Source organism: Micromys minutus (assembly GCF_963924665.1).
Source record: "Micromys minutus genome assembly, chromosome: 22".
NCBI lineage: Eukaryota > Metazoa > Chordata > Mammalia > Rodentia > Muridae > Micromys > Micromys minutus.
In genome coordinates this window covers 11,370,725-11,514,903 of record NC_137957.1, presented here as the reverse complement: position 1 = coordinate 11,514,903, position 144,179 = coordinate 11,370,725, and the positions used below count along the sequence as shown (strand labels likewise).

At 44.0% G+C, this 144,179-nt stretch overlaps 3 protein-coding genes and 2 pseudogenes across 7 annotated transcripts in view; 3 read left to right on the top strand and 2 right to left on the bottom strand.

Moving 5' to 3' along the window:
* PPM1H (protein phosphatase, Mg2+/Mn2+ dependent 1H) overlaps positions 1–33,512 on the top strand; it is a 233,462-nt gene extending 199,950 nt beyond the window's left edge. Inside the window, exons 7-10 of the mRNA XM_080935861.1 lie at positions 813–876; positions 4,893–5,000; positions 19,137–19,288; positions 32,076–33,512. Coding sequence (XP_080791987.1) covers positions 813–876; positions 4,893–5,000; positions 19,137–19,288; positions 32,076–32,223 — 472 coding nt within the window. The 3' untranslated portion in view covers positions 32,224–33,512. The remainder of the gene's footprint in view (positions 1–812; positions 877–4,892; positions 5,001–19,136; positions 19,289–32,075) is intronic.
* A 38,379-nt stretch (positions 33,513–71,891) lies between these two features.
* Positions 71,892–142,782, bottom strand: MON2 (MON2 homolog, regulator of endosome-to-Golgi trafficking). Of its 3 annotated transcripts, XM_080935360.1 has the most exons (35): positions 142,333–142,782; positions 132,493–132,556; positions 124,242–124,369; positions 123,717–123,848; positions 122,972–123,101; positions 120,243–120,337; positions 119,489–119,614; positions 116,951–117,145; positions 115,146–115,270; positions 114,613–114,749; positions 113,649–113,799; positions 112,083–112,309; positions 111,588–111,669; positions 110,713–110,897; positions 109,766–109,878; positions 107,588–107,692; positions 107,190–107,270; positions 107,042–107,115; positions 106,868–106,958; positions 104,897–104,998; positions 103,313–103,423; positions 98,061–98,236; positions 95,824–95,986; positions 94,270–94,563; positions 92,245–92,443; positions 89,660–90,282; positions 87,374–87,517; positions 86,786–86,803; positions 86,382–86,510; positions 85,110–85,300; positions 84,015–84,075; positions 83,067–83,190; positions 81,073–81,280; positions 78,419–78,501; positions 71,892–75,372 (listed from the first exon to the last, which is right to left on the bottom strand). In XM_080935360.1, the coding sequence occupies exons 1-35, from the start codon at positions 142,441–142,443 to the stop codon at positions 75,209–75,211; spliced, it is 5,142 nt and encodes a 1,713-aa protein (XP_080791486.1). In that variant the 5' UTR covers positions 142,444–142,782; the 3' UTR covers positions 71,892–75,208. The 3 variants fall into 3 exon arrangements, with proteins under 3 accessions (XP_080791486.1, XP_080791487.1, XP_080791488.1); XM_080935361.1 differs by lacking the exon at positions 86,786–86,803; XM_080935362.1 differs by lacking the exons at positions 71,892–75,372; positions 78,419–78,501 and having other exon boundaries at positions 81,090–81,215.
* Positions 92,744–93,133, top strand: LOC308435023 (ragulator complex protein LAMTOR5-like). Its single transcript, XM_080935564.1, has one exon. The coding sequence runs from the start codon at positions 92,758–92,760 to the stop codon at positions 93,031–93,033; it is 276 nt and encodes a 91-aa protein (XP_080791690.1). The 5' UTR covers positions 92,744–92,757; the 3' UTR covers positions 93,034–93,133.
* Positions 100,053–102,580, bottom strand: LOC308435232 (lysine-specific demethylase 4A-like; annotated as a pseudogene). Its single transcript has 2 exons — positions 101,141–102,580; positions 100,053–101,068 (listed from the first exon to the last, which is right to left on the bottom strand). The product of its transcript is annotated as a lysine-specific demethylase 4A-like (transcript).
* LOC308435231 (neo-calmodulin-like) lies at positions 128,587–131,768 on the top strand (annotated as a pseudogene). Its single transcript has 2 exons — positions 128,587–129,024; positions 131,685–131,768. The product of its transcript is annotated as a neo-calmodulin-like (transcript).
* Positions 142,783–144,179: the final 1,397 nt, after the last annotated feature.

Genomic DNA, 144,179 nt, shown 5'->3' with positions numbered 1-144,179 from the left:
ATCTTTTGTTTTCTGTATCCTTTGTGTCCTGTGTGTTCATCTCACCTGATAGATGAAATAAACGAAAAGGTTTATTTTATCACACAGAAAGGTGACTGCGCTGGCTGAGGACATAGCTACTAACTGCCTATAATGCTGTTTGCCTGCTTGTTTTTTTAACTCACTTACGTGTAGACTTGGGGCACACGGTGTCATTTGCTGGCAGTGACATCTAGACAGCCGTGTCCGGAATAAACCATGAAGCATGAAGTAGACATCTGTGTGGCAAGTGGCTGTCAGAAAGCTTTTGCTAAACAATTTTCTGCCAACCTTGACTCCCACCCCGAGACCAGAGGGTGCTTGTACTGCCCACCTCCCACTCCCACCCTCTACCCCCCCCACCCCCCCCCACCCCCCCCCCCCCCCCCCCCCCGTCAATAGAAGGTGTAATGTAAACAGCCCCTGCGGGGTGTGAACTGGCTCTTGGAGGTGTTACAGACCCCATTCACCCACTGGGCACGAGAAGAGTCCAGTGGCCAAGGAGGTGGAACAGAATTCATCTCCCCTTGTTATCTTACATATAATTATACATCGCTTCGTCTCTAAGAATATGAAGTCGACATTTCCTGGCTTGTTCAAGTGAACACACACACACTAGTGCACACACACACACAATTTTGCGTGGAGAATGGAGAGTGACTATATAAACAAAGAGGCCATGTGGAGAATGGCTGGAATGTGTAGGAAAATGAGGCTCCTGGCAGCCTGTGCTAGGGCAGAGGGTCACTAATTGAGTGCAAACCTGTTTTAAAATGTTGTTTATTCCCCTACAGGGCATACAAAACCATTGAGGATGATGACTTGAAGTTTCCCCTTATATATGGAGAAGGCAAGAAGGTAGGCTCAAGTTCACCCCTGGAGTGAGAGGAGGTGTCTGTGGCCTTCCGCCTGTGGCAATGTGTGATTCACTCGGCAGTTTGGGGTTGACATGAACAAACCTCATGTCCGTCTTTCTTCAGAACACCTGACTTGAGGGTTCAGAGAGCAACAGGATTTCGGGGGTGTGGGTGAACACAGAAGATGAAAATCAGTTTTGTAAAAATACTGTCCTGGTCTCTGTCTATTGGAGTCCCTCCTTAGAGGTTTAAACAGAGCCATTTTCACATTTATCATTCTGTTTTACAACTGACAGCAAGCTCAGAGGCAGGGCAAGCTGGCTTGGTACACAAGACAGCTGGGACTTCAAAATGAAGGCAGCCCAGGCAGAAGCACAGGCCCAGCAGAGGATGTCACAGTGTGGGACACTCGCCTAGGGTTCCTTTCTCTACCACTGAAGCTCACACTTTATGTAAATCACCTTTCCCACTTGCCCCAACCAAGGGACCCCAGAGTACCATTGCAATCTCACTACAGGATCAAGAGCCCAGGCTGAGCTAGCAGGGCCACCCGTCACTGGGCCCCAGGGCCCTAGTCAGAGGCAACGGCTGAATAAGATGGTCAAACTCTCAGAAGTCCATAGATATGAGACCCTTGAGCACATTTGGAGGATCTTGAGAGATGAGGAAAGTCGGGGTTCATACTCAATTAAACAAGTGGCCTTCTGAATCCCCCCTCTGCACGCTTCCTCTGAACACACCTTATTTCAACTCAGACCTAAGAGTTTCGGTTAGAAGAGGTCTGTGTGGCTACATTAAAGAAATTCATCAAGTGAATTGTTTATCAGTGTCAGATATTTATTAAGAAGAAATGACTCACAAGAATACCAAAGCAAGGTCTCTAGTGTCCCCCAGACCCAGATACATGTTCAAGTTCCCAGTTCACCTTTGTTTAATGTGCTGTCCTGTACAGGAGAGTGGACTGCTGTCTTTTTTAGAAGGTTGTCAGCAGTGAGACTTTTGTCGTTGCTGTTGTTTTTTAAAGATTTTTTTTCTTTTTAAGAATTTCATACATGCATACAATGAAAGATAATATTTACTACTCTGTTTCTCCCCACCAATTGCCCTGTGTTCTCTCCAGCTTCACGCTGGTTTTTGTGTGTTCGCTTTGGGTAACCCACTTGGAGTATCCGGTCAGTGCAACAACACAAGTGCCACACCTTGTGTTGTTGGTGTGGGGAAATCCTCTGGAGCATAAGAAATCTACCACTGGTTACAACCTCAGAAAGGAAAGATTATCCCTCTGCCAGCAGCCATTGACTGCCAGTTAACATCTCTGTAAGGGGCGGGGCCTGCAGAATTCCTCCCCCACCTACACTGGAACTTCTGTGGGCTTGATTTCTTGCAGGGAGCCTCAGCTTCATCCATGAAGTCTAAAATATTTTAGGGAAAAATGAAAAGTCTCATCCACCGACATTTCCTAAGGCATCTCCGTCAAGGAAGACAGTCCTATAGGAGGCGGTTGGCAAGGTCTGTAGCTGTGACTAAGCAAAGTCACCATAGGTCTCCATGCCACCCCGGAGGAGAGGGGCATACCATCCCTGTCTGAGTTCTTGCTTTCCTGGACTCCTGTACGGTGTTTTGTGTTTTTCCTTTTCCTTTGCGAGCTCCTACTCGGGCATGTTCATGTAATCTCGTTGAGTCAAACCTGTGTGCCTGTAACCAGGTTCAGTGATTTCTAGTGCCATTGTGTCCTTTTGTCCAAAACACAGGAGCATGCTTTCCAGAGAAGCTGCTATTGCAGGGGAAGGCCAAGGGCCACGAGGGACTCAGAATGTCCCCAATTCCAGCCAGAAGGAGACCTGTCCAGCCTCCCAGCCCATGGAAAGGGCTTCTGATGTCTGTCTGGTCCAAGGTCCCTGAGTGTCACATTCCATGTTTAGCTAGTACTTTGTGAATCTGGACCATAAGTGTGTCACGGGGCCGGTGAGATGGTTCAGTGAGTAAAGACATGTGCCACCAAGCCTGACGACCTGGGTTTGATCCCTGCAACTCCCATGAATCTTGCAGGTTGTCCTGTGACCTCTACACATTCCTGTGATACACACACACACACACACACACACACACACACACACACGGGGGGGCATGGCATGCTGGCTCAAGTCTATAATCACAGCCTTCAAAAGACTGAAGCAGGAGGATTTCAGTGAGTTGAGGGCCAACCTGAGCCTCAGCATGAAATCTTGTTTCAACCCTAGCTCCTAAACGAGTCATGGTCTCGTTACTACGGTGCTGTAGACCTTGTCTGCCTTCTGTCTCTCCAGTCAAATCCACAGGACTCCGAAGAGACAAGGATGAGGTCACGTTGAATTATAATGTGGGGTTTCTTTTTCTTTTCCTTTTTTACGTATATGTAATCATGAACTGCAGCGAGTGTGTGGAGGTCAAAGGTCAGCTTGCAGGAGTCAGTTCTTTTCCCCCATTAGGCAGGTTCCATGGCTCAGATTCAGGTTGTCAGACTTGATGGCAGGCCCCTTCTCACCTGCCCTGAATTGTAGCGTTTCTTCTTTTGTTTACTTCATCCTTGCCTCTGTGAAGTATTCAATGTTACTGTCCAAGTAACAGAGGAAAATCCAAGCTCAGGTATCTGAACTGCAACATTCCACAGATTCTATTATTGGTGACCACTGGGCTTCATGTCTCTCAGGCAGACAGGAAGTCTATCCCTCTGTGTCTGCCTGTCTGACACTGTCCAGCTTTGGGCACCAGATTGAGAATTGCCTCCTCCACATCCACAGGACCTTCTCAGAATTTTTGTTCCCTCTAAAGTCATATACCCATTGCTGACGATTGTTCCAGAACTGAAGAGCATTTCATGTATAAGATGTATATCTCTAACCTCCTTGACCAAGTTCCTTCTCTGCAATGATAAGGCCTTGGACTTCAGTGTCCTTCCCACATGGTGCGTGCACATAGTAGGCACTTTAGGGGAGCTGGCTGTGTAGATATGAATGCAGTACGTTAATTCCACAAAATGAGTTAGGAGAGAATGTGAGGCTAGGGCCTAGAAGTCTGTGCATAGATACAATAGTGATGTGTTGTTTCTTTCTACCAGAAGAAATTTGTAGGAATATTGTGGCAGATCGTAGTGAAATGAAAGATTTATTTACTCTAGCCATAAAATTTAATAGTAGAGATCTGCAAAGATAGGAACTGCCTGAAATTTATTACACTTTTCATTATTGCTTCTGATATCACTGAGGACATATCATGTCCAGCAAATACTTGGAGAGTAAGGTGTTTAGATGGATGGATAGATGGATGGATGGATGGATGGATGGATGGATGGTCGATGAGTGGATAGATGGGTGGTTGTTGGTTGGGTAGGTGGATAGATGGATGCTGGGTGGGTGAGTGGATAGATGGATGGATGAATAAATGGGTGGATGGATGGATGGATGGATGGGCGGGTGGGTGAATGGATAGATGAATAGATGGATAGGTGGATGGATGGATGGGTGAATGTATGGATGAATAAATGGATAGGTGGATGGATGGATGGGTGGATGATGGATGAGTGGGTGGATGGACAGGTGGATGGATGGATGGATGGATGGATGGATGGATGGATGAATATATGGATAGGTGGATGGGTGGATGGATGGGTGGGTGGATGAATGGATGGGTGGATGGATGGATGGGTAGATGGATGGATAGGTGGATGAATGGATAGTTGGATGAATGGTAGGTGGGTAAGTGGATGCTTTTGATTATGAACTGATTTCAGTCACTGTAGATGATGCATGCATTACTTTTAGTTTATTTTCAGCACCTTCATTTCCTACTCTACAGAAGCAAGCTGAGAACAGACAACAAGGCCCAGTAAGCCTGTGATACAGCAGTAATTCTAATGAGCCTTTCTCCGCTAATACAACTCACCGCGGGCAATAGCCAAACACAGAAAGACAGGCAAGAGGAAGTGGTACAGGACACTGTCGCTGTGTATTTCTGATAACTCTCTGCTTATACTCCTAGGCCCGGGTAATGGCAACCATTGGAGTGACAAGGGGACTTGGGGACCATGACCTGAAGGTTCATGACTCCAACATCTACATAAAACCATTCCTGTCTTCAGCTCCAGAGGTACCAAAATGCTTTTGTTTATAGTTTATGCAATACACTGTTATATGCATTAGTCCTCCCCTGACCTCCACCCCACATCCAAACAGTTGCCTGCTGGCTGACAGGTCGAATGTCTCCCATGTTACTCTGCCCTTACTTTGAATACCTGGATTCATACCCTCATCATCTACATCTAACGAGCTGTGTCGCCTCATTCAATCCCTCCCACACATTGCTATAAAGTGAGCATCCCCAGTGGATCCTGACTTCTCATGTCTCCAGGCAGCCTTTGGTGGCACCAAGTGACTTGGACCAAAACCCGACTCCAATAGTCATTCCAGGCTTGCCATTTGATATAACTTTTCAATCAGATCTTTGTCCTCCCCAACCCCCACACAAACCAAGTGAACTGGATTACCGTGTATGACCTTGAATTTCTCATGCTTGTTCATATCCAGTCCTGCTGAGAATTCCCTGTTTCCGGTCCACGGATCCAATTCTCTCTGTGGTCTAGTTCATATATATATATCTCCATAGGTTCTCAACCTGTGGGTCAAGACCCTACTTGCAAACCTCTATCTCCAAAAATATTTGTATTAAAGTTCATCACAGTAGCAGAGCTGCAGTTATAATACAGAAATAAAAATAATTTTATGGCTCAGGGGTCACCACAACTTTTTAAAAGTGTCTCAGCATTAGGAAGGTTGAGAGCCATTGTCCTAAGGAACACCCTGATTTCTGTCTCTCATGCAGAGGTCATCTGAATTTTTGATCTTAGACATTCTGACTGGTGTGAGGTGGAATCTCAGGGTTGTTTTGATTTGCATTTCCCTGATGACTAGGGATGTTTGAGTATTTCTTCTCAGCCATTTGGTATTTCTCAGTTGAGAATTCTTTATTTAGCTCTGTACACCATTTTTAAATAGGATTTTTTGATTTTCTGGCATCTAACTTCTTGAGTTTTATGTGTGTATGTATATATACACACATATATTGGATACTAGCCCTCAATCAGATGTAGGATTGGTAAAGATCCTTTCCCACTCTGTTGCCAGCCATTTTTGTCTTCTTAACGGTGTTCTTAGCTTTCCAGAAACTTTGCAATTTCATGAGGTCCCATTTGTAGATTCTTGCTCTGAGAGCATAAGCCACTGGTGTTCTGCTCAGGAAATTGTCCCCTGTGCCTATGTGTTCTAAGCTCTTCCCCATTTCTCTTCTAATAGTTTCAGTGTATCTGGTGTTATGTGGAGATCTCTGATCCACTTGGACTTGAGCTTTGTACAGGAGATAAGAAAGGATCAATTTGCATTCTTCTGCATGCTGACTGCCAGTTGAACCAGCACTATTTGTTGATGAGGCTGTTCTTTTTCCATTGAATGTTTTTAGCTCCTCTGTCAAAGATCATCTTTTTTTTAAATTATTCTCTAAGAAATTTATATACACAATACATTTTGATCACATGCGCTCGGTTCCTGCCTCCAGGTCCCCTTCCTACCATGCACCCCTGTTGTAGTAAATATTAAAAAAATAAAAAGGATTTACGTCTCTACCGGCCCTGAGGTCTCACTCCTCAGGCCCAACCCTGATACAGAGCCGCACAAACTTCTGGCACCCGGTCCAAGCCACCACCAGCCCAACTTGTTCACACAACTCCTTCTACCGCCTGTTTTCTGCCTCTGTCCCGGGGTGTTTCCCTACCCCCAAATCCCACATAAATACAACTCTACAGCCCGATAGCTTTTCATACAAGTTTATATATTCAACTCTCAATCCACAAACCCTCTACACAACAAGATTACATCAAATAGACAAAGATACAAACTGCCCTTCTATATGAGATACTAGACCTATAAAATCCTTAATATTCATAGCTATTGAACGCCAATTAATATCACCTGGGTCTAGCTGGTCCTTGGGAACCTCCATCTTGCCACGACCTCCACCCTTCCTCCTCTGACCTCTCAGCCCTCTCTACCTCCCTCACCCTACCCAGTATACCTCTCAGCCCTCTCTACCTCCCTCACCCTACCCAGTTACTGGTTTTCCTTTATTTTACTAATTAAAATGGGAAGGTTCAGATGGAGTCACCTCTGAGTACGTGACTGGGCAGCCCTTCTTGGGGAAATGGAATTAACATTAAAATACGAACAGCTTCAGGACAATCTACACACCCCTCCTTGACTTCAGGCCCTCCTCATTTTTTTCTTTGCATTTTTTTAAAATAACCGGCTGAAACCTGCTAGTGCTGCCCATATCCCAGAGGAGCACACCCCTAAAGCAAAAAGGCGTCTCTCCCCAGCAGCCAGCAGCTTCCAGGAGCCCCTCTGCTAGAGGTGGGGCCTAGTGGGTTCCTCAGGCAGTCATGACCATAACATTTCCATGACAGGTGTAGGAACAGGCTCCGTCCCTACGTGTGCGCCCTTGAAGCTCGTGGTCAAAACGCTACCACTCTTCTAGGTTCAGAGGAGGTCGGGGAGAGAGAGAAAGAGAGAGAGCTTTAGAGCAAGTCACCATACTGTTCACCATACTGTGAAAATACGCGCTCGTAAAGCCATATGCTCGACTGGAAACACCCAGAATGTATAGCCGCGGCTCTGCCCAAAGAAAGTTGTATAATAGAGGTGGCAGTTCATGGTATGCTCTACCACACACACACACACACACACACACACACACACCTAATATGTGCTAGAGAGCTAGAGACGGGGGTCTTGTATGGCCCAGGCTGGCTTCACATTCAGGGTCCTCCTGTGTTGGCCTCCTCACCAGTGAGGAACCCTAGGTAAAAGGCAGTACCCCACTGAGTAGGTGCCATTCTAATGTAGCTCATTTTTATTGTGGAAAACATAAATTCACTCCAAGCAACCCCAAAACGGAGGGGTTTAGTTATAACGGGAGGCATATTTCTAGTGTCTACAAAACGAGTATTTGAATGGCCGGACTTTGTGAGAATGCTTCCAGAAAGAACAGCGGAGCCGCCTCAGCAAAAGCCTGCAAGAGGAATTCTGCTGTTCAGATAGCTAGCCACATTCCACACGTCCCAGACAACCCAGCTCCGCAGCCACACATCTGCGTCCCAGAGAGGGGTTTTGATGGGCCCAGCTCACCCTTTCTACAAGGCTACAAGTGACTTCCAAGCCTGAGGTTTGCTCGTCAGACCATGTGTCTGCTCCTTTATCCTCTGTGGGCACAAACAGCCGGCTAGGCCCAGTTCCCAGGCAGAACTCTAAACAAGGATAATCCCCCTTTGAGAGCATCAGAGTTAGGGCTGGCATGGAAATTTCTAGTAAACATTAGGCAGGAAAGACACATTCCCCAACAGACCTGGGGTTGTGACTATGCGCTTAGCTTTAGTAAAAAAATGGCACAGTCCCCGGATCCAGAGCTACAGGTGTCTTCTCTCGGACCTCTCAAAGGCGCTCTGCACAGTAAGTAAGGTCTCAGTTGAACAGAATGTCCAAAGTGCCGTGGCGTTCCTAAACCCTCCGTACTGGCCAAGATTAGGACCAGGAGTTACAGCTAAAGCTGCTTCTCACCAGAGGAAAGTAATAAATTCTGAACCCTGAACTCTCTTCCCTCTGAACTCCACTGAGCACAGGGTTTGTAACTGGGCTCATAAAACTGTTCTTTCTTCCTTGGGGGAGAGCATTCATCCGACATGTTAAATGGCACCCTAACCTTTGCCCTTTACAGAAGCCTCTCTGGGGATCTCAGGAAACACTAATTAAGCATTTTTGCTCTTTTAAGCAGCCTTAAAGCCTCCTTCTCTGCCTCCCTTCCCAGGCACACATGCAGATACTGGGGGGCGGGGGTTGGCTCAGGGTAGTTGTTCTGCAGTTAGACTTGACAGAGAATCTCCTTCTCTGAAAACTCCGAGAAAACTTCTGAGAAAAACTCTCTCTCTCTGGAAAAGCCTTTCAGAGTAGGAATCGGTGAGGCTAGTAGTTGGCTGTGGCCATCGCGCTGAGATTAGGTGTCTGAAGTGTGTTTCTCCTGTGTAGCTGAAACTGTACTAGAACAACTCCCTAGGCTCCATCTACCATACCTAGGACTTTACAGCAGCATCTCACTCCCAACAGAGTTGTGAAGTAGACAGGTATCTACCCGTCCTGTACACCGGACATTGAGACTCAGGAAAATAATAACCCAAGGTTATACACCTGTCAGGTAGCAAACCGTCACTTACAACCCACATCTGATTAGTTACAGGGTCACTGTGGCAAGAGCTAGGATCAAGAAATACAGGCTCGGAGAGTGACTCCGCTTGTGGTGGTTGGAGGGGCTCTGCAAGACACCTCTGTCATGAACCAGCATCCCTGGTCCTCAGTGGTCAGAGTTTCTCGGACTAACACTGAAGATGACTTAAGCTTAGGGTGGGTAATGGCCTCTGTGGATGTAAACCTGGGCCAACAGAACTGTGTAAAATACCACTTTGTGCCTACAATTTAGCCTAATGGATATGGACTGTATATACCAAGATCTCTTGTATGAGTTTAAATTTGTTATACATTTTAAATGTTTCCAGATGGACAGGCCTTGGCCGGAGTCAGGAGAGTAGGGGAGGGTGCTGTTAGAAGAAGAGGAATGGTTTGAATTGACTGCTGCGGAGGTTAGAACTGAAGAAAGAAGAGAGTCTCCCTCCCCCTTGCCCAACCCCATCTCCACTCCTTCAGGCTAAAACCCTTTACTCAAGAGGATGGTGACAAAAAATCATATTCAATAGAGGAATGGCTAGGCCGCTTCTGTTGGGATCCCAGAAAAGCAGGTTAATCTACTTAAGCCATCTAATGAAGAAGCAGACTGCTCCAGGTCTTCATGACTCCCCCTACACACACACACACACACACACACACACACACACACACACACACACACACACACGGACCTGAGGACATGTGATTCAGTTCTAAGAAAAAGGGCTCAAAACCCCTTCTTGGAAATTCCCACAGATCCTACTCATCACCACGGCTCCTAATTTGATTTGATGAATTAAGTACAAATAAATCAAAGCCATGTGGATCAAATTTATGTTTAAAAAAAAAAAAAAAAAAGCACCGGGGGTTTAAAAATTAGAGCGGGGGTTTCTTTCTAGCCAAACACATTTTCAGTTTTGCTGAACACAAGGCGGTGGGGGAAAAAAAGCCTTGAGTTTTGCCAAACCTGAAGAGCGGCCGCCAGGTTTCCGGAGCCTCTCTAAGACCTTCTGGGGTCTAAAGCAGAGATTTCTAGCCAAGACCTGAATTCCACAAGAGGCCCCCGCCAAAGGATCAGGGGGCTTGCTAGCAGCAGGCGACGGGGTTGTGTGGGGGACTTTAACTCGAGTCAACAGCACCTGGCTGTCTTTGTGACCGAGTGGATTGCAGCCCCTCCCCCCAGCATCTCCGGCCAGGTCTGCCTCTTGCCTAATTAGGAAGCTCGAGGCTCAACTGTGCATCCTGCAGAGTTCCGAACTGGGGAGATTTGTTAACTCAGGCACCCGTGTCCAAGTCCTCAGCATTGTCCTCTCTCCTAACAGCCCCCCACCTCCAGCCCAGCACACAGGCATCCTGTTACTCAGACAGCTTGGCATGGGCCTAAGGCCTCCACGTCCAGATGTTCTCTGCTCCCCGCCCCTTTGGGCCTGTGACAGGCCCTCTGTAGAGCTAGGATTCCTAATTTCACCCTTCTTTTCCGGCCTCCACTCCAAGACTGTGCCCCAGTTTGGGCTCTTGGAAGAACAAGGCCCTTTTCTATCTGGGGGCTGTTCTGCAGAGCCAACTCCCTTCCCCCTCCCCCAGTCCGCAGCCCTGCCTTCTAGCCCAGCCAGACAGAGCCACAACCTGGCTAATTTTCCCTCTCCCTCTTTCTCCTCGCTCTGGTTTTCAGGAGTCCGTCAGCTGTTTCTTATAAAGCCAGCTCCTCCTTTAGCTCAACCCTGGGAATCTTTTCCCATCCAGAGAATCTTTTTTTCTTCCGAAACACTCCTTTCAGAAAGGACAAAGAGCCTGAGTCTGAGTTCCACTCCCGGCACCAGCAGGCCCCCAGTTGCTTTTCCTTCATCATGGGGCTTGGCTTGGCATGGCCTGGTGGATTATGGGTAGGAGGAAATAGGAGCATCAGTGAAATCCCAGGCCTGAGGTCTGGTTGTGGTTAGTGATAATCAGTGATGTCCCCTCCTCCTTTCTTACTGGCTTCTGGAAGACTGTGTCACACCGAGACAGTTCCTGTTGGAGGCGAATATGTCCGGGAGTCCTGGTATCCCCCTTGCAATCTCGAAGGGTATCTATCTGTTTACGTCTTAACATCCACAGTCTTCTGGTTCTTGGTGGCGTTTTGCGCTCCAGGCTACAATCCCCATTTGGGGACAGAGCATGTTTGTCTACTTTGTGCTTCTGCCCTCTAGTTTATAAGAGATTCTCAGGTGCCGTGAGAAGGAAACCTGATTGTGCAAGAGAGGCTTACATGAGAGTTATCTAGAGAGGTAAAGAATGTCTTATGCCCCTGACAGTCAAGTCTTTTAAAGGGGTGGTTTTCTTTAGCAGATAGAGAGGGGAAAACATTTAAAAACAAAAAGGCACTCAGGCCATGGAGGTGCACACCTTTAATTCAGTACCAGAAAGCACGGACAGAGAGGAGGATGACTATGTCTATGACTTGGAGGCCAGTCAGTCTCAGTAGCAAATTCCAGGGTGCCCAGAGATGCCTTACACAAGACAGAGACTGGGTCTCAATAAACAAAGAAAAAAAAGACACAGGGTGAATATGCCCCTCAGAAATTGGAATTTGGGGGCATTTAGAGGTGAGACTAGTTGAAGAATAATTATCATAAACCCTGTTGCTTGCTTCCTGAGGGACAGGAGTTCCAACAAGGAAGCAGATGATACAAAGGGAGAAAGTAGGGCAGGGAAGAGGAAGCGAGAGGGCATCCTGTGAGACAAGATCCACCTCAGAGTCACTGTGCCTGCAAGATGAGGCAGAGGGCTGTCTGTGTAGTGAGAAGGATACTACAGGTCTGTGAACTGGCCCTGAAGCAGCAAGGGGCGTGGCCCGGCACACCTGCGGGGTGAGAGCTCCAGACGGGGCAGTCATCACAGGACAGGAACTGCGACCATGAGCACAAGAGCTGACGTCATGTCGAGCATGTCTGTCCTGTAATGTAGCAATAACTCAACTGAGCTTAAACTTAATTTACAGAGTGACAGGGAAACATGATTTTTATCTTATTTTTTAGGCACAGGGCTGGGGTTGTGATTCATTGGTGAAAGGCATGATTCTGCCTTAGCATGGTTTCAAAGGCTGGTGTGTTCATGTCTCCTAACACAAGCACACACACATACATATACACACACATACATATAAATGTGCATATACACATATACATGCACACATACATATGCACATACACATACACATACATAGACATATGCACCACATACATATACACACATGCACACATACATACACATATACATAGACATATGTACCACATACATATACACACATGCACACACATACATACACATATACACACACACATACATACTCATGCACACACATACATAAATACACACAAACATATACACACACAAGTATACACCCATACACACACATACACACAGGTGGCACTGAGAGCAAACACGGATTTCTTTCTTTCCTCCACCTGATTGAGCTGACCCCATGGTTTATGACAGTTTTAAAATTCTCTTAGTCCCACCGTTCTCACTGTTTTCCTGCTAATATGTAGAGCAAAACTAAGGAGTGCCACGTGTGGACAGAGACCAAAGAGAAAATTCCAGGTAGTTCGATGTCCCGGCTTAACCATATAGAACAGTGGTTCTCCACCTGTGGGTCACAACCCCTCTAACAAACCTCTATCTCCAGAAATACATTACTATTCATAACAGTAGCAAAATTATAGTTATGAAGTAGCAATGGAGATAATTTCATGGTGGGGGTGGGAAGGTCATCACAACATGAGGAACTGTATTAAAGAGTCGCAGCGTTAGGAAGGTTGAGAAACACCTTCTATATAAATATATAGAGGTTAGCCTGGGGATTTTTCTTCACTACATTCCTTTTTACCTTTCATTGACTATAAACAGACCACTTTCCAAACTATTCAGTCTCCTGGTCCTGTGGTTATCAATGTTTATGGTTCTGTGGTCCACAGACTGGGTGATCTGGGTGGTTCTCCCCGAAAGCTCCTCATAGGCTCCAAGTCAGATGCTGGTTGTCTGACCACTGAGGACAAGGCTAGGGTGGAAGTCCCCGATGATTGCTCAGCTGCTGGCAGGGAGTGAGGGCTCTTAGCTGAGAGCTGAGTCCAGGCAGCAGCACATGGTTTATCCAAATGGTCTTAGATCCTCAGACCTAAGACCTGAGTTTCGAGAGAAACTATCTTAAGTGGTTTAAGGGTGCTAGTCCCTCACAGCTTCAATAGCGCTGACCTTTGAAGCTCCAGGCCCGTAGCACTGCAGCGTTCTGAGGCAGAGGCATTGCTGGGACCAGTGCACTTGGAAGGAGGGCCCATAGAGACAGCCACTTGATTTGCCGTGAAGATGTTCTAACAGAGAGAAGGAATCTCTCTGGCCTAAGCTGGTGGTCCACAGTCTGTGTTCTCCTTCGCTGGAGTCTGGGGTGATTGCCCTAGTTCCCAGTCTCTTGTCGATGTACCCTGGTTCTGCAGCTGTACCACTAGGAGTCAGGAACTGGGGTCCTCAGGGTCCACACTTCCCCTCAGAGCATCTATGCACCGGGCAAGGACGGGGAAGGCAGAGCCCAGGATGGGTGGAGCCCAGTCTGATCCCAAGTGAATGCTAAAAGTATGTAGGGACTTGATCCGGAGTCTGTGGTCCTCAGTGGGAAGTGGTGGTTGTGTGTTCCAGATAGAGGCAGGTAGGGAATGACTCCACTTCTGCCTGGCTTCTCCTCCACCCCCATTCTTAATAAACATTTACTGAATTGTTTAAGCTTGCAGTTATAATTAGTTTCCTATTATTTCTTTCAGTGGGAGTGAGAGCTCCCACGATTGTGTAGAAGTTAGGCCCCATAAAGAGTGGGTTCCCTGGGTTCAAAAGAAAAAAAGGACGGGTGTTTTGTTTCGTTTTGTTTTGATGATGCCAGTCTTCATCTGAGGAAAAGCTCATTGTCACTAACAGGCCTGTACTGTGGGAATAAGGGCCCAGAGAAACTCCAGCCTGTAAGCATCAGGATGCCACACAGACAGGATGAGTTCTCAATTCAGGATACAAGGCATAAATAAGAGTCACCAGCTTGCATGCATCAGCTTTCTTTGTGTGTGCAGACAGCTGTCCTGGAACTTGCTCTGTAGACCAGGGTGGCCTCAGACTTAAAGAGGTCCCCCTGCCCCTCCCTCACCTGTGCTGGGATTAAGGCGAACACCAACACACCCAGCTCCTTAGTGTTAACAGTGTCCTCTGTGAGCCTCAAAGGATCCAGTTAAGGGGACAGTACTATGATAACCTGGCTGCTACTTCCTGTTACGGGAGCTAACGGCACCCCAGTGGGTCACACTGTGTTATAAGATTCTTCACAAAGGGCAGGTATCAGAAGCCTCACATGAGCAAGAGACCAAGCGCACAATTCACTGTGCATGTGACCTCTGAGGAGAAAAATGAACAGTGGCAAATTGTGGGGCACCTTGTACAGCAAAATCAATCCCATTGAGCTCACTGAAAGAAACCCAGGGCTCGGCAGATTCATGGTGAAATAGAAATTAGGATCCGGTGTAGCCCAGCCCTGTACGTCAAAGGAATGACTTACTATTTAGAGTGTGGTGATGTTAATACACCAGGCCCACACTGGGATTTTAACACCAAGTTCCTAAAGCACAGATCAGGAATGATGGTTCCCACACAAAGAGCCAGGTGTGCCGGCTCAGGCCTGTAATGCTAGTATCTGTGACGCTGAAGCAGAGGGATGGCTAGAAGTTGAGGGCTAGCCTAGGCTATTGTGATCTTATTACCTGCAATGCCAAGGCAGGGGGATGATTAGAAGTTTGGGACTAGCCTAGGCTTCTGTAATCCTAGTACCTGTGATACCAAAGCAGGAGTATGGCTAGACGTTTGGGGCTAGCCTAGGCTACATAGTGAATTCTAGACTCCTCAGAAAGACCTAAAAGAATGAGAATTCCTAGTCCACCCTAGACACAACGCAACTCTTCCCCAAGTTCTCAGAGCACACTCATCCCTTCCTTCCCATCATGCTTTGCATCCTTGGTGTCACTGCTCTGAGAGCAGAGCCTTCGGAGAGCCGTGACTCAGTTCCCTTATCTTCACAAGGGCTTCACGAGAAGACTGGAGCAAACATGACACGATTTCCCTTGAATCCGATCTCAGAGCGGTCTAAGCTCAGTTAGGGCAGTGCTGGCCTGGCTCGCACACAGCCCTGGGCTCAGTCCCTGTTAGCACTGCACTGTATAAAGCCCGGCATGGTGGGGTGCACCTGTGTTCCCAGCACTCACACAGTGCGTTGGCGGCCAGCATTGGCTACAGAAGAGATATATCAAGTGCATACGTAAGTCCCAGAGACTCATTCGGCACAGCAACCTGAAGCCGTGCGTCCCCTTATCCCCTTGCTCTGCTCCATGAGCCACACAGAGCTGCAGGAACTTGTCATTGCTCCACCCCAGTACTCAAGTGGAGAAGACGGTTTGACAGATTTGCTAAGATGGATAAAGACATAAAGGTCCTGAAGGTGCCAGGGTGTGGCGCCTCGCACCTCTGGTCCCTGCACAAAAGCTGTAAAGGTATCCCAGGGAAGCAGAGGATCGCCGACTAGTAGGAAGATGGACAGATTCCTCTCCTAGATGAGTTCAAGACTCTTGAGTCATCTTACAGAACTGTGTTGTCATAGCATGCCGCTGGAATGTCACTATAGGAGGCAGAGAGGAGCACACACGTGTCTACATAAAAGACGGCCTTTGGCTTGGTGTGGCCTGGAATTGTTTTATTCAATGACTGTGGACAGCTGTATTTCGAAGTTTGGTCTCTGACCTGGCTGATAGAATGCAGTGTAATATGTAACATTCTCTCCTGGTGCCTGGTCAGCCACAGTTACAGAAACATCCGCTCGGCTGTGATGTATAGGTTACATGCTCTTCCATGTCTTCAATGGGCCCATCAAGACACAACCCCTTAGAAAGTCAAAGAACATCTGCATATTGTTCCAACTTACGCAAGATTCTCAAGGCTGCTAGTGGCCCCTCCCTCCCTTCTTAGTAGATTGGAACAAGGAGAGGGAGCCATTAGGAGCACGCGTCATGTTTTCTAGCCTCTTTTCCTACAAGGTGTTCCCGTACCCACCTTACAGTTCACCCCTCAGGCTCCTGTAGCAACACTCTCCAGATGTCTTAGTCCTACGGTACCTCAGAACCCACTAGATGCATGTGAGGCTTCCAGGAACATTAAAAGCTGTTGCAGGGAATGATCAGAGGAACCTTGTTTCTGATTGAAGAAGGCCAGCAGCCACTTCAGGGAGGGAACGTGGAGCGAACGCTGGAGTGTTTTGAACTCCTGGTTGCTAGAGACAATGACTGCAGAGGTGGGTGGCTTGCATACCAGTCCCGTTGTTTTGAAAGCATTTCGAAGAGCATTTTGCATCTTAGGTTAATGTACGATACTCAGGCTGTAAGTGCAAAGTTGGCAAAGTCCTCTGGAAACCGGATAAAGGGCAGGAAACAAAGGATAACAGTAAAAACCTAAAAGGCTGTTAATTGAGGAGCACCCAAGGAATGGGGTTGCTACTGGCTTTGTATTCTTTACATAAAAATTATGTGGAAAATGGTATTGAAAGGGATGTCTGAGCTGGCTATTGAAACCACACTAGGGAGCCGTGAGTAGAAAAGCAAACAGAATTGACGATCCCAATTATTGATGGGCTTGAAGAACAGCATTTCCAGCTGTGTTGGTGTGGTTCCATTGGCCAGATTTCCCACTCCTGGGTAGGCTGGCTTGACTGAAGAAATCAACCTGCCACTTCTTGGATCAGCAAAAAGCATTTTGAAGCCGTTTGGGTACCCTGTTCACAGGGTAGATGCTGCCGAGACTGGGTATTGTCCTGGAAACATCTGTTTTAGGAAGGGCCAAAGGGCAGATGAAAACACCTCCTAACTACAGATGTAAGATTGAGCCGCCTGATACTCTCACCTCCATTTACTTACTATTTCCTGTTGCGCGTCACTCAGATGGTCACAGTAGCTTACTGTAGATCAGCCAGTTGGGAGCCATCCAGCACTCATTTAACACATCATGGAATTAACATGGGAAGGTAGGACTTAGAGTTGGGAGCCCCGGAGTGACATATATGATCCTTTCCACAGTCTTAAGAAACTAATAGTGTCTGGCATCGCAGAGTCTAGAGAACCTTTGGTTTCCAGGCTCAGTAGGACTCCTGTGGCCTCGCTCCTCAGTGTATGGCCCAAGTAATTTGTATCTCTGACACCTAGAGAACTGCAGCTCTCATACTCTACCCCAGAACTTAAGAAGCATCTGTGAGTGCTCAAGTTCTCTGGCTAACTAGTCCAAACACTAACATTTGAGGAATGATGTGCTCTATATATGAATTCCTTTATAAACTCCAAATAGGAACGTTGGAGCTCTGAATGTTCTAACATATCCAGCAACCACAGAACATAAAGCAAAGGGTGGTTGGTTGTCTCCCGTTGAGGGAAAACAAGACATGAACAGCTCAAGAAAGGATACCTAAAAACTCAAGTTCTACCTTTTTGGCCTCACAAATCTCACTAAACTGGTTTGAAAAGCTTAATGCCTTTTCCAGGATTTCTTAATGCTTGGTCCTAAGCAAGCATTTCTTTCAAGAAAAAAATATTTAAAAGTAGGAAGAGTGTGCCCCTGTACATTCTTACCCTGGGGGGGGGGGGCCTCATGTGCTGGGCTGTTAGCTAATTGTTACTGTCTTCTGGACCGTAGAGGTGGCCCCTGTGGCTGCTTTGCATTTGGGCTCATTTATCACAGTGAATCATTCTTTAGATTTCAGCTACCCCACCAAGCTGGCTGCTAACCCACAGGACCAATCCCTTAAAGGATATCACTGGGCTAGACAAACTGGTTGTTCTGGAACAAAGACTGAATTTGAGCCATCTGGTAGACCTCCAAGAAGCCCACTGTCTGTGCCTAAGATTTGCCAGATGTTACTAGTGTCCCATATGAAGGGACACTAGTGTATGCCACATTCTCTTTTCCTCTTCCCATGCCTACCCCATGCTTTCTCCAGATATGCAGAGTAAAGGAGGGAGGGGAAGTTGATGTTTGTCCTCAATCCATGTTAGGCTGACTCTGCAGCATCAGGAAGGGATATTGATGAAACCTCCAAACTCCCCTATCTGCCCCCACCAGCCCTGTCCATGTAAAATAAGCCCAGAGTTGTAATCTCTTTCTAGTTTTCCAGTGATGCTCTGTCCTTTGTAAAGAGTTTATTAGACAATGTTGGCTATGAGAGATGGTGTGAAACCTGTTTGATAGCATGTTTCAGAAGTGCAGCTTGAACTTTTGGCCTTTGTAATGTGCTAGATTGGGGGTTTATCAAACCGAAGTGTAGTATCAGGCCCTTACCCTTACCTGGGGGAGAGAGGGGTGTTCTGGCCCATTTGGCCTTAGGGGAAACAAGCAAGAAGGATTTCAAATGAGCATTAAATAAGTGTGTCTCCTTAGTCCTTGACAAATACATACAGAGCCATCCCTTAAAGTCCCAAATAAACTTTGTCTCCCCTGTAGACTTAAATGGAAGAATCTACTTTTTTTCTGTTTATAGCACTTGGAAAAGGATAGGCTCTTGATACATGCAGAGGAAGGTGAGCAGGCCAACCCTGTGCTCATGCTGAGTCACACAATGGCCTTGTGCAAGTCATCCCTTCAGCTGAATGCATGCATTACTGTCTCAACTCAAATCCCTCTTGTTAATTATTCAGCCCTTCCAGGGGTTGTTCACAGTGGTGACTGGTCCTACTTGTCTGTAAGCAAGTCTTGGGAAGAGGCTACCCACTCCATGAAGCTTAAGTATGGGAATGGAATCATGTAACTTGATAGTGAATCCTTGAAGCCACTCAGAGACAGAAAACAGCTTGTACACACACACACACACACACACACACACACCCGCCTCTGTGTCTCACGTTGAGGTAACCCCCTTTCTTTTCAGGTGAGAGTCTACGATCTCTCCAGGTATGAGCACGGAGCAGATGATGTGCTGATCCTGGCTACTGATGGACTCTGGGATGTCTTATCAAATGAAGAAGTTGCAGAAGCAATCACTCAGTTTCTTCCTAACTGTGATCCAGACGACCCTCACAGGTTTGTGCCTTCATAACCACGGGATAGTCTCTGGGGGGACTCATGACTTACAGCAGAGGCTGTAGAAATGGCTTGGAAAACTAAACCATAGAAGGGACTACATATCTTATACTTTTGGGACCACATAAAAATCTTTCTTGAGGTGAATCGGAATACAGATGGTGAAAAACTTGATTTATTCGAAAGTTACCAATAGGGGCTGAGCTAGAGTGCTTACCCATCATGCACAATGCCCTGGGTACAATCTCTAGCACCTCATCAACTGGGCGTTGTGGTACATGACTATAATCATAGTACTTGGGATGTGGAGCAAGAGGATCAGAAGTTCAAGAACATCCTCAGCCAAGGAGTCTGAAGCCAGCCTAGGCTACATGAAACCCTTTAAAAAAAAAAAAAGCAGCATTTTAACTTTTGGGGGGTGGGGTAAGTAAGAGGGATTGACACAGACTCCAACATGTAAGGCTGGCTAGCCTAGATCTCACTAGATAGCTCAGGGTATCCCCTGAGCATCCAACCTCTGCAGTACTGGGGTTGCAGTGTGAGCCACCACGTTTCCCTCCGTCTCTCGTCCTTACTGCAGGTAAGTCGTGCTGCTGTGAATGATGACAGGCCCTCACACAGTGCTCATCCCTTTGGAGTAACTGCAGTGAGAGAACGGCAGAGGTCATCAGATCCCCTGAGACTGGGATGAGAGCAGGTACCCTGCCCTGTGGGTGCTGGGGTCACACTCCATTCTCTGCAAGAGCAGCAGGTACTCTAGAACCACTGAGTCATCTCTCCAGCCCAATAGATGTTCAAACTGGAACTTGACGAGCTAATGCTAAGGTAAACGTAGGGAAACAAAATTGCAGACATGTCTTAACAATCACTTATTTAAACTGTACAGAGTAAGACAACGCAAAGCCTAATCAACACAATAGGAAAAGTAAAAGTTGCCCCCTTACCTCATAAAATAAGACAAGAGTAAAACCTGGGTAAAGAAAGACTTACTGCTAAAAAGCAAAGATAAATAAAATTTTTAGAAAACAACATCGAGGGCTGGAGAGGTGGCTCAGTAGTTAGAGCACTGACTGCCCTTCCAGAGGTCCTGAGTTTGGTTCCCAGCAACCACACGGTGTGGCTCACAACCATCTGTAATGGGATCTGATACTCTCTTCTGGCCTGCAGGGGGAACATGCAAATACTCATACATTAAAGAAGAAGGAAGGAAGAAAGGAAGGAACATAGATTATCCCATGGCCTTGGAGTTGGGAGGGATTTCTTTAAAAGCACAAATGGGCTTGTATTATGTTTTATTTTTTTGTTTTGTTTTGTTTTTTTCTTTTTTTGGCTAGAGAGATGGCACCAGTTGGGAGTTACAAGGCACTTCATGCCTTTTACATTTCTCCTGCCTCCGGGTTTATTCTCCAGCCCATCTTCTCCGTGGCATGTGCTTCCCACCGTGAACTTAAAGCCTACAGACAGCATGTGTGGGTCCAGTCAGAGTAGTCGCCTAAGGTTCAGGAGAACTTGCAGGGACAGCGATTAAAAAATGGTCTGGTTTGGTTTTGTTTGGGTTTTAGTTTGCCTCTCAAAGAGAATGGCAAGTTAAAGCCTGGCCAGGTCAGGGGTAGGCCGGGGAGAATGCGAAAGGGTGTCACTAGTCCAAGTGCTGCCTAGCATACATAAAGCCCTGGGCTCAATCCTCAGCACCCCATAACCCGGGTGTGATGGTGCACACCTGTTACCCTAATCTTAAATGTGCCGTCAGGAAGGTGAGTGCCAGGGTCATCCATGGAAAGTGTGAGGCCAGCCTGGGCTACCAAATAAAGGAGAGGAAGAAAATTGAGACTTTGGGGCTACAGATAAGAAAGATTCTGGTTGGTTTTTTTATAAGAGAACATTAGGGGTCCAGGGGATCAAGGGTTTCCACTTTGAGACCGTTCCTATTTGAATTCATTCCTTTGGCAAATACTCTGAGATGTTTATTGTGTGAGCCAAGGCCTGTCAGACTCTGGGAAAGAATCCCTGAGATACATCAAACTCCTCTATGTCCTCTTACAGTCTGAAGTCCAGATGGGGTTACAGAAGCTTCTAGAAATTGCCATTTGAATGAGGAAAGGGGAAAAATACAGAACATAGCCTGGAACAAGGGATGTTTAAAATCTAAAGAAGAACTAAGTCCGCCTGAGGCGGGAAGCAGAGCGGCAAAGTGGAGGCACAAAGACGGGGGAGGGGCCCAGCAGTCAGTGTGTCTGGTTGTGCCAACCTGGGAATGCCATCAGACAAGGAATGAGAACCATCCTCTGGGCCTTCTGAGTTCACATCAGTGTTGACACATGTGTAAGAAAGGGGAGCCTGTAGTAATGAAACAGAACCGGTGTGATGTATCCATTACAAAGCATGTGCAGGAGACATTGTTGAGTAACCATACTTGGATTGTCCCTCCACCCCGTGAGTGTGCCCCCCCCCCCCCCCCCCACGTAATGGAAGTCGTACTAGGCAGTCAGGGAGACTTAATTTGTTTCAAGCTCTGGAATCCTGTAAAATGGCGTTTTCTCCTCTTTCATGTGGGTGGCATTGTTACACATAAGCTGGATAATTTGGCCTGTCTCCGAGAGAAGCCCATGAACACTGAGTGCTCAGGCATGCTTTTGGCTGAGAACTCTTCCGGGCAGAAAGATGGGCACGGCAGAGGAGGTCGCCCTAAAAGGTTGCAGCCCCAGTCAGAGTTCTGAAATGAGGAAAAGGCCATGATTCCAGAGGCCCTTTTCATTCCTTTCTCCTTCAATGTCAGACCCCCAGGTTTGCCTGTGGGAATCACGACTTGGAAGAAGTGAACTGTGGTTGTGCCCCAAGCTTGAGGGGGCTGACCAAATGAGGAGCCTTTTGTTTGACTCAACACGGGAAAGAAAAGACATCTTTCCAGTGTGGGAAGCCGCAGGGACCAAAGAGAAAGCAATGCAAACAACAACAACACAAACATGTTTCAATGTTTGAGAATCTCTGGAGACATGTCTCACCCTGAGATATAGCTGGATTGCCTCCAGTGCTACTTGGAGAAGAGACCAATAGGAAGAAGCAGAGCTCAGGCTCACCAGTGATCTGAGGATCTGTGGTTCCTTGATTGGAGGGTTTGTGTTGTGTGTGGGTTTTTTCTTTTTATTCTTTTGTTTCTAAATGACAGCCATTCCCAACAAACTGCCAGCATTGTCCTCCCTGGACAGCATCCTTCCCCACAAAGAGGAAAAAGTAGCACCCAGTCCACTTCTGAGGGACATAGTGGTTAGCATAAGGCCAGTCAGATATCGCTCACCCTTTCCTCTCAGGCAGCGAGTGGGTACAAATGCACCCTGTGGTCGGATGAGCCCCAGCTTTCTCCTTGTTTGAACTGTCTCCTCAAGGAATCGGAATGTTAGAAGGCAGTTTTGTAGAGGATCCAAAATCAGACTCCGGTACAGTTTGGTCCTTCCCTTTTTATTGGGGTTTGCCCTGAGGTGCTGAGGAATGGGGGACCTGGCAACGACTCCCGTGTGAGGTCATCAGATGAACACATCACACTACCATTCTAGAGGGAGGTGGTCAGAAGTCACGGGGTTTGGGATACTTGAACCCTTCCTCTTATTAACTCTGGTCCGATTCTCTTTTAACCTTAAAGGCAGTGTGTGATTCAGAGGTTTAGGTAAAACGTGGAACTGACCCTCTGCTCTGCTAAGCCGGAGGTTTACTAGTGGGCCCGGTTCCCACCAGGGAAATACTCCATTGGGAGCCAGAGTCTGAACCATCGGAGGAGGGTTTTGTTTTGTTAGAAGGAAATACATTGTTACGACTACTAAAATGGAGGTGAGCAGTCGGAGGCAGAAGAAACCTGAACCAAACCTCCGAACGCTAAAGCAGAGCTTTGCTGGACTCTGCTCTCCCCATTACTTCCCCAAACCCCTGTGTGGAAACCCTGTTTTGTCTTCCCTGCTCCTGACAGTTCCTTATTGCCCCTGCCATGGCACAGGGGTATTATGTGGGCTCTCCGTAGATCTAAACAAAGCCTGGCTCAAGCTATAAGGAACTACATGCCCAGAGTTTAATGGAGTCTTAAAGTTCCAGTGTACCAAAACCCCTCTCCCTCGAGCATAAAACACTTTTTGTGGTAAAGGTGTTCTTCCAGTCTGCCTTCTGATTAGCTGTGGGTATTGAGAAGGAATGGGAAGGTCAAAGGTAAAAACCACCAAACCAGCCAACCAACAAAAAACCACCCGTCAGGAGTACACGCAGCCTTAACGGAGTCTCAAGACCAGGTTGTATTGCCCTGGGAATATCTAGTTTATTTTGGCAGAAGACAAAGGTTTGAAGGTTTTCCTTCTTCCTTTTCTTTCCTGCTTTGCTTTTTTAAAATTTATTTTTGTTTTATTTTTTTTTTTTTTGAGGGGGGAATCTTTCTGTAAGTTAGTTGAAGTAATTTCTCAGCAGCACCATATGCTCTCCAGAAACCACGTCTCACATGCAAAAAGGAAGTGTTCCTCCCCCTCCTTATCGCTTGCAGGTTTTAGGAACACATCCATGAGTGTTTGATCTGGTGTTTGTAGACTAGATAAAAATCTGCATTCCCGTTCCTTGTACACTGCTCAGCATCTTGGGATCCGTGGGAATTTGGAAGCCAGCCTGAGATCCTGGCTGCAGCAGCCTCGGGATGGCACAGACAGCCGTCTTTCTCTGTGCTCTTGCTGGGGCTGGCGGGCTGGGCCGTGTGGCCACCTCGGGGAATTTCAAAGAGCTTGGGGGGGGGGGGGGGACGGAGAAGGAGCCGGGTTGTTATTTGAATTGAAATGTTGCTGTATGGGACTTGAACTAAAATAAACATTCACCATTGAGGAAACCAAGGAGCCCAGGCACTGGCACTGGGAGATGGGAAACCCCCAGCAATGAGTAGCAGCGGGCTTTCTAACCCTTCCCACCGAAGCCTTGCTCTGGTGCCTCGGGCTTCTTGACCTAAGTGGGGTCCTTTGTACCCTAAACTGGTGTTTTGGTCTGAGGGGTAGTCCTCCTCCCACAGGCTCACCTAAGGGTTGTGCTTCCTCTCAAAACAAATGACTACTTTCTCAGCACAACAAAGGCCCTCTAAGCATCACCATAGCCGAGGTTCCTGGGTAGGGGAGCTTTTCCTCCCTCTTAAATCTCTAGGACATGCACTGAATGCAAAGGGGGTTCCTCCTCCTTTGCCACATTGTACTGCAGAGGGGTATCAGCCACAGACCGAGGTTGTCTTTTATATGCAAATGTTTGGAACCCATTAATCCCCCAGCTCTTGCCCACCTACCCTCCCTCTTAGAGAACCCTTTCTGCCTGCCATAACTGCTAACGACTGTAAGGATGGGTAGCTGAGGCCTGGGCTTGACTTATTTTTGACAGTCCCATGCTGAAGCCAAGGTGGTCTCCTGGGAAACCGCCTAGAGAAGAGGTAAATGATTTAAGGCAAAGGCTCGTGGGAAGTCTGGTGAGGGGATGGTTGTTAACACTTCCTGATCTTCTGCCACGGCCGCCATACTGAATGTTTATGGAAGAAAATCTTAATCTCCGTAGTAGAAGCCTTGAGATTTGCTGTGTTACTACAGCAGGCTTTCGGGCAAGGAAAAAGAGAGGCCCCAGAAGCTAAGGAGTTTTTCCAGAACCACCCATCTGGGTGGTGTGAAAGCAGAGATGAAATCTTGAGGGTCCATAACCCTTGTTTGAATCATTGCAGAGGTGTCAGAATCAAGAGTCACCTCATGGTTTAGAAAGAGCTTCACCTTCCCATAGTTTCAACCCCTCTCCTTTTCTGTCTTCTCCACCACCACTGATGACCGTCCTCCAGTGATCCTCCCTTCTCCCACTTAAGCCCCATCCTTCCTTGGCAGCCATTTCGTTCAGCAGAACTTTGCCAATCAATATTGAGAGCTTCAGGCAGGGAAGAAAAACATTCTTAAAATTCACCTCACCTCCCAGGAAGACTCTTGCTTTGGGAGAGAAGGAGAGCTTCTAAAGACCGTAGTTCTCTAATGCTGCCCGGGCAAGAATTTGTGAGGAAGGCATTGGTAACCGCCTTACAGCGATTCCACACCCAACTTCCAGAACTGTCAGCCACCTCAGCCTGTTTCAGCATCCACAATCCACCTCCGTCCCATCCTCACCTACATCCTGCCCTTCGCTGTGGTGCTCTGTGTTCTGTATGTGTTCCAAGTTCTTGCCATGCCCTTCGGTCTGTGGTACGTAGATGTCCTCGAGTTCAGTCTCAGCGCCTTAGAGCCTTCCTGTTTCATGGCCACAAGAAGCATTCTCTGCCATTGTCAGCAACCCTGGCCAACTTTGATAAGGTAGACCTTAGAAAGATAAACTGAGAACAAGAGGGGGCTCTTCCTCTGGAGGGGGGGGGATTTCTTTGTATGCCAGTCTCGATGAAAAGCAGTCTTGGCACTGGTTCCATGCTTGGGGTAACCTGAGTTTCGAATGTGGGGGATACAGAGATACCCACCAGCTTGGCCCGCTGCAGGGCTGGAACCGAACTTTTCACAAGGAAAGCTTCCTCACAAGGGTCATACAGTTGGCTTTCATTCCAGCTAGGGTTTGCCATTCCATAAAAGGCATGTCAGGAAGCTGTCCAGAGCGCTCCATCCATTTCTAGTCTCACTTGTTGATTGCAGTGTCCTACGGCGGGGTGTCTGGTGGGGGAGGGGTGTGCATCACAGCGCCATGGATGCTGAGCAAAGAGGAGGCAATCACAAGATCTCAGAGCCTCAGAACAATGTGGGGCCCAGAAGTTCTGGGGTGATCCGAGTTTCTCCCTCCCAGTTAGATGTCGTTCTTTTCCAGAGGTACCTGAGTACTGAGGGCAAATACTTCACTAACTTGAGGCTCTGGATTAAGGAGGAAAGGACTAGGTAGTCCTAGCACAGAGAACAAATGTGATACCGTGACAGGGATCTTTTTTTTTTTTTAAAGATTCATTTATTTTATGTATATAAATACACTGTAGCCATCTTCAGACACCAGAATAAGGCATCAGATCCCATCACAGATGGTTGTGAGCCACCATGTGGTTGCTGGGAATTGAACTCAGGACCTCTGGGAGAGCAGTCAGTGCTCTTAACCACTGAGCCATCTCTCCAGCCCCATTTTTTAAAGATTCATTGTGACAGGGATCTTAAGCCCCCAGATTGACATAAATATGTGCAGTACTGGAAAGACTCCATAGTATCCCCTCCCCCACACACACCCGTACTGAAGGTTGTTGTAGATCTGTACACCTCATGGCGCAGAGCCAACAACTGACTGCAGCTGTCATCTTGCCTTAAGACACGTGTGGAGAAAGGGCAGGAAGCTGTGATGGTCTCCTCTCAGCCCCTCCACCCCAGAAGAAACCCGGACGCAATAGCACAGTTTGGAAGGAGCCAAACACGGATGTAGAATCATGGGGTGGATCTGGAAAAGAGCCAGAGACTAGAAACTCACCACAGTGAAGTGGCCCCTCGCGTGGGCAGCAAACAGCTAAGGACGCAAAGCAGAGGGGGAAGGGCAGGTGTGAGGTACTTCCCGAAGCTAGGATGTCAGCGACTAGATGGCAGCCTCTCATCCTGTAAGAGCGCTTGCCACCAAGCCCAAGGTACTGAGTTAGAGTCCCGGGAACCTGGCGGAAGGATGAGACAGACTCCATGAATTCCTTCTCTGAGCCCCATGTGCACGCTGTGGCGTGCACACACATAAATAACAGTGCTGTGCAGAGGGGCCACGTTGGGTTTCTGGAGCCGTGTCAGGTGATGTGTAAGCAAGTTATCTTCAGCTGTGGGGACTTCAACACCCTTTACCGGCACTCTTGCATGAGTGTGAGCAAGTGCCTGCACACGCAAACTCGCACCGCTCCACACACACAGTACACATACAATTTTCAAAAATTAATCTAAAACCACGGTTGAAGACAACAGTCTTCAGTGGTGCACCTTGTAAAAGGTCTTCCTCTTAAGTTAAGGTTTTCATTACCCAAAGATGATGTCGGGTGGCTGCTAAAGGACTGGCCTTGATGGACTTGTGTAGCAGGGAAAAAACCCAGAGTGAGGATTGGACTGAGGAGAGAGAAGTTCACACCCGTCTTGGTTCACTTACCTGCCCAGATAATAAACGGTAATAGTGACTAGCGGAGGCGTAAAGCCAGAACCAGCTAAACTATCACACTGCTACCTAGGTGGCGAAGAAAAGGTCGTTTTAGCGTTTAGGAGTGTGGCAGAAATAGTCAAGTGTATACTGAAAATTGAGTATAATTGCCCAATGAACAAAAATAAGTCTTTAAATCACCTGAGCGTGGGGGGGCGAAATGTTCGAAGAGCTGTCAGTATGGCAGGAAAACGAAAGGAAACAAGGGCAAAGCACAGAATAAGCCTGCGAGAGCACGTGTGTGTGTGTGTGTGTGTGTGTGTGTGTGTGTGTGTGTGTGTGTATTCGTCTGTCTGTCTGTCTGTGTCTGTGTTACTGTGAGAGTAAAAGCTCATGTACACTATTTTATAATAACTGAAACTCTTAATGACTAAGGTTGGGTTTTCTTTTAATTAGCCGTGTACCATTAAAGACACAATATACAGGCTGGAGAGGTGGCTCAGTGGTTAGAGCACTGACTGCTCTTCCAGAGGTCCTGAGTTCAATTCCCAGCAACCACATGGTGGTTCACAACCATCTGTAATGGGGTCCAATGCCCTTTTCTGGTGTGTCTGAAGACAGGGACAGTGTGCTCACATACATAAAATAAATAAACCTTTTTTTTTTTTTTTTTTTTGGTAACTGAGAATCACCAGGGTGAGAAGGTGGCACTAAGGGCTGTGATTTCCTGTTACGGGGATCAGAATTTCATCATTTAGGTATGGTTGGGGGGGAAGTTGACACACTAGGAACAAGAACAGCTGAACCCTTGCCAGGTTCTTCCTAAGACATAAACAGGGCCTACAGAGAAAATTAAGGAGCACCAGGGAGAGCAGACGCCGTGTTATGGAAACCAAGACACCGGTGAACAGGGGTACATCGTGCACAGATGACAGAAAATGAGACGTTCAAGAGGAGACTCCAGGGTCTGCAGGATAAGCCAAGCAGGGTGCTTATGGGGAGGCTGCCTGGGGACTGGGCTGTCAGAGGATGGGGAGGGGGAGGGGAAGGTAGTAGACCCTCCTGGTAAGAGGATTTCAAGGAAAAGGAAGAAACTGGGGGAACACAGAGGGCTTCTGTATCAGGAAGTTCAGAGCCTTGGATATAACTCAGCGCGTACTAACTGGGCATGGGGCGCACAGGATCCTAGGACTCTGGAGGCAAAAGAATCAGAAGTTCAAGGTCAACTTCCAGACCTGTTTCAGCCTGGGTTAGAGACTGTCTACGCTCATAGCCTAGGAGAAGGGCTGGGGAAATGTATGTATTAAAGGCTAGCCCACGATCAAAACATAAGGGAAAAAAGATGGATAGTCAATTCTCAAGAAATTTATCGTGCAGTGACAACTATATTTAAAGAGTAAAACCTCATTGAGATGGAAACCCTCAGGATCTAAGTTTTATAAGGTGCCATTGTCTCTGGGTGGCCTAGGATTCGACTTTTAAAATGTCAAAGTTCTACTGTATACATGTATGAAATTCTCTCTCTCTCTCTCTCTCTCTCTCTCTCTCTCTCTCTCTCTGTGTGTGTGTGTGTGTGTGTGTGTAAACAAAAAAAAAGGAAAAAAACATTATGGGGCTGTCACCCGCCTCTGTGCTCTTTCTGACTGATCTTGTCCTGGTCCCCAGCCATTTCTCAAGACTGCCAGACCTGATCAAGCCTGTTTGCCTCATGACCAGCCAGCCAGCCATTAAGAGCTGTGCCTGGGCTTGTCCAAGCTTTCTCTCCTGACATTTTAATATGCATCTGTCTTTTCTTGTCAGCCATGCCTTCCAGGTTACTGTGCCCAAGTCTCCACCGCTCGGGCTGGTTTAAGGCATGTTCAACCCTAACGAAAGAATATCTGAGTCAACAGGTTCTTTCCTCCTGTCTTGAGACAGGGTCTCTCTGTGTAGCCCTGGCTGTCCTCGAACTTACTTTGTAGACCAGATTGCTCTGAAACTCAAACACCTGTCTGCCTCATGTGCTGGAGTTAAGGGTTTGCATCACCACCGTCATCAGTGACACTTCTTAATCTTCAGAGGTGAGGCTCAGAGATAGTCAGTCACCGGGTAGATAAACATCACCTAAATGTTGCTGGCGGCAACATGATAACTACCCCCACGGTTATTTTTTACACATATAATATAGTACAAAACCAAGAATAACCTCAGGTAAGCCCCGTAGAGGCTGTGGTGAGTCTGGAGAATGAGCTGTAGAGTTTGAGACTGAAATATTGATACACACACACACACACACACACACACACACACACACACACACACACATTCATAGTTCACATATACAATCATAGTTCTTCAACCTAAAGCCTCCTTGGATGTTCCCTTTTTTAAAATACTTATTTGTATGTATATGGGCATTTTGCCTACATAAATGTTTAAGTGCCTCATGCCTGCTTGGCACCCATAGAAGTCAAAGGAGGGTGTCTAATCCACTGTAACTGGAGTTACAGATGGTTGTGAGCCACCATGTGTGTGCTTGGAACTCAACTTGAGTCCTCCTCAAGAGCAACAAGTGCTCCTCTCTATTCTCTGAGCCATCTCTCTAGCCCTCTCTTTCCTTCTTCCTTTCTTTTTTCATTTTTATTGGATATTCTCTGTATTTACATTTTAGATGTTATCCCCTTCCCCCTCCCAAATCCCATTCCCCTCCCCCTCTTCTTGCTGCCATGAAGGTGCTCCCTCTCCCAACCACCCTCTCCCACCTCAGCACCTTGGTGTTCTCTACACTGAGAAAACAAGCCTTCACTGGACCAAAGGCCTCTTCTCTCATTGATGCCAGACAATGCTATCCTCTGCTACATATGCAACTGGAGCCATGGGTCTCTCCATGTGTGCTCATTGGTTGGTGTTTTAGTCCCTGGGAGCTCTGGAGGGTTTGGTTGGTTAATAATGTTCTTCCCACGGGGTTGCGAAGCCTTTCAGCTCCTCCAGTCCTTCCTCTAATTCTTGATCACAAGAAGGGACTTTACTGGTTGCTCAGGTATAATGGACTCAATATCAAGCCATTTATCCTCCGAGAGGAGTTAGAAAAAGATGTCCCTCCCACCCGTGTGCCTCCCGAGCACATGGAAGGAGACATCCATTCTGTACTAAATAATGTAGCATCTGACCCACCTCCGCTGTAGGAACAGACTTGATTCTTACAAGCTGTGCAGCTTGCAGTGTCCCCAGCCCTGAAGGTTCGTCATCTTTGTACTTCAGATGAAGTCTGTCTCTACCTGAGTGTTGTGCATTCTTAGGAGGTTTAGAGAGCACATGGAAAGGAATCTGTCCCGAGAGTCCAAAGGTAACGCTGAGCAGGGAAAAGCTCGTGAGCGTCTTGTAAAAGCCCCATTGTCAAGCTTCCCAGAGGCCTTACATAGGTGACATTTATTTTCCTGGTGATTTATCAGAATCTGTGTTTTAGCTGTTTAGGTTCCAAACGTGATCTAATCCAGATACAAATAACAGATTCATTGTCAGAACCGAACTTACCTTAGCCAAGCTTACAAAACTAGATTGCTAGCTAACATTTATGCAGAGAAACGTAGCTGATTGATACTTTCAGAGCACACAAAAGGAACATACTCTTTCCTGGTAGGCAAGCCTACACAGGGAGACAGATCACAATCAGAAGGTTATTTGGCAAATGTGAAATCAGAAAAGGAAGAAGAAAGAAAAAAATGAATCACTTGTTTCCTGGTGAAGGCTTAGAAAAATAATCCCCCGCACACTAAGTCCAGCTCTGCTGGACTTCTTTTAAGTCCCTTAGCTAAGACTGTGCACAGAGTAGCCGTTGAGGAGACGATGGGGAGGCTACCAGTGTTTTACTTAATTTTATGTCTCATAGCTAACAGAAGCCGGTGCCCACAAACTGCCCCTCAACTTGCCATTTCTTCTCTGGATGGTAGTTTTCTGCTGACTCAGCATCACCCCTTTCTTCAAGTTTAGAGTCAGTCCCCATAAAAGTGTCCCTTGGTGTCCTGACATAAACTGTAGAAAAACCTAACACCAATAAAGGCGCCTAGGGGACCTCCTCCACAGCGGGGCTTATCCATCACTCACCCCCCCCCCCCCGTTTTTTCCCCATACCACATGTGGTGGTTTTAACACTTTCCTTTAAGCATTTGAACCTGTTTTATAAGAAGGTGTGCCAGAACCATTCATGTAAAACAAACCACTACCCTTCGATACAAAAGGAAGGTAGTCCTAAAAATAAACATTGATAACGGGGGTTTTGGTTTTGGTTTGCTTTGGTTTGGTTTTTTTTCCCCCTTGTGTACTCATTTCGCCAAATACTGTCTGTCATGGAAGACTGGGCCTGTGCGGGTCTTTATTAAAAATATAACAACACCAAAATGGAGATTCTTCTGGCTCCACGGAAATAAATGACATCTAGAGAGACTGAGAGGCAGAGAGATGGAGGAGAGCATCTCATGTGGTACCTCGTTCATCTACCACCCCCAAAAAATGCATCAGCTACATACATGTGAGAAGATGGCTCCTGCTTCAATAGTAGTAGAAGTCATCGTCTCCATGGTAATTGTTGCTGTTGTCGTTGAGAACTGTGAGGGTAATTGGAAAATGGTGGCCATACCGATGCTTCCTTTCCGGCCTCTCTGGTTGACCTACCCTTGCTGTTGTGACCGGCTTTCCCCTGTGTCTCCTTGCACAGGTACACGCTGGCAGCTCAGGACCTGGTGATGCGTGCCCGAGGCGTCCTGAAGGACCGAGGATGGCGGATATCAAATGACCGACTGGGCTCAGGAGATGACATTTCTGTCTACGTCATTCCTTTAATACATGGAAACAAACTGTCGTGAAAGTGACCCAGGGGACTAGGAAGACGGAAGGGAAGAAAACTGGGGTGCCTCCAAGCAGGGCGGGGCTGGGGAGTGCCTGGGCTGGATTCCAGGTGATGCACTTTTTCCCAACCCAGATGGGGAATTTGCTGCCAAAAGGCCTCTGGCTTTGCTTCAAGGTGACCCTTGGGTCTCCATTTCTTCTTTGGTGACAGGTCTGGACACTGAATAGGAGCAAAACACAAAGCCTGCTACTGAGTGTTGTGTTTCTCTTGGCTTCTCTTGTAGGCGGCAATTGCCTATTTGGGGCGCGGGCATACATTTATTCGTTTTATCTAGAATAGCAGGGACAGCCATTTCGGTGTAACTGGTAAAAGGCTTCTCAGCCCGTCAAGCTGCCAGCATCTCTCCAGGAGAAGAGCCACATTGAAAAGTTGGGGACCATGCCTCAGAAAGTATGGGCAGTCATCTTACTGTGCACTTCAGTCATTTCAGGGAACCCGCCTGTCCTGTCTCATTCCCTACTCCGCCCCCTACTTTCCTGCCCCTCCCCCTGCCCCCCCCCCAATTTCTCAGTATTCTTCCATGGTGATGGGTTGGGACAGAGACATTCCTCTTTTTTTGACATTCCTCCCATCTTTCCCATTTCCCTCCACCGGGACTTTCTGAACCATCGCTGGATGGTTTCCAGAGGAGAGACAAGTCCAGTCTGACCAGCCCCATGTTCTGTGGCCCACACATGTGGACAGTATTGTCCAGAGCAATGTCCAGAGCAATGTCCCAGGTGACAGTTTGTCTCTGCTGTGTAACATTTACCCCTGAGTTGTATTTTCTCTCCAAACAGATATGTTTGCTTCAAAATGTGGGCGTTTCATTGGAGCCAAGGTTCCCGAGTTGTCTTTAAGCCCCTCTGTGGGTCTGGAGGTTTTGCTGTGAGAGGCTGGGTTTTCGTTTCTGGAATTGGTGGTACTCCCTACCTTCTGTGTCCTGGAGACACAGGGAGCAGCATCCAGCGCCGGGCAGCTTAGCACGTTCTCGTATCCAGCGGTTAAGCGTGCCTCATTGAGGAAGCGTGTGGGATTCAGGCTCCTTGGTTGCTGATTGTTCTCCAGGATAAGGTCCAGGAGGATTGAGTGTCACAGCTCAGCTAAGCTGTAGCTCTTCCTGTCACCTTTGGGCAAGAGTAGCTAGGATGACACTTGAATAAAAGTAAACTTGAATTGCAGTTGGTCCTTGTGATGTTACCCCGAGACCCCACAACCCCGCTCCTCAAGGGAATCATTGTAGAAGCCTGAGAGCTGAGAGCCCCTTCCTACTATGCATTCGCTGGTGTGCGTGCCTCAATGGCACACACATGGGCACATGGGCAAAGTATCTGCCCCCGCTTCCTTGCTGGGAACAGCAAAGTCCAGTTTAACTATCATCTGTCCCTTGGGACAGACTGCTGCTCTGCCCAGGGCCCTTCAAAGCAGCATCCGGTTGCTTTGTCCTGTTCCTGGCGTCTTTTGTGATACCGGCTTTCTGACAATAATTCAGACATTTCCAACCCAAGAAAGGAACCAATGGTGTCACTTCCCTAAATTGCTCTTGTGCTAGGGAGAAGGGCGGAGCATTTCCTCCAGGCTGATAAGCCATCCACAGTCCTAGAATTGTAGATATTTTCTTAGGAAAGGCCTGGTGCCATTCCACTCAGGAACAAAGTCACCCCACTGTGTAGAGCCAGGGCCCAGCCCGGCGGGTGACATACTGTGAGTGTGTGCCAACTGTTGCCTGAGGACGGGGCTGTGGCCGGGAAGGAGCATGGTCATCCGGCTATGTATGCCTCTCCTTCAGGTCTTCAGCTCTCCAGACACCCCTGTGGTGAGTGTTCTGTGGCAGCCCTTTGCTTCCCCTGCATAAAACTGTTCCTGCTACAGCAGCGTGGTCCTCTTCCCACCTGTGCCCAGTTCTCAGAGTCACGGGCAAATGGGAAACTTGAGAAAATCTTGAACTCTACGGGTGACCTGAGTCGCCTTCCTTGGGGGGCATTTCCGGGTTCCCAATGCCTCTCATATTTTTGCTTTTCTGATCTCCCCGAGTCTCACCTTGACCTTCTTCAATCATATTTAAGCCATCAGAGTCAGAATCGGAGTGTAAATATCCCGTAGGTGTTATGACAACAGTTTCCCAACTCATTTACCGTCAAACTACATATCAGCAAAACCAAATCAAATTACCCTAAAACCTGGAGTCCTGCTGGTTTTAGTTGGAAAGGTATCCAGGAGTTTCTTTCATGAGGTCTTAACCCTGGGTGGAAAGATCTTAGCCGCAGGCTAAAGCCCTGTTCGTGTTGGGGGGGGGGGGACTACAAATGAAGTGAATAAATCAAAGTGGAAAAAATGATTTGTTAATACCCTTGGCAGATTTACCCAGCACTGATATTGCTGTGTGCTTTGGGCTTAACTCTGTGAGAGCCTGATTGTTCCCCCGGACCCCAAGTCACCCTGTCCCAGAACAGGATGGTTCTATGTAGCAAGTTGGCCCTTGGAGGATGCCTGGGAGGCCAAAGGACAACGTAATCCGAATTTGGCAAAACACATTTTAGTGTGGTTTTGAGAAATCGTGTATTGTCTGACTTATGGCGGGGCTGCTTGCCGTAACAGCCTCAGAGGGAGCCTTGCGTAATGAAAAGCATTTGATTTCCTAGTCAAGTCTTTATGGCCATCTTGGGGGTTGTGTGGCTACTTCCTTTAATGAAAGGCTCCCTCAACCCTAAATCTCTTTGCTCAGCCAGAATTCTCTTCTGACTCCGTGGCTTTCCTCAGTGTGAACCCTGAAGCCTTGTTTCTAAAACACCAAGAGTCAGCAGGCGAAGACGAAGACGCAGGAGGAGGTGTATGTTTAGTGACTGCTCTTTGTGGCTGTGAAGGAGGGTGACAGTTGGTCTGGACCAATTGGCAGCTGTCTGACTGGGACAAGCCAGAGAAGTCAGGTGTTCCCGCTATTTTTCGATTCTGGAGTGTGTAGAGTGTTGAGTTGACTCTTTTTAAGTTCTTAGCATCTTCCCTCCATGGGGCTACGTGGAGTCAGCCGGTCTTCCTAGCACTCTAATCTGAGAGTCTCTTTCTGGAGGGGAAATCATGCCCCTAGGTGAGCAAGACTTAGAGCCTCGGGAGACAAATTTCACTCCAGACCTTGGCCATTTGGGCAGGGAGCTCAGTACTTCCAGCTCACTAGAAAGCATCAGTTTTGCCCTCCGCCCCGCCACCCTGCCTCCTTTCGCATCTGCTGTGTTTCCGAGGGAGCAAGGGGCTGATGCTGCTGTGTGCACTCCTTCGAAGGTGTCTCCTTTCCTTAAGTGAGCCAGAGCCAGGACCTCTGATGTTTTCAGAGTATGTTAAGCTGTGATGAGATTCTAATTTCAGTGAGCCGGTGCTTCCAGGACAGCTGGAGAAAGCAATGAAAATGTCTATGCAAGGGACAAACAGCATGACCCTTCCCTGATCAAACCAAGTCTTAGGGCAGTCTTTAACCACAGGACAGGATTTTGTGTTGGGAGCTCATAAAAGTGAGGGCTCTTGAACACCGAGAAGTATTACAGCCTGCAGACCACAGCCCACCTCTCTGGGCAAACTTCGGGTGCTATGTGGCAATGTGGTGTTGTGTGTGTGTGGTGTGTGGTGTGTGTGCACGCACTGGACTTTTCAGAGGATGCTACATGAGCAGCCGGATTTCCGCTGTGAGCCTCGTGGCCCGTCAGCTGTGAATACTGTTCGGTGGAGTACTGCGCTTCCCAATTCACGATGGTATCAGTGTAAATAGCTTTAACATTTCTTTTCCATGTCTTAGGTAAAGTTTTGTCCAGGTAGCAACCAGGTGACCAAATCAGGCTGTAAACATACTGTTGTGGTCAGCTGTCATGTGCTAAAGACGGAGAGCCTGGTTCCTCCGTTCATCCTCGCTCTCGGCAGATGGGTACTTTGTGCGTGTTTAGGGGTCTTGTCAGTTGTCACGTCTTCATTCCCGATTTGCCTCTAATTTTCTTTGTTTTATTGGAAACCCAGGGAGGCCCCTAGTAAGGATCATTTGTAAGAATACGTATAATGGTGGCCTCGGTTTCCAAAAGTTACTCTACATACAGTGAATTAGGAAGAACCTGTCTGGAAATTGGTTTTCCAACCACGTACCTTTATGCTTTGTGATTGTGAAACACTGACTTTTGTAAACCCCAAACGAGACCCTGTTTAGTAAAGGGGGATCTATTTTGTGTGTTTTGAAATTTAGGTGCAATGTCCCCTGGAAAAAAGCTCAAGAACTGTATATGCTCAATGACATTTTAAATAAAATACTATATATGTATATATAAATATGTATATAGGAAATCTTTAGAAAAATGTTTTTTTTTCCTTTTGTCTCCAAATTCATTGTGCAGTTTCTTCTTGATGAGTCACAGGGTGATGGGAGAGTATGAATTATGGCGAGGTCGTCACCTGTTGAGCCCAGACTCAAAATAAAATTCAAATCAAATTCTTCACAGGCGTGGTAGTGAGGGCTCAGAGATTCTGACCCTGCCTCACGGAAAGCTACTGAGGATAGATGTACAATCACACAAGAAGTTTCTAGAGAGGAAAATTATTCCCAAGAGACTTTAATCATCTCTCTCCCCGACCCCTTCCTCTCAGCCCCTCCCCCATCTCCGGTCTTCTCCACCTCAACACAGAACTTTGTCTTTTATTCTCTTGCTTTCTGTTTATAAACCTGGTTTGTGCTGCTCATACAGTCCCGGGGTGGGGCCATCCACTGGTGCGTGGTTGATCTGTCATTGGCTGTTCCTTTAAAGAAAACTGACTTTTCCTTGGAAGCCATCAGCTATTCATAGCTCCTTAGGTAGGGGTCAGGGGCTTGCAAACCCCTTCTTCCTTTCTGCTAGAATGGTGAGAGTTTATGAACTCAGGCTCTGGTCACGTCCAGAAGCAGCGGTTTAGATCCAGCCTTCCCTGGCTCCAGCTTCTTCCGATCTCTTCTGTATTGGTCCCAAGGGAAGAGCTTGTGACATGGTTGTCTCATCTGTGGCTGAGCACCTAAGAGGTATTCTTACCTGAAGACAGAATTAAGATTCCCATTAATCATCAAAGCAGGCAAGTGCTCATGATGCCTTAAAGCCTGGTTAAGGTACAGGCCTGTATCCCAGACCAGGATGATGCTAATCAGGGGTTAAAGGCTATCCTCGGTCACATGGCATGTTTGACTAGCCTGAGCTACATAAAACTCTCTCTTAAAAAAAAAAGTCAACTTATAAGCTGTTTCTTCTTATAAAGAAACTTGGACAAGTATGGTAAAACATCAAAGGACATCAATTCTGTTTTAGTTTAAGAATCCAAGAAGTTAACGATAATCTAAAAAGCATTAACAAGATGTTAATCTGCTGAGGGTATTTAACCAAGATCCCATTGGGTGTCCAACGGTGCACATAGCACTGCACTGTTTGATACATTTTTCCTCATGTGCATATTTGCAAAAGAGTTTAGTTCACAAGTGAAGAAAAGGGGATGTGGTGGATTGTTTTCGACTCTGGTACTTTACAAGGCTAAGACAGGATAATCACAGGTTCCTGGCCAGTCTGAACTATACAGCATGAGCAAGTCTCAGAAGGGGTGGCGTGGGGGCTGGAGACATGGGTCTCTGAAGTACATCATGAGTATGTACTTCATACATGAGTACCTGGATTCAACTTCTCAGAATCCATATAGAAACATGCCAGTCGTGTGAGCATCTGTAACCATGGCATGCATGCAGAGAAATGGAAGGCAGGGGAAGAAGGCTCTCCAGAAGCTTGTGGGCCATGGACAGAGGAAAACCAGAGACCCTGTCCCAAAGTAGAAAGTGATGATTGACACCAGAGCTCATCCCTGACCCTATGTTATGACACATCAATGCCTATGTTCACACACATAAACAGCACACATGTCAGAAGGACACGCACAAACAAAAGCAACAGCAAAACAATAAAACATAATTATTTTTAAAAATTAATAAAACATATGAATTGCCCAATCCTGTAACTTTCCATTTAATATTTTTTCATGTTCCTTTTTCATAATGTTTTCAGTTAACTGCAGTAGTGGAAGGCAAAACTCTGGATAAAGAGAGGAGATTGTATTGACTTGCAAAAGAAAGTTTATTTCGTTTTTTTGTTTTGTTGAGTCTGGGACCTGTGTAGCCAAGGCTGGCCTTGAACTTACTAAGTAACAGAAAATAAGAACCCGGTTCCTCTTGCTGTGCCCAAGGGCCTGAATCACTGTGCCTGGCATGTAAGAAGTGTAGGTCGTATAGGTTTTTTATGTTCATGAAGAATAGAATTGAAAACAGTCACCAAGATTCTTTAAGGCAAGGTGTTACTATATATCCTTGGAACTTTCCCTGTAGACCAGGCTGGCCCTGGACTCACAGAGATCTGCTGCCTCTGCAGAGTAAAGGTATGTGCCACCACCCTTGGATGTGACCATCAGCAGTATTGGAAGGATGAGGACAAGGTAAGAGGAAGTGGCCTTGAGAAAATACACTTTTAAGGTAGGAGGCAAGCCTCCCCACGGAGAAATGGAGGTTGCCAAACCCTAGCTGGGCTCTAGGAAGAGCCGGCATGACTGTGTGTGTGTTTGCTTCTAACTTCCTGACACTGGACTGACCAGGAAAGTCAGGAAAATGGTGGCCAACCACTGGAACCCTGAACCCAGGAGAAAACAGAGGTGTCTTACTTTCTAGTTATGACCAGGCATCTGATAATATTATTTACGACCACTGGACTTTTCAAGTGGTTCCTTGGTTTCCTGGGTGCTTAATCTGAGGTATTAAGACAATTTTAAAATCATGTATGTAAGGTTTGTTTTTTTTTCTTTAAAGATAATCAATGTCCATAAAGTTTTTAATCAGTTAAAAATCCATGTCTACAAAGTATTTCAAATACGATGTCATGTTCCTTCCATTAAGCGACAAGCCAAAAACTGATAGTCTGCCCTTTTGATGGCTTTTTCTGTCTTCCCAGTCTTGAGACGGCTTCTGCATTTTCCATGTCTTGTCTTTTGCTTCTGACGGGACTGTCCAGCCAGATAACCTCCTTTGCTTTACTGATTCCAATTACGCTACCCAAAAAAAGATTTAGAGTGTCACTGAGCGAAAGGGGACAGAGTGTCCTTGACTATCTTCCAGGGACTGGATCTGGTCAGCCAGCTGGACCAAGGAGTCTAGAGACAAGGTTTTGGGAGGTCAAGGGAGGGCCCAGACAATAGCACTCCCCTAAAGGGCATGGAAACAGCCTCTGCTTTAATCCCCAGGTTCAGTTTGCGGGTCTAGTTACTCTGTGGTGAAAGCAGAGAGGCGCCTTCGGAAGGTGCTGGTAGGTGTGGAAGATGTCAGATAGGGGTGGCAGATGTGGGAGTGAGAAAAATACAAAGTCGTAGCCACCAGGCACCTCACAGCAAGTCACCATGTACCCTCTACATTCAGGAAAGCAGTGTGAGTAATGAACCCATCTCTGATTCAACCACAGACCTGTACAAACCAGCATTTTACATATGCTCCGAGCCACTTCCAGTCAATCGTCACTTCCCGGTGTTTGGTCAGCAAGAAAAAAATAAAGGAGGAGAGATTTTGGAAGAAATGTGAATGTTTAGCTTATGTTGCAGATTAGGGGGGGGAGAAAAAACACAAGGTTTTCCATTTTTTATAAACCTTATACTCAAGTTAGAGGGTATCTGGCCAACCTGCAAGTTGTATAACAGAAGAAGGGAAACTTGCCACGTGTGGTGGCTTACTCCTTTAATCCCAGCACTCAGGAGGCAGAGGCTGGTGGAACTCTTGAGTTCGAGGCCAGCCTAGTCTATAGAGTGAGTTCCAGGACAAAAACAAAAGGAACAAACAAACAAATAAAAACAAAACAAAAAAAAAAACAAAAAAAAAAAAAAACAAAAGGAAAGAAAAAACTTACCAATATGGATGGCCCTAAGTTCACAAAAGAAATAACTATTTTCATTGGTTATTTCGTTAAAATACAGTGCAGATGGACTCGAATATTTAAAAGTGAAACAAACTGTTTTCCTCTGGGAATTGCTTCAGAGTATTTTGGAGGAGAGGGCTGGATAGGTTTACAGATAAAGCAGAGTTACATGATTGGCTACGCTGAAGAAAGTTCTGCAAACTGGTTATAAAACGACGACCACATGTTTTTCATGTCTTTATCTGGAGTACCATCTGCAAGGCCCACCCAGCGATTATTTAGTTATTAGGCTATGGGCTAGCAGGCTTCTTCTATAATGGGCCTATTAATTAATATTTTAGGATTTGTGGGGCCATGTGGGCTCTGCACGATTGCTCAGATCAGCTGCCGTTTACCCAAAGGCCGGGGCAGGAGATGTTGGTAGTGGGGATTTACAAAAACAAGCTTTAGACCTTAACGGAAAGAACTGACTCATGAGTGCCCGTCTCAATCGTCCTTATGAAATAAAATGAAGTCAAACATATGAATAAACATTCATAGCCTCATGCCAAGGAAAAGCCATGTAGATGCGTAATCGTTTATCTTGTTTTATTGAGTTATACATGAGGTGTCTTATAAATGTGTTAGCATCGCTCCTAAGACTGCCCTCCAATCAGCTCTCAGCTTTACTGGCTGTTGATGAGCCAGGGTTATGATTTTACAATGACATGTCTTCCATGCTAACTCAGTCTCCGTTGTATAATCTGCCACCACTTACATTTTTTTTTTTTTTTTTTTTTTTTTTTTTTTTTTTTTGTTCTAATTTGGGACAAATAAGGCACCTCTTTGCCAATTTCAGCTACAAAACCAAAAGAAGTGTGTGCATCCTGACGATTCATTTTACCTTGTGTTGTGCAACTGATTTACTGATTTTTTTTTAAAGGTTTTTTTCCTTCCCAGGCAAAAGTTCCTGCTTTCTCCAAATGAATAATGACTATGTTCTCTTGTAGTCAGAGAGCAGACTGTATGTGATTTCAGCCCTTTAAGCCAGAGTTTATTTAATGACCTGCTGAATGATCTATCCTAGAGAGGATTCCCTGTGCATTATGGGATGTATATGTATTCCACTATTGCTGTGTAAAGTCTTCCATACATTGGTTAGATTTGGATTAGCATATTGTTCAGGCTTTCTGTGTCTTTATGAACCTTCTACCTGCACATTTTATCCACGGTTGAGCCAACTCTTCAGTCCAGTCTCTGCCATTTAGTTAGAATGTTTAGTCCAAGTAAGTTTAATGTAATTAACAGTGCCTGGTAGGATAGGTCTCTAGCACCTCTCATATAACTGGGTTATGTTCTCCATTTCAATGTTTGTTTTCTAGGTCTCCCCCCACCCCGTTTTTCTATTACTGACTTCTTTTTTATAAAATAAACTTTAATGCATTGTTAAAATGTCTTGTTACTTTCTTGCTTGAGTTCTCCTCTCATTTGTTGCCTGCAGGGTATAGTAAACATCTTAACTTAAATCACTGTAATTTGAATTGCTAGGAAGTTATTTCATTAGGGTGAGAATTTGGTGCTTTGGTATATCCTCCCCTTCTTTAGTGCTCCAGGATGTCCTCCCCTTCTTTAGTGCTCCAGGATGTCCTCCCCTTCTTCAGTGCTCCAGGATGTCCTCTCCTTCTTCAGTGCTCCAGGATGTCCTCATATTCTTCTACCTCTTTATGTGATTGTTATCATACACATTGCATATCTCTATGATATATTTATATCAACACTTGAATAATTATTTTTATGCAGCTATTGTTTAAATGGTGTGGGAGAATCCTTACTATTTAATTCACTGGTATTTATTTCTTCATGGAGCTCTGGGTCGCTATCTAGTATTATTTTTTTATTCAACACGTATATCCTTCCAGAAGTCCTGTAAATTAAATCCTATAAGAAAAGAATGCATCATGCTGGGTGGTGGTAGTGGTGCATGCCTTTAGTTAGTCCCAACTCTCAGGAGGCAGAGGCAGGCAGATCTCTGAGTTCAAGGCCAGCCTGGTCTACAGAGTGAGTTCCAGGACAGCCAGGGTTACACAGAGAAACCCTGTCTTGAAACAAGACAAAACGACCATCAATTGTTTGAGATTGTCTTCATTTTCCCTTTTTTTGCTGGTAAAGGGTTTCACTAAGTGATCCAAGATTGTTTCGGACTCGAACTTGTGATTCCCCTGCCTTAGCCTCCCTTATGCCCAGCTTCTCCTTTATTTTTGAGTTTTGCTGGACATGGGATTCTTGGTGAACAGATTTTTTAATTTTATTTTTTTGCTTTTTTTAGCATTTTTAATATGTCATCTTCTTGCTTCCTAGTCCCCATGGTTTCTGATAAGTTTGTTAGTCTTCCTGAGACCACCTTCTGTCAGCTCTCTAACTGCTCTTAAGAGACTGAGAAGGTATGGGTCCCTCTCATGCATCCTGCACTGAACTCACTGAATTTCTTGGATGCGTGAAGTTTTCCATTACATTCAATGCTGTGGTGAGCAGCATACAGTTCTGGCTTAGCCAGGAGATCAATCAGAGATGTTCCATCAGGGTCTTCTCAGGTCTTTGCTGGGAGTGTTGCCTGGTACATTCCTGAAGGCACTTAAACTTCCAGTAACATGTTGCTGCTCTTTCAAAGGCCTGGATGAATATCCCATTCCTGGTTCTTCCTTTCCCAGGGTTTTGTTTGTTTGCTTTTGTCAGACTCTTTGTTCTCTATTGTGATGGTCTTAGAATAGGTCTGATGTTAAACAGTCATTGCTGGTTATTATTTATTTTTTTGCTTGGGTAGTAATGCTCTGTCAGAGCTGCGTGCACAAAGATCAAGTAAAAACATGCCCGAGAATAGGAACTTGTAAAACCTTCCAATAGCTCAATGGCTAACTCTTCTCTAGGCATGGGGCTTAGGGGAGAACTACAGCTCTATCCTGCCTCTCTGGCAGCTGGCCATCTGCTGGTCCTCAGAGGGGCCAGGACTGTGAGATGCTACCACTGATAGAGAGGAGAGTAAAGACACTGTAAGGGTCAACATAGCATCAAGCCCCTGTTTCTGCAGAGATTCCGCTCTTCTCAGATATTCTTCAATTAAGTCCCAGATGCTAAAGAAGATAGTCTTGACCACTTTGGCCAGTACTCTCTTCCGCTGAGCAAAAGAATGGCTTTTCAGAGGTGTGTGCTACTTTTCCAGAAGCACTGCTCCAAATGGAAGGCACCATAGATCATGCCAGTACAGCCAGGGGAGTAGCCCAGCTGGTACACAGCACCACTAGGTTTCTGCCTTGTCTTGGTTCAGAATTCCCTCACCATGCCTCCTGTTCCTCAATTTTGGAATGGCAGTGAGTATTCTGTGGCACCGTATGTTAGAAGTATGTTGTTTGCTTTTTGATTTTATAAGAAGTTATATTTCAGGGATTGCCTCAAGCCTCGGAAGATATCTTGGACTTGGAAATTGTGAAAGACAATGGGGACTTCTGAAATTGGACTGGAAGTATTTTCGTATGGCTCATGAGCTTATAGGAGCTAGGAAGTAGAATGTAGTGCTTTGAATAAGAATGGCCCCAGGAGGCTCATATAGGTGACCAGTCTCCAGCTGGTGTTTCTGTTATCTTGCTTCTTTCTCATTCTCTCTCTCTCTCTCTCTCTCTCTCTCTCTCTCTCTCTCTCTCTCTCTCTCTCTGTGTGTGTGTGTGTGTGTGTGTGTGTGTGTGCATATACATATACACGTTGGCATCAATTCTCAGGAGTTCAAGTGATTCTCCTGCCTCACAAGTAGCAGGAGCTACAGGCATGAACTGCACCCTGTACAGGGCTTTACCCTAGTAGATGCTCGGTACCCAGCCAGACCTATATGTCAGCAACTCCATCACACACACCATAAAGCCGAGTACCAGAGTAAGTTTTGAGGCCTTGGCTGAAGAAGACTGAATGGCAGGCAACCCCCACAGGCGTTAGCTGTAGCATCTTTACTTTCTCTGACCATCTCAGCAAAAGCTGAAGAACAGGTGAGGTTTAGCTGACCCACAGGTAAAACCACAAATGTCCAAAGTCTCGGAGACCGTATGAAATAATGTCAGCATTCTCTTGAGCTAGAAGTGTGCATAAAACAGATCCTGCAGTCTTAGGCACTGGACTGTAATAAAAGAAACGGTATGAGGTAAATCGTGCACCATTCTGCCCAGCTGCAGTGGTTATTAGAGAGCCTGGGGTGTCAGAGTGACAGTTGTCTGGCACAGTGGTGTCAATATTACTGTCTTTGACATCTATCTTTACGGGCTCAGCTGACCTGAAGTAAGATGACCGTTTCACACACCAACAGCTAGTTTTTGATGATGTACCTGATCTCTGCCTCTGGGCTCAGGAGAAGAGTGATAAGTTGATATTTCTCATGGCAGAACAAAACTTCCAAGTGCTTCAACTTAAAGGACCCCGCCAATCCAATAACATGACAGTCATCATTCAGTTCCTAATAGTTGGTTCAAGCCCGAATGCACCTGTAATCTTTGGAGACACTCACGTTGGGGTTGGGGTGGGGGCCATAGCTCAGCTTGTAGAATGCGTGCCACATGTCTAAGGGTTTTACAGTTGTGAAAAGACACCATGACCAAAGCAACTCTACAAGGACAACATTTAATTGGGACTGGCTTACAGGTTCAGAGGTTCAGTCCATTATCATCAAGGCAGGAACATGGCAACATCCAGGAAGGCATGGTGCAGGAGGAGCTGAGAGTTCTACATCTTCATCTGAAGGCTGCTAGGATGAGAGTCTTAAAGCCCACACCCACAAGACCACACCTCCCAACAGTGCCACTCCCTGGGCCAAGAATATACAAACCATACAAACAAATATACTCCAAGCATGTACAAAGCATGGAGTCCGTCCCTGGCACTTCATAAACTGGGTTTGGTGGTGCCTGCCTGTAATCCCAGCACACAAAAGAGAGAGGATTAGAAAGGTTAAGGTCTACATTGTGAGCCTGAGGCCACCCTTGATTGTATGAAGAGATCTCAGAAGAAAGAAGATGAAGAAGAAGAAGAGGAAGAGGAGGAGGAGGAAGAAGAAAAGAAAAAGAATGAATGAAAAAAAGATTTTTTTTCAGTACATATTTTTGGAACAAGCTTATACTAAAAATCTACTTGCTGTTTACCTACAATTCAGATTTAACCGGTATCCCGATTTTATTTGGAGACCACAAAAGGACGAAACCGAAGGTTAAATAAAGCTTTATGAACAGATGTCTCTCACCGTGTGGCAAGCCTTGCCTCACAGAACGGGATCATGTAGAACGGAATAAAAAGTGACGTTGTGCCAGGCCAGTGCCACATGGAGAGCTTCTAAGCTGCGGAAGAGGGAGGGGCCAAAGCAACGCTCAGGTGCCTGCGCTAGGTTTCGTGGGGTCCCATTTTCCTGGGGTCCCATAGCAACACTGCATATCCTGATGCCTCACAGGACAGACGTTTACTCTCTGCAGCTCTAGCACCAAGGGCAACTAGTTTGGCTCTGACCTCCATCATCATTTCTGTTCATGTGGAAGACGGAGAACAGCCTTGGTGCTGTTCCACAAACCAGTCTCCTTGCTTTTTAAGCAGGGGCCTCTCATTGGCCAGGAAATTGCTGAGTAGGCAAGAATGTGCTGGAGTTGCAAATAAATACCACGCCCAGCCTCCCTCCCTCCTTCCTTCCCTCCCTTCCTCCCTGCCCCCCTCTCCCAACTCTCATTCCTCCTTCCCCCTCTCCTTCCTCTCCCTCCTCCCTCCTCCCTCCTTCCTCCTGCCCCTTCCCCCTCCCTCCTCTCCCAAGTCTGTTTGCCTGTTGTTCTTCTTTCTAACTTTAATGTGGATTCTGGGATTGAACTCAGGTCTTCACACTTGGAAGCCGAGCACTGAACTGTCTCCCTGGTGTCTTTGCTGTTGTTTCCTCTTATGTAAGAGCTCAGCTGGGTGAGCGCCGGCCCCATGGTGTTAGTCACTCTGTTTGCTGGTTTATTGGCTTGGTTTGCTGTTGCTGCCGCTGCTGTTTGTTATGTTTTGGGGTTTTGTCTGTTTGTTGGGTTCTTTTTTGAGACAGGGTCTCCATGTGTAGCTCTGGCTGGCCTGGAACTCACAGAGATCCGCCTGCCTCTGTCTCCTGAGTGTTGGGATCAAAGGTATAGGCCGGTAATAACTTTTTATAGATTCAGTCTCCGAATACAGTCATATTTCCAGATGCCTGTTACAGCAGCTTGGGGGAAACACAAACCTGCCCTTCACAGTGCCCCCCAGAGCTGGAATTAGGAGGGGAATGGAGGTAGGTTCTCTTTTAGGAAAAAGGAGTTTCACTGGTTCAGTGGGGAAGATTGGAGGTGTAAGGATTAAGCCAAGTGGAAACCATGTTAGAAGAAAGGCTATGAAATATACTTTCATTCATATATATATATATATACATACATACACACACACACACACACACACACACACACACACACACACGCTGCACGTGTCCAGCCCAGCATTCTGTAAGAGCAAATGCTCAGGGATTCCCCACCCCCACTTTCTGAGACAACCTGGAGGGCCAAGAGCAGTTGCTAGGAATCACCTTGCTCTGTGATGACCTCTGGAGGAGGGGCGAACCTGACAGACACCCCACCCCCACGTAGAAGCCACTCTTTCAAGAGATTGGTGTAACTGGAAAGGAGATGTGGGATGACGGGAGAGATAGTCACTCAACAGTGGGAACATGCTTCTACTGTGGCCAGATTTCTGGTTTCCTTTGTCTCTTTTAGGAAAAAATAGACACAGCTAAACGTAATGAGATTACAGAGCGCGAGTGGGGACGGAGCCATTTTGATTTTGGGGGATGGGGTGGGATGTACACATGAGTGTGCACAGCCAGAGGTCCCTGATACCCTGGGTTGAAGGAGGCTTCCGAAACCTGCAGGCCCAGGCAGCCCTAATTGGTTTGAGGCAGGGCCTAAGGAAGCCAGCTCTGGTCTCTCCCTCTGTGAGATGCGCACCCAGAGACCTGAATCTCAGGGGAAGAAGGCTGGTGAGGAGGGTCTGATCGCTCTCTAGATTTAGAAAATCTAAAGTATAACATTCTATGTTGTGCTTCTGAACATTTACGAATTATGTGTCCAGGCGAGGGGATTAGGGGTCGGGACGGAAGCAAGCCACAGGCCACCTCTGCGGAGCGCAGTCCCCAACCACTGACCTTTCCCAGAGTGGTGGCAATTCCGCAGCCGCACCCCCTACCCAGTGCAGAGCCGGACCTCTGGTTTCCCTCGCCTTTGTCCAGGGCGCCCCGTGTCTGTCCCTGAGCTCCCCCACCGGCCTCTGCCCGATACCCCTCGCAGCCATTCCACCGTGAGCGAAAGGTTTCTTAATAAGAGTGTAAATAAAAGCCAGGCTGAAAAATGAGTTTTCCATCTCAGCAATCACCGGCCCAGCCTCGGCTGTAAATAGTCTGGCGAAGGCGCGCAGATGGAGTCCCCGCACCTGGGGGATCAGGGCATCTCTGGGCAGCGCCTGTCGACAGCTGGTGACAGCAAATATGAAAGTCGTGAGCCTGGGGACACTGCTGAGTCCAGCCCAGCGTTCTGTACGAGCAAATGCCCAGGGACCCCCCACTCCCACTTTATGTGACATGCTGGGAGGCCGAGAGCAGTCGTTGTTAGGAATTACCCTATTTTGCGATGTCCTCGGGAGGGAGGGATGCACCCGACAGGCCCCTCCAATTTATGGTCATAGGTGTCATAGATTTAACAAGATTTATCTGACCACAAGGAAGATAAAAAAAAAACCTCGAGAAGACTGATTGGCCGCCCGGGCGTTGGGCATTTCTGATTGACCTTATTAACTTAGGATTTGGCCAGGAAGCAGCCTCTTGGTTGAGTCAAGGAAAGCAAGTTGGGAACCGCCTCGCTGGCAGGGGTCTATGCTTTGTGACATGGAAGAAATCATGGATTGGACAGAATGTGCCAGCATGCCAACTGAATCAGACCCGGCTTGAGAAACAGGCAGAAGATCTTTTGCCTTGGCTGGGACTGGTTCCCAGTTCATACTTCATGCTTATGCAGACCGAAGACACCAAATTTGCCAGCTAGGAAGGAGGATGGGCGCCTTCTTGGTTTTTTCCGTTTTGGTTTTTTTTTTTGTTTGTTTGTTTGTTTTTGTAATGTTTGCACATGGGTGAAAAACTTAACACATGGCTTAGAAAAGAACCAGGCAATGAGTTAAATGTTTTATTTCACAATTTTATCTGAAAAAAAATATTTCTTGATTTTTGATTTCTTGTCAGACTTCGTAACTAGTTGGAAGTTATTGGCTAAGCGCACCAATACCGCACACTTCACAAGGTCATTTCTTTGTGTTACTGCAGTAACTGTCATTTAAATGTTACCATTGAGTGATGTGACTCAGCTCCGTGAATATATGACAGGCGTAAGAATATTGGAGGGGTTACTGTGTTTATTGGGAAATATTTTCATGTGAGGTGATCTAAATACACCCCACTCATGTATTGTGAGTACACACTTATTGTGTATGTAGGATTCCAGGGCAACATCCAAATCTAAGCGTTAACATTGTTTCTCAGGGGAGCCTGAACAAAGCCAGAGAGAAGAGAACCTGGTTGACCGGGGAAGGGGCAGGTTGGCAGGCTGGTGTCACAGAGGCAGTGGCACAATCCGTTCCTTTATTTATAGCTCTAACCAGAGAAAGATGGACTGGGAGCCGCCGAGTTCCAATTTCTTTTGCTGTCTGAACCGATGAGTGGTTGCCTTAAATGCCATTGAGTCTGGAGGTTGCGATTCACTCATTGCCGGGTTACTGAAGCTTTGATGTGGGTGTAGAAGGCGATCAGTAACTGTCCTGCCACTCCTCAAGGTGGGCAAGAGCAATCTTGCTGGTGGAATGGGCTCAGTAGGGGAGAGGGCTGCCTGTCAGTGCAAACTGGTCCCATCAAATGCCGTTGGAGTGGAAACGAAGGTGAGCCGTTTATTTGGTCATAGGAGAAAAGCAAAGTGGGGCAGAAGGTTCTGGGTTAACCTCCCAAAACCACAGACATGGACCTGGAGTCGGGAACAGGGACCTCTTTGGATGGACAGACACGGTATGTGCAAAGGGCACAGATGTCCTGTCTCCAGGGTCCTAAATGTGTGCCATGTGAGGAAGGTATGAATGATGCAGCGTTTAGATGTGTCCCCATGTGCTGGTCTGTGTTCACTGGTTCATGAAGAATATGTTGACATGGGCAGAGAATGAATTATGCCACCGGGGGTGGGACATGAACATGGAGGGGAAGGGAGGGGAGGGGAGGAGAAAGAAAGAGAGGAGAGAAGGGAAAGGAAGTGGATAGGAGGGGAGGGAAGAGGAGAGGAAAGGGAAGGGAAGGGAGGGGGAAGAAAGGAGAGGAGAGGAGGGGAGGGGGAAAGAGAGGGGAGGGAAGAAGAAAGGATAAGGGAGGGGAGAAGAGAAGGGAGAAGAAGGGGAAAGGGTAGGGAGGAGAGGGGGGGAGCAATGGAGAGAGGGAAGGGAGACAAAGATGATGGTGCCCCCCCCCAGGCTGCCCAACTCTGTGGGTCTCATCTCTCAACCCCTCCCTGTAAAGATGCATTCAGAAGTCCTCTCTACTTTTCTAAAGAAAACAGTGGAAACACCTCCTTGTTTGTTTAAGCAAATTTAACGCCGACTACCAGGCAAGATAAGTCATAAATGAGAACTTAACTCTTGAAAATCTCATTATCATTTTTAATTATAAATCATTCCCAGCCACCACGACATGTGGCACAGAAACAAATCACATTGCAGAGGAGTGCGGCCTCCCCAGCTCTCCGACCTGACCTCTCCCAGGGCTTCTCCCTAAAGACAGGCTGATGGCTCGGCCACAGCCAGCCCTGCTCCTCGCCTTTTCCTGCCTGGCTGCTCTCTGGATCCTTCCAGAAACTCATCTGTCCTCACACCAAAGTCAACTCAGTCCGTCTGCCTTTGCTCACTGGGGAGCCCCTCACAGGCGGCTTTAGGGATAATTTCCTTTCTTCATCCCATCCTTACCCTCCCCACCTCCTCCTCCGAGCTCTGAACTCCTGCACAGCTGACCTGCCAACTTGGTTAAAGAGTGACCCACAACCAGCTCTTTTGTTCGTATCTCTGTGGCAGCCCTTATTTGCCTATAAAGACGTAGTGTTATTTACACTCTTGCGGAGAACACACATCTCGGGAATCTAGCCCATCACAACCAGCATTTCCGAGACCTGACCCTCAGACTCCAACCCTTTCCTGTCCTACGTGCTGCCTTCCCTCAGGGGCTTCAGTAAGTCAATGCCCCTCCAGCCGCTTAGCGCTACGAGCCTTTGGGAAGCTTCTCTTGGAGGAACTACAGGGCCTGTGCATCAAGGGCAGATAGCCCAGGGGCTTGCCAAGGGGCCCAAGCTGTGCTTGTCAATTGCAGTTCTGGTGACAGCCGCTGTGTTCTTATTTATTCATATGCAAACACTGCAGGAATTCTTTCATACCTCTCAGGGAATCTGGAGAAATCTGAGGTCTGGGCAGAAGGACCTGGATGTGAGATGCTCACGTGATCAGGAGTAAGGAGAGCGCTGTGGCAAATCGGAGTGTCTAAGAGTCTGCAAGGACCAGCGGACATTCCCTGCTGACCGCTGCCCTGGGCATGGAGGATGAAAGGGGGATGAGGGGGTGAGGGAGGCTGGTTATGCTCCTCACGTGTGGGTAAGAAACCTTTAAAAATGGATAGGTGCAGGGAAAAACAAGAAGTATTGGATGCAGGCAACAGAAAATGGAGAAAGAACCAAAAAAGGTCAAGCTGGACATGAAGACGCTAAGGGGGTGGGGCAGCCATTTTCTCCCTTACTGTAAGCTTCGCCAGAGCCTCAGATAGCCAGACTCTGACATGGGGCAAACATCACTGTCATAGCAACATTAGATCTATCCCATGGAGCAGGGGCAGCTGCAGGAAATAAGGCAGATAAGGAGTGGGGAACAGGAAGGATGAGGGTCCCAGGAGGGACAAGAGTCTTCTTTTGCTTTGCTTGTCTTACTCATTTTTATTTTATGCATTCAAGTGTTTGCACTCAATGTACACGTGTACCGTGTGCACGGCTGGTGCCCTCAGAGGACAGAAGGCATCGGGTTCCAGGCATTGGGGTTACAGATGATTGTGGGCCACCATGTGGTGCTGAGAACCAAACCAGGTCCTATGCCAGAGCAGTCAGAGCTCTTAACCAATGAGCCATGTCTTCAGCCAGTTTGGTCTTTCTTTGAGATGGAGTCTTACTCTGTTCCCTAGGTAAGACTAGGACTTGCCTCTCCAGCGCTGGGATTGAAAATGAACATCACCACGCCCCACCTGAACACGAGGAGTCAGGCATAAAACACATCATGGGCTGGGTGACCTTCAATGCAAGCATGATCTAAAACAAGGAGGGCTCTTACGGTTTAACGTGGTGGGTGCTGGCATCCGGCCCACACACAAAGGACGAGATGGACACTCAGAACCTTCTTGTTCCGTGCAGAGGTTCTGCAGCCATCACCTGGGATTTGTCTCACGCATGTATGTAACTGCTGTTGCCAACCGCCTCCCACTTTTGATGGAAACTTCCTTATTGTGAATTTGGTACACTCGGCTCTAGCTTTGTATCTGGTGTGAGTACAGCCATGGTTTGTTTGTTTCCAGAGACAGGGTTTCTCTGTGTAGAGGTGGCTGTCCTGGAACTCGATTTGTAGACCAGGTTGGTCTCGAACTTACCCAGATGCACCTGCCTCTGCCTCCCCAGTGCTGGGATTAAAGGCCTGCGCCACACTTAGTGATGAGAGAATAAGGGATTTGAGGAAACAGAACCCTAAGATCTGACCCGAAGATGGGACTCCATTTCTTACCTTAGGCCACTGTCTTCCACTATGACCTGGAAATTTTCAGGGTTCTCAGGATAAAGGTGACAGGATAGGACGTATTTAGGGAAAGCCAGCTTCTGGTGAGCCTTGAAAAGACCCACTTCCTTGAATTAACTTCCTCTAGAGTGTGGCCTAGACACAGTGACGTAAGTGAAGAACCAGAACAGGGAGCGAGGAGCAGCTTGAGAGAAAGAATTTCCCCTCCATCTTACCATTCTTCTCTCATGCCATTCTTCTCCCACCAGCCTAGGGGCGCTGAGTGACCCCTTCCCTCCAGAAGGGAGTGTTCCTGTCTTATCTGGCCACAGTTCCGGTAGTGCATCCTAGGTGCCAGGCACTCCCTTCCCCAGGTGTCCCAACCTTATCTTGCACCAGCCCCTGGAGTGCCCAGGTCATCGGCAGCCAATCACCTGAAAGGTCAAATGACCCCATTCATTCGTGTGTGCCGAATCACCATCACTGTAACCCACCCTCTACAAAATGTATAAAAACTGCACTCATGGGAGTTCTGGGTTGCCTGTCCTCTGGATGTAGGTCAGCCCCAGCATGCTGGAACAATAAACTTACTGCTTTTGCATCGGTCTCTGATCTCTCGACTCATTCAAGGGAGTCTTCTAGTAGTTAAGGCTTGGTTTGAGTCTTACTATGTCAGACTGCTGTACCTTAGCACACAGCAGCCCTGCTCTTGCCTATTACTATCTTCTGCTTGATTTTGCTTGGCCACTTCAGTTAAAAATGCCTCTCTTAAAATAGAGGAGGATAAATTTAAGTTCATCCATTTTAGCTTGTCATCATTAAATGCTTTGCTAGCTTCCTATTGCTGCCGCAGCAAAATAACTGAATGGATAAATAAAAATGTGACGAATTTAAGGGTTTAACTCAATGTAAGCTGCATTTTCCTGTAGTCCTCTTGGGATCAGAGGTCAAAAATAGACAATCAAGGGCTCTCTCCATGTCTCTTCTCTGCCTTTTCCAATTTCTAGGACTGATTGCTAATTTCCTCTTCTCTTTGTCTCCACTACCAGCAGTGGAAGGTAGAAGTTCTTAGACCCAACCTACTTTGGTTTCAGTGTCTTTCACTGACTCTTCAACTCTATGCTTCACTGGGTTTATACTGGGCCCACCTGGATCATCTAGAATCTTTAAAACCTCTCTGTCTGTCTATCATCTATTTATCTATCATCTGTCCATCCATTTGTCTGTTCATCAATCTACCATCTATCATTAATATACCTATTTATCCAGATACAGTTGGGTTTATCTATTATCTATCTATCAATCATCTATCTATAATCTATCTCTATTAGTCATCTATCTATAATCTATCTCTATCAGTCATCTATCTATAATCTGCCTATCTATCATGTATCATTCTACCTATGTTTGTCCTAACTATGTATCTTCCTTCCTACCCACCTATATAGCTATCTGTCCTCTACCTAATGTGTATGAGTGTTTTGCCTTCATGCATGCACACTTCCGTACCACATTCATGCTTGGTGCCTATGGAATCCAGAAAAGGATGCTATTATTATTATTGTTATTATTATTATTATTATTATTTTAGTGTGCACTTCTGTATGTGTGTGTGCCATGGACCATGTATGGAGGTCAGAGGACAATTTACAGTGGTCAGCTCTCTCCTTTTACTATGTGTGAAGGGACCAAGTACAGCTCACCAAGCTTAGAATCCAGTGCCCTGACCCATAGAGCCATCTTGTAAATCCCACCTATAAAGTTAATTTTCTTTTGTCGTACCACCTAACGTTCTGGACTTTTAAAGATTTGGACGTCAGGCACTCATAGTCGATGGACCACAAATACTGTGGACCTCATAGGAACCCTACGCTGTCCATCATTTCCCTAGTGTGCTAGCTAATGTCTGTCAACGTGACACGGTGAAGGCCACTGGAAAGAGAGGACCCCGAAGGAGAAAAACGCCTCTATCAGATTGGTCTCTGCGAACATCTTCTTGATTAATGATTCATGTGGAAGTAACCATCCACTGTGGGTGGTGCCACATCGTAGCAGGTGGTTTAGAAAGCAGGCTGAGGAAGCCATGGGGAGCAAGCCAGTATACAGTGCTCCTCCATGGCCTCTGCCTCAGTTCCTGCCTGCAAATTTCTACCTCAAATTCCTGACCCGTCCTCCCTTCACAATGGGCTTTAAGATATAAGCTTAAACAAACCCTTCCATCCCCAAATTGCTTTGGTCATGATGCTGTCTCACAGCAACAGAAGTCAAACGAGGTCGTTTAGTATTCTTGAAAGCCAAGATCTCCGAATGTTGGTTGTTTTCCTCTTAAGGGTGTGCTGGAAACAGAACTAAGTATTCTAACCTGCCCTTGTGCTCACAGATAAGCTCCAGGGAAACCAGGAACGGTAAACACGCAGGGCCCAACAGAGAAGTGCACCTGTCTTTCGCCTAGAAGGCTGAGAGTAGACATAGTTAACAACCTGATGGTTTGTACTATCTGTAAGCCCAGGCCGCACTCGTACCCCCAGACCATTATGTTTATCCCAGACTCTCCCTCTGTAGACCTTCATCTTGAGCGTTGTTTCTCGATTAACAGAACTTATCCCTAAATATCACATGTACTTTGTAGCTTGGTAGTTCTATGATGACCAGATCCTCTCTGAGGACCTCAAGCTTCAGGAGCCATTCTTATGGAAGAGCTCACATATACTTTGCAAAAGAGTTTTGGCATACTCACTCCCAAAGCTTTGTTGGGATAACTGTTGCCAGAAAACTTTGTTTCCCAAAGGTGCACCATACAGACTGTACTGGTTGGTTTTGTGTCAACTTGACACAAGCTGGAGTTATCACAGAGAAAGGAGTCTCCCTTGAGGAAATGCCTCCATGAGATCCAGCTAGAAGGCATTTTCTCAACTAGTGATCAAGGAGGGTGGGGGACAGCCCATTGTGGGTGGTGCCATCCCTGGGCTGGTGGTCCTGGGTTCTATAAGAAAGCAGGCTGAGCAAGCCAGTACACAACAGCCTCCATGGCCTCTGCAGGAGCTCCTGCCTCCAAGTTCGTACCCTGCTTGAGTTCCAGTCCCGACTTTGGTAATGAACAGCAATGTGGAAGTGTAAGCTGAACAAACCCTTTCCTCCCCAACTTGCTTCTTGGTCATGATGTTTTGTGCAGGAGTACAAAGACACATGCTATGTCTAAAATAAACTGCCCAGTGTCAGACTCTGAAAGTTCGAGCCAACAGTGGCTACTGAGTCATGTTGAACTGGATTTCCTTCTTGCCTCCCATTTGTAGAAACCCCCGCACAAACCAAGGATGAGGTGGATTCATTGCTTTTGACTAAAAGGGAACTTGAACATTAACAGTACCGTACATTTCAGCAAAGACAGAGTCCCACCCACAGGGGCCACTGCAGATGGTCAGCATGCCACCCGTGTCCTCCCTCTTCCCACCTGAGTCTGCAGTGTGGCTCTGCATCTTGGCCCTGAAGGGTGTAATGGAGGAACAGCTTACACACCATAGGCCCAGGGGCTCAACCATTTGTTTTGGTCGGTTTAGTGATGACTGTGGATTGGAAGGCTGTCTTGCAAAATGATTCTGTGCCACTGATTTGCTCTCTGATCAGCATCACACTGTTGCTGCAGCCACAAGTGTGGTCTCAAGTCACCCTGGGTAGACTTAAGTCAGCAAGAAGTGCCTTAGACTGGCTGGGTTTGGTTTTGTCTTTTTACAAAGTTGATGTCGAAACTCAGAAAGATCGCACTGAAATTATGAAAGAGTAATTTTCAAAGAGAATAATTTCTGCTCAATGTTCTCTGAGCTGTCTCCTGGTTATTACTTTAAACGTAACAAGTGCTATTTCCCTGACTACAAAAAAATTCCACTAAGAGTCAGCATGGCAAACACTTCCAGCGAGAGAGAGATACAGAAGGAAGCAAAGAGAAAAATTTATGGGTGGATATAAAAAATGCCTTTTGGAGAGTACATCAACTAGCAACTGTCTATAAAACGACTTTCCTGTATAAGAACTTTGGGAGGGCATATTAAGTGTGCTCCTCAGAACCAATTTTCATTGCAGGTGTTACAAACAAGACAACTTAGGATCCACTCACCTGATGTTACATGACTGTCAAATGCCAGAGGCTCATGACCCCTAGCTTACTCGAGGCTAAAATCCTTGCCTGCTCTTGTACAAAGTAGCTCACTGAACAATCATCCCAGTGCCTGTAAGGCAAACAATATTGATGGAACATGTAAAATTTCCATTGTTGAAGGCCAGAAGTCACCTACTTGGTCACTAGCTCTCTGAACAGCATGAATGATCTCCACTTCAGTTTATGACTTGACTGCAGTACCCAGGATGTAATTCTCAATCTACACCCTTGTAATGGGTGTACAACCTTTTTTTCTAAAATGTAGCCACAGGGTTGGTCAAACTATGCAGTGGGTAAAGGCACTTGTCACCAAGTCTGGTCATCCAAATTTGATTTCCCAAGTTTGTCCCTTTAGCAACAAACACAGACACACACAGACACACAGACACACAGTAGCATGTGGGCCTCCTCTCCTGGAGCAGAAATAAATAAATGTAATTAAAAAAAATAAACAAAAGGTAGCCATAAATTATTTAATAAGAAATGAGGAAACGAAGCAAAAAACAAAGAGGGAAGAAATGAACTGAACAAAGAAAAAGACGCAAAGTAGAAACGGGGAATCACTCAATCTTGTACAAAAACAGCAAGAACAAAAAGGCGCTCTTCACACACCTCTTGCTAAGCAGACTGGAGAACACTGCTCTGCAAAACCCGGAGTCTCTGATCTCCCATTATTTACTTAGCCCCCCCCCCCATCACATTCTCTGGGGAAATGTGTCTTTGAACTCAAATTCAGCATTTGATCAAACCAATTAAAAACGATAATTAAATCCAAACAAAGTCAAGGCCAACAGTAGCCTAAATATTAGGGGAAATTCCTTTTGTGAATTAAACTCAGTTAGTAATCAATTCACTCCCAAAGTTAGGCCGTCTCTTTTCTATTAAAGGTTTGCAAGCTTTTACTTGATGGGAAGATGTTGGTGACAGAATTCAGTTTACCCGAGAGATTGGTGTGGTTGTTTTTTTTTTTTAAGGAGTGTGCATCCCAGCAGTAAGACGCATGGTCTAACACCATACAAAAACCTTCCTGAGGTATGGCAAGGAAGCATTTCCCCAGGCTTGTACAGGGCACAGCTAAGCTGCTGTTGGATCCAGTCCTTCAAAATAAGGTGATCTCTCAAATTTATTTTACCTCTGTAAGTAGCTACTTACGATGGTCTGCTTCTGCTTGGCCCAGGGAGTGGCACTATTAGAAGGTGTGGCCTTGTTGGAGTGGGTGTGTCACTGTGGGTATGGTTTTAAGACCCTCATCGTAGCTCCCTGGAAGCCAGTCTTCTGCTAGCAGCTTTCAGAAGAAGATGTAGAACTCTCAGCTCCTCCTGCACCATGCCTGCCTGGATGCTGCCATGTTCCTGTTTTGATGATAATGGACTGAACCTCCAAACCTGGAAGCCAGCCCCAATTAAATGTTGCCCTTTTTAAGAATTGCCTTGGGGACTCTGGAGAGATGGCTCAGTGGTCAAGAGTACTGTCTGCTCTTCCGGAGGTCCTGAGTTCGATTCCCAGCAACCACATGGTGGCTCACAACCGTCTGTAATGAGATCTGATGCCCTCTTCTGGTGTGTCTGGAGCTTCAGTGTACTCCCATAAAATAAATACATAAATCTCTTTAAAAAAAAAAAAAGAAGAGTTGCCTTGGTCATGGTGTCTGCTCACAGCAATAACACCCTACCTAAAACTAGTATTATTTAGGGGTCACATAACAACAGCGGTTTTATGTGTGTGTGGCATACATATTTACTAATTCACATAATTCTACGTACATATTCATTTTTCAAGAGAAAACAATTCAGGTAGCCCCCCACACCCTTCCCTGTCCCAGGTCCCTTTCCTTTCACAAGGCTTCCTCCTTCTCTTCAAAAACTGCTGTGGACATTTATTTTATTATAATCAGATAAGAACAGACACACAGATTATGGGAGACAAAAGACAAACTAGACTCTGAAATTTCTTGGAGGTTTCTAGACCACAGAAAGCAGCCAGACAGTAGCATGGTCTCTCACTTTGCAATGTAGCCCTTAAACACAGCAGCGGTCAGTAGAAGGAACAGGTCCTGGCTTGAGTGGTGGCTTCAGAGCCATAGTCACAGAAGACTCAGGTGTGGCGTACGTACCTCCACGGAAAAGAGTTTGTCCTCCCTCTAGCACTATTCTTATCTGTTACCTAGCCTGTGAGATATCTTTTAAAAAAGAAATAACTAAATTCAGAGTCCACGTGACAGTAAGATACCAGCAAGTATCCGGAGCCTTTGGTTAGGCCAAAAGGTGGTGGAGCCCACAGGGACAGGGTGGGGTGACGGAAACCACAGATAAATACCACTGACAGAGGAAAAGGAAATCGACGTGCCCCTCCCCCTCAACAAAGGTTAGCTGGCCAGGTATTCTCTGGAGACTTCAGGAAGTAGTTTGTCCTCACGTGCTAGCTTCCTTAGCTACATAATGTCCTTAGGGCAGCAGCTACATCTTAGCCATCATCTGTTAGTACACAACTGTTTAAAGATGGAGCTCAACCGGATGCAGCGTGGCCTTGAACTTGTGATCTTCCTACCTCAGGGGAATCTCTCTTCCGAGAGCTGGGTTACAGGACTGTGCCGTTGTGCATGACTTCAGATGAATGCTGTCGTGAACACGGTTCACAAAGCTTGCCCAGGGATGCAGCAGCCCCATATTCATCTTTGTCCCCACTCCCCAAATTCTGTTAGAAATTGGCTTATATCCTTTCTATCAACTTCATAGCTGCCATTTCATTAAATCTTAGTCCTTCAAAACTGTCACTCAGTGTAGCCTTCCACTCAGCTACCTCAACTGACTCACCTGCAGAGCTCGGCAGTGCAGCTGTGCACAAACCGTGTGTCTGAAGACCACTGCTTGCCCCACAGTAGCACCTACGACACACTTGCCTTTCTACATCCAATCGACTTACTCTGGGAGCAAAGGGGTAGTGTTTTTATCACAGACCACTAGTTGAAAATCAAAATAATCTTAATAATAGGGACAAAAAGTTATGTTAAGGTAAAAAGGATGGACCGTGGGCCGAATTGTCCAGGTCACTTAGAAACCTGCAAACTAAGTTTAAGGATAATCTATGTTGGCCCAGGTTTCTCGGATTTCCTGGGAGCAGTGAGGGGACCTTCTGCTTTCTGGAGCCCTGTTCATGGCCTGACTTAATGAGAACACAATCATGGGAGCAGAGCAGTTCTGGTTCCCTGTCAATGAGGGAAGAGGTCAAGATTTAGTTTAAGGAATGAGTGAATTCCTCCATCGTGGACCCCACAGGCTCACGGAGATCGGGAAGAATTGGTTTGAGTCTAAAATGTCTTCCTCATGTTCTGGGCTCTCAGTGGTGGTGTTAGGGGGCTTAGGGAAATGGAACGGAGCCGGTAGACACAGGCAGACAGGTCTTCCCACGTCTTGTTCGGGTGTACCCGTTTCTTGCCCAACGCCACTGAGCATCTGTGTCACACTCCAGCCACCGAGTTCCTAACGCTGCAGCTCCTGTGGGCTCGCCTTCCCGCTGGGTGCGGACAGCACTCTCCTCCCACACTGCAAACCAAGGGGTCCGCCGTTCCTGCTGTTTCTATAGGTATTGTCAGATGATAGAGGACCCGAAGACTGATGGTAGTAGCAGAAAGTCCTATGCACACATTAATTAGACAAATGAGGCCCAGGATTAACAGAAAATGCCCATGTATTTAGAGGACAAGGTCACCGTTACATTTATAACCTAAGTCCAGACTATAGCTCACCGACATAAGCAGAGGAAGAGGTACAAAGGTAAAGTCAGAGGGAAGGTCTCTGCATTAAAGAGAACGGCACGCACACTCACTCCTTCAATAAAACGTATTGCTTACGTGTGTGTGTGTGTGTGTGTGTGTGTGTGAGAGAGAGAGAGAGCAGGGCAGTAGCATGATTCCTGCCATCAGCAATATGTAAAACCATGGTTTCTTGTCACCCAAAGCAAACTGCTGGTTTTATATATTATAAAGTCATTAGTGCCGCTACATCCAAAGAATAGCAAATGTTTAATTATTAGACTAGTAATAACGGTACAGTTAATACAAATTAACTTATATAAGTGGGGACTCCACCACACGAATAAAACACACGAAAAGTAGCCGAAGATAACATTTATACACAGAAACATAGAATGACTGCAGTGAGATATTCACAAAGAAAAGCACTTTGTCCTTGGCAACAACTGGGCTAAAGCAGAAGACGCTGTGTCAACTGTCCTGGCTAACTGCATAAGCCAGGCACGGGGAGGTAAAGGCTGCCTCATTTACAGGTGCAATGGTGGTTCCCAGGGCTTGTGTCTAGGGAGGGCCCGGGAGCCCACATGGCTGTCAGGGATAAACAAAACCAAGTATTGACGCAGCTGGGGGGAGGGGGAAGAGACAAAAAAATTAAATTCTTTCTGTACACCAATTACCTTTTAAGAACAAATTTTAAAGTATGCAAATATGGCTAGGGAACCAGCAAAATAGACCCAAAGGTGGAAAATTATTAAGGCATTTTACACAAGCATCCAGTACAAGTTCTAAACACGGTCTTTTTGATTTTGAGAATTATAAGCCATGGTACCTTGTCAACAGGTAAAACCAATAAGATCAATATAGACAGGTCTTTCACGCTCACCTGTTGCTTACGGGGTGTGTGTGTGTGTGTGTGTGTGTGTGTGTGTGTAAGAGCATGCATTTGCCTGCTGCCCGTGGAGGCCAGAAGAGGGTGTCAGAAAGGACCTGAACTTACAGATGGTTGAGAGTCACCATGTGGCTGCTGGGAATGGAACCTGGATCCTCTGGAAGAGCAGCCAGTGCTCTTAAGTGCTGAGTCATCTCTCCAGCCCCTAATTTGTATAATCTTACATGTTTTCGTTTCTCTTTGTTTTTCTTCAACCACAGGACTCTCATTTTTTTTTTTTTTTTTTTGCTTAAAAGTTATGAAAAAGTACAAACTTTACAAAAATAGAACAATCTGACCCTTCCTTTACCAACTGCCCCACATTAGTAACACAAGCCCAAGGTTTTCATTCAGTCTGAGTATGCGCACCTGTAACACCAAGCTTTTGCCACTATTAATGGCTAATTCTTTAATATGCACACCCCAAAAGAGAAAGGTTTAAAAAAAAAAGCACCATTATAGAAAATTAATCTTAAAACATTTATTTCAAGCTAAGGCATGGCAACATATCCCTTGAATTTTCAGCACTTGGGAAGGCAGAGGCAGGGGGATCTCTGAGTTTAAGGTCAGCTTGTTCCACAGAAAGTACCAGGACAACCATATGGGCATTTTGCCTGCACCGGTGTCTGTGCACCATGTATGTGTAATATCTGCAGAGTCCAGAAGACAGTATCAGACCCCCTGGGGTTAGATTTATAGTTGGTTTCGAGCTTCTGTGTGCGTGCTAGGAACTGAGCCCAAGTCCTCTGCAAAAGCAACTGGTGCTCATACCTGCTGTCCCATCTCCCTAAGCCCAAAAAGGCCCATAGATGGTTCCATTAAAATAATGCAACACTTCTGAAGTCTCGGAGATGCCTTCCCTAACCCTCCACACTATTCAGGGTGCTGTGGCCTTTTTCAGTGTTTAGCACTTAGGACAGGCAGGGCAGAAATTCTCCGTAAGGCAGTCTGACACCTCCACAACTCCATGAAGCTCTGTAAGGTCTTCTGTAAATGTATAAGCATCCCTGGCTGTGCTATTCACTTTGGTGGGAATAATTTCTTTTTAAAACACAGTATTATGTAATCCAAGAGGGACTATATAGCGGAGAAGCTGAACTTTTGATCTAGTATCCTCTACCTCCCTAGTGCTGGGATTACAGTGTAAGCTACCATGTCCAATAAACAAAAGAAACCGGTCTTTATCTCCAATACAATCACAATATCAACACATTCTGGATTGAGGACCCTTCAGAAGCCACCAAAGTAGAACTTGGGTTTGAATAAAAAACACAAATAGGCCAGGGATAGGATTTAATAATGGGGGAAAATGTGTTTTCATCAGCATATAAACACAACAGTGACTTAAGAACTCAATGTACAACTCTACTACCCAGAGTGTACCAGATACCAAGATAACACAGGTATCTACCAGGATAAGATCTATTCACTTGCTAAAAATGAAATGGGTCTTTAATCTCAGAACTCTGGGGGGCAGAGGCCGGTGATTCTCTCAAATTCAAGGACAGCAAGGGCCACATGGCAAAAACCTGTCTCAAAATGGGAACAACAACAAAAAGGAATGCAGTTAGGATTAATGCTCGGACAATTCACACTCTTAGTTAACAATATGTACATCTGTTTCTAAAAATAAAGAAAAAAAAAGTTAGCCAGGTGGTACATACCTTTAATCCCAACATTTGGGAGGCAGGCAGGTGGCTCTCGAGAGTTTGAGGCCAGCCTGGTCTACAAAGTGAGTTCTAAGATAGTCAGGGATACACAGAGACCCTGACTTGATAAAGAAAAAAAAAAGATTTTTTATTTACCATCACATCTTACTTATCTTCCCACAGTCTGTCACTGTACTGTTATACCAGTTACATGTTACTGCTGAGTTTATAAATATAGATTCAAGCACTACCCCTCCCCCACAGCTAGACACCTCATTCGAAGTTACATTCTAAGTGAACAAAACACTCAGACTTTATTATTCAGCCAGAAAGCAGCTGAGAGTGTTCACCTAACACCACAGCAACTTTATCCAAGTGGTCTGAGCTACCCTGTAAACATGAGCACACTGGCATCTTAAGAAACCCTGGTTTATACAGTAATATACAGTTATAGTATAATAAAACTAAGGATTTGAAACCAACTCAAAATGAGTGGCCTAGTTTCTGAAAATGTTTGAATAGAGAAAACGAATATACACATCCTTATAGTATATAGCGTGTATACTGTATGTACCGACATATCTAACTATTCAGGAAATTTAAGTCGGTAATAAGTTAACAACTACAGCGTCTCCAGGATTTCAATAACTCACTCAACTACTCCAAGTGATACAGAACTCTCCAGAGCTTTTAGCACATGAATGCCAATCAAGAAGGTCATCAGTGTTTTTCTGCATCCACGTTCTGATTCCTATACACACCAGCGTGTTTGGTTGTCCCTTGGGGCAGGAATGAGGTACTACTTTGCTTCCTGTGGTGCCTAGCAGGTACTCTGACCAAAGCACTCTGAGTTTTCACTGATCACACAAGTAACATTCTTGCTTAATGACTTAGTGACTGGTGGCACCAATATCTTTTTAGATTTTGTGATATAACATTCAGCTCTTGGATAGCATTAACCGGATGTAATTCGCTTCTTTAGGATGATCACTCCATTTGCTTTCTGGGTGCAGAAATAAGGGAGACTGTTTGGCGAGAATGTCTAGTGCCTCTGTCGGGCCAACACACAGGCGCTGGAATAATGAACAGGAGGAGGAAGTACAGTTAGGAGATCACACAGCTTTCCTGGCATCTGTGTTCTACAGTCCAGAGCTATTTTCTGCTCTTAGGCACCTCTGGCAATGTTTTTGGGGGGCTATTCTACAATACAAAGATGTTCTCCACACCAGCCAGAGGGTAATTATGTTAACATGCCTTATAACAATTAGCAATCAGGGACACTGAGGCAGCAATAATGTGCCCTGGTCATCTTCTCCACATGGTACACCCCTAACTCCCAAAACATCCCGCTACTTCCAACTGGACACGGTATTTGCTAAAATCTCATCATCACAACAGCCTATCCTCTTTGGTTTAGTGCTTGAGAAGGGTGTTCAAAACACTGTCTTATCCTTCCCATCAATGGCTTTGTACAAACTACAGATGACTTAAAGGTCTGATAGTAGACCTTTAACAGAAAAGTTAATTGCATTAGTAAATGTCATCAGTGCTGACTCGTAAAGCTGTATTTTTGTTAGGTAAATTCACCCTGCTGGAAGCCTGTCAACAGTAAAAATAGTTGGTAGTTATGGCCACAGAGAACTCAAAAGTGAGAAGCTCATGTGCAGTTCTAAAGCAAGAAGAGAAATGGAAGTGTGGGAGGAGCATCCCTCCGGGACTAGGCAGAAACACGGAAGCACTCAGAGAGCTGACAATAGTGTGCTCTCTGCGGGCAGCAGGGAACAAGTGAGAATTCAGGATTACCAACTGAATCCAACAGCATCTACTGCTTCACCGTAAAAATGTTAACAGTATGTTGCAGGCTCATTTACTTGAAAGGAGAGTTCTGGAAAAACGAAACTGGAGTAGAGTTAGAATTTTAAGATCAATTTCCCCACAAATGAAGATTTACTATTTTCGTCACTAAAAAAGAAGTGCTTAAGAGCCCTCAACTTAACATTGCGCAATGGAGAAAAGCAAGCCTAAAGCCAGCGTTGAAGTCTTGCCTGAATTGTTGAAATTCATGGTTCATTGTCCTTCCTATAGCGAGGTGTCCCCATCCTGATGAAAGTATATCAAGGGTGCCGTCGAGACTTAAAACTAAGCACGGGGAAAGCATTACATCACTTTTGAATTACAGAAGCACCAAACGCCTCTAGAAAGGCACAAGAGATTGAGTTGGCTTCAACATTTTTTTCCTCCGTGTATTTTTCTTAGCAATTGCCTTTAAAAAAAGCATCAAGGTGCCACAGAAAGTTACTATACCGCATTAAAACCATTATGCATAAATCAAACAGGACCGTTGGAAAAGCCTAAGAACTGTAACTTACCCTCTGACTTCTCCTCTTGGAGAAAATACAAGTTCTTCCACATAGAGTTCTGGGTAGTTTTCACTAATTATCCAAACTACACTTTCTCCACAAAACGTGTACTTTCCTAATAGAGGTCAGGAATCAAAGGCTAAGTCATTAGACGTTAACACTCGGGTCTCTTGGAAGCCGTACTTCCAACTCTGATCCACTCGCCTTTAATAAAATGCAGACATAAAGAAGCCTATTAACTTAAAAGTCTAAGGCCGACCCTCCCCCACACCAGCATGGCTATCCGAACTTCCAAAGTTAAACTAAAAGAAAAAAAACAAAAACACAGCACTCAGTAAAAAGAATTTATTTAGCTTTATATATTTAAAGAAGATCAGAACGATGCATTTAACTATAAAGTCAGCCAGCCCCCATTTAAGGAGTTATAAACAATTAAAACGGAAACTCGACTTTGCTTTAGGCTTACATTTTAAACTCTTAGACGCAGCGGCCATGCAGTAACCCAGATTAAAAAACAGAAAAACCGTTAAGACCTAAAAGTTTGGAATTCCAGCATTGACTGTTCTGACCGCGACCGCGGTTGTGCATCGCCGAGCCGCTCGCCCACTCCGCCGTGCACCTCAAGAACGAAACCCCACAACAGACAAACTAAAACCCTGCACGAGTTAAAAAGCATCCGAGGCGGAAAGTTGTGCCGCGTCCTCCGCGGCTCCTCTCCTCCTCCCCGGGAGCAATTCCGAAGGCATCGCTCATCCCCCGGGCTCCGGAAGCCGCCGCCCCGGCCCGCAGCCCCGGCGGGAGTGCGGGCAGCTAACGGTCCCCGCGCCCCGGAAAACAAAGGGGGATCCCCGGCCATTGTCCTCCGCGGCGCTGAGCATCACCAGCACTAGCAAGGCAGTAGCTTGCGCAGTTATCTCCACAGCGGGCAATGTCACAACCCGACCAACAGCACAAACTACTACCTCAGCCAGGGCCATGGTGTGGGAGCCGGCGGACCACGCGGAGCGCAGCGGCGACTCGTCCTCCTCTCGGCGGCCGGGCGCCCCAGGGCGGAGGCTCCCTCCCTCCCTCCCTCCCGCCGATCCGCCGGCCGCGCCCTCCCGAGCCGCGCTCGCCCGCCAGGCCGCGGCTCCGACGCCGCCCCGCCCGCCGCGTCGCACCCCGGAAGTCCCCGCGGACGCGCCCCGCACCCTCCAGGGGACCCTGGCGGCTCCGCGCGCGCCCCGTCTCGCGCTCCCGCTCCACTGCAGCCGGGTGAACCATAGAGATTCCTTAAAGAGGCTGGCGCGCTCCTACCACGTGACCGCCCGCCGCCGCCGCCCCCCGCCGCCATTTTACATCCGGGGCACCGCGCCCGCTCACCGCCCGGGCGAGCCTCCGGGCTCGCGGGAAAGCCGGCCACCGGCGGGGACTCCTGCCGCACGCCCGGGCCTGCAGGGCCCTCGGGCTGCGCTCCGTCCTCTCGGCGCGGTCGGCGGAGCCCCGGGGCTCCCGGCGTGAGCAGTAAAGATGGCGGCGGGCAGGCCACGTTGCGCCCCGGCCGGCGGGGAAAGTTCCGGCACCTCCTCCCCGCTCTGGCCGCCCGGCCCGCAGCGCTCCACCCCGGCGCGGCCGCAGCTGCTCGCCGCAGAAACTGGCGGGAAAGCTGTGCCCGCGAGTCTAGTGCGCAGGCTCCCGGGACGTGGGGCGCCTGCCTTCTCCCTATTTTTAGGCAAGGTTTGGAAGAGGGCCGACTGCAGTGGGGCTTCTCATCCGTGTGGCCCAGTTAACTTTTTCGTTTTGCTCCTTATTTACAGGGTTTTGTTAAAGATTTTTTTTTGCTTGTTTTTAGAAGTCTCTAAGATGTTAGATAAAATACAGGATGTCTTGCTAAACTGGAATTCCACATAAACGAATGCCCACCCCCTTTTTTTCAAATGTAGATTCCATGTGCTAAAAGGGGGGATGGTATCTGAACTTCGCATTTATCTGCCTGTCTTCAGTGATTCTGGCAGTCCCATTAGTCAAAACAAGTACAAAATGGTGAGAGAAATGAGTATAGTCGGCTGCAATCTGGGAAGTTTCTCTAGACTTTAATCCTTTCACAGCAGCCAGATCGCAAACGTCTGGAGCAGAATTTGGTAAAACCACATTCGAGCGCAAATATTTAGTTCATTTTGGAGACTCACTCCGACCCAGTCCAGTACAATTTAGTACAACAGCCCATGGAGCCCATACTAACATAACTTTTACTACACAATAGACAGGACCCAAGTAATTTCTTTACAAAGTTTCAAATTTATCAACCCGCCCACATGTTTTATACATACATATTCAAATTACCTGCCTGTTTATGCTACGGACAGATTTCAGTATTAATACTAATCTTAGTATTTAAAGCCATCTCAAATGTTTATTTCAGTTATTCCTAATTAACATTTTACATGTGAGTGCTTGTGTAACATAGTTGCAATGAAATGCTCATTTACAGTCTGCTGCACCGATACAGCATCCTTTCCTAATAAATACTGACGGGGCCAACTGCTGCACAGTGGATCATGTTATCTTGCAGCTTACCGAGTTTGTTGGCCACTGGGTTTTTAAAGTGGCTATCAAGTGTGCATTTGGTCTAAAAGGTAAGTTGCTAACCAACCCTGGTCTAGCTGTTGCACTGATTTATCTCTGACAAATCTAACATCAATAGAATTATCCACAGATTGTACTGTCACCAATATTCTCCATCATTAACATCCAAATATTTAGAGTCTACCTAATTCACCCTAACTCCCCCTTCGAGGCATTTCCTCCCGATCTCGCCCTGGTTTCCTTACAACTTGCAACTATTTCCGTCTGCCCGCCTCTGCAGTGCTAGGGTGATGCACCCGGATCCTCTGAGGCAGGAAAACTAACCCTAGCTGCTTGCCCTGCTCTCTGTCGCCACCTATACTTTACACAGAACGTAGATTTAGCTTCCTTAGTTTTGGTTTCCAAAGTTTTTGGCCTTTAAGGAGTTTGAGTAGGTTTCAGTTCCTTCCCCCACCCCCACCACACCAAAACTCACCGTTTCCAGTTCTACTAAAAACACAAACCTTCCCTTAGTGCTGGAAAGATGTTGCTGAGGACCTGTATGCAGGTCCAGGTTTTCCAGGGACACTCCGGTACACATACCCTTTCTCATATACACACAATTAAATCTTCAAAAAAGAGAAGAAAAAACCAAGCCCACCTCTTCCATCTTTATCAGTATCTCCCCACATCCTACAGTTTGTAGACGCAGACTTCCTAGCCATCAAAACGGAAAGTTCCACATTCAGCCTCTTTTTCCGGTCGTCCTTTTGAATAGCAGCATTAGCCTGAACCATGGAGGGTTAGTAATCTCTTTAATCTGTTTTTGTTGAAGGGTGGAGGCAGGCACACCCCTGTTACTGACACACCAGAACTTGATTACACTTCACTCAGCATTATTGAGATATAAGGTTTTTCATCTAGCTATAATGTCCCCTGGTAACTGCAGTCACATGACAAGGAGACACTTAGAGATTCACTTGATGGCCGTACAGTAAAAGACAAGGGAGAGGCTGCTCTGGTTCCCTGCTCACGTCTTGAACTATGTGTGCTAAGTGTGCTTTATTTCTATCACAACTGAGAAACTGCCAAGGGCAGGCACAATGCTTTCTAAAATTCCTTGTAAAATTATATTTAATAACCATGCATTAATCATCACTATTAATTCCATTTCATAGACAAAAACACCAGGATGGGTTGGTTAACTTGCTCAGGTAACAGATTCAGCCAACAACAAGAACTGAATTTAGGTAGACTCTCGGTCTTTTAACCACTCTGCTAATGCTGATACAAACAGATGCTTTACACAAATGTTTAAGACCTGCACCAGGGAAAAATCCCATGCAGCTCACACAGGTTAGTTCTTATACAACTTCTCAATATTTTAAGTTCTTTTAATATTCATGTATATTTATCCCAAATGCAAGTGGCAGAAACATCCATTTATTTCAGTAAGATATTAATGCACTGAAATGGTTTTACTAGCAACCATTTATAGTTCAAAGAATGAGTCCTGAATTGAGCCACATTGATTTAGGTTGTAACTTTAGAGAGTGACCTCTGAACTTTGCTGTCCTCGTGTGTAGAGTGGTCCAACCTTTAACTTCCAACTGTAAGGACTAAAGGAGGAGAAACGCCATGTTCCTCAAGCCCTCCACAGCGACAGTTTTACAAGTTTACTGCACACGAAGGAATATAGGAGTTTTCTCATGGTTTTGCTTCTCAGAGCAGGAATTTCCGTTTTTCTTCCCTCCCTGCCTTGGATCAGAATTAAGAATTCCTTCTGTCTCAGCCTCTGGAGGATCAGAAATTACACCTGTGTGTCTTGGTAAAGAAGATATGAAAGAGAATCTGAGCTGTGGATGGATGGTTTAGCACTGAAACAGATGGGCAGTCTCAAAACAGCTGCCCCAAATTAAAAACAAACAGCAACAACAGCAGCAGCAACAACACTCTTACAATCTAACAAGGCCTAAGCCAGACTGGAACGGGAAGTATTTTATTTAACAGGCACAAGGTCCTAACTGCTCAGAACTGCTCTTCCACAATCTAACCCACAAGGGGATGCACACTTTCAACTGGACCTTGGGTTCTCAAAAATTCTCACAATTATGGGGAGATACATATTTTTTTAATTGTACATTCATTTTTTTCACTTTATATATCAATAGCTTTAACAAGTATCTCAAAACCATTTCTCCACTCTTTCACCTTGTAGTTTCTTCCAGATCGACTGTTTACGTAATACACTGTGAGCACACAAAACAGCAGTCAGAAATGGTGCTGCAGTGAATGATGCTCTGAACCTCACAGGAAAGGGAGAGCAAGCACAAGGCACACCGGAGGAAAGCGGGGCTACCGCTCAGGTCGGACAGAACTTACCAAGGAGACTATGGCTGAGGTCAACAGTAGGACTGGGACAAGACATGTGGGTTCATCTGTGTGGGAACTGAATGCAGAGGGAGGGTCTATGCACAACAGTTTTAACTATGGAGCTATGAAGAAACACCTACCCTAGATGACAAGATGACTTGAAGCCAAGAGACTTTTCTGATTATATTGCATAACTGATATATCTCAACAACAGAGGAATTGTAAGAAACATGCACAGAAACGGTGATATGGTATTACTTTCAAGGATTGTGTTGGGAGCTAAAAAAGGAATCTTGCAAAATGAGATAAATATATCCAGTCTGACATAAACACCATATGGTAACTGTCTTGAGAAAAGAGTTGAGTGCTGTGTGCTAAAACTATGACACAGGGGGAGTGAAAGCTGCAAAGAACATGGAATTTGCACTTGGGTCTAAATCTTAATAGCTTATTATTTTAGACGAGCGGGGTAAGACTGTAATAGTATCTCTTCCCAGCCTTTCTTCCACCCAGAGAAACTCCACAGTGAGTAGTAATTGCTCTTAGACTACAGTATCTTTGCAAACAACCACATGGCTAAGAGGTCTTTTATGGCTACACTGTTTACAGCTTTAGTTTAAAGTAAAATTTTAGGTAAAGATATTTGTAGCAACTGAAAATGACTTCAAAATTCAGTAATTTTCCTTTTCCAACTCAAAGACCCCATCATTCTCAGCAGTGTAACAGAGGATGCTTCAAGACATCTGTTACCATGAGCAATAATAGATACCAAAACATTCCAGGAGGACTCTGAAATAGGATAAAACCTTCTGGTCTTCAATCAAAACTGCTAGCTATATGATTGAATTTTATGTTTGTGTGTTTTACCTGCGGGTAGGCCACTTGTGTGCACGGTGGCCAGGCAGGACTGAAAAGGGCTTCAGATCCCCTGGAACTGGAATTAGATGGTTGTGAGCCACCATATGGTTGCTGGGAATTAAAAATGCAGACAGTGCCCTTGACCACTGAGCCATCTCTCCATCCCCCAACCTACTGCTCTGAATAGAAAAGCAGACAGAGGAAAGAGAAACAACGGCACTGACTGGAACACTCCATGAAGCCAGAGTGTATGTATCAACAGGACGTCGGATTTAGATGACACAAACTTATCCACATTCAAAGTGTTTACCTTCCCAAACAGGATCCTCCCCAAAGCCAAAACAAGCCCACTCCAAAAGCCACAACAGAAATGTCTACAAATTTTAAAGAAACGTGGCATCGTTCTGCTGTTCCCAGCAGCATAGACATAACTGTTCCCAGTTTAGCTACTGAACCCACTTATTTATAGCAATCACATTCTGTGTCTTGGCAGCGGAATCACAGACTCAGAAATATAGCAGGCGACAGCCTCGAACTGCTTCATACTGTCCATTATTTAAAATGGCAGGGAACTTCAGTTCAGTAAAAAGGTAATGGTGGCTGATGTGGAAGGCACTTGTAAAATCTCATTAGTAAAAAGGCCGTTGGCAGGGTCTCTGTCTGTCTCAGGATGAAAGCGTTGTCAGGTGGGCATGGGTAGAGGATATAGAGGACTGCAGAGATAAAAGTTAGGAGGAAGTGAGGTAAATTTGTAACTTAGGAGGGGATGGGGGAAAAAAAGGAAGAGAAATAGTCAATTCCTCTTCGGCTGTAACAGTGTATAACTACACAACCCCGGCACATGCCCAAGAGTCACTATGCAGTCAAGTGCGCTCACATGAAGCATTTGTCTAAAGATTAGTAACTGATCATCATCATCACTGTTTTGGAAGTAGGAAAACAGCAGCTTTGAGAGTTTGCTTAAAGGCAAATTAGGAGGCAGAACCTTTGCCCACCACTCGGAGACTCGGCACTGCTGTTTTCTGAGCAGGGCCTCCCTGTCAAGTGCTCACTGGCCTGGACTCCTCATGGGAACCTCTTGGGTGCTGGGCTTACAGGCCTGAGACACTACGTCCAGCTTATCCGCATGACTCTTAAACACAGTGCAAGTCTTCTGAGAGGGTTTGCATGTAAATTAGGAACAGTCACAACTTTCCCATTTACAAAAACAACATTAAAATAAAAGCACCACTCTTCTCTCCAGAGATATAAAATGTTTAATTCAAATGGCCAAAAGGATTAAAAACTACCTGTCCACCATATGTAAGTCAGTAATACAGCTTGTCACATAACTCCTGTTCTTCTTACGAATAACTAAAGACAAAGAAGCAAAAATCAGTTCAGTCTAATAAAGACAGCTTGTAGCACACTATGCATAGTGAGCTGTAATACTTCCGACAAGTATCTCCAAAATGCCAAATCTAGAAAGGGAGACCGCTGTATGCTGCTGGGAGTGCTTATGAAGAAAGTGTTTTTGTCTACCTCTGGTAGTTTCCTAGAAAAATGTATAATCCACAATAATCTGAGGCTGACATTAATCTATTTCATTAATCTTGATTTCCAGTTAATTTCAGTGGCAATCAGGTATTTCCTCAAAGTGTTCCATTTTAGTGGCTCTTAGTCAACTCGTAAAGATTTGATTATACACATGAATTACTCTGCATTCGAGGAGTGTATTCAACAGTGCCTTCTATTGACATGCCTGTCATGAGCGTTTCATTATAAAAGGCGTACTGCCGATGTTCTCTAGTGTATTCGTTCACTTGCAGTTTTCTAGCTGACCACTGGCCCAATGCTCACCCAAACTCACGATAAATATAACACTTGAATACTGTAAAGAAAGGACAAATAATTGCTATTGGCTGTTACTTAAAGTGACTTATTCACTATGATAACACAAAGAAAATAAATTCTCTATTGTTTTCCTCTGATGCTCTACATAATTTAAAGAATGTAGCAAGTACTGACTGAATAAGAATCTGTGAGGAAACAAAAGAGACCATCAATGTTAATTAGTAAAAATATAAACAGAAGCTTTTTTTTTTTTCTAGTCAGACTTAACAAGTTCCCCTCTAGCTCTGGCACACAATAGGCTTTAAATAGATGGTATGCAAAATGCATACAGTAATACAAAACTTTATGATTAATTGTAAAGAGATAAGACACTACAAAATTGCCCTGTCTCCCTTAATAGTGGTTGTACTACCGGAACCCAAAAGATGACCTATGCAAGTACATACAGTCTGAGATTTAAAACTCTACACTGAGACAGAAGGCAATGAAGGTGATTTAACTTAGTGCTTCACAGTGGGAGCTTTTAGAGAGTTCCTTGTATCTAGCAACCCCATGCAGCCCAGGTCATCTCGACAGGGCGAGGACGCTGCACTAACCTCTCCGAGACCAGCACATTTCAGAAAATGTAGTCTAGAAGCACGTGTGACCCCAAAGCATTAGTGACTGGGACTCATTCCTTAAGGGTTGAGAGGGATTTGGGGGGGACCTGTTGTTCTACCAGGAGAGTGGCCTGCTTGACATTGAGACTAGCATTGGTTACTGTACATGAGCACACTCATCACACTTTTATGTCTTCAACTATACGGCATGACATTGAAGACTAATACACGTTAGCACAGATTATTTACCTGATGTAAGTGTTTGCTTGTAGACCCTCAACTCACACATAACCTTCGCAGGAGAACACTCATTGATGTTACTGCTCACGAGCAGACACTTGCACTTTATAGAAACCCATGGCAACAGTTTCAAAATGTTGCCACTCATACTTTATCGGTGATATTCCTATTCTTTAATTCACAAGTGGATATATCAAAATATAAAAAATACACGGCTTGAGTAATTTTTTTATAGTTTTAAGAAAACACTGACAGCACAGTCTATGAAATGCCATGTTTTACCTTAACCTCAAGTGAAATAATAAAATAGAAATTCATTGATTCATGTGAGTAAAAATAATATTCCTTCAAAATAGGCCTTGCCACACATATACAGAATATAGTGCAAATTAAATCATTACATAATTAAAATAGTCTCAAAATGTATCTCACTGATCACTCAACTCTAACACCACCTTATACGTTTATGGTTATTTTGGAGAGACCAAAATTTATAAATCTTTAAAGTCAAAAGCTTTTTAGTGCATTAAAACAATATTAACCTCACTATCACTTCTTATTAATAGCAATGTTTTCAACATGTTTCATGTCTTCAACACTTATAAAATAAAATTTTAACTTGGAAAAATATTATAACAGCATAATGAATTATAATAATAATAATAAAAGCCCAGCGAGCTGGGTCAAAGAGAGTGTTGTAAGAGAGGCCACACCTCTGAAGCTTCCCTTCTTCCTCAGGGCAGGAAGAGGAGCAGCAGGAGCCCTTCCCAGCAGTGAGCTCCCTGCTCTAGGAAATGCAGGCTGCCTCCAGACTCTTGCTTGCCCGGTAACACCAGCTTTATTTTATGGGTCAGCTTGGTGCGGGTTCTTCTCGGGAGGAACCCAGAAGAGGAAGCACAGAGAAGAACAAAACCTCACAGGCAAAGTTTCATGAAATATGAAGTCATCTCACCTCCACTGTCATTCAACACATGTCACAGGAAGAAACCATAGGAATACAGGATATAAAAAGTCTTTAAAATTCAGACAGCAAGTGTAAAAACAGACACATGAAAGTTCAGAGAGAGGCTTAAAGAATGAGGTATGATCTGATCATCCTGCTACAATGTGTCTCTGTAACGTTATGACCTGTAATTCAGAGGTGCAAAGTCAGCAAATCATACCTTCTGCGGCTGTGCTCACACGATCCTTCTTGTCACCAATCATGCATGTAAAAAGCATGAGGCCAACCGTACGAGTACACGATAAGCTTATCTGCCCCAGAAGAAGGCAAATCAAAAGTAAAAACATAAGCAAACAAATTTGTATTAATAATAAATACAGCTTCGAGCATTTAACATCATCAATATTCCAAAACTTTAAATAAATGCAGCTATTTTATACAGAACTGTACCATTTATTATACACACAGTACATCAGTTCTCCCTTTGCTCACAAAGGCTGGTTGTAGATAGTATGGAATGTTACAGTACCACCTTGCATAAAATTTTAGCACAATTCTGTACTTGAAAAAGGGTGCAAAACACCAGCCTCAAAAACCTGAATGGAAATATCTTTTCTTTCTTTGTAAAAAGTCCATCATTAACACATACACAACAGACTGTACACAAGCTCACTTCAGATCCCCAACTGAAGGCATGGCAGCAGATACGGTGCAGTGTTCATCATCCTCCCAGCAAACTCACTCAAGGCTCAGTCCTCCAGGAGCCTTTGTTAACACGGATGCTTTCGTATGAGTTACTGTACCCAGATAATTACACTTTAATTTAAAGAAGGCAAACAACGGCTGCCAAGAATGACTTCAGTAGAACGTCCTTCCTCTACACCAGTCAAAGGCGTTCCTTGGGGCATCTCTTCCTCCACATGTACTACAGCTGCTCAAGATTCTCCATTTTGAACTTTGGATGCTGGTGGCTGCATGAAGTCCTTAAAGGGAACCAGTGCCTCTTTAAGAGCAGAACAAACTTCTGAGGAGGAGCAGGTGATACATTCTACTAACGTTGGGTATAAGGCAATTACTTGTGCCCAGGTATTTCCATCAACTGTAATAAAAAAGTACAAAAACAAAACAAAAAAAAAAACCCTTCAAAACACACTGGGTATACACAGCGCAGTCATCCAATCTATACAGACACAGTGAGAAATGTAACAGAACTGGCTCTACAAGCATCTTTTGATTTCTTAATTTATAAGACTTCATGATATAACCAGAAAAGCACGCAAAAGAGGAGCTAATAGAGCACTGTGCACTTGGGAATTAGGGAAGAAAGTAGTTAGGGTTAGAGATGGCCGGTGGGTAAGAGCAGTTGCTGCTCTTGCAGAAAACCAGGGTTTGTTCTCAGCACCCACATGGCAGCTAACAGCTATTTCTAATTTTCACTCCAGGGGAACCCAATGCCCTCTTCTGGCAAACATTCATACATAGAAGATAAAAATAAGTAAAATCTTAAAAGAAGAGGAAGAGAGAGAAGTAACCAGTGAGGATAGTCATTGATACCAACAACCTTTTCAAGTTAACAAAGTAACAGAATGATCCAAAATGTTACTTTCTGTAAAGTTCCCAGAAAATACAGTGTGCATGTTAAGGACAAATAGAAAACCCTTTTCATGCACTTGCCTACTATGAGTATCTTCCCATGAATTTCACAGTAATACCCTGTAGTAATTTGAATTTCCAGTCACTGCACAGATGGAACTGTCTTACAGAGTCTGCCAGTCTTTAATGTGCATCATGAGACTGGGCAGAGGAGCCAGCCTGCTTTCCTCCCCTCATCCACCAGCAGGCAATGCTTTTCTTCAGGTGGGCAGGAGCGACCCACCAGAACCAGTAATCTGCTTATACTGAAATCACAGGTACATTTATGTTTCCTGTTGTTTGCTGGGGTCCGACTCAGGGTCATGTATAAGCAAGGGTTGTACTGCTAATCTGTGCCTTCTCTTTTACTGTCTAGTCTGAGACAGTGTCTCCGCAAGTTGCCCAGGCTGGCCCATCTACCGTATTCTCTAGTAGGAACTTTGTAGTGTTTAATTCTCACATAGAACCTGCTGGCAGATGTCATGTTAGTGTGTAGGACAACTTTGCAGTCTGGGAGGCAGGGTAGCACACAGACAGAGTTTCTCTGTGTAGCCCTGGCTGTCTTGGAACTTGCTCTGTAGTCTAGGCTGGATTTGAACTCAGAGATAAGCTTATCTCTGCCTCCCAAGCACTGGTATTAAAGGCATGTACCACTATGTCTGGCTCAAAGCACTTTTTAAAATTATTTCACTTTAGTCTAATTCAGTAGGTGGTAACATTGAAGTAAGGCACTACTTGGCATCCTGGTCAAAGCAAGTAATTGTCCTCCATCCCAGTTCTCTTGAGGTAACACAAGGAAAGGAGCTTCTACCACAGTCTCTCTCAATCCCTGAAACACGTCCCTGATCAAATAAGCTCAGTACACATCACACACATCTCTTAAAGACCAACCGTTCATGTGAACTCACTAGAGACTTACAGTAAAAGAGCATACTCCAATTTATGCAATCAGGTTCCCAAATAAAGATGCTTATGGGATTGTTTTCATCTAATGTGTTCTGACACTGCTGAGCACTGATGTTATTTTCTTAGTTCACTTCTATGGAAAGCTCTATGCATCTGCTAAGGATCTGAACCATGACCCAGAAGATGGCTTGGCAAGCAAAGCTGACGGCAGCCACACCTTAGTCTGTGGAATCCCAACAACTCACTGGGGGAAGAGAACCAAGTCCCTGAAGTATGCATCTGACCCACACATGTAATATCAAGTAATAATAATGAAAGAAGAACCCACACCATATTTCTTTTCACTTTTGCTTTGGGGGTGGAGGTTGGCTTTAAAAAAAAAAATATGAAAAGAAAGCTAAAAACAAAATGAAAAAGCCAGGCATCACTGCTTTGGGAAGTTTGTATGGCGGGCTCCAGGTCTTTGGCTATACTTTGCGCTGACCCTCAGAAGAGCACACAGGTGGAGAATCTCTACTCTGGCTAGATGACAGTCAGATGGCTGTACTAAGTCTTAGTCAAGGAGATACACAGAGATGACACCAGACTTAGAACTTGGGGAAGTCTACTCAGGTTCAGTTCTTACAGCATGTTCGAAAGCCCACTGTTATTTCCGAAAATTGATGCATGTATCGATATAAAAGAATATACATGTTTGTTAAGTGAGAAATAGACAAGGAAAAAGTTATTACAAACGGGATATTGCTATTTATTTGTAAAGAAAACTGGGGCTTACTGGAGTATGTACTGTACTGATGTGATTGTGGGAACTGACTTTCTTCTCCTATCATGTGGTTACTGGTCAGGTTCTCAGGTTTGGTGCTAGTGCCTTTACCCAGGAGACCTTGTTCTAAGTTATGTGTACTTAAACAGCCTACGTAAACCTTAGCATCAAATACAACAATAAAAGCAAAACCTCTTAGAAAATGTTAAGTTTCCAATGGCTCACTTCCAGCAGCAGCACCACAGGAAGACAGTAATGAAGAGTCTAAGCAGATGTGGAGCCTGGAGGCTCTGTACCTGCTATCCAGTCAGGCTGGGCTGGCCGTGTGTGTCCACACGACTGTCAGAAAACTCTTTCCCTTTCTCTCTTGATGAAGCAAGCCTATCACACTTTTCTAATCTATCACCAAACTTACAGTGACACCAAAAGAAAAAACTCGCTTCATTGGTTTAGAGTTTAATTCCAACTTGTACATTTTTTGTCTTTGTGCACACGTGTGTGTAGGTGCACATGTATGTGTGGAGGCCAGATAGCACCTTGGGTGTTGTTCTTCAGGTATTATTTTTTTTAAATAAAATAATTCATAATTTTTTGTCATCGTGTTTCTGATATAAATGTTTGGGTATGCATAGAATTGTTCTTCTCTCTTATCTGGGCTCTGGAGCTTAGACCCTGGCTGTCAGCCCAGGCCATCTTGCTGGCACACCAGATGTTTTAACACGTTAATTCTACCGAATTGACATGGATTTTGGACAAAGGACACATGGGTACTCACGCTCTCCAGTCCAGCTGCCCTAGTGAAGACACACACAGCGCTGACCCTGACAGAGAGGGTGGGACTTACCGTTCTCAGGCTGAGTCTTCTTCAGGGAGTCGATGAGCGTGCTGACGGCTTTTAGGACGAATATGATTTCTGTTACCTGTTGCCTGAGAAGGGTGAGAAAATTTCCCTTAGGAGTTTTAAGATACAGCATGTAACTGTTTTCTCACAAAATTTGTACAAATAGATACAATTTTGGAAAAGTACTGACTACAATACAGTAAAAAGGTTATAATTTTTATAAAAGGAACCCTCACCAAGCACACATCAGTGCCGGGCTTGCCGCCGGTCAGTAGTCACCTCGCCACACCTGCTTTGTCTGACTTGAAGTTGTGCTTACCAGAGTTACCATGGTAAGGGGCGTGCAATCCCGAGAATCCACATGGACAGAGCAGTAGCTATGTCACTTCTGGGTTTTTGAGATGGGGTTTTTCTGTGTCATCTGGCTGTCCTAGAACTTCATTTGCAGACCAGGCTGGCCTTGAACTCAGAGATCTGCCTGCCCCTGCCTTCTGAGTGCAGAAATTAAAGACGCGTGCCACTATACTTTTTTATAACACGTGCTTTAAAACTTCCTAAAACACGACTCTTTGTTTTCTAGTTAATATTAATAGGAATTTGTCAAAGATAAAATGGGGAAGCATCTTTTAACACCTGCTATGTGTTTTATAATGCTGCTGAAGGTGCTCTCAGAACTGCAGTGATACCCACATATTTTTCCTTTTCTTACTGCAATTTCAATATGATAATTACAAAACAAGCCTGACATTAATTCTGAGACAGCCTACTCAGCAACATTAACAATGACAAATTAGCATGTAATAAAGACTACAGGGTGAAAAGAACACCCTGGTTTCTTCCTTCCCCCAACAGCAATGGTGGCTTTGTTCTATCGCCCCTCTACTGCTGGTGTAGATCTGAGCTAAACCCACAGAGAGCCTTTCCAGTGCATGTCAGCCTTTTTAAAAAAATCTGGGACAGGATCTCACACATTCCCAGGCTGATATCAAACTTGTAACTGGGATGACTTTGAACTTCGGATCCTCCTGCCTCAATGTCCTGTCTGCTGAGATGAGAAGCCTCACTAGCAGGCCCCGTTGATGTGGCTTTGGGGACTTAACTATGTCAAGTACTTAAGCAACTAAACTACATTCCTGAGCATCAAATGTTGCAAGCAGACTGATGCTGAAATGTTGCATGTAGAAACATATAATACTGTAACACAAAATGAAACACCTTCATCAGATGACTATAAATACAGCTCAAATTACAGAAAGCAGGGAGAATGGGAGAGGCAGCTCTTGCCGATGATCTGTGTTTGATTCTGAGAACCTATTTCAGGTGGCTCACACGGCAGCAGCTCTAGCTTCAGGACAGCCCACACCCCAGGTTTCTTCAAGCATCTGTACTGATGCCCACATACTCACACATAAATAATGATGACAAAAATAAAATTTAAAAGAAACATTAAAGAAGCTACTTAAATCTTCAACACAAAAAACGAAGGACAGGTTTTTCTGAACTAATATTCTGACCTAGTGATAATGTTCACAGGAAGCAGCTCTACCTCTACACTTCAGTACAGATCAGGAATCAACTTTAATCATGTCCATAACCCAACTACCAGTAAGCTGTCCTCAGGATGCTTCTGCACATGCATCTGAAGATAGAGACCTATCATTTATGATCTAGGTATTTAAAATCCAAGATTGTAGACAGTTAATAAGTATTGGTCATTTTTTAAAATGTAATTTTGTGACTTTCAATCACCAAATTAGAAAACTGTAAAACAAACTCTAAATGAGTAAAGAATTTTAAAATCTTAAAACTTGAGGAAAAGGCATTTGTATAACCCCGAGGAAATCTAAACAGGTAGAAAACTGTAGACTCGAATTTGTTAAGTCACAGGAATTGTTAAAAAAGAAAACATAGAAGATCACTTTGTCAGATCACATCCAACTTCAGGCACTGATAAAGAAACAAGGTTCGAGTGTGGCCCGTGGTGGGGGAGGGGATCTGCTTCCCTACCAGAACCCATCAGAAGGAGGTCACTGTCCCTAACTCTTTACTGACCTGCAAACTTCTGTCCTTTAATACTTTGTTTGTTTCGACTTAAACTCCAGTTTTTACATTAAAAAAAAAAAAAAAAAAAGACTATGTCCTTTGCTGAATTCCAGTCTATAGCTCAACTGAGACCAGCCCTGCAGCCCTTGTCATGATCACACACTAGATACAGAGGGGTCAGCTTAGGGCAGGCACTTTGTTACACATATTAGAAAGTACCCTGAGATTTAAGACAGAAACAGGTGACACAAATCAACAATGTCAATCAAAGGTGACCTAGAAGTGATTAATCTCTTAATTTCTCTTTAGAGAAATTTTATGTAAATCCACAAGTTCTTAAGCAGAAACCTCTGGCAGAGGATCTTTTCCTTCAATGCTTTTCAGGTTCAAAAGGTAATGTGATACAAGTTATTGTTAATGTACAGGAAAGGCCTGAAGTAGCATAGTAATAAACACGCATCTGCAGCAAAGCCTGTGATACTTACACAGTGCGAGGCACACACAGTCATCAGTGACCTCAGCTCTGTCTAGTTCACATAAGAAGTCTCTTGGTTTCGGGTAATCCTGGTTACCAAGCATAATCTCAGTGCAAACCTCCTTAATCAAGTGCATACCTTGGGAGAGGGCATTTTCCACTTAGCCTCTCATCTTCTATGTAGCGATGCAGAACATCCTGAGACCTCTTTAAAAGCACAGAGAGTGCCATTCGTGAGATGTAGCCTTCCTGGGGTGTCGTGACTTTGTTACTGAAGGAAAACTGGAGCAATGTTTCAAAACACATTTTAGAAAATTCTTCTCTTAAACGAATGTCAATCTCTGCTTCTGTAAAATTAGTAATATGTGATTATTAAAAAAAAAGTTAAGACAGTGAACATTAGTAACAAGCCTAGCAAGCCAGGAATAAAAATACTCCATCAGTAAGATGAAAGGCACTGATGAACAACCTATAGTTAATGATATTTGGTAAATAACAATTTTCTCTCTTGGAATGTGAAAAACAAGACTGCCCTGCCAACCAAGGAACAGCTCTTACCCTGAGACTCACTTTATAGCTGTGTCAAAAGATAAGAAAAATGTTGGGACCAACAGATAGATGCTTGCCACCAAGCCCGATGCCTTAAGTGCGGCCACTGGCAGTTGAACACTCCACATTCCACAAGTAGAAGCACTGTTTGGGGAAGCTTAGGGGGTGTGTCACTAGGGGTGGGCTTTGAGGTTTCAGAGTTGTACACCATTCCCAGTACACACACGTTCATCCCCCCCCCCTCTCTCTCCCCCCTCTCCCCTCCCCCCCGAGTTTCCTGCCTGGGTTGAAGATGTGAGCCCTCAGCTTGCTGACCCCACTTCTGTGCCTGCCTGTACCCACACTTCCCCACAATGGTCTCTTTCATTCCTCTAGAAGAAACTCGGTTTCTTTTATTTACTCATTTCTTTTGGCCTTTCCCCTTGGAGTCTGTGGAGTCTGGCCATAAGGTCATGATAAAGAGCCAAGAACTAAGTGGTCATGGAAATTTGCTTAGCATGGAAAGTCTTTCTGTGTGTGTCTACAGAAAACTCCAAGGTAAAGCTGAGGCAACATGTACTTTATGCATAGTCCCTGAGAGAGTGTGTGAGCACCCTTCTTTCAGTGTTGGCACACTTACATACGGATGTCGGGGCTACCTGGTATTGGTACACTTCACACCATACACAGCAAGCAGGGCTATCGGAAAACTAGTACTAATGTACACCTGATGACCCAGCACTTGAAATATTTGTAGGTAATTTTAATTGTACTCTATTAAAATATCTACCATTTTAAATATAAGTATGATATAAAAATTAAGTCCACTTAATTATTTTTCTCTGAAATTCCCATGCTGATTAAACTTACAGGCCAGTTTTTTAAAATGTTGACGTAAGTGGAAAAACCCTTGGCTTGTGAAGTAGCAAGAGAGCCATCTAGTGGCCAAACTGTATAACTGCTCTTTAAAATCTCACCGTATCCATGGTCTAGTAAGTGTTGGGGTAAGGATACATGATATCCTGCAAAAATGTATGGTCTCACAGAAAAACCCATGATGTTATAATTACATCTGAGATTAAATAGGTTTTAGTAACTAGGAACAGTAACAGCGTGTACACATATGAGAGGAGATAAGGAACAGTGGTTCTTTCAATCCAACTGAACGCGCTCCTTTCTCTAGTACTGTGGTCCGTATCCTCATAAATGTTCAAGAACACGACGCCTTTCTAGCACAATGCAGTGCATAGTAGGCACTCACTCTCTGCTCTTTTAAGAAATGTGAGGAAATGGTTTCCTATTAGAACCAACACTCTAACTGGCAGAATATTCTTTTTCTATGCTATACTCTTTACAATAATCTATGACTTCAAAATCTAGTAAATTCTGTCAACACGCGTAACTTCATTAGATTCCAGAAGTGCCATGTGATTCACTTGATCAGAGCTTACCAACATGAACACACCTACATTTCCCCTCATAAAACTTCGATCTATATCACAGTCGTAAAATTTACCTCCCTCCCCAGCCTCCGATTTATATAGAGCAGGCAGAGGACTGGCCGCCCTGCTTCTTACCACGGTGAGCCGACTCTGAATCACTCACCTGTAAATGAGGACGGCTGGGAATGGATGGAGCCCCGGTTGAGCATGGTCATCATCTGACCCACAAACGATTTAGGAATGAGGTTGGCGTATGGGAGGATCTCTGCACTGATGAGCTGAACAACCTAGAGCAAAGGGGAGTCAAAAATCTATTCTTTCCTCAGAAGAGATGGGCCTATTCACATTATAATTTCTAGAGTAAAAGCTAATTTTACTTTTTAAAAAAGTAACGAATCTTCTCTGATGGAAGTACATGAACGTTTTACTGTTACTACAACATGACCACTAGCCTGTCTCTTCATCCATCTTACCTATAAGGAGAGTCAACACTAAGGTTTACTGTGCTACGGTTTTAACATATGTTGATCTTCACCCAACCATAAATATATCTAAAAAATGCTCAGCCATATATGATATTCACCCATGCTAAAATATCCAAAATTAAACTTATTTTTTATAACCAGAAATTATGAACTATGAGAAATTAAAGTCGCATTCACTTTTGTCCCATGCTGTCCTAACATACAGTCTATCTATCCTCTACAGGAAGAGAGAAGCTCACACAAGGCTTAGACAACTATGACAGTGCCTAGACTTTCAAGCACACACATGAAAATAATACAATGGGTTCACTTGAACATTCAACTACCTCAGAGACAACAGACCCCAACTCCTTCACCAACCAAAACTTCAAAGCTAAAAAGCTTTAAGGTTGGCAAGATGGTTCATCAGTACAGAACCCATGTAAAAGTGGAAGGCTCTGACCCGCATACATGTAAGTAGACACAGAGATGGGGGGGAGGGAAGGAGGGAGGGATGGAGGGGGAGGGAGGGGGAGAGAGGCATGTACAACACACTCGCCCTGCCCTACTAACATTAAAGTCTTCACAGTCCATTTATCATCCTCAAATACAGTAAAACACAGGAAAAAATTTCTAAGCTCGCTTACTTCAACGTCAATACTTTCATTTCTTTGAAATTCTTGAATAGAGAGATTATCTGGAGGTATGCTAAAAGAGAAAAAAAAAGATGTGATTTCATTTCCTGAACAAACAAACTGGAGACAAACTGTATTCAAGTGATAAAGCATTAGCTCTTCCTGCTCAGGCTGAGACTTTATGGCGCACTTAAAAGAAGACACTTTTAAATGACAGGACTAACTGTAAATGATCTGTTAAAACACCTGGAACAATCTTGAACTGAACATCTGTAAAACTAAACTTCTCCCAGTATAATGTATAAATAAGAGAGGTATCAATCCACAACTAAAATCACCACTGTTTTTCCCTGTGCTATCTGATAGTGACAAAAGTGACCCTCAATCAAGCCCTTATTAGTCAAATTCTTTAGAGTAAATATAAGAGCACATCCACAAAGAAAAGGCCTAATTTAATTTTCTGAAGTGAAGTTATTATAGCAAGAACAGAGAAGTCTTCTGAAAAAAAATCAAGGTGGAGTCTAGGCTTTCTGATTCATAAATAGATAATCATAAATATATAGAATACTGAAATATTAATTGTTTAAGAACAACTGTTAGAATAGCAGCAGCTGGAATCAGCCAGTGTTTGTAAGGGCTTTGTCTGCATGCGTCTTCACTGCAACTCTATGAAGTCAGCAGTTATCCTAGTCAAGAAGACAAGACCAAACCTGCATCTGCCTAAGAATCGTCTGCCAGCATGTCCCAGGGAAGTGCAAGGCTCCAACTGGAACCTGTGTTATCAGACATGTAAGTGTGTATCATTTTCTGTTATATGTATAAAACAGCATCAATGCATTTAGTTTAGAGGTAGAGTGTACAGTTTTATACCTACACCTAGATGGTTAGCAGGCTTTGCTTTATTTGTACATTTAAATGTACAAATATACTAAGCATCATGTTCTCTGTATCAAGCAGGAGTCTTTCCCACCACAGTGAGAAAGTTCCCAAGAACAGACGCACCATCCGTCGGGCTGTCAGACTGTCAATGGAGAAAGAGTAAGACCCACATCGGAATAGCACAGTCTCCCATCTCTTTACAGACTCATTTTAGATCAGCAGGCTGACCTTTTAGTAAAGAGGAAGTCTTCGAGCGCGCTGGCTAATTCTGGCCACATGCTGTCAAATTTCCCAGAGGAAGCGTGCTGTCGGGCAACAGGCAGCCCGACAGAAAGGACTTTGAGGAGAGAGGCTACGGCCAGTTTCCATGTGCTTTCAGAAGGGCATGAATACTTCAAACTGAGAGGAACCCTGAGAGTCTGCAGAGAAAGTTCAGTTTGGTTAGAACACACACAACTGCATTCAAAACTAAACAGCTTGAAAAACCATGAAAGCACAGCATAAGGATTTCACTGAAAAGACGGTTAAGAAAGATAGATTCTCCCAGAAAGGCACACTTCATCTTGTTTGGAACAAGAACCAGGCCCAGGGTCTTCTGTATGCTAAGCTAGCCTTGGCTCCGAAAGCGGAGTCTCTCGGGTGGAGCTCAGGCTGGGTTACGTAAGTGCTGCAGGCATGAGCTGTGACGCGGTCTCACCAAACACCGTCATTCCCACTCTACAACCTCGGGGCTCCTCTAAGATCACAGGAAAGGGTACTACTTGGGAAGTTAAGGAGTTAAGAACAGAAAATGCACCATCCTGATGTGGTTCTCGCAGCAGGAAGCATGGTTCCTAAGGGTCTCCAGCCCAAAAGAGGCTGATGCTGCCGTATGTTCCCAGTGGCCAGGGCAGAGCTAACAACCTGAGATACTTTCATATTTCACAACTGAAATTCCTTGAGTTTTACACTTAACTATCTCAATGTACTTTTTCTAATACTGCAGTAAATTAATCATGCAAGAATATGAAACGTAGAAAAGAAGTTTAGCTTTAGGTTTGTCCTTTAAAGAGAGGTAAGTTAAGAAACAAGAAGAAACACAGTGAAGAAACTAAGTTTTAAAAAGAAACCCAGACCTGGTGTTGTGCATGTGCATCAGCAGGTTAGGCTGGCACACTCCCTCTGCGCACCGTGAGTTCCGAGCACCATAAGACTTGAGGACTCTTAAGAACTATAACAATCTACTGTGAAGAGGAAGGACCTCACAGGCTACAGGGAGAATTCAGCAGAAAAGCTTCTGCCTGGTCTGTCAGAGGCTCTGGTTTCAAGCCCTACTACTGAGGTGCCTCACCCCACCCCAAACGCCTCATAGAATAAGATGTGTTTGCCAAATACAGCTCATGCATTTGAAGTCACTATAAATAACTAATGTTTTCCATTTATCCCAATATATTACCTAGAGAAATTTCAATAACTTTATAATATCAAATAAAATTATAGACATGAGAAAACATACATCACCTTAATAATATTCTGGAGGACTTTCTCATTCACCACTGCTTTATGGCAGGCCGTTTTTTGATACAAATCCACGACTACTTCTAACGATCTTTCAGCAAATGGCACATAATTCAAGGCTATCCACTCCGCCTAGAAAGTAACGTTTTCTCATGGAGTTAGAGGGGACTGAAGGATGCGATACTGTTTCTAAGAAGAAAGCTCCTTTTCCTTATGAGTTTAGGCCTTGGTTCTAGATCAGATCACATTACATGCAAAGTTTTCAAAAAACGTATGTACTGCATAAAAATATTTCTCATTCAGGGAAAAGTTACAACTATTGGGGAGCACAGATAGCATTCTATGGAGACTGGGAAGATGTACTTGGTTGCCAGCAGGTTAGAACAGGTTTAGGAAATTTAACTCACCGGTGCAAATAGTTGGATCTATTGTGATTCCATTGTGATGCAAGACAAATAGAATGAGAAAAATTAATACATATTAAAACTACTTTCGGACTATATAAATTATAATTTTTATGTTGGGTGAAGAAAATCAGCATGTACATGCATTCAAAATTTACTTTTGTTATAAGCCAAAATGAAGATATAATTTGCCATCTAAGGCTAGGAAAATGTATGCAAAAATCCAACTAAATTTCACACCAGCAGCGGACAACTTGTTTAGTACACACAGATTTCTTTATCTTGCAATGTAGATATCTATTTTAAGGTAAAAGCAAGCTTAGGGATTTACACCCATTTTGTAGAAGAATGGGGCAGCAGAGAAAAGGCGGGAAGGACCTTTCTCTTTTGAAAAAACAGGAGAAATGATGGAGCAAACTCTGGAGAGGAGAGGGGAAGGTGAGCATCGCAGAGCTGACATCTCAGATAACACGTCTACTCTGTAAGACACCTGAGTATGAGCGAAAGCCTCCTTTCCTTATGTAAGTAAGGTCTGTCCTGATGGGAATGCATTCACAACCTCTTACAGAATAAACACAATTTGTAAACTACCTGATTATATTTTGCATTCGCGATGTGCTTTGTTTCCAACTGTCCATACTGCGGAGGCTTACAGGAAAACTCTACGAATGCTAGCAACTGGTCAAAGATAGCTGGGTACATTATCTGCATGTTTTCCGGTCCAACACAGATGGCCTATGAAGTAAGATGTGAACATTAGGATGTATAGATGAACTATAGAAAGCTCCTTCTGTGTATACATTTGCTCACCCGGAGACCCTTAAGCATCTCACATCCTATGCCATCTTTTCACACTTGCAACCTGAATTACTTAAACACTTAGTAAACCAAAGGCAGCCTCACACCGTTTAGTCGGGTTAAAGATGCTCTTAACGAAGTTTGATTTATCCTTTAACACAGAGGGGAAAGGTCAGGTCTGTGCAGGTAAGGCTGGGGTGCGCATCTAAGATTTGCTATAAGCAGCCACAAGACCAGCAAGGTCAAGATGAGGCTGACGTAAGTGCTATAAGCTCATGAACACGAAAGCTGATTTCGGCCCCATGCCCGGTCTACATATTCACAGGCATTATGCTGAAATATAAATAAATCTTTGAAGCAATTATGCAAAATGCTATAAAGAAGTTTTCAAGTTTTGGATTAATGAGTAATTACATTTGTTTGTTTTTTTTTTTCTGTTGAAGCAGTTATTAAAAAGTAAACTTTCAGGTTTTTCTTTGAGAAGAAAGAGTGTGTGCTGTTTTTCGTTACCTTCTATGCATGTCAGACAACCCTGAATGTGAAGTGAGAGAGTCCAAGAATCTGGGAACTCTCCAAATGTCATCTTTCTGATAGAAAACCTTTTTATTCACCTTAAGGAAATATATAAACAATATGTTTGCATAATCTAATCAGAGGGGGAAAATACTGTGGTCTCAATAGGTTTGGCTCCCACAGACTCCTGTGCTTAAATGCTTGGCGCTGTTAGGAGGTGTGGCCTTGCTGGAGGAAGTGTGATGCTGTGGCGACAGAGTTTTGAGGTGTCATATGGTCAAGTCTGGACAATGTGGGTGACAGTCTCCTCTGGCTGCCTGTGGATCAAGATGTCCTCTGATGTCTGTCTGCAAGTCTGCCATGCTTCCTGAACATCTAAAACTATGTACCAGGCCCAATTAAATGTTGTCCTCAATAAGAGTTGTCCTGGTCATGTAGTCCCTTCTCAGCAATAAAACCATAACACAAGTGTGATGAACTACACATTCTTCTACAGTGGAAAATGTTAAGAACTGATTTTGATTTCAGTCATAGAAATTCATGCCTGTGAAACAATCTTTAAGTGTCAGATTCTGTTAATTCTTCAGATTACTCACAATGTTTCTTGAACAATGGAGCTCTAGTTAAATATCTTTATAGATAAAGACTGTTGCTTAGCCTGCCTGCCTCCAGGGCACTCTAAGCATGCCGTGGTTATTAGCAGAAACATCATCAGCATTTCTATCTTTCCAACTGGGAATGAAGGAGCCAGGAACTAGAAGGTAGGACTGTCTCCTCACATGAGCCTGGGCAGCAGGGCACAGCTCTCTGTCTTGGCTGCTTACTGAGATCTTTGTTAGTGTTTGCTTCCTGTCACTCTCTCTCACGGCAGCCAAGGCTGGGCTCACACTTCATGTAAACCTTCTTGGCTCAGAGTTCCAAGTGCTGGAATTACAGCTTTGCTTTTCTTGTTTCCTTAACACATTTCTAGGTGTACATGTATGTATCTCTGCCGTAGGGTACTAGGGATCGTAACCATGCTTGGCGGCAAGCTCCTTTAGCTGCTTAGTCATCCTGTTAGCCCTTGTTTAGGATCTTGTTATGAACTGAGGTACCAATGTCCTGGATAACCTAAAAATGCTTTTATTTTGATAATGGTCTTGCCTCCCAGTCTGGATTTATTCAATGATTTTTATATCTATTTATTGGTTTGTTGTAAAAAAACAAAACATATGGCTAAAATACAACTTATAAAGCAGTAGTAAGAAAAACACTTTTTCAAATTCACCTTTGCATCTTAGTATGGGCATCAACAATTTCAAACTTAATGTTGACTAGAATCAGAGGACACAAAGCAGCTTCTTAACAACTCAAAACGGACCCAAATTACTCTTCTTTTAAATATTTTAAGCGTAAGTTTTAAAAATCTTGACAATCTTAAATTTATACCAAAGTGTACATACACAGTAATCTCAGAAAGTCTTAATCTTCTGAAATTTACCATAAGATAGATAGATAGATAGATAGATAGATAGATAGATAGATAAAGTAAAAACCCAGAGAACCATATCCATTAAATCCTGTTACCTTTTGGAGAACATCTAAGGCTGTGAGCACAGCTTCCTGTAAACTTGTGAGAACTGCTTCTGTGTAAGACGGAAGAATGAAAGGAGAGGCATCGGAACTTATGGGGACAGAGACAGCGCTGTGCAGGATGACTCCCAGCTTCTGCAAGTCGGCCATGCTGAAGCCAGCTTTTATATGCTGGTACAGGGCCGGGAAGATCTGAATTAAGGCTGTAAGGAAAGGCTGGCTGGGGATGAAGGTCAGCTCATTGAAAGTGCTGGGGGGCTCTGTGCTTTCAGAGCCAGTTCTGTGCCAGGTGCTCCAGGCAGCCCACCAGAGCTTCTGGTCCTCAAGCTCATCAGTCACCACGGGAGGCTCCGAGCTGCATCTTCCAAGTTTTTCTCCAATGGAATCCGTTCTTACAAATGGCCTGTTCATGCCTGGGCCTGAAATGTTTCCTATAAGGACAGGCACAGGTACATTAACTACAGGTGTCTCTGGCTTCTCTGAGTCTCGGACAGGGGACACAATCTGTAAGATTTCCTGGAAGCTCTTCAGAGCGGCCAGGGACACTTCATTGTTTTTACTGAGTGCAGCCGACTGAATGTGGTCAAGAAGAACATCCCAAGCTCTTGAAAAGTCTCCTGCATCAAGAAAATGGAAGGTGTATCAATCAGCATTAAAATGACCAAATTCTCTTAGATACTTTGAAGCACAGTTGCTTTACTTTCTGCTTAAATTGACAGAACTCAAAAGAATAAAATTAGGATCTAATGTACTAGAACTATGACTCATGGGCTGGCACAATGGCTGAGCGGAAAGGCATCGCCACACAAGACTCGCAACTGAGCTTCATCCACAGAACCACACAGCATGATGGGCAGCCTGCCTCCACAATACAGACACGCTTACAGTGAGACGCCAGGGGCAGTCAGCACAGTCACACTGAAGCTCACAGGCCAGCCACCCTGCAGCACCCTGGTGGCAGGGAGACAGAGACAGCATCAAACAGGTGGTGGGAGAGAATCAATTCTTTCAAGCGGTCCTCCGACTTCCGCCATGCATGCTGAGCAGAATACCCACACATGCCCTCTCATACACAATAATAAAAATGCTAATTAATACAGCCCCCACATAAAAGAAAAATCTCTAAATAGGCATATATTAAGTGGGAAACATCCCTGCTTAGAGGGTTTATTTACTTTTCCTAAGGGGATGAGAATAAACATATAGGAAAAAGAGCTCTCAGCGAGCCTTCGTTTCCCATCTACCTTTACTACTGACTTACACACGGTCCCTGCATTAGGGGTTGAACTGGTATTCTCATGGATGGTAGGTAGGTCTATCACTCAACCCTCTGCAGCCTAAGATGTGCTCATTCTTCGTCACTGGAGAAGTTATGACTGACAACAGCATGACATGAGATCTTGGTGTCTACAATGTTTACAACAACCTATATATCATGCTTCACAAAATTCATGATAGTCTTCACATATTTGTATTTTCCATCATATGTAAATCACAAAAAGAAAAACCCAAATTAAGCAAAATACCCTGTGTGTGGTGGCACACAGCTTTAACCCAGCATTGGGAGATAGAGGCAGTCAGGTCTACAGAGTGAGTTCCAAGGACATCCAAGGCCACACACAAAGACCCAGTCTCAGAACCAACAGAACACTAGAGGGGCTGGGGAAATAGCCATTTGTTAAGGTGCTTGGCAGGCAGGTATCTGAGGGCCTGAATCTGATCTCCAGGTACAGTGGGTGTGAGCTTTAACTACAGAGTGCTTTATACAAGCATAAAGGTCCGAGTTTAAATCCCCACCTCTCTATAAAAGCTAGGTGTGGCTGCATGTGGTCCTGTGACCTCAGCACTGGGGGAACAGAAAGAGGAGCCAGTCTGCAGGGAATGGGGTGATGGCAGGACATCCACTGTTGTCAACTGAGCACAAGTGCTGTGCTCACGCGCGTGTTGTGGAGACCGCCCCCACAGCACTGGCTGCCCAGTACCTCCATCCACTTTCCCATACTCTCCCCAACCCTGTTATTCAAACCAAACCTTGACACATTTAGCACAGCCTGGCCTTTACTCCTCCTCTCAGAGACTCTGTGTGCTAGTCTGCTCACTTCGCCGCTCCTTCTTGAGTCTTCTATTCATCCACAAGCCTGTCCTCACCTCCCTTACCCTGACCTGATGAACTCTCTCATCGGCCTGTGATCTCAGGTAAAGAGCTGTCTTCTCAGGTTGCCAATGCGGCTCCACCAATCCACTGTAAACTCACAGTGCACTAACTTTCTTAGTGGCATGCATCACTGCAGCCATTTTAGGGTTATGGGCATAATTAAGGCTCGTCTCTCAAGGTCAAACTTGTATGCATTCTGCTCATCACTGGAGTCTGAAAGGTGAGTCCACAGTAGGTTCTTTTTTTTTTCCACAATGAAATGAAATGAACATGTACCTACCACACTAAGGCCTACAGTTAAGACTATCGACTATTCTTGGGAGGTAGGATAATATATCAACTCCCAAAGAATTTCCTGTGTATGTTCGAAATTTCTTTTAGCACAAATTACTTGTATAGGCAGAGACAGACAAGACTCGCATACCTAGAGGCTGCAGTAAGTGTCTCCTGGTGTTGAAGATCCTTGCCACTCCAGCCAGAGTCAATACCCAGGTCTCTGCCCACTGCTTCTCTGCCGTGTCTCTCGAATGATGAATTAAGATATTTCCACCTCCAGACTCAATCTTTTCTTTGTCTGCAGTTGTAGAAGATTCTCGAACTCGGTCCAGTAAATGAAAGAGGACCTAAATATTTATTTTAAAGATCACATAAAAATATTCATGAGTTAGCTTAAGATATGGCAAAAAAAGAGAGAAGTTATAAACATATGTAACAGTTTTATTAATCCACATGAATTAGAGAAATTGACTAAAAAGGCAACTGTGTATTCTTAAACTTATCCTTAAGTTCATGGAATGGAAAAGTAAATTAACCGACAAAGCGCTATCCAGAACTAGTTATCAGTGGAACATTTCTGGGATTATAACTGAGATAAGGTCCAGGCTTAGGCAGAAAGTATCATCATGGGGGTCTTGAGCTGGGGACGACAGCGGGCGGAATGGAGGCGACTTTGGAGCAGCATTTGGAGGACACAATGAAGAACCCATCCATTGTTGGAGTCCTATGCACAGATTCACAAGGACTTAATCTGGGCTGCTGTGGTACCCTGACCGATGAGCATGCTGGAGTGATATCTGTTCTAGCCCAGCAGGCAGCTAAGCTAACCTCTGACCCCACCGACATCCCAGTGGTGTGTTTAGAATCAGATAATGGGAACATTATGATCCAGAAACACGATGGCATCACAGTTGCTGTGCACAAAATGGCCTCTTGACATCTGATGCCAGCTCTCCAGTGGCCTCTCACCAGAATTCAGTCATGCCTGTCTCAGTTAACTTGTAAAACCATTAAAGTTCCAGAAATCAGGCCATTCACTTAATGTCCAGTGTGGACTTCCTTATTAATATGACAGCCAGTTGCCAAGGTGTCAGTTAGAGAGAAGCGTGGTGGCCTTGTTTGGGCTTTTGTCACTCTGCTCTTTGGTGACAGTCACTTTAGTCCAGGATCACAGCCCATCATGGCCTAGAACTGTGTAGCCCAGGCTGACTTCAAATTTATGGTCTTCCTGCTTCAGACTCCTACATCCTGGGATTATAGTGTTTGTCACTAAAGTCTAGGTCACTTTGTATATAGAACTTTGTTGTGGTCAATAAACCTGTTCTGAGGAATATTTGGTTCATTTATAGTCTTTTAAAATTTTACTTAATGCTCTTTTGTTGTTGTTTTAATTATCAACCCCCCCCCCAAGTTTTCTATCATAAAACTACTTGCCTCTTCAAAAAAAAAAAAAAAAAAAAAAAGAAAGTATCATCATGGGATGTCCAGACGGCCTTAGTACTAATGAGGTGTCGGAAAAAACAACCACCAAGCAAAACTTAGAACGGAGCACGTGTGTCTACGAAACAGAAAACCCATGAAGAAGATGAGCGAATAGATAAGGCACAGAGTCCTGGGTCCAATCCCAGCACAAAGAGGGAGGGGGAGGACAGGAGACTATAGGAGAGGGAAGAGAGACCAGAGGAGAAAGAGTGAGCTAGGGAACAGAGGTAAAACCTCTAGCCTCTGTGGGTACCTGTGCACCTCTCCCTCCCCCACTCAACACAGGCACACACACACATACATACACATGCATACAAACACACAGTAAAAATAATAAAAATAAATCTTTAAAAATTAATTTGTTTGGGCTGGAGATATGGCTGAGTGGATAAGAGCGTTGACTTCTCTTCCAGAGGTCCTGAGTTCAAATCCCAGCACATGGTGGCTCACAACCATCAACCATGAGATCTGATGCTCTCTTCTGGTGTGTCTGAGGACAGCTGCAGTGGACCCACATACATAAAATAAACAAATAATCTTTCAAAAACATTAAATTTGTTCTATTTTCTGTGATTTAAAATATGACAAATCCGTTATAGGAATGATTCTGCAAACATACATTAACTGAAAGCACGTATGCCGTAAGAGCACATGTCAACTAACAGCAACGGCACCAACTGTCTTCCAGTACCTTCCAAATAACAGTGTGCCAGGTGGCATGCTGCAGCAGGGTTCCGTGTGCACCGATCGTGGAGAACAGAGTCTGCCCCGCGCTCTTCCTCACAGCAGGGCGGGGGTCCACACAGAGCTCCCCCAGCTTTGCATAAAGACACAACCACAAGCAATCAAAGGGGGGCGCGGGGTGGAATGGCCGGTTCAGAGACACTCCTCTCTCCTCGGCCTGCTTTTGCTGAGCTGCCTCTTCTTTATTTAATTCTTTTTCAATAGTTTCCCCTCTTTGGAAAAAATAATCTGAAATATTCCACTAAAAAGGAAAGTATACAAATATAACTTTATTCATGAATTTCGTTTTAAGCTTCAGAACAGATTCAATACAAGCATTTCCCTCATCAGTGCCTCTAATTTCAAGAAAAAGTGGCTAATTATTTTGTCTTAGCATTAACTTTCATTGTCTTGTACTTTTCATTACGAAAACTTTTAAGTATACGTAGAAAAATAATAAATTTCAACGTGTTGATATATATACCATCTAGTCATTATAATTCTTAACTATACAATACGCGTTAAAATCTTAACTGAAACAATAGCACTGCACCGTAACAATGATTCCGGTGGCATTTAACAGTTTATAATGTCATACAAATCAGTTACTATCGTCACATAATGCAAAGACTTCATTCCCACAATAGTGAAAGTGAAGGAGGGTGTTCAGTGCTGAGCCCTCAGTTAACCGCCTGCTTCCGACAGCAGGGCAGTCTGTGGCCAACTGCATGCTTCCAAGGTCATATTTTTCATAGAAAAATACCAACTTTGTGTGAGAAATTTAAAGTTCAATTTTATTGAATTTCTGAGTCACAATAAACATTTAGGACATTCTAAATAAATTACTTAACTAACTTAGGAGAGAAATGTAAGTTCAGCTTTATAAACTTTCTCAATTGTAACATGAGGTCAAAGAGTCTGAGCAATTTCCTGAGATAAACTACAGTTATTGGGGGCAGTTCTCTTCATATTTGATTCAGGTGAAATACTTGCAACACACTAACATACCGCTACCATACTCAACACATGTAAAATGAGATTCAGACGTCAATGGACCACAAGCACTAAACATATCCAGGCCTGTCTTCAGAGCCTTCCACTGTAACGAGCTGTCTCCTTGCCTAACAGTATTGTTGAGACTACGGTTTATGCAAATTGTAAATAAAGCTTTGTTACTAAGTAGTCTATGAGCAATGTCATTAAAGTACTATTTAAGGCCACTTGGTGTGTACACTACATCAGCACAGTTTTCTTTATATGCACTCACTATTACTGTTTTATGAAGTTCTCTCATAAACTTGGCAAAACTCAAACTTCAAAGGTCAGTATATCAGAATTGTTCCAAATGTCCTACTACTAATGGACTGAAATCATTTGCTTCTTCATGAAGGATATGATTGATAGTTACAAGTCAGTAAAATATATCACAGTCCACCCTGCATTTGTAAGCATTCACTGTTAACTGCACAAGTCACACAAGTCATTTAAAAAGCATCTTATCATAAAAAACAAAAGTACTTACCAATAAGCCTATTGATGTTAAACTAATATTAAGTTCTTGGTTATGCAATCCAAAGCTACCTGCAACATCTACAACTATCTGTAGGCAAGAACAAGGCATTGTGGGTAGAAAATCTGTCACAACCAACTGAAGACACTGAAAGGCAGTTCTTATTAATGATTCTCTGAAAACAAAAGAAACGGGTAATGCAAATTTAAAAGAACGATGTAGGAAAATCTTACAATAATCTGAACCAAGCAAACTTTTATTTTAGAATTATAACAGGGAAGCCCTTCCTGGTTGCACAGAACCTCAATGGCCACATAATTTTATGCTTTCTCAAATGAACAAAAGTAAAGGGACCTTGATGAGATTAACACATAAGATTAGATTCAATCCTAGCACTTGGGAAGCAGAGACAAGGGGATCTCTGTGAGTTTGAGGCCAGTCAGAGCTACACAGTGAGACTGTCTCCTAAGAAATCAGACTTACAGAGGGAAATCGGCGCTCGCACTGTGCACCTAACAACCCAGAGCACCTGGGGCGTCAGCCACAGCCCCTTCCTTCCTGACGCACCAAATCTGTCTTCTTTGTTCCCCACATGCACAAAGTGCTTACTCAGTACCTGAGGACAAGTGCCTCTGCAGCTGCTGTTTTTAATATCTGAACAATATCTTTCAACAATATCTAAACACAATTATAGATGTATTCTGTGAGAAAAGTACAATATCAATTTCACAAGAAGCATATGGTCTTGGAGAAAAAGTTCAGTGGTGTTGGGGCTAGTTCTTCTGCCCAGCTGGCACACTAGTCATCTGAGGCTCTCTACCAGCTGGTCTGCTGGTGAGTCAGCGGGCATTTTCCTGATGGGGACTGACGTGGGAGGACCCTGTGAAGGCCTGTGTCACCCCTGGACAGGTGGTCTTGGGTTGTAAAGAAAGCCAGCTAACCAGTCCATGGAAAGCCAGACGCAGTGTTCCTCTACCGCTTCTGCTCAGTTCCTGACTTGACTTCTAGTCACGGTGGACTATGACTGTGACACGTAAGCCACATAACTCAGCTTCTTTTGGCCATGGTGTTTATCACAGATGGTAAGTAAGGTAAATTATGGAGTTTTCAATGTTAAAGAGTTTCTCAGTACTGAACACACACGAATTCTGTCACCCTTACAGCACACATTCTACTCTGTGTTGAGAGTTAAGAATATCAGCTTCAACTTGATGCAAATTAGTCCTTTTTATTTTAATAATCTCAGTTTTAAATGTACTATTTAAGGACATTTAGTATCACAAATCCTTAAACATTGATTTTTAAATACTGTCATTAGTCATCTCCGTAGTTTTAATCTAACGCTGCAGCACACGTCACTAAACAGACTGTGTGTGAGACACTGTATAATCTCAGAAACACATATTCAGTACCTGCTCAGTTTCTTCACTGATGTTCTATTCTAAGTAAAATCCCAAATTCTATTCCAATGTGCTCCTCTTTCTGTATCCCTATTTATTTAATGGGATTTGATCATTTACCTATGTCAGAAATGTGAGGATCACTCCAGACTGCATTTCTCCCTTTGTGCCCAGTCAAACATCTCTCACTTCTGAGAAAGCATTTGTCAGTACTTCCATATTTCCTGCTCCCTTCTTGTGCCCTTGTCATGGTGGTATCTGTCAAATGCATATCTGATTCCCTCACTCTCCTGTGTAAACTCCTCTCGACTCTCAAACATACTCAAGGTAAATGAAAACAGCCTTTAGAAGGACATGTCACTTGTGTTCTGGCTCGCCCCTTACCCACTGGAGCTTAGCTTTGCTGTACAGGAAAGTACTTTTTTACTTGTATTCTCTTTCTAGGGGAGTGGCCATTTGTTAGTATACTCAGAAGCTAACAAGCTCATTTTGGGGAATATACTAAGCACACAATAAATGTTTAAGAAACAAATGAATAAAGTCATCTTAAAGCAATTTCTAATATATGGAGTTCTTTAGATGGGTTGTAAAATGTTAAAACTAGTTTATTTATCTTATAATGATATCTTCTATTCTAATGTAAATGGCATGAAACAGCAAATCTTCTATCCCTTTAAAAGCAAAACAATACTTGAAAGTTCCCAGAGCTACTTGGGGTAGGCTATGGAGCCATCTGACAGAGCGAACTTGGACAAGAGCAGTAAGGCAGCTATAAGGATTCTTCCTACAGGACATTCGGACGGCTCCCTCTGACCTCTTACATGCTGGGTATCCATTTTAAACACTTACCCTTGATCATTTCTGATTGCTCCCATGACTCCAAGAACTAATGGCCACCCTGGACCAAGACTGTCTCCCTGGCTCTGCAGAATCTGCAACACACATTCTAATTGCTTGAGTCGAATGTCTGGATGGTTAATATTGGACATCTCCTTTAGTGGGTTCAACAGAAGCAGCTGTAGTCTCTGAAAAGGGCATAAGATCTAGTTAGGTGAAGATGTCCACAACTGCAGGAGCCCTGTCACAACTGTCAGCCCCACCACTGCCATCTTTCCCAACTGTTATCTCTACGCTGCCCAGTCCGACTTGGGCTCAAGTGATCTTGTGCCTCAGTTTCCAAGTACTGGGGCTGCAGAGAGCAGCACCTGTGTCTACAGTTCCTGAGGGTAGCTTCACCTCCACTCACAGTACTGCAGCAGACAGACTTTCCAGTACAAGAGCAGAACATGAAGTCTAGCAGCAATCTTTAATGAGAGGTAGGAGTACCTGTCTGCATAGACCCATCCAAAACAGGCCTCACTAAAGGAGGGATGTCCTTAGCACACTTAAAACAATTCCCAGTATCTAGCATTATCTTTCATCTACTGTACTAATGTACATCATGTATTTAAGTGTAAAGTTATCAACTCTGATATAATAAAAACTACAAAGTTTGAAATTATGTGCTTTAATAACAATTATTATTAATGTAAATAACAAAAAACCCATAAAATTTGTTGAGACAAAAAGCACTCTGTGTTACATCTTTTTTTTTTCCCTTTTTTCCTCTGTTCAATACATTTTATTGCTAAGGACAAGGTACATAACAAAAAAAAGGGAAGTATTATAAATCTGACTCCTGTATACAGAGCAAGGTATGAAGCCCTCCAATATTGGGCCCAGGCAAACAAATTCAAGGAGCAAAAACCTGTTGAACCCCTTCAGTGTTGCCCTCTAGTCCGCCCCACCCTCAACCAGCCCCACCCCACCCCACCCCATCCCTGCAAGGGTGTAGCTACACCTGCCCTTGGCCTCCAGTGGCCCCAGTTCATCCTAACCCATAGATAGTTCCTGCATAACTGCAATTTCCCCTGCACGAAAATCACCCACCAGGCTCTGCCTGTTTCCATCATTAAAATTCTCCCTTCAAGGTAGGCCCCACCTACACCCTCTAACACTGTACCATAGGGGCTTCCGTGCCTGAAGTTTGAGGGCTCATATACATGACCTCTGAGTTCTACTTCAAAGGTGGACAGAGGTGGCAGCCAGCTCCTTAGCATCCCAATACTGCAGCTTTGCCAGCACTCTTGAAATCGGTCCAGGAAACAGATGGCAACCCACCTCTGGCCATCTCTCAGGGCCCTTACTCAGCTTGGCTGAGGGCAGAATTTCACATTTTGTTTGCTTTGCAGAGGCAAAGGTAAAGTGAAGCCCAGGGGCTGGCAGAAGCCAGTCCAGACCAAACATACATGCGCTCAATGCACACACAAACTCATGCACACACACACACTCATGTACACCCCTGCATACACAAACACACACATATGTACCTGCACACTCCCATACACATTCTTGAACACATACACAGATGTACACTTGCACACTTACACACAGGTACACACTTGTACATGCGCATGCTCACACACTCATACATAATACAAAAAGGGATTGGGTCAAGCACCAGCGCTTCTCTGCCTTGCTGGTGAAGGTGGGCAGTAGGAAGCTAGTCCTAGTCTAAGAAGAAACAATCCACCCAGCAGGAACAGCTGACCCGTTTGGACTGGGGGCTGATGAAGTCACAGCATCCCAGTGTCAGCCTGTCAGCTGGGGACAAGTAGCTGCTGCCAAGCGCCCACAACTGGCTTGTCTTTTCCCGGCAGAATTTGTTAAGGGAGGAGGGAGGAGTGGTGGGTTGGACACGTCACTCCTTTTCCTTGCACAGCTTCACTTTCTAAGACTCCTGAGTTCACGTGTCTGCTGTGCCATGGAACCCTAGTGTTCTGCCTTGATGACTGGGAACCTCTACCCCATGGCGGCCCGGTACAGTGCAGGCTTGATGTAATCCTCCTGGCACCTCGAGTTGATGACCTTTTCTTGCTTTACTTCCTTCTCCGTGAAAATCGCATTGAACCGCATGTCTGGAGCCACTGACAGTCTAGACTTGACTCTCTTGGGAAGCTCTTCATCCAGAGTGGGGTGGGAGGCCACAAACTTAGCCCCACAGACTTGGCCATCTGTCCATCTGACCTGAACCACTTTGCCTTCAGCAGGAGGCCCCAGCTGGAGACGGCCCTGACTCGCTATGTCCTCAGCGGCCGTTCCTGTGCTTGCTGATGACCTTCTGGCCAGCTGTGATGCTCAGCGAGGCTCCCTTACCACGCTCCAAATTGGGAATCGTGTGTTGGAAGCATGTGATGAAGACAACAGGAGGCCAGCTGTTGGGTTTCGGCATCACCCAGCAGCCTGGGCACAGCTCACACGGAAGGCAGCGGGGCCGCAGCCGTGAGGGCACTGCACACATTCCGTTTCCCTCCCTTCCTACAAAGGAGCACTTCAGCTTGAAGCAGGGCGGAGGGAGCAGTGCTGACAAACCCTGCTTCTAGAAGTGCCACAGCACATGAAACATGCACCCATCTGTCGTTTGCTCTCTGTAGGGCCTCCACTCAATGAAAGAAACAGCACTGGCGGATCACCGAGAGCCCATCCATTCTTCAGAAGCCTTCGCAGGGGGACACCACAGCAACTAGCGTGGACTCGGACCCTGCACTTCTTACTGGTGCCATCCTCCTCTAGATAAGGGGTGGACAGACAGGTGTCTGTGCTGCAGCAGTTGTAGTGAAGCACATTTCGGGGTCAATGGCTTAGTCCTGTGAGTCTGGGCAGCTCGTTCTGAAGCGTTCCTACAGCTGACTGAAGCCTCCAAATTCCACCTGATGTTAGGTCTGGAAGATCATACACACGGCACAGTGAGGGGCCTGTTGGGCCACGATCTCACTGAATTACTTCTCAGCCTCTTCCTCGGAGGTACAGCCACACTCCTATACTGCAGTGGTGATGGCGTGGGAGCTTGCTCAAGGGCTGCTGGCGACCCTTGGTCTCCTCCTCCACACCTGCTCTCCTGTGGCAGCCTTGCCATCTCCTCTGGTATAGCTGTGCAGTGAAAACTCCTGTTTCCTCTTGGCCCTGAGAGATACACTCGGTGGTTTCAGAATCTGAAGAAACTGAATCCTGAGATGGGGCTGGGGCCCAGGGTGGAAGAGGCTTCCTTTTTGGGACCCAAGAAGAAGGATGCGGGATTCACAGAAAGGTCCAGTGCTGATGCTTCGAGCTCATCTTCTTTATCCTCCTCTTCTAGTTTGACTTTCTTCGGCTCTTCGGATTTTACTTCAGTGGAGTCAGAGTAATCTGGGAAGGGAAGGCCATCCTCAACTTGCCACACGGAGCTGTGAGTGGGCTGGCACTGTCATCTCACACTGTCCCTTGGGGAAGAGCCCACTCTGACCCCGTCAGACAAACTCAGTGTCTCTTTGTCCCTACTCAGTGCTTGGCCAGGTCTCTCTCACATCGCCTCCTCTCCCTGCTCCGCTGTGTCTGCGTCCTCCTCTAGGCACTCCTCATTCCCAGTTCCTGGGGTTAGTCCACTGTCCTTCAGAAACTCGGCTGCTTCCGGTGTGGGTGGTAACGGTGCTGTCCTTCCTAGCTTTCCAAAGTTTGTAGCATTCTGGCTGAACCCTCCTCACAAACACGGCCATGGAGATCTTCACCATATCTTTTCTGCAGGAGTGCAATACAGCTTGCTTATCTTACTCAATGCACCGACGAGTAGCAAAATGGGTAGACTCTGAAAAGTTGAAGCCATGGTTGAAGCCAGCATGGTAACCATAAGGAAAACTGATCATAAACTCTCCTGCTTCTTGGGCCACCTTGTCAAAGAGAATGCCGTACTTCCTGGGAAAAAGAAGACTTTGGCTCTCCAAAGTGCAGGTAGTTGATGCTGTATAGATCCATGTCCTCCATGTGCCAGGCGAAGGACATCTTCCACATCCCGAAGCAGGTAGGAGTGCTCACGCTCTCGATGGTGATCTCACTCTCCATTTCCACCAGGTTCAGGATAGTCTTCAGCCGGCCGATATTCCACTTCAACATGCTGTTCAGAGAGTGCCATTCATATGTGCTTCATAGATGACAGGACTGGTGTTTCCTGTATTTACACTCAAGTTCTTCAAATTCACTGTATCGTGGGGTACAGTACTTGTCACTATTGGCAATCTTACGATGTCATGGCTTTCTTCTGTATGTTGTACTGAGTGAAGAGGCCAGACTGACCAGTCACCAGCTGCTGGATGGGTGCAGGGATGACAGATCATCATCTTCGTAGGATGTTTGAGGTTTCCACTTTTGGCAGGAACGACCTTGGCTAGTCCAGCCCGATGAGCTCTTTGGAATTCAATGTAGGCAATGAATCGGCTGAACTTCCCAAACTCTTCCATAGCGAGGTAAAATGTCATGATCTGAGCACTGGGGTTCAAAGTGTCTGATTCGAAGCCATTTTATTTCTTTTTAGAGGCCGATTTGCTTGGATAAAACCAGACACTGCCCCTCCCGGCCCCACTGCCTAGGCAAGGGAGTGTTATATCTTTTGGTATCTAAAAAGCATTTCATTCTTTATTTTTCTTCTCTCTAAATGTTGTTCTTTGTGGTTGATTTACTAAACAGATATTTATTAAGCTTTCCCCATGCACTGAGTACTGCACACACACTGAGGACATTAAAGACCTATTTAGTGTTTATGAGTGTATGCCGTATTGCCACGTGTGGAGGTCAAAACGCCAGCCTGCAGGAGTGGTTCTCTGTGGCAGCATGTGGGTCCTGGGGATTGAACCCAGGTTGTCAGAATTGACAGCAATCACCTTCACCCACTGTGCAGAGCTTTTGCTGCCACTTACAAGTACTTGTCATGATTTCTGTATCATTTAGCATCATTTAGATGTTTTTTATAAAGACCACCATAAAACACTGAGTGATCTATAGCCTACATGTAAAACAGAGTATTAAGTTTAAAGATTCTGTTTTAGATATTGGCTTGTTGGTACAAATCCTACAACCCCAGCACTCGGGAGGTAAGGGCAGGAAGCACAAAAATTCAAGGTCCTCTTGGCCACAAACTGAGGCCAGCCTGGGCCACATAAGAGTCTCACAAAAGAAGATTTATACTAGAGTATCCTTAGGTGAGATTAACGTAAAACTACACCCGTGAATGATCAACAAACAGCACGTTTTACCTGGTTCTGTGAGAGTGGAGGCTCATGGTTAAACGTCAGCCCTGCTTTAATGAGTGACGTCAAAGCCTCCGCTCCCCACTCTCTCATCCGAGAGTTTGGATGCTGGCAGACCTGAAGAAACACACAATGAATAAAATTATATCCAATTATATACATAAGGTGAGAAACACACATTAACCTGAGAATACTGTGGCTTTTGTTAATTTTTTGCAACTTAAAAATATCACATATTCAGTAAAGAGTAAAAGAAAAATTATATCTAAAATTTTTCTGTACACTTACCTTCTGAATAAAGGCAAAGGAAGCAAGAGAGAAAAACAAAAGACAAAGGATGAGACTGAAAAGAAGTCACAGGAAAAGAAGACGTTTGTCACAGAAAACAAAGCAGCTAACCCTAAAGGGTTGTTTTTTTTTTTTTTCTTTCCCATTGGCCCTAGGGGTTGAACCCTTCAACACTTGATAAGACAGTTCAGTTTACGCAACACTATCCTGAGCTCAGTCTCACTTAAGAAGTTGGCTAAATCATAAAGCAATCTGTACACATCCTGTTGAGATTCTGTAAACCCCACCCCTCAGTTACCTGGCAATAGCCAGGTATGCTCCGTCCCAGTGACCTGACAGTATAAAAGGGGCTGCTTGCCCCCTCCTCTCTCTCTTGCTCTCTTGCCTCTCTCTCCCTTCTCCACCTCCCTTACCCCTCCTCTACCCCTTCCCTTCCCCCCTCTCTCTCCACGTGCTCATGGCCAGCCTCTACTCTATTCCTCTCTCTCTACTACCCTCTTAACTCTCCCATGGCGTGAATAAACTCTATTCCGCACTACACAGTTGTGTGGCTGATCCCTCGGGGGTAGGGATTCCCAACATGGGCTTCCCAGAGGCATCTCCCTTGCCCCCAGGCCTCAAAGCACCTTCATGGGCATATGCCACCACGCTCTCTTCATCCTTTTCCTAACATTGGGACATCATCTTTTAACAACACTGGTGCCCCTGTGACTTTTAACAACACATCCTTTGTTAGTAAATTTAATCCAAATAAGACGGGTAAAATCTCGGAAGGAAGGAGGGACAGGATTGTTCTCAGGCTTCTAAGATGACATGAAATGATCATGGCTGTGGAGGTAAATGGCAGTTCATTCTCAAAGCACCAAGTTGAAGAAAAGATCTCTCTCCATCAGACCCTCTCCCTCTCCCTGTCTGTGAGCTAGAGGCAGCGTGGCCGCTCCCTTGGCTCCCTCCACCTTCACTGCAGCAGCTGTCAACAGCCATCTGTGACGTACTCTCATCCTAAACTGCTGCAGAACTTCAGAAGTACCTGACAGCCAGGAAATCAAGAGGCTGTGATCAACGGAAGCAGATGCTAACAGCTGAGAGCACTGCCATTTTACAAGTTAGACATTTACCCGCTGTCTACATGGCGAACCCTTCCCCAAGCTAAATACAGCACAACTATAAATTTATCAGTCCTCTGATAAAATACACTGGTTGAGAAAGGAGGGAGTCTAATGTGTCATTATGTTGGATCATAACATCAATGGACATGATTTTGTCAGTAAACAATGATAGTATTTATGCAAGACACTTCACCTCAAGCAGATGGCCAGTCAGAGGTCTCCATAAAATCTCTATCCTGTGCATATTAACTAGACCAGTTTCTAATAGCTTGGCAACAGCGAAGAGAGACGGTTCCTAAGGAGGAAGCATAGAGAATTCTGTAATAACTATGAATAAAATAGAGCACTACAGCATTACATTGTGATTAGTTTGTGTATGTAAAGTTACCAGGAAACAGAGTAGAACCTATCATCATGAGACAAGTCTTTTTGTCACCCTAAAGTTACTACCAAAGTATATTGGCACAAAAGTGGCTAAGTTCTACGATTCTATATTTTTTAAAAAAAGATTCTGTATTCTTAATGTTTTTATGGCATTGAAAACATCTGCAACATGGAAATGTTTAACAGTATCTTTTTCTTTCCCAATAAAAGCCAGTAAGTTAAGTTACACTGGAAATTTAAGACAAATGTGGTATGAGCTAATCTAGAGATGCCCAAAGAATTGTGGTAGAAAATTGCTCTTTGGAGAAATAAGGTATAAGTTTAAGACTGATACCTTACAAAGTTTTAACTGCTGGTATCTCATCTTAATTTAGGCCAGTAAATAGCTACATAACTTACATAAATAAATTACATTTATAAATTAAATAAAGTATCTATAGTAAATTTTAATGTATAATGGAGATGTAATGACTGCCTAGGATCAGCACTTTTAGTTCCTCCTCATTACATGGGTTACATCATAACCATTTGTAGTTTGTAGCATTTCAAAGAACATAGACATGTCCTGGTTCATTCCTGAAGATGTTTTACTGAAAATGTTTTTTAAAAGTTTTTTTTTGTTTGTTTTTATGCTTTTTTAAGGCAAGACAGGGTTTTTCTGTGTATCCCTGCTGTCCTGAAACTCACTCTGTAGACCAAACTGGCCTTGAACTCAGAGAACCACCTGCCTCTGCCCCAGTGCTGGGATTAAAGGAGCGCCAGGATAGCATCTTCGTATTTGGAAGTGGCCAGACTGTGCTTATTTTTAGATATAGAAAGGGGGCTGGAGAGGAGGCTCACTGGTGAAGTGTGCTGGCTGCTTCTGCGGGGAGCTGAAGTTCAGTTCCTAGAACCTACACTGATGGCTTACACTACCTGTAGTTCTAGGGGATCATACATCTTCTGGCCTCTAAGGGCACACGTGCGCGAATGTGCACATACACACACAAAGGGCTTCATTCTGTTTTTATATAGTGCTAGGACCTCAGGACAATCAGACAAACACTGTGAGTTGCTCTCTCAGCTAATAACTTATTTTTTGTGTGCTTTTATGTGTATGTACATATAGATAGATAGATAGATAGATAGATAGATATATTTGCTGTGATTGAATCAAACCCAAGCCCCCACAATGTTTACTATTGGATGCTGTTAGCCTCAAACATTTCATTTCAAATATTAATTTCTAAAATATGGTTAAGTTCAAAATTTTCTCTTTTGCAAATTTAGTAGAAAATATTTTGAGTACAGAAAGGAATGTTCTTGAATGCTAATATGCAGAAGTCCTGTTCTATTTACTCAATTAATGGACAATGAAAATTTAATTTCAAGGTGAGGAGAATCCTTATCTTCAGAAGAATCAATTAGTTTCTGATTTTCCATTCCAGTGAAGACAAACCCACCACCCAAACCTGCAACAAATTTCCTAACTACAGTCTTGGATTCCCTGCATCATAAGTGGTAAATGCAAGCATTGTCAAGATATTTTATAAAAGCTATATATAAAAAAAATAATGCAACACAGTATAAAAGCTGTGTTGCATTATTTATAAAAACACAAGAATATCCAGTATACAAGCAAGAAGGGACAGTAGTAACTTCAAGCCTACCACATGTGGACAAATGACAAGCCACACATGCTAAACCTGACAGAGCACTGTGACCAAAGCCCGGGCCTGCCATCAGACACTAGGGTGAGGTATATACTTGTATAACCAAAAGGAAATGTAGATTACCACACCTTATTGTTTCCATAGGCCATATCCATTGCTTCTAGAGATAAGGAACAAAGTGCATTTATTAAATGATGCAAAGATACGTCATCAAGATACCTAAAATGAAAATGAAAAAGACAATTTCATCTCAAATATACAGCTCAAAACAGTGTGGCTGTCAGTCTACAATGCAGACTTACTGTGAGCTTTCAAACAGTCTAGAAAGGATGTTGGAAATCACTGGCAAGTCTGTCATCACCGCTGTTGTCAGAACCTAAAGGAAGGGTGAAGTCAGTGTGGGGCGTGACGTTTCAGAAGCACCCACTGATCGCAGGGGCCGCCACTTACTGTACTGGGCCCTTCTACCGCTCTGCCAGGCTTCAAGGCACCACCACTACTGGGTTTTAGCCCCAGAATCCATACAAGATGCTGAAAATTAAAACAAGATAAAACTATAAAAATTCTGTAACTAAAATCAATGGTAAGAGCTAGCAATAAAAACTAAAATCAGTAATATACTAATAATTACAAAGTAATTAGCGCCATTCATAGGAAATAATTGTAGCCTACTTACGCAGTTGTTTATGGCATTGTAAGTAGACCATTACTTCCTAACACATTCCTAACACGTATTTATTCCTTACCACTTCTCCTGTTTCCTTCTATCAACTAGGTCTTCCTAAAGGACCAACAGACATTGTTTCATTGTTAGAAACCATAAATCTAGAATCCATACTGCAACATACCTGAAGAGTTGCCAAAACAAGTTGCCATGACGTTCCGAGAACAGCACCATGACAGTGTGCCAAGTTAAGTAGAGTCCTCATGCACTGGATATTTTTGGAAGTCAGCTATGTTGAAAAGAGATAGATCTGTAGCAACTGCTATAGATTCTTAAAAATTAACAGCTTACAAATCAGCATGAACACATTCAAAGACTGTCTTTAAAAACCAAGAATACAAGGAAAAGAAGTTTAGATGGTTTTATAAAAGACAAAGGTGTGTTACTAGGGCTGGAGTGACAGTTTTCGAGTAAAGTGTTTGCCACATTGCCGAGGGCCATGCAGGAGGAATGACAAATGGCTTTCGAACTCGTGGAATGAGGCCCACCTGTTACCACAGCCACATCAGTAAGCCTCGGTGTGGCACAGGCCTGAGGACCATGTGTCCTGAGGACTTCATGCTGTTATGGAGTTCTGTCTGCTTGCTGCCCTCTCATCCTTCTTACTCTAAGAATTACATGGAAGTTCTATGTGGATAGTATCTCTGGCACTCACAATAATAGTGCTTGATCTTTCAGCACTGCTTCTGGAGCAGATTATATTTCTATCACCACCCTAGGGAAGAACTTCGAGATGTAGATTGTCAGACCACACTTAGAAAGCATCTGGAAAAATAAAATTGCTAGTGAAGCTAGCTGGAGATGTTTTTACTACTGGCTCTCACGTAGAAAACAAACTCAAGTTCATAAATGCACACTCTTACTAGTTAAGCTAGGGACACTTTATGGTCAGGGAACAGGAACACTGGCAGCACTGTGATGTGACTCTCACTGGCCCGTGTGTGCCCTCAGCTTTCTGATAGGATTTATTAAGAACTGCTGATGAGTAGAGATGCTTTCTGAGGATTTAAGGTAGACAGGACAGATTTTCATATAAAAGTTTCCATTTTTAAATCTTTTAAGAATTTTACAAGATTACTTTTGAAGATAAATAATAAAATAATTACTCCTTTCTTTGTAACCACAAATGCTGCCTGCCAATAAGAAAGAGGCTGAGAAAACACCCTTGCTTGCTCACACTTTGTTAATCTCTAACAAGTTGCTTAGCTATGAATATACATGGGTTTTGGGGGATGAATTGTTTTCTTTACCTGTACCACTTAATGTTATTTCTTGTAAAGGTTAGGGGAACACATTGCTTTTTCATAATCATTCACTAGAAGAAAATTAAAACATAACCACATTGTAATTGTATACCGCTTGAAAGATTCTGCTGGGATGTATAAGCTGTGGAAGAAATGTGTGTGCATGTGTGAAATGCTTGAAGTCTGCTTGCTGGAGTTTTCCTCTAACTATTCAATGTGTGAATGTATATATGTCTATCTGTATGTATGCATGCATGTATGTATGTATGTGTATGTATAGATCTGTGTGTATGAAGTTATTGGACTTTGCCTTTGTTTCATCCACTCAGTGTGTGTGTGTGTGTGTGTTTTCTCTCTTTCCTTCTCTTTTTCACCGTCCCCAAGGAGCTAAAAGAGTTTATAGTTTTTTCTCTGGTCACAGGAAGTGCCAGTCCCAGTAAATTAAGCTTTGTTCTCTCAGAGAAAAGTCTACTGAGCAGCTTCTCTAATCGAAGGCTGCCATTCAGAGCAGCAGTATCTGGATCCACCCCCAAGAGCGGCTTTAAGCACTGACCCCCAACGACTGGACTGCTTGCCTTAGTTTACCCACCAAGTGGATACCAAAGTGACATAATTGTGAGGGTTGAAGTTCAGATCCCCATGACCCATGCTAATGCTGGGAGAGCAGTGACTTGTCTACACCTCCAGCCCCTGGGAGCTGGACCTGGACTAGCAGGACTCAGGGGAGTTAGAAACCGGGTATCCGCAGATAACCGGGTGAAGCAGCAGAGGAAGACGGCAGATGACCTCTACACATGTGCACACAGGCTGGGCTGCATGCTGACACACATAGCAGTGTGCACACACACATACGTGCTGACATACATAGCAGTATGCATGCACACATACAAAGGAAGTTGAATTAGTATGCTGGTTATAATAATGCCAAGAAAATAGAAAATTACTATGATCAGGACAATCCTCCAGGTAAAAGAAGCTCAGTAAGTAACACCGTATGAAAAGTACAGAAACAGCACAGACGAAGCCCTTAACCAATAACCCCACCCTAGTCAAATTACCATCACTGTTCCTTGAGGCTGCACAGCGAGAGGCTGACCCACGGCCACAACTTGCTGGTGAGACTCGCTGGACGGGCTGATCATCATAACACTTTGGCCCTGGATAGAATATGCTGGAAGGGAACGGAGAGCCTCAGTGCAGCACAGCAGCTGCTGCACCATGCTCACATTTCTTCCAAGGCACTGATGCATTGTAAAGAATTTATCGGAATAAAGTTCAACCCATACAACGGCAGTACTATCATCCAGATGTATCATCAGATGTGTGCAAACATCTGAAAACTCGTGCAAATACCAACAGAAGCAAATGTGAAGGAATTTTCCATGTGAGTTGTAATTACAAAACACTGGTAGCACGTTTTATGAGCAAACAGAATCAGAACACATTAAGTATTTTAAACATGAATCAATGTGCACTTTTCTAGTTATAGACAAATAAATTTCGAGTGTGAAATCTGGGTACCACATTGAAATATATATAAATTAAATATAATAAATGTTAGGGTTCTCAAAGTATTAGCCATGAAAATTAGGTTTTGAATGTTAGTATAATGTAAGTGGTGGAAATATTATAGTTCTACTAGGCCAAGAGAAAAACAGCAATCATCACTTCAACAACATACTACAGTTACAAAGGAGTGTCACCGTTTGTATTACTTAACTGTATAATTATTACTGAACATTGCTATTACTATACTTTTCTTCTCTCCACCTTTTTTTTTAAGGGGTGAGCAGAAGAAAAGAGATATATTCTATGTGGCCACACGGGAGAGAAGCAAAGAGTCCAATGACCCTAAGTCTCATCTTCTCTCTTCCCTTTCAGCAGAGAAAAGAACTGTTTTGAAGAAGAGGACAAAATGGAAAGGCAGGAGCACACCTGCAGGAGGCCTGAACGTGGGGCTTCTATCCCCTTCTCTGTTGGCATCCCGGTAGACAGAGAGGCTTACATTTATTGGAGAGTGTAGCTGCAGTGCTGGCGTTCAGCACGGTCAGAGCATAATGTGGAGGCAAGGAGCCTTTGCATATGGCAGTTATGAAGGCGTCTCTGGAGGTTACCAGGCCCAGTCTTCCACAGAGAGCAGCCATGGTCAGTTCCGCCTTCAAGATGTTCTCGGTGGCAGCCTCATCTGTGCTGGAAGACAAGCGTTCTGTTCACCTTCCAGCCTCAGCTTTGCTTAAAACAACACAGACTCGGGAGTCTAAGCTAAAACCAATGTGCTTAGACGGAAATCTTAACCAATAAGCAAATATCTATGTGACCTATATAGTGCAAAGCACAGTCATAGGTGGAAAAAAGAAATTAAAGATTGAACTAAGGATACCAAGCACTTCTTTGTTTTACTGAGACAGGGCATTTACTCCAGGCTGGCCTCAAACTCACTGTAATCTGACTTCGCCAGCCTCCACACCCGGTATCAAGCATCTCAGAGTCAGTTAATTCTGGAAAGAAATGTCAAGCGAATTGTCATCACTGCAAGGTGGTGGCAAGCCGTGCTGTGACACAGTGCCCATAATGTCAAAGTTGTGACTTGATTAAAGCATCATGAGTGTGCTGTGGGAGTGCAAAGCACACACAGGCTCCAGAGGGGGTGATAAAGAACAATGTCCCTAAAGACATAAGACGACGGTGATGTTAATGACCTGAACTCCATCACCACAGCGTGCACGCAAACTATCACACTGCACATGAAATTAATGAAAGCATCAAAGTTCTGCTCACACAGAAAACTAGGGCTAGGAGATAAATCGCTGGGACAGAGGGAAGTATATGTATTGCTGGTTTTCCTGAAATGACACAATGTAAAGCTTACAGACGTAATACCTGGCGTCAAGAAGAAGTGAGAGCGCAGCGAGAAGACCACACCAGCAAGCGCTCACCATCTCTTCCCAAACAGCTCTGCTCACTTTAAAGGAAAAACAACAGTTAGTCAGGTTACACCATTACAACGAGCTGCCAGTCTATAACATTCAAATATTCCAGCAATAACTCAGTCATTAGGCGTCAGACACTAATATTTAAATCTAATTAATAAGACGTAGAAGTTGTGATAGTTTCATAATAAAAGTCTTGAAGCTGTTTTCAAACACGATAGCTAAAACGAGATAGTTCACTATTTCAGTTAAGAAATATCTTTTAAAAAATACATAATGCCAGCTCCATTTCCTTCAGTAGGTCAAACTGTCCATCATGTGATCAACAGGAAATTAGTGTGGAGTACAGTTGAAAACTGAGAATCAAATGGCATTGGGCACCTCAATTTCCCCTGAAGTTCAAACTATTGAGAAGTAGCAATGACAAGCAGGAAGCGTAGCACACCTGTTTCCTGATCCATCTGGTCTGATGCTGCCTGCTCATCTCGCCCTTCTGATGACTGTGAAGATGCTGCTTCCGTGACAGTGGGACACTCTGTCCCCACCTCTCCTAACTCTCCTTCTATCATAGTGGTGATTCCTCGGACAAGATCCAACAAACAGTGGAATGCCACGGACATGGCATAGCCTTCTGGTATAGTTGGGGGTTCAACTTTGTCCAGCATCTCTAGGCTGAAATCACGAGAAACACAATCACTGATGAGAAGGAACAGAAAGAATCCATAGAAAACCATTTCCAGAATTTGTAGACTCTAAAAATTACTAATAGGAAGACAGAAAGACAGAAAAAAAAAAAAAAAGAAATAAAGGAAGGAAGGGAAGGGAGGGGAAGGAAAGAGAGGAGAGGGGAGGGGATTGAGGGGGAGGGGACGAGAGGGGAGGGGACGAGAGGGGAGGGACAGGAGAAGAGAAGAGAAGAGAAGAGAAAGAAGAGAAGAGAAAGAAGAGGAGTCTGACTGAGCTTGTTTCATTTGTACTTTAAAATGATCAGAAGGGCCAGCGGGATGGTTCAGTGGATAAAAGGTGCTAGCTGGAAAGCCTATTGATCGGAGTTTGGTCTCTTAGACCCACATGACAGAGGAGGGAACTGATTTTACACCTACACACATGTGCTATGGTACACATACATATGTACACACACATAATATTAAACAAAATCAGAAAAATTAAGGCCTAGCTGCTACCATAATATCTATTTGATATACAGTGATACCTTCACTATTCTTTGTGTACAAAATATAAAAGCTAACATAAAATACGTAACACAGATTATTATGCTTCTTAACCTCTTACAGTTAAAATGACATAAAAGATAAAACAAAATAAACCGACAAAGAGAAAGACACTTTTAATGAGAGAAAGGATAACTCTGAGATACCCAGAGCACAAGTGACCTCAGAGGGATCAAGTACAACAGCACAAGTAACACTGAGGGTATCAGTGTGTGAAGCTCAAACCTATCACCTGGGAGCAAGTGTTCAGAAAGCACGACAGTGTGTGCAAGACTATGTTTCTTCCCACGGTTCATGCCCACGTCTCCTCCCCCAACAGTTTGTTGGCTATAATACCAAAAGCACAATTAAAAACAAGTAAACTGACTGTTCCAAGGACAGGAGCAAGAAAGACAACGTACAGAACAGCAGAAAGCTTCTGCAACTCATGAGCACACAACAATTACACATGGGTGCACAACAAAGTCTACTATTTAGCTCTGTGACAACTTCCATCTCATAGATCAGTAAGGAGTTATGCCCACAGGGGCTAAGAATCAAGCCACACACTTGACTAGGAAGCTAGAACAAGGGAGTCAGCTCAGGCAAATAAACCACATTCTGTTTACAGTGCGATCAGCACCCTACAAGTAGAAGAAAATGTAGCCCCGCTTAAAATTCTCAGAATATGACAAAACAAAGTAAGCTCCAAAATGTATTAGCAGTATATTAGTATTATATTATATCAGAACTCCATACAGTGTGGAGAGCCATCATCCGCAGTGGCATCAGTTACTTACTAGGTGGCTTTAGCACTGCCTTGAACTGTGACCGTCAGGATTGGAATCCAAGCCCCCCGGTACTCAAAGGCTGGGAGCAGAGTGACGCCTGCTCCAGTGCCCGCCCCTGAGTTAGCTGGTGCTGCTGCTGGGCCGCCAGCATTGTTGTTTCCTGTTAGGGAGGGAAAGCAAGCACACCAGCTTACTCCTTGATTACAAGTCAGTACATTCCAGTGTAATTCAGACTTAAAGACTGTGCTTTCAAGTGTGATACCTACAAACAGTATCTGCTGACTGTTTTACCCAGTCTATTTCCCTTAAATAACCACTCAATTTTTTAATATAAAAGTTACTAGAAAGCTTAGGTAAGCAGCTCTGTTGGTAAAGCATTTGTCACAAAGGTATAAGGACCTGAGTTTGCTCTCCAGTACACATAATTGTGTATGTGTGTCTTAAAATGGTGGAAGTTATTTTACACTCAGACTCGCAGTAAATGAAGAAAACACCCGACATGAACAATCGAATGAATATGTACAAAGCAGTGCTTGGTTTGCTCAGTACCCACAAACAACCCCGGCTTGGTGACACTCACGTGCCATCCCAGCGCCGGGCGGGCAGGACAGGAGACCCAGTAGGACGCTAGCCATCCAGCTCACCTAACCAACGAGCCCCAGGGCCCAGTGAGAGAAGTGTCTCAAAACACAAGGTCAACAGCTCGGAGTCAATGACAATCAAGGTTACTCTCTGGCCTACATACTCGTGCACACACATACACACGTACACACGACATGTGCCTGTACATACATGAACATATACACAGTTATAGGAATCAACAAAAGTACAAATCTTTTTTACATATTTTACAAAATTTACATTTTACAAAAATATAAATCTCAACATATTCAGGTGGTTTAACTTTGTATAGACACAAATTTCTCGTATAACACTGAGTACCGTAAACCAAGAGAGGAAATGAAAACATTACCAGCTTGGTTGGCTGTGGCAGGATTCCCAGTAGGAGGGACAAGAAACAGAGACTGGATAAAAGACCCCAATGCATTCACAATGTCTCGGAAAACCTTGGTGGAATGTTGCTTCATGTCATATGACTGACAAAATGACCTGCAAAATAATTTTAAACATTTCTGGGAAAAGCATTCTAATGTATTATATTATTTACATTTTAAAAGCCAGTAATATTGCTTAATATTTACAATTCCATATTTGGTGTCATTCTTTATGAATGACTGTTTTCTCTAGTTTAGATTAGAAACAAAGGTTTGTTTGACAAAGGTCATAAAGCAAAAAGGAAAAGAAATGCTGGCTGCGTTTGCTTAGTAAATGATGGCTCACTCCATGTGTCTGACCTCTCCCAGGGCCTCCTGAGCGCCCACTGGTGACTTCACGTCCTTTACCTTCAGGTCAGCATCACTGACACTGGCACATGAGCACCGAGCTCTTCCTCACTGAGCACGAGGCGTCCAGGCATCTGCTATGAGAACCCTGCTGGGACTTTACCTTAACAACTGAGGCTGCACACAGAGCCTGTGTATCGATTCCACTGCAACAGCTCGAAGCCACTGTGGCTTATCTGCATCCAAAAACTTCACCAGAAGTGATAGAAATATTTCACATTCAGTCACCTACAAAGAACAGATTTTTAAACATTTGAGTCAAAAAGAAATAATAATAATGCCAAATCATCTTAACAGTAACTAAAATAAAATGCAAAACTAGTTCAGCAGAAAACAACCACAGCTTCTAACTATACACCTAAAATACTAATGATCTGCTATAAGACTTCATTCCTCAGCCCTATTTTCAGAAAGCATGATATAACCATCTTGCCATCTCTAGCACTACAAACTGCTAACAGATGTATGATCTAACCTTCAGTAATACTCCACATGTATGACAGAAAACAAAGAGGCAGTCAGGTGTGGCTGTTTAACTAGACTCATGCATTTGAATGTTTGTCCCACAGGGAGTGGCACTATTAGGAAGTGTGGCCTTCTTGGAGGAAGTGTGTCACTGTGGAGGCAGGCTTCAAGGGCTCATATAAGCTCAGGCTACACCCAGTGACAGTGTCCTGCTGCTGCCTTCAGATAAAGTGTGGGTCTCTCAATTCCTTCTCCAGCACCATGTCTCCCTGCCAGCTGTCATGCTTTCTGCCATCTGGATAATGGACTGAGCCTCTGAAACAGCAAGCCAGCAACAATTAAAAGAGTTGTCCTTTATTAAAGTTGTCATAGTCATGGTGTCTCTTCACAGCAGTAAACCCTAAGACAGGTATAAAAGTACAGGCCTATAACCCAGCCCTCAGGAAAGGGAGTTAGGAGACAGCCTGAGCTACAACAGCAAGACTGTGTCAAAAAACAAACATAACAAAAAATATATTTTAACTGTGGGCTCAGCCTGTGTGCATGACACCTTAATTTCTCCTGTTTTCTTAGGTATGCAAACTAATATCTGATGGCCACTTAGCTTCACCTGAGCTACTGGAAAGGTGAGTGAATGCACAGTGAGACAGCATGACTCTCAAGGGTACCAGTTCTCGGACAGGCTGTTGAATGCCTTGGAGTTTCCTGAAACCAGTTATGGGAGTGTATGAGGTCAAATGCATGTTCGTAATCATACTACTATCATTCATTGGTTTCAGTGTAGTAAGGCTCGATCCGACAGCACGAAAACAATGGAATTAGAACAGCAGATGCCTTGGCAGGACTCACGAAAACAAAATCAAACTGTACTAGCATCAATGCATCTTCACTGCCACACACAAACAAAAGATGCATATTACACTCACACACACATACACACACAAACACACACACACACACACACACACACACACACACACACACATACAACTGATGCTTAATTTCCACTGTTAACTTGATTGAATTAATAAACACCTAGGGCATTCATGAGGTCCATGTTTGGGTACATCTGTGAGGGTATTCTCAAAGAGGATTAGTTAATAGGAAGGGCAGTTCACCTTGCATGTGGGTGATACCTCCAACAAAAGCTGGGAACCCAGATGGAATAGAAAAGGAGACGCCTGAGCTATAGGCATGATTAGTCTGCTTCCGGGTTACCATGAGGTAAGCAGCTTTTGTGACATCCCCCACAACCATGGCATTTCTGCCTAGTGCAGGCAATACAATACAAGTAACACAATCAGCTGTCTAAGGACCAAAGCCTTTAAAACCAGGAGCCAAGGAGTAAGTCTACCACCTGTCAGTCCTTAGGTCAGGTATTCTGTCAGAGAAACATGAATGCACGCAACTGTGTATAAAACAGGCCCAGGAATGAACACTTACCAAAAGACTGTAGAACTGCTTGATCAGAACAGACACCACTCTCAGTAAACGCATGCAAATAGGAAAATATGGTTTTTCAACTGGTGCTGGGGAAGATGAAGTACTGGAGCCTTGTCTGAACTTTATATTTGGAGAAAAGAGCTTGATCACAAGCGGACACACCCTTTCTTTGAGGAGAAAACTGAATTCTTGATGCTATTTGCAAAGGAAAAAAAATTACTGAGTTTGTAGTGATACTTCTAAAAACTCAGATTATCGTAAATGATCTAAATTAATGAGTTTACATTTTTCTTGTACTGTAAATACATTCTGGTTACTCTCTCTGCCTTCCCTTCCTTCTCTCCTATGCTTGCTATGCCCTGCCCCATCCCACACCCTGCTCCTTACACATCTCTTTCCCAAAGATTTTAACTAGTTGATCACATGAAATCTGAATGATTAAAATAATAAATGTATTTGAAGCTCACTATTAAGATTATTAAGATTATCACTATGAAGATTAAGTCTTGTATTGTCACTAAAGTGAAGACTACTAGTCACTATCATTTATATCTAATTAATATTTTCAAACTGGGTAAGATTGGGTAAGATGTTTCACTAATGGGTAAGACGCTTGCCCCTCTCCCAGAATCTGATAGTTGCCAACAAATCAGCAGTAAGTAGTACTGTCTTATGAGGCCCTTTGTATAATTTACAAAGAGGTGTGAAATTTGCTCTGTTCTTAAATGGACTAAACACAAATCAGAAATATTTCAAGAAGTTTACAAAATTAATATATTTTTTTAAAAAAGAACATACACGATTTTACAATTTTTAGTGTTTAGTCTAAGAACACAGGACTACGAAACATTTAAAATAAAGGAATAAAAACATGATTAATAAAGTATAAGTGAGCATAACTATTTTCCATGTTAAGAACTCTGTAAATAATTGTAAACTTTTGTTTAAGGTCACTGTAAGTCAGGTGAAGGCCTCCTTATCTTGAGTAGTCTGACACTGTCACGGCCTTCTGGCCATCTCCCCGTCTCTCCCCACAGCCGATCCTAATGAGAATGAGTGGAACTCTGTAGCTGGGGGAGAGAGTGGGCTCAGGATACAGGGTTACAGATGGAGGAGGCTCCAAGAATCCATGGGGGTGGCCTTAGCTCAGACTCACAGCAGTGGGGACATGGAACCTGAAACGGTCACCTCCTGGAGCCAGGCAGGAACCCCAATGGAGCGATAAAGACACCAACTCACCCACAAAACTTTAGACCCAAAATTTATCCTGACTACAAGAAATGCAGGGACAGGGGAGACTGAATTTCCTGTAGTGTGAGATAAGCACCTTCCTAATTGTGCATGAGTGAGCACACTCAAGCGCACTGAGTGCCCACACTGTGCAGCCTTCCTCTGTCTTCTGCAGAGAAAGCTTCCACTTTCATTTAGTGTTTACACCTGACTTTACCTGACTATGAAATCCTTTGGACAAAAAGTGAAGGAGACATAGTATCTGTTTTCTAAAATTTGGCTTAAATTCAATCTCATGGCCTGTGCTATTTTTGATCAGAGAATGGAGACCATTACTGTACAGTTATAAATGAAAACTACACACTAATTCCTATTGATTGTGAAGTATTTAGTTTTACCTATTCCTCATTCTACACTCTAGCATGATTATACTTCTCTATAGTCTTATGAAAATGTATATCTTTCTCTTCAGTCTGAAGGATTCCTTCAAGTATCTTCTCTAGAGGTGACATAGTGGTCATAAACTCCTTTAGTTTTTAATCACAGGCTTTTCTTTTCCCTTCAATTATAACAGATAGTTTTGCTGGGTATAGTAGTAATGTGTGCTGGCAGATTACTTTGAGAACTCCAAATACATAATAAGGAAATAATAATGGCTTTCACGGATTCTGTTAAGAAACAGCTTCTTTTGGGTGCTGAAGAGATGGCTCAGTGGTTAAGACTATAACTGCTTATCAGAGGACCTAGGTTTGATCCCTGGCACCCACACGGTAACTAAAAACTCTGGAACTTCAGTTCCAGAAGATCAAACAGCCTCTTCTGACATCCATGGGCACTGAATGCATGTGGTACAGACATACATGCAGACAAAACCATAGATATTGAAAAAAAATAAATAAAAGAAACAGTGTGTTTTCACACGTCTTTCTCAAGTCCATAGCTTGGGGAAATTTGTCTAAATAGTTTCTAAGATTTATCCTAATAATAGACTTTTTTAAATGTTGAAGGTAAATTACAACAAAACAAAACAAAACACTAAATCAAAATTAGACTGATGGTTTTCTTTATGCCTATAACCGCAGTCCTCAGGAGACTGAGGCAGTTGCACATGTAAAAGCCTTGTCATAAAGAACAAACTAGCACTGAGAAAACAAGCCTCATACTCTCAAACAAGCAAATTATACATGACAGCTTTGATCTAAATCCTAAAGTATACCTGTATCTCCTACTACAGAAAAAATTCATGTTCATTTCTTGACAACTATCTGTGTAAAGCAACTCTGTGACAAACGAAATCGACTGGCTTACTTGTAAAAACACTTGTGGGAAATCATTGAGGACCGACTCTAGCAGCTCAAGGCCAAATGTCCGAGTCATCTCCGTCATGCCCACTAGCCAGTAAGGGGCATCAGCGTTAACCAGCTGACAGAGGTCCTGGGGAGTTAAAGACAAACAAGTGCCATGTGTTATGATAGCATGTGCTTCCCACAACTCAGTTCATACAACAAAACAAAACAAACCTTCTTAGCAATTAAACATTAGCAACTCCAATTTTTACAAGTTGTACACTTAGAAGATTTTAGTGGACTTCTTTCTATAGAAATGTGTAATTATAGACGATAAACAGCTATAGACAAGTATTAATGTTATTTTAATAAGGAATACATTTTTAATCTTACCATACTTAAAATGATTTAGTCATGCTAACCGATGTAAAAGGCTGGTATTTGCATATCAGATTATATTAAGTAGACAGCAAATCTATTACTTAAACTTTTCTCATTGAAGTAATTTTTTGTAGAATCTGTTTTCCCTGATATACCTATTTTTCTAGTTCAGAGTTTAATTTCACTTCCTTAAGGTGGTCCCAACTTTTTCACGCTAGTTAGATATACAGTAGATACAGAAATCTTTATTCAGTCTTTTAGAATTACTTTAATATGAATAACACTTTTAATTTTGTACAGTTTTATGGATTAAAATTACATCAAACATAAATTCTACAATAAAAGACCGCAGAAGCTCTATGTTACAGTAAGAATTTCTCTGTCGACGGAAGTACCTGGAAGAGCATATATGCGTCTTTAGCACAGGGCCTCAGCGTGCTGACAGACCTTCTGTTACTGTTTCCTTGGATCAGTACTGGAGGTTCTATATCTGCAAAACATGCCAGAAACTGAGCTCAAAATGCCCTTTTTACAAACCACATACTATGTTTAAAATTCATCCTTTTATATAACCATGGTTCCTGTTTAAAGAACCACGTCTTCAAACAAGATATTTTATATAAAACACAATAGCAATTGTTCACTTTCTTATGTATACTTTAACTAGCTTACTGTTGTTATTGCACACTTGATTTTCCCAGTTTCTTATTTTTCAGCTTTTATCACATGATCTCTGAGTGTGTATTAAATATCAAACATGAAGTTTACCACATAGCCATTTCCTCTGTCCTTTACCACACTCAAAAGGATCAACTGATCTGCCACGCGTGCCGTCAGTCATGGGCTACATCAGCTAAGAATCAGCTGCCGAGGTTTCTCCCTGCTCAGCATTTGTTTAGTAACATTAGTAGGAAAGATCCCACTCTCTGGGCTGGTGACATATTTGTTGGACAAAGGTACCTGGTACCAAGCCTGAGGATGAAAGTTTGATGCCCAGGATGGACATGGTGGACGATAAGAACTAATTCTCACCAGTTGTCCTCTGACCTCCACATGTGTGCTGTGGTACATACTTGTGTGTGTGTGCATGTGCATGCACACACACACACATGCACACATAAGTGTAATAATTTTTAAAGGACACATTCTTTGTAAATTATAGCAGCTTGTTTTAAAATCAGTGTTGATTTAATAAATAATTTTAAAATGTTCTTGGCATTTTTTTTTCTGTATTATTAAGACAAGGTTAGAGGATTCACAACAGCCACATTTCCCAGTATCCTACACAAACGTCAAGTTAAATGAGTCATACGGAACACCAAGGGTGAAGAAAAACACACATATGTAAGGGAGAGGTAGCCAAGCATTTTCAAGGCAGTAGATAGATGGCTGCACAGGTAAAGGTGCCTGTGGCTAAGCTGGCTGACCTGCACTCAGTCCCTGGGGTGGAACCGGGAGCACACTGCGGACCCCCACATATGTGCTGTGCTGTGCCTGCCTGCACACACCTGAACATACAATAAATAATTAAGTGCAAAATATAGACACAATTTTTCTTGTTTGAGAAAAAAGACAGGTTGTTCACAACTGTAATGCCTTAAGATCTTTGCCACAGCAGGTGGAAAAATCCTTTGTCACAATCCTTTGCCTGGGGTGAAAACCATCAATTCTTAGATGTTAGAACATGTTGAACAGCAAGTATCTGTCAGTTCTCCAAAAGAATGTTTCTAACTTAAGAATAATTTTAAACTACAAAGAACTACCTCATTATAATCAGAGCGTTAATAAAATGTGAAAGATTAACACACATCAGTAACTTCCCATAGTGTAGACAAAGACGCACCCGAGGACGCCTGTGCGTGGGAACAGGCGGGAGGGGCTCAGGCAGCTCTAAAACCAAATGCTACACACACAGGGTCTAGCAGGAGCGCGGCAGTGGACCAGAGCACAGCCACACAGTACAGTCCGACTACTGACATGTAGACTAACAGATAAGAGAACAGCACAAATATTCAACACCTGAGTAAAATATATGCAATATGATGAGTTTCTTAAATTGTCAAATTATCATCTCCAATGAGGGGATCTATCCACATGTTAAAACTTAACATGGAAAATGAAACATCTACCCAGGGTGATAAAATAGTGAACCATTTGTTTGTCTGGTTTTTGTTTGGGTTTTTGAGACAGGATCTCTCTGTATGTAGTTCTAACTGTCTTGAAACTTAAAAAAACCACCTGCCAAGTGCTGGAATTAAAGGCAGGTGCCACATGGCCAGCTGAATAATTTATTTTTAAATTTCCATCAATTTTTAAATGCCATATAGTGTGATAGCTTGAATAAGAATGTCCCCTGTCCACTAATACGTTTGAATGCTTGGCCATAGTGCATGGCAGTGTTAGGAAGTGTGTCACTGGGGCACACTCTGAGACCTGTATGTTTGAGCTATGCCCAGTGCGTCACAGTCTCCTGCTGCAGCCTCTCAGCTCCTCTAGGACCATGTCTGCCTGCACACTGCAGTGAAACTCTGAACTGTGAGCCAGACCCAGTTAATTTCTTCTTCTATAGGAGTTGCTCTGGTTATGGTGTCTCTTCACAACAATAAAACTCAAATTAAGACATATAGCAACATGTATGTGTGTATGCATGTGTTACACATGTACGTGTACACACACACACACACACACACACCTGCTATGGATACTACTGATTGTTAACCTGACAACAAATAGAATCCCCTTCAAGGACACAAGCTGCACATTTTGTAGGCTGGGCTCCTCAGCACAGCAGCTCTGTACTTCTGACTCCACCGCAGTGTGCAGTCACTTCCACCTTCCCATACACCTCCCACAACGTATCCCCTCGAATGACAAACAGAAATAAACTGTCCCTTCCATGAGCTGCTTTTATCAGAAAATTCACCAAGTTAACAGAAAACAAAAGGAACATAGCACATACACCTGCATCTACCACACTCACATATACATATCTATACGAATGAATGTTGAGGCTGGGGTTACAGTGTGCACCAGCGTACTCTCCTGCACCCACACAGACACCTAGGAGTTAAACGGAATTAGACCTTGAGCATGAGAACCACTCACTAGAGGAGACAGCCTTTACCTCTGTGCCGGTCGTCCTCGGCAACCATCCTCTCGAAGACAACAGTTACCACCTGTCGAACTGTGGCGGCAGCGGTATTATTTGTGATATTGTCCTTTGTGAAGTGGAGTCGAAAACAAAGAACTATTGCCTAGAAAAAAAATTCTTTAGCATGAAGTAAAACTAAAGAGCAGAATCTATCAGATGAAAAACAAGTAAACAATTTGCTTCAACCAGACATTAAAAGTTCTACCTTTTTATAAAATAAAACTATACAAATCCTCAGATTTCAAAATAGTTCAGCCTTAGTAAATACATAGCTATATACGACTAGCTAAAATAGTTCAAAACACTTCTTTCCAAATACACTTCATTTAATGTATATATCATGCTTTTCCCCCAGAATGACTTGCTTTAGAAATAGCAAGTATTCATGTTTGTTGTATTACTGAATGCTTAGAGAAGTACTATATAAATTGCTGAAAATTCAAGTAGAAGTATACTGTTATTAGAAGAGGACCATACTTTTCATTTTTAAAAATAACTTTACTATTAAGAAAACTTGTATATGCTCAGCATTCATGACTGCACTCAGCAGCAGCCACAGAGGCTGGGTAAGCAGCCTAAGGAGACATCCTCTCTGGAGGAACTACCTCACAAGGCTGACCACAACCACTGTACAGAGCGAGTTGCTGTTCGTTCCAGTGGCTCTAGGTACCTATCCTTTAATCAGCTTATTCAAACCCCAGTTAAAGAGGCTTCTTACCTTGGAAAGTGCCTCGTCATGAACCACTGTGTTGGTTGTTAGAAGAACAAGAACCGTTTGAAGCAGCTTAAGTTCTTCAAGGCTGTTCTCCATTAGCTGCCAAAGCATGTTAATTATGTTTCCTGCAGCAGTCTGTGAGTCAAAAGATGGCACACAGTCAGCTTAAGTCTGAGAGATGATGGAGAGTCACAGGGATATTATTTTTCACTATCAAGTTAGATACAAACAAAATACTTACGTGAGTAACTATCAACTCAGATAAACTACACTTTAAAAAAATATGAATTACGTTATGTAACTATTCTATGACATTGAAAACTCCATTCTAAAATCAGTACCTGTACTAGACTATGCCTTAGATTACAAGTAACTCAATGGAATGCAATTAATCTTCAATGTTAGCTTCATTTTTAAGTTATTCTTCTTTCATAAATCTGCCTCACAGGAGAGACAGATATGCTCCAACCTTCCCGTGAACGATGCTGACGTGACTCTTAAGCAATTCAGATAAAATCTTCAACCTACCTCAGACACCACTTCATGTGACATGAGTCTCTGGATGGCTGCTAAACACAGCTGAGTGATCTTTGGTTCCTTGGTTCCACATCCCATTAGGAAAGGCTGCACAACTTCTGAGCTGTTCTCTTTCAATGCTTTATTCAGAAAACAAAGCAGAAAATTCAGAAAAATTAGTGATCTATTCATAATGAGGAAGGTTTGTCTACATACTTGCAGCCTATGAAAATTCTTTTTATGTAGAGTAAATATCCAAATAGAAACAAGCAATAAGACTTCAGGCAATTCATACAGAACAGATTTCACCTCATCTACAGGCATCCCAGGCTTTCTCTAACATGGAATTTTGGGTCTTCCCATTTGCTACATACTCTTTGAGAACATGGATTCTTACAAGTTCAGAAATTAACATTTCTTTATATTACACAAGAGTAAAATAAACAAGAATTCATATTATAGTGCAGAAAGTGGTTCAAACTGTATATACATCATGTCTTCCATAGTTCATAGGCACAATACATTATTTTTATATGCTGTGAATGTGTATAATGCTAATTTCTTCAGGAAATAAACACAGTTCTTAGACAACAGAATTCTTCCTGTTATGGAAAGTTTTTTAAATTAACTACTAAATTCACAAACTTGTGTTCAAACCTTAATTTAACTTCTACCAACTCCAGAAGTTTTAAAGTAGCAATAATAATTAATTAAATTCAATTGAATGATTAGTTTATAACATAATATTTAAAAATTGCTTAAAAGCAAAAAAGACAAAACAACAAGTTTGTTACCTTCAGAGAAACTAAATAAATAGCATGGAATTTTAAATAAAGAGAACATTAAACTTAGGAATCTAAGCCGTTTTCAAGAAAATAAAACTCATTAATTAACTACATGTATATCTGACTCAGAAAATATTTCTTCAAAAGAACTTGGAAGATAACCATTCATAATCACAACTGAAAGTAAAAAAACCGCCTCAGCCACTGTTTCCTTCTTACTGTGTTTTCAGTACCAGATATGAACTTCCTCTATGAAGCGGTCCTCAATCCCAATGGAGAAGAGTTGGCGTTAGCCATAACACTCACACCACGTCAGCCCAGATAGGCATATCTTGCCTGGAGGACTGGTGCTGTCGGCTGTGGGAGTCATGGCTCAGTAGAGAGCACTGCTGGTTTCCCTCCAGCACAGTGACAGCCAGTCAGAAGAGACACTTCAGCTCAGCTCCAGCTTGGTTTCTCTACACACTCAACCAAAGTATGTGGCATCTTCACCAGTAGGTCTCAGCTAGCTCTGGTGGGCAGCCAAAACCCATGGCAGAGCTTGTGTAGCTTTGGGCAACTTCCCTGGCAAAACACTCAAGAGGATACCTGGCAGTTGGCTTTTTGTTTAATAACCCTGGGCTTTGAGAACTAGTCTTACCTAGACATGCAGGACATCTCCTTTCTAACTCTCTCACAGATATTTTTAATTGGCTTAAGCGGTAAGTTTCCATATAGGGTTTCCATGCATCCTTAGTTCTGGTCAACCCCTTTCCCCCCATGCCCTGTCCCCGCTTTCCAACCCCTCCTCACATTCCTCATCTGTTTTCATATCATTACGTTTTGGCTATCCTCCTTATGTAAGGCAGCCCCACCCAGATGGCCTGTTTAGTTGCCCTACACACACTTCAGGTTAAATACAGTCTACAGATCGGGAGCAACTGCTCTTCTGAGCCTGGGCTGTCTTAAGCAGTACTTTGTTTTTTTTTTTTTTTTTTTTTTTTTTTTTTTTTTTTTTTGAGTTTCTACCAAGCTACCTCCAATTTTTAGTTAGTTTTTATTCCTATTTTACATGGTATGTTTTGACATTTATCCATTATTTATAACATAGTTTGTGGTTTTTGACTGCTACGTATTCTGACAAATGCATTTTAATTTGCTTAATTTCATTTTAAGTTAGTTTTGTGAGAATTTCATACATGTACACATTTTTTAACACTATCAACCCTCCAGTCTCTCCAGCTCCTTCCAGACGTCCCCTGTCCCCGATCCCCTCCCAGCTTCATGCCTCTTTCAAAGCCTACTGAGTCAGCTCAGTGCTGTCTTCATGTCTAGGGTGCAGACCGCTTCCCTGAAGAAAACTGAGTTGTACAGCAGCCTTCAAATGCCAAGGCTCCTCAATTAGGGATGGGGCTCCATCAGTCTCTCCCCTGTTTATGTGAGATTTCTGACTGGCTTGATCTTGTGTAGGTCTTATGCAGACAACCAGAGCCACTGTGAGCTCATGAGTGAATTAGCCCAGGTGTTTGCAGAAGACATTGTCACAGATGTCTGCCCCAACCTCTGGTCCTTACAATATTTGTGCCCCCTTTCTTACAACGTTCTGAGTCAAGTGGGGAGGGTGTGTAATACATATGTGCCATTATGAGATGAACATGTCATGGTTACTCATTCTCTGTACTCTAACCATCTGTGATCCTCTGTATTAATTTACCTACAAATTTCATAATTTTATTTTTCTTTACAGCTGAACAAAATTTCACTGTGTATTATGTACCATAATTTTATTATACATCTTGGGCTCTATAGGTAAATTAAGTTACTGCTGATGAGCTAATCTGTCATGATACTAAGCTATCTTCTAAATACTCATTTATAACCATAGACAAATGCCGCTCACCCCCAACCTCTCTTATGCAGAAGACGGGAGGCAACAATGTAATCGGAATTTTGGGAGAAGGGCTGTGAAATGCTCTCTCTGGGCGTGGCACGGCCAGTGCAGGTGAGATCACAGTGTCTGTGGCATCAGCAAGAGCCCACAGACAACTGGACCTGTCAAAAGTCAAGCACAGATTAGGGAGGGGTGCACATGCCCCTACCTCTCCCTGTTGAAGTATTGGTGCATTCTGATGCATTCTGAGGAAGAGACAATAATTATTATTCACTGGGCACCACGTTTCAAGTCCACAGTCACACAGACAATCTTAGCTAAACGCAGTGAGGTCTCAAAAAATATGCAAGACATGACTATTTGAAAGGGTACCGAAGGGAGGTGGAGGGGTTTATAGTAAGTAACCACATGTACTTTACACATGTATGATATAAAAGTGTAAAATGAGTGTTTTTTAAATTTTGGTACTGAATGTTTAAGTCTACTTTCTGCCTTCAAAAGTACACACTGTGGAATGATACACTAAGACAACTTCCAACAAGATTCTCTGTAAAGCCCTCACTGGAGAATCATAAGTTACTAAGTTAGCACAGCTTAAAGAAGGGAATCACCCTGGAAAAGAGGAACAGCCCTAAGGCTTTCTCTTCTAGTCAATTACCTTCTTGAGCCTCGAAGTTTGAACTCAAACCGGGAGACAATAATCTCACAAAAACATTGTAAAACATTGAAGTAAGCAATTAAAATATGATTTTGAACTGATATAATTCTATATATTATGGAATCATAATGGAATAAAATTAGAAATTAATAACAAGAGAAATCACAGAAAAGCTATAAATGTTTAGAGATAAAACAACACATTCTTAAATGGCCAGTGGATAATTAAAATAATCAGGAACAATTTTTCCTAGAACCAAATGCAATGATAGTATAAGTTATTTGAGATGCAAAAAGCTAACACAGAAATAAAATAAAATAAAACGACCACCATCATCACCACAGGAAAGCCAGCAGCTGTGACTGGAAGTTTATAGTTAGGAACTTCAGGGTCCTAGATAAACAGCTGAAACCCCAGAAGAGCAGATAGGAAGAAATAATGAAGACCAGGAGAGAAATTAACATAAAACCAACAAAGCAATGAAAACAAAAAACAAACAAAAAAAACCCCACTAATAAAACCAGAAAAATATGGAACATAAATACCAATGAAATCCAGAGAATTATTATAGAATACTTTGAAAATACATCTTCTAATAAATTACAAAATATTCAATAAATGGGTAAATTTCCAGAAATATAACTTACAAAAATAAATTCAAGAGACTATAGAAAACTTAAGTTAATAAAAGATAACAAAACTGAAGTAGTAATAAAAGAGTCTTGAAAAAGGAAAGCCTAAGACTGGACAGGATCAGGGCCCTGTTCTATCAAACCTTCTTCAGGCTGACTCAAAATGGAGAAAAGAAATGCCCCATCATTACTCTGTGACGCTAGCATTACTCTGATACAAACCGGGTAAGAAACAAACACTAGCAAACACTCCTGTCTGATTCCTCAGGTGAACACAGAGCCAAAGCTCTCAATAAAATACAAGCCAAATCTGAGACAGTGTTAAGAATGTTAATGTTTGTATTAGTCCGAGTGGGGTGAGCAAGTCGAGTGGTTGTCTGTCTGTGTCTCGGAAGCCGGGAGCCCTCGCAGCATGACTGACCAACTGACTGAAGAGCAGACTGCAGAATTCAAAGACACTTTCTCACTATTTGACAAGGATGGGATGGGACAATAAGAACCCAGGAGCTGGGGACAGTGATGAGGTCCCTGGGGCAGAACCCACAGAAGCAGAGCTGCAGGACATGAACCGTGAAGTAGGTGCGGATGGTAATGGCACAATTGACTTCCCTGGGTTTCTGACAATGCTGGGAAGAGAAATGAAAGACACAGACAGTGAAGAAGAGATTGGAGAAGCATCCAGTATGCTGGATAAGGACAGCAATGGCTATATTAGGGCAGCAGAGCTTCGCCACCTGATGACAAACCTTGGAGAGAAGTTAACAGATGAAGAGGTTGATGAAATGATGGGGAAGCAGACGTTGATGGGGACAGTCGGGTAAACTACGAAGAGTTTGTACAAATGCTGACAGTGAGGTGAAGACACTATAGAACGTGCTAAATTTCTTGTCAAACTTGTTTATTTACCTTCTCTTTGTCTGTAACTTATCTGTAACTTATCAGTAGGGTTCCCCCCTACTGTCAAAAAACATGCATGTGTAGTAATTAGGACTTCATTCCTCCATGTTTTCTTCCCTTATCTTATGTCATTGTCCTTAAACCTTATTTTAGAAAACTGATCAAGTACCATGTTGCATGTGGCTTCCTCTGGATATATCTAAGCCCTTCTGCACATCTAAACTTAGATGGAGTTGGTCAAATGAGGGAACACCTGGGTTATGCCTTTTTTAAAGTAGCTTTTAGGAACTGTCAGCATGTTGTTGTGAAGTGTGGAGTTGTAACTCTGTGTGTACTATGGACAGTCAACAATATGTACTTGAAAGATGCACTACCGAAAAACACGTGTTGTACCCATGTGCTCTGTACACTAATTTTTTTATACTGCTGGTATTGTACCAGAAACATTTTTAAATTATTACTTGCTTTTTAAGCTTTGTTTAACCACTTAAGGAAAATCTGCTTATGGTACAATTTGCCTCAAATCCATTGCAAGTTGTAGATTTGGTTTCCAATAAAAAATTGAAATAAAAAAAAAGGATATACACCATAATCTAATACATGTCATTCAAGATACAAAAAAACAGGTGTAAGGACAAGAATCAAATTATTATCTCAATATATACAGAAAGTCTTTGACAAGGCTGAGCGTCCCTTCATGGTAATAAGTGAAGAGCAGGAACGCATTTCAACACAAGTGAGGCTCTGGTTCGGCACTGCTGAACGGGAGAGGTTGACAGCAGTTACTTTAAACAAGGAACCAGGCCAGGAAGTCCACTCTTTCCACTCCTGCCAAATCAATATAATCCCCAATCTTAGCGAGAACAATAAGCCATGAATAAATAAAAAGGACAAAACAGAAAAGAAAGAAGTCAAAATATCCCTATTTGTGATATGATCTTATTCTTAAAACAAAACCCTAAATATTCCACCATAAAACTCTCGGATGTGGCAGGAAATGAGCCAAGTAATGGTGTGAGCGATGTCAGCAGAGTGAGATGCGCTGCACGCCTAACTTGCAGCTCCTCCTTCCCATTGTGATTAAGTCCTGGAGTCCAAAGCACAGCACATGCTTTTCTCTCTTCCTGCTCTTAGAGCAGTGCTGGACAGAAGGACTGGGCCCTGAACCTCCCCCACGAGTTACACGTAATCATGACGTACCCGTCTGACTAGTGACACACGAACCTATTTTGACAATGCTGGTCTTCACGAGAGATGTTTGAACACAACGATTTCTAGGAGACAATGGGGCCAGAGAATGCCTCCAGTCCCTTCATGTCAGAATTTATGATCAGACAATATTCCAAGTGTATACACAAATAACATGTGATAGGAAGAACTCATGTTACCATGTAACACAATAAATGGTGAGAGAAGAAAGAACAAAATGCTGGTTCTAATGTTGGGAAGCGTGTCATCTTACACGAGAAGGTTCTGGGAAGGAAGACATGTGAAAGAGAGGAGAGAACCCCAGGAAGCAGAGACCACAGATGGAGCACAGGAGCCAACTTTCTTTCTCCTGGGATTTTATGCAATGCTGTACTTACAAGGACTGTACTCATGCATTAAATACAGAAAATAAAAATAATAAACAAATAAACATGTAGGACAAGTTTAAATGCTGATCTAGCTCCTTAAATAAATGGCCCTAGAAACTATGTAGCATGAAGTATAAAGACCTGTGATGTGAAATCAACAGTGCAGCTGCATAGTAAAATGCCTTGTCCTTTAAATATTTATTTATGACTTAGTGTGCAGAGGGCTGTCCCTGTGCCACAACACACACGTGGAAGTCAGAAAATAACCTGCACTGTCCATTCTTTCTTCTCATCATGTGGGTCTCTACCGAAGGATGGCATCAGGCTTGGGGCTTCACCTTCACCCACTCAGCCATCTCAACGACTCTAAAATCTCTTATTCTTCCATAAGCTTAATTAATTAGATATTACACTCTGTACAAAATACTAGAATACATAGTGGTTCTTTGAAGATCTTTTTTTTTTTAATTAAACAACTTTATTTTAAAAAACAGAGATAAATGTACAGATTTTAAAAGCATTTTTGCATAAAACTATATGAATATGTTTTTTGTCAGTACTTGATATTTTTTAAAGGTTTCTTTGAAGATCTATTAACTATAAGAACAATGAAAAGTATTACTGAAAAATAAAATAAGGATTTGTTATTATACTATCAGCAAAGGTAAATATTTTATAATAACACTCTGAGTCAAGTGTAGTTAGTCTCCATGTTTAAAAATCCAGGCCATAAATTACCTTTAACACTATGTCACTGAGGATAAGCAGCCAACCCACCCAGCATGCACCTCCCAAAACCTCCTCGTCCACTGTTTCAGTGCAAACACACACCTTTGCTTTTACCGTCCGTCACTCCAGTCACAAAAGTGTGATGTGACTGATAAGTAGTTAAGTAACAAGGAAGAAGCTATGGCAGAAAGATACGACTGAGGAAAACTAACCTATTGGTCAATTTCTAGTCAAGCGGAGGAGTCTAAGGAAGATCCAATGGCATCTCTAATTAGAAACTCCTAATGGTTTTGAGTTCTATGTACAGGCTGAAATGTTTAAGCTGTGTCCTAGAAGGCTGATGGAGCTGGAGTACAGCGGGTCTGAGGACGTGGGCTGTGGCCGAGCATGAAGCACTTGGAGGGGAGCCAGCGTGGAGCCCTGAAACACGGTGGTGACACAGTGCAAACCCCCAGATCCCGTCTGACCCTGCTGCTTAAGCAGGTACCTTGATCTGCTGAGCCAGGAAGACCTTCACCTCCCAGTCCACCACGCTCACTACTGTGCAAGAATGGACGGACCAAAGACGACAAAGAGCAGATGGAGAGGAGCCATGGCCGAGAGAAACTTTCCGAGATCCCTCCTGAAAACCCAGTTCCACCAAGGTTTGCAAACACAAAGCAAACAAAGCCCTGTTTTCTTGTTTTCCTGTCACACGATTGTGGCCCTGAGCTCAGAATTCAAACTGCATGTCAGTGGACACACAGCGTCACTCCATGGACTGTCCACATGACCCTCAAGGTGTCACTCAACACAGTGAAAACAGTGAAGTGAATGGTCGCCATGGTAAAGTGTGTCAACTGAGTAGTGGTGGAGGAGAAAGCAAAGGTGAGTAAGAACACCCTTGATTCACAGGAGCTGGGGGCTTAAGGTCTCTCGTTTTTAAGAATTTTATGGCTTTCACTTCTGGGAAATACAACCAGCTGACAGACTAGGGACAATTACATGTTCTATACCATGAATAACATACTCAGGTGCAAGAAGTAGATGCTAAAAAATACTGATGACTCTAAGAGTCAATTTAACTATTAGTAAAATTTTTACTACTAATTGAATTCAATGCAAAAAAAAATTACCTGCCAAAATTTCGGTGTTTCTTGCAGCTATTGTTTTAACTTTTATTATTCCCGATTCAGCAGCCTGTAGAAACAAAAATAATTAGAAAATAAAACTTACTATAACCACAAAAATTAAAAGCACAAAGAGTCAGTACCATGTTTATGTTGCAAACACTAGGGACCCAGTAGTGGCACTCACACAGCACGTACAGCACCCCGTCATCTGGGCTACTGACATGCAAACTGCACTTTGCCTGTCGCCACCCCGGCATCAGGATCTAAAGCATACCTGGATGTCTGAACACTGTACAGAATCACATCTTCAGAAAATACAACAAAAGCCCAGTGAGAAGAACGAGATTGTTCTCTTTGCACACATCCCCCTCTCTACTGCACACTGCAAAGCTCCAAAGTCAAGCAAAATTACTGTCATAAACTAACGGGCCAGTTCTATTTCTTTCCTCTCTATACTTTAGAGATTTATTTTATTTTGTTTATATGTATGTGTAGAAAGCCATAGAGGTCAGAGGGAGCATTGAGTCACTTGGAACCGGAGTTATAAGTGCTTGTGAGCCACCCAATATGGGTGCTGCAGTCTAAAGTCAGGTCATGAGTGCATATGAACATGGACCCACACACATACACATACATGCACACATGCACATGAAAAGGGGAAGCCACATTTATCCTGAAATTTAAAAAATAATCACAATTTGTTGCCTTAGACATTAGACATTCATCATCCCCTTTATACAACGTTTTGCTAGAAAATTTTACTAAACATGTTTATTTTTTAAAACATATATATCAAGGCCACCAAACTCCACGCCATATTTCATGCCATATAATGCTAGCATAGCCTACATAACTAGTGACGTGGAAGCTTGAGGGTTCTTTAGAGTTGGTTGGATGATGTTTTGCTGGGGTAAATACGTGAAGGAACGTTTCACTGAAGCAGACACTGGAGGATGTCCTGCTAAAGCAAGCACGTGAGAGGACACGTGATCGAGTCTTTGCTAACAACACATTCGTATTGGTCTGCCTTGCATTACGTGGCTGAGCTGCATTTGTAGGGACTCCATAGAAAGAAACGCACCAAAAAAAAAACTTCTGGTGGTATGCTGCCGTTTCTTGCCACTTCCAGACTCATGCTGACTAGATGCAGGTGCTGAGGCAAGGCACGTAGAGGACGTGATGTTTGGAGGGCAGAAATAGAACTCTACAGAGTGATGGAGACAGAGCGTAGCTTGCTGGTACAGCTGGCCGTGCAACCCTGTGGGTTTCGAGTCTTCTCTGATCTTTGATTCCCTAAGAGAGGCACAGCCAAGAACTCCTGGCGTTCCTTCTGGTCCCTCCTGCTGACTGGAGCTGAGGCTGAGGCCTGGCTGTCTCTGCTAGGTCGTGTCACCCCTGTTGCTAACCCAACTCTATGGAACTGGACTGCTGGTGTATCTGTGAAGTGTTCGTCAATGGATTGAGCTGACACTGCCTGCTAACCCGTGAACTGGACTTCCAATTTCCAGATAACACACTCAGGAGTTGCACCAAAGAATCTTTCTAAACAGGTCCACCCCACTCCCTTGTATCCTTTCTTTCCCATTACCTCTGGTGGGTGATGGGCTAGAAGGAAGGGTAAAGTGTTTAAGAACCATCCTTCAAAATAAGGTTTGAAAAGAATTAAAGTTACAGTCTGGAGATCCCTGTAGAAAATGAGGTCCTTTAGAAACAGGCATCTACATAAGAGGCTGAGAGGTGAGGAGAACATCGCCTGCTGGGCGTGAGTATGGTTTTCTCACTAAGCTGCAAGAATGAGCAGGATGGTTCCAGTGCTGAGCCAGGTTAGGCTGTATGTGAAACACTAGCTCAAAACAAAACAGCAAAAATGAGGACTGGAGAAACAGCTCAGGTCAGCAGTTCAGAACACTGGCTACTCTTTCAGAGGACCTGGGTTCAACACAACCCATAACTCCAGCTTCAGGGGATAGAGTAGCCTCTCTGGCCTCCATGAAAATACATACACAAGGTGTATAGACATGCAGGCAAAACACCCAGACACATAAAAGTAAAGAAATCTTCTATAATTCTAACAAACATTTAAAGTTTTTCCTATGCTCACTCACTGTATAGATCAACTGTAACAGTTTATTTTTCTCCTGAGTTCAGTAAGAGTCAGGGACAAGTTGCCAGTTCATAAGACCTGAACAGACGATGCGGATGTGCTTCCCAGTGAGAGCTGGGAAGACAGAGGAAGTCTTTCATGCCCTGCTGCATTTAACAGTCCTCACACTTACGCTGTGGGTCTCTTTTAGTCACTGTATTTCCCTGATTCCTTCCCAGAACCACCTAGAAGAGCTTTGGCCTCATTCTGACTCCAAAAATTCTTCCTGACCGATCCCATAATTGTATGATTTTAATGATTTTTCAAAATGCTTAAGAATTCTAAATTATAATCTCTGTTCTTGACCCATATCCTTAACAGCAGTGATTAACCAACTTGAGTGTTTATACTTAAGTTCAAGACAATAAACAAATAAACACAAATAAATAAATAAGTTGTTGTCCTCTACCTCCTTGGCCAGGAAACCGTGTTTCATCTTGCTCAAATCCTTGTTTATATCCCATGTGGCCACTAACCATGCATGCAAGCTTCTTCATTCCACGAATACTGGCCATGGTCACAAAGTCTGTCTCATTGACACAGCTTGGAGTTTTCTCCTACTCCCACACTTCAGCTCAAACCTATTTTCTCTACCTAGCATGTCCTCCAGTATTCAGTGCTGAGCTGTCGATGGGTTGCATTATTAGCATATCACAGAATTCTGGGCTGGTGACCGTGGGTGGCAGTGTGCTGCCCTTCATACATGTGCTCTGGGGTTCCGTATGCAACACTGCAAATGAATAAATGAGCAACAGACAAATGATGTTTCTCAAATCAAGTAGTGTAGGGAAATCTTCTAAAAGGAAGAATGTACTAGAGCTGTCACATTTCTGACAAACCTAATTATACAGACACAGGGAAGAACACACTCTTTGGGCTGGAGGTGTAATTTAGTCAGAGAGCACTTCCTATTCTGCAGGAGCACTGAGGTAGGGAAGCAAGCAAACAGAACAAACAAGAACAAGAAACAAAGATGCAGTCACCAATGCAAATCCTAAATCTCACAGCTTGACGTGCAATGCTCTACTGAGGTTCACGCACAGCCAACAATATGGGGACCCTTCAGAGCTGTGGCGCGGGTTCTTTCCATGCGGGCACTATTTTAGCATCATCGGTGACACATTTCTATGAAACAGCTATTCCCATCTTCACACATCACTGAAGGCTCGTCACCCTTAGTACTGCCCAGACCTTCCTGGGAAGGCTTCCCCCATTTAGCATAAGCTCGTGCATTATGAGTGCTTACCACACCTCCTTTTAAATAAAGTAGCTACAAAAGGAAGGTCTCTAAATGAAAAGTTAACATGGTATGAGAATTCAAACTCAAAAGAGAGGTGCCTCACAAAAAAAAAAAAAAAAAAAAAAAAAATCCCCAAACTCTGACCCACAAATCACAAATCTACTGGACCTATGGTTTATTTCTCTGTCACTGTCATCTTGGTTCTGATCTGTTATATGATGGGTTCACCCTCAAGCTGCCTTCAGCCTTGGCAACAAAAATGACTGCACTTACTCAACACCTCAGCGTCCCTATGTCACTAACTAGGAAGACAGCTAAGTCTAGACTTTACCCTGGAAGTCTTTTTCTTTTTAACCAGGAGTATGCTGGAGCTTTATGTTGTGAAGTAGAGGGGAGAGGTGGAATTTCTTTTTAAATGTGTACGAGTGTTTTTCTTGCATATATATGTGCACCATGTGCACACTCAATACCTACAGAGATCCGAAGAGGGTACTGGATACCCAGAACTGGACTTATGGATGGGTGGGAACTGCCATGTGGGTGCTAGAAACCAAACCTGAGTTGTCTACAGGAGCAACAAGGACACTTAGCCAACGAGCCGTCTCTCCACCTCAAGATTAAGATTCAAACTAGATTAAGCCAACAAAGCACTCAGTAGATCGAATTAAATTAGTTCATCGACATCCAGACGGTTCTGGATAAAGAACGTAGGCTGCAATGAAGGAAGGAAAATGATGTTTGCTACAGAAGGGATGGGCATACCATTACCACTACTACAGACTGCTTTTCTCTAATGTGTATAAATTAGGAATGGTGGCACACGTCATCATCCCAACAGGCAGGTGAAGGAAGCCCGCTTCTGCTTTTAACAAATATATCTTCTGTACCTCATGAGAGAAATAATCTAATGTTAAAACAAAATTGTCAAAATTCCTAATTAATTATTCATAGAACCCAGCAGTGAAATGGAAATTAAAGAAAAAATGTGAAATTTAACTTACTTTTAACTTAGGTAATATAATGTATTCATAGGATACCAAAGAAGTACAGGGATGCCTTGAAGACTTTTCACAGGTCATGTAAATGCTAATGTCTAAAGTCAAATGCACGCTTGAAAATGCTAAAAGGATATAGAATATCCCTTAGAAGACAATATACTCATAAAACAATTACACATTGACACCAATACAATATTCTTCTGTAACATTCAATTATCCTACAATTATAGTTTCAATGACTACTCATGACATTTTATTCTAAACTCATGGTTTAGTGAGTAAAAGGAAGACTGGAAGGCACATAGAAGCTCATATCCACACACTGTGCCTTTCTCTCTCCCAGCCCTTTCTTCAAACTTTAAATTTCAATACAGTACCTAGTCCACAGTCCTGGGTATACAGTTTTATGCTACAGTGGCTAGAAAGATAGATGAGATGCAACAGTAATCCTTTAGGATTTATTTACAAAAGAGCAGGAAAAACTCAAAAATACAACGTGGGAGACAGGGCAGGAGCTTTTGCTCATCAGCTGGCTTGCAGTTGACACACAGTTAAGCGTTCACAGACTATCTCACAGACGGATGGATGGGTGGACGGAAGGACAGACAGATGAAAAGGGAGTGAAAGCTCCCGGGACTTCGCTTCATGATAAATGGGCTGAGAAGAACTCAGGGAGGAGTTAATACAAGGCAGAATTCTAAATGGGGGGAGGAGGCAGCCAATGCTTAACTAGGAAAGAGAAACTTGGGATCGGAAGCAGGAAAGGTGGAAGCTGGGGCAAGCTGAAGACTAACGGACAACTGCTGCCTAAGGAAAGTGTGAGGGTGAGGAAGCCAGAGAGGGACGGATCAAGCAGGTCTGAGTATTTAATAAAAATGTAATGATAACAACCAAGAGTGCTAATTTACTTATGTCGTTGATCTGCACCAAAAGTCAGGCATCATGTTAAAACCTGGTGTAGGATGGTGCATCAGAAAATGGGGGAGAAAAAGAAACCTAGTAAGGACAGGAAGCAACAGGAGGGCAAAGGCAGCCATACATGCGGCACATAAGCAATGTGATAGAACCAGGAAGGAGACAAAGGAACAGGAATGCACGCAGAGCATGGCTCAGCGACACGTCTATCTGAACCATGTGAGAGACATTCTGGAAGAGGTGTTACACAGGCTGACAGAAACCAGAGCGGGTGACACAGAGAAGGCCACTGGCATCATGCTAAAGCCAAAAGCAAGGGGGGAAGTGGCACTGTGCAGGGAAGAGCGTGAGGAAAGCGTTGGAGACAAACCAGGATACGCTCACACAGAGAACAGGGCTCCTGAGAGGGGAGACACACTACCTGTGTGCTACAAAACTCAAAGTGAGAAAGCGTCAAGGGGGAAGGAATGGTCACTAGCCCGAAGTAATGATGTAGACAGATAATGGTAACAGCGAGGCAACTGCAAGATGCCATCGTGGAGAGGAGACTTACAGATGGGCACACAGGGAGTCACACCAGTCCCTCCACAATCCAGCTTTACATCCTACTGAGCCCTCTGAGCCGCCTCATGTGTAAACGAAGTTCTGACTTACTTCATTCTCTTCTTCATTCTATATATTCTATATAACAATCTTGTTACATAGCTCAGTCTGGTGTGGAACTTAAGATCCTCCTGCCTGAGTCTTCTTTTTTTTTTGGTTATTAATTATGTCATCATTAATATTTATTTTTAAAACAATATAAACATCAGGTGAAGTCTGTCACTCAAACATTTCAAAGCATATTATATATAGCCCAAGTTTCAAGGTATTTTCATTCTATTCCTTAGAAATCATGTAGATTATAAATCACAACTCTCATCATGCCTTTTTTTTTTTTTTACCAATTTTACATTTTCCCAATCATTCACTTTTGGTGGAGATCAAACTTGCTGCCTCAGCCTTCTAAGTACTAGGTCCTGGACGTGCCTGGCTATAAAATATTTACAGTGGTATGTTAAAGATGGGGTTTCGTACACTGCTGTAAAGGTTACATTTTATTCAATACAGTTGACTTCATGAAAAGAAAGGTAGTTTTAATTGTTAGTTCTTTTGCCATGTTTTACTCTTGAGAGATTAATAAGCTGCTCTGGACTATTAGCACAGACCTACTTTGTACTTGGTTAAAAGTAAGCTACCTCAGAGAAGAGAGAAAAAGACTGAAGACGACTGGAAATCAGGCAGTGCCTTTTATTTCTGTCATCAAAGCGCAATGCCAGAAAGCAGTCGATGCCACTTATGTCTCTGTCTCTGTTCTTACAACCTCACTACATAAGACAGGAATCCATTCCACTATGCGCATGAAGAGAAGGACCACCCATCAAGGGGGAACTAGTACACTATAGACTTCTACACCAAAACAGCTTTCAACTAAGCACAGCTAGATTATCCAGCCTCTATTCTTCACTGCCCTGAAAATAAGGTCTGAATCCACACACAGAGGCAAGAACTTTAGCCTCAAATCCCTAATAAAAGAACGGAGGACCCTGCTGTGGCAATAGAAGACAGTCTGTCACCAGGTCTTCAGCGGCTACCAGTTAACATGGGAAACCTCTGATTTAGGCAAAAAACCTCTGCCAAGGTGCCAAATTATAACAGAAAGTTGAAAGCACACAGCCTGGAACCACTATGTGTTATTTATGCTTTACTGATTCTGTGATATCGAGAGAGACAGGGTCTGCAAGGTGGCTCTGTAGTAAAGGTACTTGTCACCAGGTGTGACAGTAAGTCTGCCTGTTTGTGGATCTCATGTGCCTGGTGCCAGTGGAGGCCAGACGAAAGCATCTAGTTACAGAGTTTGGAGCACCATATGGGTGCTGGGAATCAACCTAGGTCCTCGGGAAGAGCAGCCAGTGGTCTTACCACTGAGCCATCTGTCCAGCCCAAGTAAGACTCTTTCATTCAGCAAATCCTTATGGAACATGCACCATATACAAGAGCATAGATTAGAGACAATTACCTACAGATGCAAAGGTTGGGAGCTATTACTAAGAAGCTACCTGGATAGTTATCTAGTGGAAACTAAGGCGCTTTAATGAGACTCCCAGGATTAGGAATGGAGTTCTAGAACTTTGTAAGTTACCTGTTGGAAGAGTGTTTTTCCCAATAAAATTACTATAGAAGGAATCAATTAAATTCTAATTTAATTTAAATTAAAGCACAGAAGCCTATAGCACAGAGGAGCCACAGTCTTGTCTCAGTCAGGGTTTCTATTCCTGCACAGACATCATGACCAAGAAGCAAGTTGGGGAAGAAGGGGTTTATTCAGCTTACACTTCCACATCGCTGTTCATCACCAAAGGAAGTCAGGACTGGAACCCAAGCAGGTCAGGAAGCAGGAGCTAATGCAGAAGCCATGGAGGGATGTTACTTACTGGCTTGCTTCCCATGGCTTGCTCAGCCTGTTTTCTTATAGAACCCAGGTCTACCAGCCCAGGGATGGCACCACCCACAATGACACCTCCCACCTTGATCACTAGTTGAGAAAATGCCTTTCAGCTGGATCTCATGGAGGCATTTCCTCAAGGGAGGTGCCTTTCTCTGTGTCTGTGATAACTCCAGCTTGTGTCAAGTTGACACAAAACCAGCCAGTACAGCACATAACATGATTTCTAGGACTGGGAACAGCCATAGTTCTATAAATTACTGCTGAAATTACAGTAGGATTTGATGTTTCTAAATGATTATTTTATAGTAAAAGTAACCTTTCAGTCTCCCTAAAGGGGTATATGGGGGGAAGGAGCGCACATGTGCAGGGGTGGGGATATTATAACAGGATCCCACTCATAGCCCCAGGCTGGCTTCAAATTAATGTCCACCTTCCTGCTTCACCCTTCTGGAAGCTGGAGTTACAGGTGTGACCCATCATACCTGGTAAAACACCCTAATTCTTCAAAATTATCTGCTATAACTTTCAACACACAGATGATACAGAGACAAAAAAAGAAAATCAATACCACAACAAATTAGTTGTTCTCTGAAAGAAAACAGTGTCAATGTGATACCTATGGTCTCCATCCTGGGTAGTGGCTCATTAAAGACACTGGGATTCGCTGAGAACAGGTCGAAACAAGGCACTCACAGAAACTTCAAGACTCCTGGTAGGTCTACACTCTAAACTTTACTAGTCAAGTTCTAATTATAAACTTATTACAGTAAGCATAAACATTGTTGTAAGTAGAAAAATATGAACGATCTCACTTTGTAACTTAATAGCAAACAGTACATTAAACTGTGGGTATACTAAACTATATTAACTAGGAAATAAAATTAAATAACCATTTTTACATATCTTTTAACTACATTATTTTTTTAATTTATTCACTTTTGGTTTCTTTTTTTTTTTTTTTTTTGGTATGGGTGTTTTGCTTGTATGTATGCTTGTACACCAACTGTGTGACTGGTGCCTTCAGAGGCCAGAAGATGGGAGTTAGATCCCTTGAAACTGGAATTATACAAGGTTGTGAGCCACCATGTGTTTTTTGGGAATTGAATAAGGGACTTCTAGAAGAGCAACAAGTGCTCTTAACTGCCGAGCCAGCCCGCCCCCTGAACTACATTATTTTTAAAATGTGAAAGGACAGTTTTTAAAAATATTTCAGCAACAAAAAAAAGGAGTCTTAAGAGGGAAAAAAGTCTGAGATAAGTGGTTAAACTAAAATTTTCAAATCAGTATCTGGAAATTTTTATTAGCATACATAGAGCTTCCTGATACTCTTCCTGTGAGCCGCCACCACCATCATCACCATCTTTGTCATCATCCTCATCGGTTTTGAAACAAGGTCTCTATGTAGCCCCAGTTGTCCTGGTGTTCACTCTCTAACTCACTGAGATCCGCTTGCATCTGAGTACTAGGGATAAAAGTTTGGCCACCACACCCGACCTCCTATACTGGTACCACATTTTAACCCTACTCTACAACTGAAAAACAAACGTGTGGACCTAAGAGGCTACACTCAGGTGCATTCGTTTTGCAAAACAACCTACTAGATACTAGTGGAAGGTTTAACATAGTTATCGTAGGCCTTGACCATTTGCTGTAACTTAGGTGTTCTAGTTTATCACGATGACGAGACTGAGAGTTAAGCTGAATAACACAGACATGAAGCAAAGGTTTCCAAGCGAGTGATAGCCACACGTATGTGTGGAGTACAGATCCCGCTACAGAGGTGGATATTCATTTTTTTAGGAGCAATACACCTGCCTCGCGTCACTAAATCGGCTCACTCAAGGAACTTCATTCCGAAATAAACATGACGAAAGAATGGAAGAAATCAAATCTCCTTGGAACTCTCAAAGGAATTCTACAAACAGCATTTGTGGACCGATCACCGACTTAAGCCTAACTGGCGGAATAAAAATTAGTGTAGGGCTGGAGAATCGAGGAACCGGTCTACTAGAACCAGGGAGCGCTCACGACGTTCCCCCTGACGTCGTCTGAGGATTACCTCCTTGACAGGTGGGAACTTCTTCTTGCATTCTAATGACAAGGCCCGCAGGTCGCTCTGCATATTCTCCAGCAGTTTCTTCACAGCCTCGGGGCTGTTGGTGCAGGACATGGTCCCCCCGGGTCCCCGCCGACCTGGGACCTCCAAGCAGGCACTGTCAGCTGCTTGCGCGGCCGGCAGCGAGCCGGCGGCTCCTCAGCCTTTCCAAGCCGGAGCTCAGGGCTCGGCGGGCGCACGGCCGGAGCTGGGCTGCGTCCCCCGAGGCGTGCCCGAGCTCCCCCCCGGCGTCGCCCCGCACCGCCGCCGCCTGCTCGCCGAGACCTGTCCGCAGCCGTGCTGCCCTACCAGGCTCCGCCCGCCCCGGTCCAGGAGTCCACCAGACGGACAGGTCCCTCCCGCTGCCGCGGGGCCGGGCCACGGCGGGCGTCACCGGCCGAGCTGGCCACAAGCTTCAGCGATGCCCGCCCCGGGTGCCCAGACTCGCCGACGCCATTAGCCGAGTCGCCCACAATTCCGAGCGCGGCCCGGACACGTCAGCCGCACTTCCGGGCTCCGGGCCCCGCCCCCGCTCGGACCAATCCGGAGGCGAGCCGCTGGAGGGGCGGGGCCGAGCGAGAAACCCGGACCAGCTCCAGCTGGGCAGCGCCGACCCGGCCCCAGCCATCCACGCAAGTGCCCGGCACATCTGCGCAGGCGTGTCCTGCTTCCCTTTCGCTGGCTGGTAACCTGGGGGATCATTCCGGCTGCCTCCCTACCTGTGTTTGTGTTCTATTCTCTTCTGCTATAAATATTTGCTTTTTATAAAAAATGAATTTGCCCTGTCCCTCACTTGTGCCTCCTTGAGTCCCCGCCCCCCTGACTTATAACACAAATCAACGTCTTGTTCCTTCCTCCCGGGCCTGAGAACCTAAATGACAATCCTGCGGAATTGTACAAATCGCCTTTGGTTTATTTAACTGTGGAGTAGTCCCTTGTTTTCCATATCTATTACAAGACTCTTTCTGCGCCCTTCCTTGCCTCCCGCCCGCCCACCTTCTACCAATTATTTTTCCTCACTAACAGTTCCCTTTTATACTTTTGCTTTGTTTCTGTTATCTCCCCGCCCCCGCCCCACCCCACCCCTTCCTCCTTCTAAACTGATAACCTGGACCGTACCAGGTAACTGAGGCTCAAATAAGGAGCCGGTTCATTAGATCAGAAGTGCCAAATGAATGTAAGGCAAAAGTTAACATGAGTGTTTTCAATGGTCCAGGCCAGTCTATTTCTACCCAAGACCTTTCTCTGTTGTAAAATAAGCAGGAAGCAAAAATAAAATTTCAGGTTATTCTGATGAGCAAAGCCGGTCTACGTGGATTGAAGTTGGAAGAGGAGGAAGCTGTGTCTGTTAAGGACTCCATAAAACGGATTGATTGAAACGTCTTGATTATGGGAAACTGGAATGTTGCAAGTCCAGAATCTAATTATCTTGGTTATGTTTTGTCCCCATGTACCCATTTGCTGTCTTCTCTGGGCTTGACCTAACATCCTTGTGATATTTTTGGAATGTACCACCAGATTCCTACCTTTTAATGACCCAAAGGCGATCACTATCAGACAGTCCCTGAGGTCAGTGACAGAAACTTTCCAGCTTTGCAGTAACTTACCTACCTGATGATATACTCAACCTCTGAGTCAAACGACCCTTTCACAGGAGTGGCCTAAGACCATTAGATATTTATGTTACTGTTCATAACAGTAGCAGAATTACAGTTATGAAGTGGCAATAAAGATAATTCTATGGTTGGGGGTCTGCACAGCATGAGGAACTGTGTTAAAGGGTCACAACCTTAGGAAGGTTGAGAACCACC

Bases quoted from the DNA above. Each gene is read 5' to 3' on its own strand.
- LOC308435023 (XM_080935564.1), top strand. From the start codon at position 92,758: ATGGAGGCGACTTTGGAGCAGCATTTGGAGGACACAATGAAGAACCCA.
- MON2 (XM_080935360.1), bottom strand. From the start codon at position 142,443: ATGTCCTGCACCAACAGCCCCGAGGCTGTGAAGAAACTGCTGGAGAAT. The intron at 120,338-122,971 runs GTAAAGGCTGTC...CATGTTTTGCAG, and splicing joins CGAGGACGACCGGCACAGAG to ATATAGAACCTCCAGTACTG. The intron at 81,281-83,066 runs GTGAGTGATTCA...CTAATTTTACAG, and splicing joins CCAGCCGTCCTCATTTACAG to AAGCAGAGATTGACATTCGT.